At 41.8% G+C, this 117286-nt stretch overlaps 3 protein-coding genes and 1 pseudogene across 4 annotated transcripts; 3 read left to right on the forward strand and 1 right to left on the reverse strand.

Annotated features, from left to right (window-relative positions):
- Positions 1 to 5768: 5768 nt before the first annotated feature.
- On the forward strand, positions 5769 to 20709 carry LOC139567563 (WD repeat-containing protein 36-like; annotated as a pseudogene).
- Positions 20710 to 20814: 105 nt separating this feature from the next.
- On the forward strand, positions 20815 to 58655 carry LOC139557637 (calcium/calmodulin-dependent protein kinase type IV-like). The gene is made up of 11 exons (XM_071372739.1): positions 20815 to 23497; positions 48087 to 48165; positions 48271 to 48333; positions 48438 to 48520; positions 48710 to 48782; positions 51987 to 52077; positions 52353 to 52427; positions 52794 to 52869; positions 53484 to 53610; positions 54973 to 55125; positions 56845 to 58655. The coding sequence occupies exons 1-11, from the start codon at positions 23376 to 23378 to the stop codon at positions 57013 to 57015; spliced, it is 1113 nt and encodes a 370-aa protein (XP_071228840.1). The 5' UTR covers positions 20815 to 23375; the 3' UTR covers positions 57016 to 58655.
- A 7001-nt stretch (positions 58656 to 65656) lies between these two features.
- Positions 65657 to 75956, forward strand: LOC139557534 (E3 ubiquitin-protein ligase KCMF1-like). Of its 2 annotated transcripts, none has more exons than XM_071372530.1 (7): positions 65657 to 65903; positions 68465 to 68632; positions 69071 to 69210; positions 69520 to 69621; positions 69866 to 70043; positions 70403 to 70691; positions 74305 to 75956. In XM_071372530.1, exons 1-7 carry the CDS (start codon positions 65888 to 65890, stop codon positions 74582 to 74584), a joined length of 1173 nt encoding a protein of 390 aa, XP_071228631.1. In that variant the 5' UTR covers positions 65657 to 65887; the 3' UTR covers positions 74585 to 75956. The 2 variants fall into 2 exon arrangements, with proteins under 2 accessions (XP_071228631.1, XP_071228709.1); XM_071372608.1 differs by lacking the exon at positions 65657 to 65903 and adding an exon at positions 66002 to 67764.
- A 3218-nt stretch (positions 75957 to 79174) lies between these two features.
- LOC139558109 (BDNF/NT-3 growth factors receptor-like) lies at positions 79175 to 114290 on the reverse strand. Its single transcript, XM_071373460.1, has 18 exons — positions 114034 to 114290; positions 110830 to 110904; positions 109058 to 109129; positions 106194 to 106262; positions 105903 to 106063; positions 100284 to 100420; positions 99745 to 99877; positions 99027 to 99341; positions 98619 to 98636; positions 98391 to 98399; positions 98155 to 98189; positions 97942 to 98041; positions 97509 to 97700; positions 96506 to 96636; positions 96049 to 96221; positions 90252 to 90492; positions 88409 to 88567; positions 79175 to 86526 (listed from the first exon to the last, which is right to left on the reverse strand). Exons 1-18 carry the CDS (start codon positions 114237 to 114239, stop codon positions 86341 to 86343), a joined length of 2412 nt encoding a protein of 803 aa, XP_071229561.1. The 5' UTR covers positions 114240 to 114290; the 3' UTR covers positions 79175 to 86340.
- Between the last annotated feature and the right edge of the window lie 2996 nt (positions 114291 to 117286).

Below are 117286 nucleotides of genomic sequence, written 5' to 3' on the forward strand. Positions count from 1 at the left end.
ATTAGTTTTGTTCAAGCTCTACATGAGTTAAATTCAAATAACTATGATTGAAAAGAACCAGTCGTTTTTTAAATTGAAGTTAATTTGTTATTTTCATTCATACTGTGTAAAGCCACATGACAGGCACTAATCCTGTACAGTCCTGGTGAGGACGACAACCATCAATTGTGTAAAAGATTAATGAGACATTTATTTGAAACAATGGGCATCTGAAATAAGGTTGTCGATATCTTAAGTTATGAGTGACATTTGCAGTCATCATATTCCACTTGTCCGACATTTGTCTCACTTCATAATGGTGAAATAAATGGGAGTGGATTCTGCATGTCACTTATTAATTGAAGAGGGTGAGGTCAGTGTGGTTTCCAGGGGGATCGTATTATGCCATTCAGATTGCAGATGCTTTATTATTATTATCCTAATGCGTAGGTAACTAAAGGTTAAATAAAATAAATAAATGACAATCCTCTTGTCTGTGTCATCCTCTTCATAGACAGTTCTTATCTTAACTCATATAATTTGTACCATATTAAGATTTTTGTAGAGAATTAAATGAAGATGCCTTAAAATAAAGGAGTATGACAAACGTTCACATTTCAAACAATTGTGCCCACTTTTATTTAGTCTCCCATGGCATACTTGTTGCCTCCCACAATGTATCAATGTCACTGCTTTTGCCTAGGGTCAGGTTTTCTTTTATTCCCTCCTAAATGCAATATTGTCCCACCTAAAGTACTGTTGCATTTTGAGTTCATGGGATTAGCAATTGAAGCTTGTTGATGGGATTAGCTATATAAACTTGTTTATGGGATTAGCTATATTACTTTGTTTATGGGATTAGCTATATGACTTTGTTTATGGGATTAGCTATTTGAGCTTGTTTATGGGATTTGCTATATAAATTTGTTTATGGGATTAGCTATTTGTCTTGTTTATGGGATTTGCTATATAAATTTGTTTATGGGATTAGCTATTTGAGCTTGTTTATGGGATTTGCTATATAAATTTGTTCATGGGATTAGCTATTTGAGCTTGTTTATGGGATTAGCTATATGAGTTTGTTTATGGGATTAGCTATTTGAGCTTGTTTATGGGATTTGCTACATAAATTTGTTTATGGGATTAGATATTTGAGCTTGTTTATGGGATTTGCTATATACATTTGTTTATGGGATTAGCTATTTGAGCTTGTTTATGGGATTTGCTATATAAATTTGTTGATGGGATTAGCTATTTGAGCTTGTTTATGGGATATGCTATATACATTTGTTTATGGGATTAGGTATTTGAGCTTGTTTATCGGAGATGCTATATAAATTTGTTTATGGGATTAGCCATTTGAGCTTGTTTATGGGATTTGCTATATAAATTTGTTTATGGGATTAGCTATTTGAGCTTGTTTATGGGATTTGCTATATAAATTTGTTTATGGGATTAGCTATTTGAGTTTGTTTATGGGATTTGCTATATAAATTTGTTTATGGGATTAGCTATTTGTGTTTGTTTATGGGATTTGCTATATAAATTTGTTTATGGGATTAGCTATTTGAGCTTGTTTATGGGATTTGCTATATACATTTGTTTATGTGATTTAGCTATATGAGTTTGTCTTGTTCATTGCTACTAAATGTCCTACTTTCAGTGTGACTTACTTTTGCAGATTTCCCCCCAATAAACCCATTCTGATGTTATCTTGGTGCTGTAGATGGATATGGCCATTCCAGAATGATGAATATGATCCATTAGTCGATTACTGGAACTCATCACTGATGATCTGGGATGGAGCGCTCTGGCCTTGATGTAGAAGAACAATCTGATAGTTACAGTTGAAGTCGGAAGTTTACATACACTTAGGTTGGAGTCATTAAAACTTGTTTTTCAACCACTCCACAAATTTCTTGTTAACAAACTATAGTTTTGGCAAGTCGGTTAGGACATCTACTTTGTGCATGACACAAGTAATTTTTCCAACTGTTGTTTACAGACAGATTATTTCACGTATAAGTCACTGTATCACAATTCCAGTGGGTCAGAAGTTTACATACACTAAGTTGACTGTGCCTTTAAACAGCTTGGAAAATTCCAGAAAATGATGTCATGGCTTTAGAAGCTTCTGATAGGCTTTTCAAGGCCTACCTTCAAACTCAGTGCCTCTTTGCTTGACATCATGGGAAAATCAAAAGAAATCAGCCAAGACCTCATAAAAATGTGTAGACCTCCACAAGTCTGGTTCATCCTTGGGAGCAATTTCCAAACGTATGAACGTACCACGTACATCTGTACAAACTATAGTACGCAAGTGTAAACACCATGGGACCACGCAGCCGTTATACCGCTCAGGAAGGAGACGCGTTCTGTCTCCTAGATATGAACGTACTTTGGTGCGAAAAGTGCAAATCAATCCCAGAACAACAGCAAAGGACCTTGTGAAGATGCTGGAGGAAACAGGTACAAAAGTATCTATATCCACAGTAAAACGAGTCCTATATCGTCATAACCTGAAAGGCCGCTCAGCAAGAAAGAAGCCACTGCTCCAAAACCGGCATAAAAAAAGCCAGACTACGGTTTGCAACTGCACATGGGGACAAAGATCGCACTTTTTGGAGAAATGTCCTCTAGTCTGATGAAACAAAAATAGAACTGTTTGGCCATAATGACCATCGTCATGTTTGGAGGAAAAAGGTGGAGGCTTGCAAGCCGAAGAACACCATCCCAACTGTGAAGCACGGGGGGGGGGGGGGGGCAGCATCATGTTGTGGGGGTGCTTTGCTGCAGGAGGGACTGGTGCACGTCACAAAATAGATGGCATCATGAGGGAGGAAAATTATGTAGACATATTGGAGCAACATCTCAAGGCATCAGTGAGGAAGTTAAAGCTTGGTTGCAAATGGGTTTTCCAAAGTTGTGGCAAAATGGCTTAAGGACGACAAAGACAAGGTATTGGAGTGGCCATCACAAGGCCCTGACCTCAATCCTGTAGAAAATGTGTGGGCAGAACTGAAAAGGCGTGTGCGAGCAAGGAGGCCTACAAACCTGACTCAGTTACACCAGCTCTGTCAGGGGGAATGGGCCAACATTCACCCAACTTATTGTGGGAAGCTTGTGGAAGGCTACCCAAAATGTTTGACCCAAGTTAAACAATTTAAAGGCAATGCTACCAAATACTAATTGAGTGTATGTAAACTTCTAACCCACTGGGAATGTGATGAAATAAATACAAGCTGAAATAAATCATTCTCTCTACTATTATTCTGACATTTTACATTCTTAAAATAAAGTGGTGATCCTAACTGACTTAAGACAGGGAATTTTTACTAGAATTAAATGTCAGGAATTGTGAAAACTGAGTTTAAATGTATTTGGCTATGGTGTATGTAAACTTCCGACTTGAACTGTAATTAGGACACACACATGACTAGATGCAGTCTGCCCGCAATTGATTTGATTGTGGCAGCCTCAGACTTGCTGTGTTTAAAATGAAATAAAATAATAATAATTGACAGCGAGTCACTCTGACTAGCACCCGTTGTCTTTCTCTCCTCCGTGCTGCAGCGACCACCACAGAACATTAAGTGTTTTATGCGCTGTCCGTGATGCTGATGCTGCAACATAAAATATATAAAAAGTGGTCAGATGGTCAGTTGAAGCAGATGCTAAACTACAGGACTGTTTTGCTATCACAGACTTGAACATGTTCCGGGATTCTTCCGATGGCATTGAGGAGTACACCACATCAGTCACTGGCTTTATCTATAAGTGCATCGAGGATGTCATCCCCACAGTGACTGTACGTACATACCCCAACCAGAAGCCATGGATTACAGGCAACATTTGCACTGAGCTAAATGGCAGAGCTGCCGCTTTCAAGGTGCGGGACTCTAACCCGGAAGCTTCCAAGAAATCCTGCTATACCCTGCGATGAACCATCAAACAGGCAAAGCGCCAATACAGGGCTAAGATTCAATCATACTACACTGGCTCCGACACTCGTCTTATGTGGCAGGGCTTGCAAACTATTACAGACTACAAAGGGAAGCACAGCCACGAGGTGCCCAGTGACACAAGCCTACCAGACGAGCTAAATCACTTCTATGCTCGCTTTGAGGCAAGCAACACTGAGGCATGCATGAGAGCATCAGCTGTTCCGGATGACTGTGTGATCACGCTCTCCGTAGCCGACGTGAGTAAGACCTTTAAACAGGTCAACATACACAAGGCTGCAGGGCCAGACAGATTACCAGGACATGTGCTCCGGGCATGTGATGACCAACTGTCAGGTGTCTTCACTGACATTTTCAACATGTCCCTAATTGAGTCTGTAATATCAACATGTTTCAAGCAGACCACCATAGACCCTGTGCCCAAGAACACAAAGGCAACCTGCCTAAATGACTACAGACCCGTAGCACTCACGTCCGTAGCCATGAAGTGCATTGAAAGGCTGGTAATGGCTCACATCAACACCATTATCCCAGAAACCCTAGACCCACTCCAATTTGCATACCGCCCAAACAGATCCACAGATGATGCAATCTCTATTGCGCTCCACACTGCCCTTTCCCACCTGGACAAAAGGAAGACTTATGTGAGAATGCTGTTCATTGACTACAGCTCAGCGTTCAGACACCATAGAACCCTCAAAGCTCATCACTAAGCTAAGGATCCTGGGACTAAACACCTCCCTCCACAACTGGATGCTGGACTTCTTGACGGGCCGCCCCCAGGTGGTGAGGGTAGGTAGCAACACATCTGCCACGCTGATCCTCAACACTGGAGCCCCCCAGGGGTGCGTGCTCAGTCCCCTCCTGTACTCCCTGTTCACCTACAACTGCATGGCCAGGCACGACTTCAACACCATCATTAAGTTTGCAGACGACACAACAGTGGTAGGCCTGATCACAGACAACGACGAGACAGCCTATAGGGAGGAGGTCAGAGAGCTGGCCGGGTGGTGCCAGAACAACAACCTATCCCCCAACGTAACCAAGATTAAGCAGATGATTGTGGACTACAGGAAAAGGAGGACCGAGCACGCCCCCATTCTCATCGACGGGGCTGTAGTAGAGCAGGTTGAGAGCTTCAAGTTACTTGGTGTCCACATCACCAACAAACTAGAATGGTCCAAACACACCAAGACAGTTGTGAAGAGGGCACGACAAAGCCTATTCCCCCTCAGGAAACTAAAAATATTTGGCATGGGTCTTGAGATCCTCAAACGGTTCTACAGCTGCAACATCGAGAGCATCCTGACTGGTTGCATCCCTGCCTGGTACGGCAATTGCTCGTCCTCCGACCACAAGGCACTACAGAGGGTAGTGCGTACGGCCCAGTACATCACTGGGGCTAAGCTGCCTGCCATCCAGGACCTCTACACCATGAGGTGTCAGAGGAAGGCACTAAAAATTGTCAAAGACCCCAGCCACCCCAGTCATAGACTGTTCTCTCTACTACCACATGGCAAGCGGTACCGGAGATCCAAGTTTAGGACAAAAAGGCTTCTCAACAGTTTTTATCCCCAAGCCATAAGACTCCTGAACAGGTAATCAAATGGCTACCCGGGCTATTTGCATTCTGTGCCTCCCCCAACTCCTCTTTTTACGCTGCTGCTACTCTCTGTGTATCATATATGCACAGTCACTTTAACTATTGATTTGACATAATTACAGCCATTTCTGTCTGAAAAGTTCTGTTTCCGAAATCCCTCATTTGTTTAGGGACAATGCGTTGCATGCGCGTGACCAATAGGGCCAGACCTATATCATATCATAATGTTTACTGGATGCTCAGGAGGTGAAGGGGCAATTTTGAATAAATTTGACAAGTTGTGGAAAATACTGGAGATCCAGAAAAAGAAGGTAAGGAGCAATGCATGCATATTATGTGTGCCAAACAGGTACTGTTAGATTACAACAGGGGTGCAACTTTGGTTTTAGAAGTGGGGGACAATTATTATTATTTTTAATATTCAGTTGGATAACAGCCTACCCATAGCTCGGAGGCGTCCGCATGGTCCTAAAGCACACCCCTGACAAGCCAAATTTGTGAAATTGTTTATCCGACATGTTGTGGTTGTGTGAGGCTTGGTGCTCACGGAATCAGTAGGCTATTAAACAAACACTCAAACAGACATCAGAAGCAGGATCTGAATTGCAATTTGTACAATATGTTACAAATTGCAATTAGTACAATATGTTACAAATTGCAATTAGTACAATATGTTACAAATTACAATTTGTTGTAGCTAATGTTAGGAACTAAGGGGTTAGGGATTAAGGTTAGGGGATGGGGATGGGTTTGCTAACGTGCTAAGTAGTTGCAAAGTAGCTAAAAAGTACTAAGTAGTTGCTATAATGCTAAAGTTGTATGTAATGAGATTTGAAAATGCATCCTTTGGGTTGCTAGAAGTTTTTTTTGTATTTTGCCTTATTATATGTAACCATACCAAACTTAACATATCATATTAATTTGAGTGTCCCGGATTTACTTTTACTATGTCAGGTCTGAGACCAGTCTGCTAATTCTAATCTCTAAATAAAAGTGGTTATTTAGTGGTCCTAGTGGTGATCATCATTGTGCCTTGTTATCAGTAACCATAGCAATGACTAAAAAGAGTAAGTTATCAGTTCACCCTTTTGCACAATACATTGGCCATTGTTTTGTTTGGTGACGTCCATTGTTTTGTTTGGTGATGTCCATTCAATTGTTTTGTTTAGTGATGTTGTCAACTATTTGTCATATTGCAAGTCAAGAAACTTGGAATCGTTGCTGTCAGTAAGTAGGACGCACGCACATTTCGTGATTTAACATTACCATTCACAGCAGGACTTCCTGCCTACAGAAATCTACAACATAATACATAGCTATCTCTCAAATCTGCCACTGTTTGCTCTTCCCAATGTGGACATGTGTCAAGGAAGGGCATACATCAGAAAGATTTGATTCGGTTGATGTATGTCAGAAGGTTTCCCCACTGTGTATGATGTCATGTCACTGAGTCAAGCTACCTTTTTATTAATTTCTAATATATAGCTATCAATGTTACCATTTGACAATAGATTTACGGAATGTGTGATATTTTCTAAAGGTAATGCACTTCCAGAGGACATATCATACCTAGCAGCTGATCGCATACTGGTCTATGTTGCAAATGGGAGAAAAGTAACAGCATTTGCTAGGAACAAAGAGATAAAGTAGCCATTCCTTCACTTATGATGAATAAACACTACATGTCCAAAAGTTTGTGGACACCTGCTCGTCAAACATCTCATTACAAAATCATGGGCATTAATATGGACGGTGCCATGTTGAAAGTCACTGAGCTCTTTAGTAAGGCCATTCTACTGCCAATGTTTGTCTATGGAGATTGCATGGCGGTGTGCTCGACATTATACACCTTTCAGCAACGGGTGTGGCTGAAATAGCCGAATCCACTAATTTGAGGGGGTGTTCACATACCTTTGTGTGTATAAATATTATATTGAATAGTTTATTTTACTGAAAATGATATTTGAAACTGGTCACTTTTTGCCCTGCTGGAGGTCATTTTGCAGGGCTCTGGCAGTGCTACTCCTTGCACAAAGGCGGAGGTAGCGGTCCTGCTGCTGGGTTGTTGCCCTCCTACGGCCTCCTCCACGTCTCCTGATGTACTGGCCTGTCTCCTGGTAGCGCCTCCATGCTCTGGACACTACGCTGACAGACACAGCAAACCTTCTTGCCACAGCTCGCATTGATGTGCCATCCTGGATGAGCTGCACTACCTGATCCACTTGTGTGGGTTGTAGACTCCGTCTCATGCTACCACTAGGGTGAGAGCACCGCCAGCATTCAAAAGTGACCAAAACATCAGCCAGGAAGCATAGGAACTGAGAAGTGGTCTGTGGTCACCACCTGCAGAATCACTCCTTTATTGGGGGTGTCTTGCTAATTGCCTATAATTTCCACCTTTTGTCTATTCCATTTGCACAACAGCATGTGAAATTTATTGTCAATCAGTGTTGCTTCCTAAATGGACAGTTTGATTTCACAGAAGTGTGATTGACTTGGAGTTACATTGTGTTGTTTAAGTGTTCCCTTTATTTTTTTGAGCAGTGTATGACACCACTTAAGGTCCTATATGGAACCAATTTTGGTTCAGTGAAGAAGAACCCCTGGGGGTTCTGATCAAAGAACCCTACAAAAGGGTTATATATAGAATCTTTAGGGGTGCAATAAAAATAGTTATGGTTCCATCCAGAACCTTTTCTTCTAAGCATGTAGGGCTTATATACATCTCCATTGTATATCTAAGGGGGGCATACAGTGCATTCAGACCCCTTCACTTTTTCCACATTTTGTTACGTTTCAGCCTTATTCTAAAATGGATTAAATTGTTATTTTTTCTTGTCAATCTACACACAATACCCCATAATGACAAAGTAAAAGCAGTTTAAAAATGTTTTTTTTGCAAATGTATAAAATTTAAAAAAAGGAAATATCACATTTACGTAAGTATTCAGACCCTTTAATCAGTACTTTGTTGAAGCACCTTTGGCAGCGATTACAGCCTCGAGTCTTCTTTGGTATGACGCTTTATTTAATTTAAACTTTATTTAACTAGGCAAGTCAGTTAAGAACAAATTCTTATTTACAATGACGGCCTAGGAACAGTGGGTTAACTGCCTTGTTCAGGGGCAGAACAACAGATGTTTACCTTGTCAGCTAGGGGATTCGATCTAGCAAACTTTTGGTTACTGGTCCAACGCTCTAACCACTAGGCTACCTGCCGCCCCAAAAGTGCTAAGCTTGGCACACCTGTATATGGGGAGTTTCTCCCATTCTTCTCTGCAGATCCTCTCAAGCTCTGTCAGGTTGGATGGTGTGCCAACTATTTTCAGGTCTCTTCCGAGATGTTTGATCAGGTTCAAGTCCGGGCTCTGGCTGGGCCAATCAAGGACATTCAGAGACTTGTCCCGAAGCCACTCCTGCATTGTCTTGGCTGTGTGCTTAGGGTTGTTGTCCTGTTGGAAGGTGAACATTTGCCCCAGTCTGAGGTCCTAAGGTTTTCATCAAGGATCTCTCTGTACTTTGCGCCCTTCATCTTTCCCTCGATCCTGACTAGTCTCCCTGTCCCTGCCGCTGAAAAACATCCCCACAGCATGATGCTGCCACCACCATGCTTCGCTGTAGGGATGGTATTGGCCTGGTGATGAGCGGAGCCTGGTTTCTTCCCGACCTGACGCGTGGCATTCAGGCCAAAGAGTTCGATCTTTGTTTCATCCTACAAGAGAATCTTGTTTCTCATGGTCTTTGAGTCCTTTAGGTGCCTTTTGACAAGCTCCAAGTGGCCTGTTATGGGCATTTTACTGAGGAGTGGCTTCCGTCTGGCCATATAGGCCTTATTGGTGGTGCTGCAGAGATGGTTTCCTTCTGGAAGGTTCTCCCATCTCCACGGAGGAACTCTGGAGTTCAGTCAGTGGCCATCGGGTTCTTGATCACCTCCCTGACCAAGGCCCAATTGCTCAGCTCTAGGGAGTCTTGGTGGTTCCAAACTTCTTCCATTTAAGAGTGATGTGTTGTTGGGACCTTCAATGCTGCAGAAAGTTTTTGGTACCCTTCGGCAGATCTGTGCCTCAACACAATCTTGTCTCGGAGCTCTACGGACAATTCCTGCAACTCCAATATTAGGAAGGTGTTCATAATGTTTTGTACACAGTGTAATATTTATGTTCAATCAGAAATGCCCAGCTCATCTCTCTTTAGCGGTCACAACTAGTTACCACAGCCACAAAGTCATATACCCCGAATATTTCCCCAAATTCTCTTCTTAAAATCTGATTTTAACCCTAACCACACTGCTAACCTTATGCCTAACCGTAACCATAAATTAAGACAAAAAAGCAAATGTAGTTTTTTAAATGCGTTTTTTTATGATATAGCCAATTTCTACTTTGTGTTTGTGGTAACTAGTGGAAACCCTTTACCACTCTTTTCCTCAAACTTTCTCGTCAGACCCCAGCTGTGGATGTTGTGGGCATTGGCCTATCATCGGGTCAGATCATCATCCACAACATCAAGTTTGATGAGTCACTGATGAAGTTCCAGCAAGACTGGGGCCCAGTCACTTCATTGTCCTTCAGAACAGGTGACATTACCAGGTGAACGTAGTGTTGTATTTATTATGGTTATAATGATGTGATAACTAGATTGTGTGGCCTCATTTGTGTAAGTGATGTGTAACTGCTTTGCGTCAAATTATTTAAAAAATCGGTCTTGATATGCTTTAAAAAATGTTTACTTACCTTGTCACACTGATGTGATTATTTTATAGATGGCCATCTGGTAATGGCGGCTGGTAGTCCTGTCGGACATATTGGACTGTGGGATCTAGAGGAGAAAAAGCTTGTGTGTCAGATGAGAGATGCCCACAACACAGCTATCGCTGGACTAACATTCCTCCATGGCGAGCCTCTTCTCATCACCAATGGGGCTGATAACGGCATTTGGGTTAGTGGTACTTAGAGGGCATCAGTGTTAAATTGCTGTAAACAATTGTCCTTTTTTCAGTCATGTCTCAATACACAGTTTTTACCTACATAGCTTAAAGCTTTTATTAGGACATCACTAGTTGCAAATTCAGCACTGCTAACACAATCCAGTACCAACATACCATAGGGTTATGAAGAATTAATATATTTGACCGTTGAGTTTTGAATGATCAAAGTCCTATTCCGCAGGTGTGGATCTTTGACACGGCGGGCGGAGGAGGCCGTCTACTCAGGAGTTGTCTGGGACACAGCGCCCCGCCCACTAAGGTCCAGCACCACGGCCTGAACGGACATCACATTCTCAGTGCTGGTATGTGTGACTTGCTGTCTCATGTTGGTAGAGCATGGTGCTTGCAACGTCAGGGTTGTGGGTTTGATTTCCACTGGGGACCAGTACAGAAAAAAGTATGAAAATATGTGCACTCGCTACTTACTGTAAGTCGCTCTGGATAAGAGCGTCTGCTAAATGACTAAAATGTAAATGTATCAGGCATCTATGAGTTTCTAGTAAAATTATTAGATTTCTCCCTAATCCGCTGTACTCTTTCTTTTTCTAAGGTCAAGATGGTACTCTGCAGTCGTTCTCCACTGTTCATGAGAGATTCAACAGGAGTTTAGGACATGGTACGATTTATTTTCTCTTTCGCGGAAAGATGGCTGTTATGGACAACGAGATGTTAATTTCAATACTGTTTGTTTACATGCATAAATCCTTGTTTCCTGTATTCTTCATGAAAATAAACCAATTGGTAACTAGGTTCCATCAACAAGAAGAAATCCAAAAAGAAAAGCTTGGACGAACTGAAGCTTCCCGCCATTACCATTTTCGCCTCAGGTATGTTAAGCAACAACAACAAAAAAGTTTAGCAACTTGAATATTTTAAAACTGCGATTACCTTCATGAGATAAAAATACTCAACTAGTCTGTATTTATGTGGAACCTTTTATCATTGAATGTGGTTAATTCTTTGAAAACGTTGACATTTTCTCTGATTCTATGTGTGATGTAGAGTGTGCCCGTCAGAGTGATTGGGACAGTATAGTAGCATGTCACAGAGGGTACCTCATGACGACCACCTGGAACTATCAGAAGGGCAGCATGGGAGCACACAGGCTGGAACCCCAACGCTTCAATAAGAACCGTGCTCTCAACGTCCACGCTACGGTAGCTAAATACATTACTGGTCATGTACAGTTTGTTTTGGTGTAAAATGAACCCAAATCATTTGGTAAAGATCGTTTGTTACACAGAAACAAACATAATATACGTGCTAGTTATGTTGTTAAAAGCTGTGTTTTCTCCCCTCAGGCAGTAGGTATCACATCATATGGTAACTTTGTAGTGGTAGGACTCTCATCTGGACACATTGACATTTACAACATGCAGTCCGGCATGCATAGAGGTCAATATGGAGAGGACAAGGGTAAGTACCCCCGTAAAGACAATTGCTTGTGTATATTTAGCTCATGATTTCTGATATAGATTCAGCTTAATTTGTCCTATCTCTGACTCTGTAGCTCACAAGGGGCCGGTGCTCGGCGTTTCCGTGGATGGACTTAATCAGCTGATCATCAGTGCCGGAGCTGACAAACTGGTCAAGATCTGGAAGTTCAAATCTAGGAAGCTGGTCCACTCCATTGACCTTGGCACCTCGCCCGCCTCCACACACCTGCACCGGGACAGGTAATGGTCAGATAACACCACAGGAGAAAAATAGCACTTATTTGACTGCATTGCTTCCAACTTCAAGGGATAGTGTAGGATTTGACAGTCAAGCCCATTTTCTAATTTCCCAGAGTCATATGAACCCATGGAGACCTTCTTTAACCTGGTAACCTACCTAAATGATTACCGCCCCGTGGCACTCACGTCGGTAGCCATGAAGTGCTTTGAAATGCTGCTCATGGCTCACATCAACAGCATCCTCCCGGACACCCTAGACCCACTCCAATTCGCATACTGCCCCAACAGATTCACAGATGACGCCATCTCAATCGCACTCCACACTGCCCTTTCTCACCTGGACAAAAGGAACACCTTTGTGAGAATACAGCTCAGCGTTCAACACCATAGCTTAGTGATGAGCTTCGAGGACACTAAGGACTCTGGGATTAAACACCTCCCTCTGCAACTGGATCCTGGACCTTCTGACGGGCTGCCCCCAGGTGGTAAGAGAAGGCAACAACACGTCTGCCACGCTGATCCTTAACACTGGGGCCCCTCAGGGGTGTGTACTTAGTCCCCTCCTGTATTCTCTGTTCACCCACGACTGCATGGCCAAACAGGACTCCAACACAATCATTAAGTTTGCTGACGACACAACAGTGGTAGGCCTGATCACTGACAACGATGAGACGGCCTATAGGGAGGAGGTCAGAGAACTGTCAGTGTGGTGCCAGGACAACAACCTCTCCCTCAATGTGAGCAAGACTAAGGAACTGATCGTGGACTACAGGAAAAGGTGGGCCGAACAGGCCCCCATTAACATCTACGGGACTGTAGTGGAGCGTGTCGAGAGTTTCAAGTTCCTTGGTGTCCACATCACCAACGAACTATCATGGTCCAAACATACCAAGACAGTCGTGAAGAGGGCACGACAAAACCTTTTCCCCCTCAGGAGACTGAAAAGATTTGGCATGGCGCATGTGACATTTTTTATTTGATTTATGTCTGTGTGTCCAGTATGAAGGAAGCTAGCGGTAGTTTTGCAAGCCTTTGCTAACTAGTGTTAGCGCATGACTTCTGGTTAGCGTTGGCTCACGAAACTACATCGAACTTCCTTCATAATGGACTCAGAGACAGAAAAATGGTATTAATCTGTTGCTGGGGAAGGAGATAAAGGGATTAATTGACAGCACTATTCCTTTAACTTTATACACTGATTTGTTTCACTTGGTTATCACATAGCAGTAGACTAGTGTCTGATTGCAGTCTTTCCTTGCCCTGGTATAGTGGTATGCTGGCCATCGCTCTGGATGACTTCACGCTGAATGTTCTGGACGTGGAGACCAAGAGGATTGTTCGCAAGCACCCTGGCCATCGAGGACAGGTCAATGACATGGTGAGTCCTTATCTCCATCTCTTTCCCTCTCCCTTTCTCTGTTTAGCACATCTCTCTCGATTTGATCTCGCACTCACTCTTTCCCTCAAATATTTGTTATTCTTGTCTGATGATACTCCTCAGACTTTCAGCCCAGACGGGTGCTGGTTGATAACGGCAGCCATGAACTGTACCATCAGGACATGGGATCTCCCCTCCGGCTGGTAAGACCATCCCTGTCACTTCTGGAGTAGTTTAGCATGTCCCTAACTGGGGGTAGGGGGTTGAGGGTAGCGGGTTGAGGGTAGCGGGTTAAGGGTAGGGAATAGGGTTTGTTTCTGGACCGGGCCCTTACACTTTACTGATGTAAAGTGATGTCACCAGCCCTGCTTTGTCATTTCCTCTCCCCACAAACTGAGATCGATGAGATGACCTTTGTCCAAAGATTTCTCAGGCCATCTTTGTTTCACTTTATCATAAATTGAGTGTATCAATTAATGTAATCGCTTTCAAGTGCTTTCCAGTGGAAACTCCCTCTCAGCCTTCAGTCATTGACTTGATTTCTCTTCTTTTTCTTAGCCTGGTGGACTGCTTCTTGGTAGACTCGGCTGCAGTCAGTCTCACCATGTCACCAACTGGGGACTTTCTGGCCTCCTCCCATGTCGACAGCTTGGGGATATACTTATGGTAAGAGTCACCACCACATCAAGGAAAGATGGGGTGTGGGAGTCAAAATCATTCTCAGGTTATGTCATTATTAGGGAACCGGCAGATTTAATGTTCACACTCATATAGGCACTCATCTTATCACATCTCGACTTATTTAAACTGCTAACAAGAATTAGCTGATAAAGGAAACATCTTGATTAGCAAAGTCTTTTGAACAAATGTGACTCAGCAAATTAGTGTTAATATTGTCAATTTGATATCTCAAAAGATATGTGTTGGAGTATGAGAAGTATGAGAAGTTATTGGTAGTATTCGGTAGTACAATTCAGTGTTATTAAAATCAAGTAGGTTAGTAATATTTACTATTATTCTTGAGTATTCTATGTTGTGTGTTTCCAGGTCCAACAACACGCTGTGCAGTATGGTATCACTGCGCCCTCTGCCTTCAGACTACGAGCCCACTGTGATCATGCTGCCAGGAACCTGTCCCAACCAAGGTAACTACTGAACAGCCACAGTGAGCCCATGGAGCACTTACTCTGTACCCAGCACAGGGGCCAGAAAGCCCCCACACCATCTGGACTGGCACATGTAACAGTGGTATCAGCCAATTATTCAAGCATTGATAATGAAAGATATTCAATATGGAGGAAGTGTGTCCTTGATTTTATAGGTACTTGTAACGGTCCTTTTGACTAGATATTGTGGTAGCAGTATTACAAGAGGATGTTATATTTACGCACCAAATGGTTGTTTTATTTAATAGAGTAAGGATCTTAGGACTCTCTTCTTTCTGAGCTAACTGAGAGAAGTCTTTATGGAGCTTGGGTTGGCAACTGATTAAGCGATGGCTTGGTGATTAAAAAAAACTACAGCTGGCGTTCCATAGATCAGATGTGGTGGGTGTCACCGAGATAGCATGGAGGAACAGAACAAAGGCCACAGTATTCCTAATTATCCTGTCATCTGGGAGACAACAGCAGAGGCAGATGACCAGAGGATGAACCCAAAGTGGCTTATTGTGCCCCCAATCTATATGGGTCGGGGGGTTGAACCAGCTATGACTGAGCAATCTTGGTATCAGGTATATAAGGAACAGTATGGTCTGTAAAAGGGTAGGCTCTCGGCCCAACAGTCAAGACAGTTGAATCGATATTGAATAAAGATGATTGTTTGAAGAAATGACCAAGTCTCTCTCACTTGAATAGAATGTTCCACCACAATATTTATGGAGGAAAACAATACTGTGCCATAATCAGTGTGCCAAAGTACATTCAAACACAATTTTTGAAATGAATTATCATAGGTACACTTCAACTGTGAGAGACGGAATCTAAAACAAAAATCCAGAAAATCAAATTGTATGATTTTTAAGTAATTAATTTGCATTTTATTGCATGACATAAGTATTTGATACATCCGAAAAGCAGAACTTAATATTTGGTACAGAAACCTTTGTTTGCAATTACAGAGATCATACGTTTCCTGTAGTTTTTGACCAGGTTTGCACACACTGCAGCAGGGATTTTGGCCCACTCCTCCATACAGACCTTCTCCAGATCCTTCAGGTTTCGGGGCTGTCGCTGGGTAATACGGACTTTCAGCTCCCTCCAAAGATTTTCTATTGGGTTCAGGTCTGGAGACTGGCTAGGCCACTCCAGGACCTTGAGATGCTTCTTACGGAGCCACTCCTTAGTTGCCCTGGCTGTGTGTTTCGGGTCGTTGTCATGCTGGAAGACCCAGCCACGACCCATCTTCAATGCTCTTACTGAGGGAAGGAGGTTGTTGGCCAAGATCTCGCGATACATGGCCCCATCCATCCTCCCCTCAATACGGTGCAGTCGTCCTGTCCCCTTTGCAGAAAAGCATCCCCAAAGAATGATGTTTCCACCTCCATGCTTCACGGTTGGGATGGTGTTCTTGGGGTTGTACTCATCCTTCTTCTTCCTCCAAACACGGCGAGTGGAGTTTAGACCAAAAAGCTCTATTTTTGTCTCATCAGACCACATGACCTTCTCCCATTCCTCCTCTGGATCATCCAGATGGTCATTGGCAAACTTCAGACAGGCCTGGTCATGCGCTGGCTTGAGCAGGGGGACCTTGCGTGCGCTGCAGGATTTTAATCCATGACGGCGTAGTGTGTTACTAATGGTTTTCTTTGAGACTGTGGTCCCAGCTCTCTTCAGGTCATTGACCAGGTCCTGCCGTGTAGTTCTGGGCTGATCCCTCACCTTCCTCATGATCATTTATGCCCTACGAGGTGAGATCTTGCATGGAGCCCCAGACCGAGGGTGATTGACCGTCATCTTGAACTTCTTCCATTTTCTAATAATTGCGCCAACAGTTGTTGCCTTCTCACCAAGCTGCTTGCCTATTGTCCTGTAGCCCATCCCAGCCTTGTGCAGGTCTACAATTTTATCCCTGATGTCCTTACACAGCTCTCTGGTCTTGGCCATTGTGGAGAGGTTGGAGTCTGTTTGATTGAGTGTGTGGACAGGTGTCTTTTATACAGGTAACGAGTTCAAACAGGTGCAGTTAATACAGGTAATGAGTGGAGAACAGGAGGGCTTCTAAAAGAAAAACTAACAGGTCTGTGAGAGCCGGAATTCTTACTGGTTGGTAGGTGATCAAATACTTATGTCATGCAATAAAATGCTAATTAATTACTTAAAAATTATACAATGTGATTTTCTGGATTTTTAGATTCCGTCTCTCACAGTTGAAGTGTACCTATGATAAAAATTACAGACCTCGACATGCTTTGTAAGTAGGAAAACCTGCAAAATCGGCAGTGTATCAAATACTTGTTCTCCCCACTGTACCTCTACTGGTATGCCATCAAACCTTGGGGTTTTTCCAGACTGAAAGGATTTAATAGCCTTAAAAAGTTATTCCTCTGTAATTTAGCCTTCGCACTGATCTTTCTGTACATTTGTTAATTAAATTTTTTTTAATATTATTTGGAAAGAATTCCTTATCATAATCTTCATTCAGTGGGAATGAATGAGACGGAAAAGAGAACATCTGCCTAAAATAATTAGCTTCCTCTTTTAAAATATAAGTTGGAGAATCATAGATGACTCCGTCTTCAGTAACGAGTTTCTGCAAATTATTTTTGTTAGCGTTCCTATATTGGAGATTCAGGAAGAATTTTTGTGCATTTTTCTCCATATTCCATCCAGTTTGCTTTATTTTTGTAATAGATTACATTAGATTGTTCTTGAATAAGTTCCTCAAGTTCTTTTTGTTTTTCCTCTAACTTATTTTGTATCTCTGTAGTATCGATTTTATTGCTATCTACCTGTACTATTAGTTCATGGATTTCCCTCGTTAGTCTTCTCTTTAGCCAGAAACTGCTTTTTAATTATTGATGAATATTGAATTGAATGACCACTGAAGGTACATTTAAAGGTATCCCAAACAGTAAGGGGATTTGCTGAACCTATATTATACTGGAAAAATTCAGTTATAAATTATTTTGTCTTAGTTAAAAAATAAGTTGTCCTCCAGTAAACTTTGATTAAATGTCCAATATCCCCGTCCACGTGGAAAATCTATAAAAGAGTTATGTGAAAGCCAATTAGATGATGATCCGATCGCATTCTGTCTCCTATTAAAACTTTTTTAACCTTTGATGCAAGAGAGAAGGAGACAAGAAAGTAGTCAAGACGACTAGCTTGATTAAGTCTCCATGTATATCTCACTAGGTGCTTCTACACCTGCATTGCTTGCTGTTTGGGGTTTTAGGCTGGGTTTCTGTACAGCACTTCGAGATATTAGCTGATGTACGAAGGGCTATATAAAATAAACTTGATTTGATTTGATTTAGGTTGGGGTATTTTGGTCTCGAAATATCCACTATTTCTAATGTGTCCATAATATTTGTGATTTCCTTAAGGGCATGGTGATGATAGTTTGTAGAGTGATTACCTTTATGGCCCATTGAGGTACTTAACACTGTGTTGTAGTCTCCTACCATAGTGATTAGATCATGTGTTGCCTGTAAGTTCAATAAATTGGTATAAATGTTTTCGAAGAAGTGTGGATCAGCCTGATTTGGACCATATGGATTAATGAGCCAAATCTCTTTTTCGTCCGCTTTCATATTCAAAAGGATCCACCTTCCTTGCGAATCATTCCTGATTATTTGCACATTCAGATTGACATTTTTGTTAATTAATATCATCACACCCTTTGAGTTCCTTTGTCCATGACAGAATATTATTTCACCACCCCATTCCTTTTTCCACACAACTTCATCTAAGGATGTAGAGTGAGATTCCTGTAAACAGTATATGTTATTCCTTTTCTTTTAGCCATGTTAAGACTGGTCTTCTTTTTTTATAATCTGCTAAACCGTTACAATTATAAGTGGCTGTACTTATTTCACCCCTTACCATAACTAGATACTATTCTCAGTCTAAATTGACCATAATTAGTGCTACAACACAGTGTTAAGTACCTCAATGGGCCATAAAGGTAATCCTACTGCCATCAGAGCTATTATGACGGTCAAAATTAGAGCTTTCAAATGTCTGATATTTAGAATTCAAGAAATAGGTTCTAGCGATATTTGTTTTATTCCCTTGCCTGTTTGCCTGTGAGCCAATGTCACAGATGTTAGAAAATTGAGACAAGATATTATGTGTGTAGCAAATCTGAGTACTGTATGTTATTTGGGTTCAATAATGTGTATTTTGTTTACTTTTTCCACAGTCAAAGATTGTGAATTTTGGAGTCCTGGCACAGAAGTCCGCTTTCTACCAACAGCTAGAATCTGCCACACTCTGCAACAAATGTATGTTTGAATCTCACTTAGCTAGCAATTACTCACAGTAGTTGTATATGTATTTATGTAAAAAAAAAAAATAGGGACCACAATGGAAATAAGTCCCCGACTTTATTGTGCAATCCTGGTCACGTTTTAGAAAATCTTTATTCAGTGTCTATATATGTATTTATTTATTTTGTGATGACAAAATCAATCAAACGTCTTGCAAGTCTGAATATCACTTTGCGATCAATTATTCACAGCACCTCTTGCAAGCATAGAAATTCCTCTCACCCCAAATCACTTCTAAGGCCATAAAAACTGAAGAATGTCTTTTAGAATCTCAATACTTGAACCTACTGCTAAATCCGATGTCAAGTTATTAGCATGTGTAGTAACTAGAGGATGTTTTGGCACACTTTTACTCTGCTGATACCTCAGGTCAATACAAATACAACGAGTCATAATCCATCCTCATTGTTTCTTCCAGATGATGGCCCTGTGGGGATGCTGAAAGAGATGGGTCCGTCTGGTATTGATGCGGAGCTCCGAGGTCTGGACCCTGATGAAGTCGGATGTCTCCAACTTTCTGAAGATGGTGGCCAGCATGCTGAACTCCAAGAGGGACTTTGATCTGGCACAGGCCTACCTGGCACTCTTCCTGAAGGTAACCATATCAATATTCTAGTCACCAACACTGTAGCTATGTTAATAAGCTGCTGTTATCTGTGTTATAACACTGTTATTATTGATTTAATTGACATGTTGAGCTTTTATTGTTACACATGAGTTCAATGATGTTATTACTCCAGTAATTATAGCGTCACTACACAGGAATAATAGCAGCTTAATGTTAAATGATATCAACGATGTCAGGAAGAGGAAGAGGGAAATCTATTTTCTGTTGCATTGACTGTCACCCACTTACATCTGCAACCAGCAGATGGAGTCAGAACATTGGAAATAAATTAAATAAAAAAAATTGTGATACACAATTCAATCAAAACCAATGACCACATTTCTAGAAGTCAAATAAAAAGTAAATGTTTTATTAAGAAAACATGTTTGACTTGATATGTAGTTCTGTTGTTTCACTCTTAAACTAAGCTCAGTTTTGTTGAGTACCTGAATTCAAATTGTATCTTTACAGAACATGAACAATGTGTTTTTGACTTCACAGCACCACAGACACACTTTGTTTCAAAGGTTCATAACGTGTGTATTTCCTGTATGGTTTGTCTTACTTCTGAGTTTCCTTCACCAACTCCGTATAGTTTCTCTCTCGCTCTCGCTCTCTCTCTAGCTGCATCTCAGACTGATCACCCAGGAACCAGAGCTCATGGAGGAGGCATCTAGAGTATCTGAGAAACTGGAGGAGATGTGGACATCCATGCAGACACTTTTCAATCAGAGCCTGTGTTTGCTGTCATACACCAAGAGTGCACTGCTTTGAAGTGTGCCTCTCCCAACCAACCCTCTTTCATTTTTCTTTTATTTATGTAGTTTTTCACACCGATCTATGTATACATCTCTATACAGCATTGTGGACTATAGTTTCACTCTTGATGCAAGAGAAGTTGGCCACATTTTATATGATATATTATGTGCTCTAATGCTTTTGTAATGGTCTAAAATATGATGTTCAATGAAATCGTGATTGACCAAAACCTGATGTAACTACCTTTTTTAAAATAGACATGATTGTTATCATTGTATTACTCCAGATTGTTTTCACTTTACGTTATTACCCTAATACAATTTGATGTTCATTGGTTCAGCATGAGTTACCACATTTTAAGATGTTCCCTGCTGTCTCGATGGTACACAGCATAGTAATGAGGATTATACAGAGGACAAAATAGATGTGTACATGTACTGTACTCCATAGACAAATCGGATACATCAATATATTTTCACAGTCCTGTTGGGGATTATAGTTTTTATCTCACAACGACAGAGCAGGTAGTGGATCAGATGGTGTCTGCGAGTCCCCCTCTGTAGCTAGGCTTTGCTGGAGTCCTAGAGGATGACCAGCTATGCCGGGTTTGGGCTTGGGACAGAGGGTTAGACAAGCCCTTCATTTGAATGTGTTTCGATGGTAAGGAAGATAAAACAGTTAACTATTTTATGTATTACATTACATTTTCCACATTTTGTTTTGTTACAGCCTGAACATTGTGTCACTGCCCTACACACAATACCCCATAATGTGGAATTATGTTTTTAGACATTTTTACAAATGAAAAATGAAAAGCTGAAATGTCTTGAGTCAATAAGTGTTCAACCCCTTTGTTATGGCAAGCCTAAATATGTTCAGGAGTAAAAATGTGATTAACAAGTCACAAGTTGCATGGATTTCTCTGTGTGCAATAATGGTACTTTTTGAATCACTACCTAATTTCTATACCACACACACACAATTATCTGAAAGGTCCCTCAGTTGAGCAGTGAATTTTAAACACCGGTTCAACCACAAAGACCAGCAAGGTTTTCCAATGCTTTGCAAGGAAGGGCACCTATTGGCAGATGGGTAAAAATGAAGAAAGCATTCATTAATAATGGCCGGAACAGAGCAAATGGAATGTCATCAAACACCTGGGAACTGTGTTTGATGTATTTGATACCATTCCGCTCCACTCATTACCACGAGCCCATTCTCCCCAATTAAGGTACCACCAACCTCCTGTGGTATCAATACACCCATTCACTACAAAGATGGGTGTCCTTCCTAACTCAGTTCCCGAAGAGGAAGGAAACAGCTCAGAAATTTCACGAAGACGCCAATGATGACTTTAAAACAGTTAGAGTTGAATTGCTGTGATATGAGAAAACAGGATGGATCAGCAACTTTGTAGTTACTCCACAATACTAACCAAAATGACAGAGTGAAAATAAGTAAGCCTGTACAAAATATCAATATTCCAAAACATGCATCCTGTTTGCAGTTAGGCACTAAGTAAAACTGCAAAGAAATTGGCAAAGAAATGTACTTTATGTCCTTGAATACAAAACCTTCTATTTGTGGCAAATCCAACATCACTGATTACCAGTCTTAATTTTTTTCAAGTGTGGTGGTGGCTGCATCATGTTATGGGTATGCTTGCTATCGGCAAGGACTACAGAGTTTTTTTAGGATAAAAATAAACAATGGAGCTAAGCACAGGCAAAATCCTAGAAAACTTGGTTCTGTTTGCTTTCCAAAAGACAGACAAATTCACCTTTCAGCAGGACAATAACCTAAAACACAAGGCGAAATAGTAGCTTGCCAAGACTACATTAAATGTTCCTGAGTGGCCTAGTTACAGTTTGGACTTAAATCAGCTTGAAAATCTATGGCAAGACTCGAAAATGCCTATCTAGCAACGATCAACAACCAACTTGACAGAGATTGAAGAATTGTAGAAGAATAATGTGAACATGTTGTACAAACCAGATGTGCAAAGCTCTTAGAGACTTACCCAGAAAGACTCACAGTTGTAGGTGATTCTAACATGTATTGACTCGGGTGTGAATACTTATGTAAATTAGATATATTTAATTTTCAATAAATGTGCAAACATTTCAAAAACATGTTTTCACTTTGCCATTATGGGGTATTGTGTGTAGATGGGTGAGATGTTTTTATTTGTATTAATCTATTTTAAATTCAGGCTGTAACATGTGGAATAAGTCTAGGTGTATGAATACTTTCTGAAGGCACTGTACCTACATCTTACTCAGATGTCTTGCATCTTCGGCAAATATGAAAGTGTTATCATTTAAAGATAAGATTACTGAGCATCAATTGCATTCCTGTTATTTGTCAGTATTAATTATTTTAAAAAGACAAATGAAAATATTTCCTGTTTATTGTAGGGCTGGAAAATCTGTATTTGATTTTTTTATTTGGCCCTCAATATACACATTTTTGTGGAAATAATTACGCTATAATTACATAGTTCAAATGGTATTTATGTGTCATAAAAAGCACCACAATGATTATGGTAACAAACATTACGTACTTGATTGTGACCTCAGGTAAAGATAACTACAATGCTTTCGGATGTTAACACTGCGGCAGTAAGACCCGGTGGAAACTTCAAACGCAGACTCCTCTGTATACTTGCCTTTCCAGTACACTTGCATTATGGTAGCGAAGCGGGCTGGCGGCTGTGAATAATATGCATTCAGGACCAATTTCATTCACTACGTTACCCAGTCCTTCAAATAGTATTGTAACTGATGTTTATATTCTTCCATGTTTATATTCTTCCGTTCGTTTGGAAGGTTTCAAACTCGCTTTTCTTCACACCACTGTAACTGAGTCAAGCCTTGAATCGCAGCAGGGGAGAAGAGCTGTCAATATACTTGAATCCGTCTGGCTAGCTGGTGATGCGTAAAGTCACTATACCCTCGTCCAGAGCAGGGGCATCCCCAGCTCCAGACTACTGGATAGATGGATCGAAGAAGGAGACCCTGGCTGACTACTATGAGTTGGAGTCCGAATTGGGACGGTGAGCATATCTCTGTACGGGTACTGTACTCAGGGTTCTCATGTTTTGACTGCTAGTGTTTTATGGTCTAATCTATAGTTCTAAAAATGTATTGAGCTACTTGGTAAACGTGATGGAAGGATACAGTAAATGGTATTGCATCGAATGAATTACCTCTATTTTGTTGTTTTCAATGGAAATATCATCTACACACTGACTCTCTCTCCCTCTCTCACACACACACACACACACACACACATAGACATACGCACCGGAGAACGAGAGTGCAGTGGGTTACCACAATTTCCTGCTTATCCCCTGATGCTTTGGCTAAATGAAACTATTATTCTACAGCAACAATCTAGCAATGCATGCAATTGTCATCTAAATAACGGATTGACAAATAGTTGTCAAAGTTATTAAAGGTACAGTTGAAGTTGGAAGTTTACATACACCTTAGCCAAATACATTTAAACTCAGTTTTTCACAATTTCTGGCATTTAATCCTAGTAAACATTCTGTCTTACGTCAGTTAGGATCACCACTTTATTTTAAGAATGTGAAATGTCAGAATAATAGTAGATAGAATGATTTATTTCAGCTTTGATTTCTTTCATCACTTTCCCAGTGGGTCAGAAGTTTACATACACTCAATTAGTATTTGGTAGCATTGCCTTTAAATTGTTTAACTTGGGTCAAACGTTTCGGGTAGCTCTCCACAAGCTTCCCACAATAAGTTGGGTGAATTTTGGCCCATTCCTCCTGACAGCTGGTGTAACTGAGTCAGGTTTGTAGGCCTCCTTGCTCGCACAGGCTTTTTCAGTTCGGCCCACAAATTTTCTACAGTATTGAGGTCAGGGCCTTGTGATGGCCACTCCAATACCTTGACTTTGTTGTCCTTAAGCCATTTTGCCACAACTTTGGAAGACCCATTTGCGACCAAGCTTTAACTTCCTGACTGATGTCTTGAGATGTTGCTTCAATATATCTACATAATTTTCCATCCTCATGATGCCATCTATTTTGTGAAGTGCACCAGTCCCTCCTGCAGCAAAGCACCCTTACAACATGATGCTTCCACCCCCGTGCTTCACGGTTGGGATGGTGTTCTTCGGCTTGCAAGCCTCCACCCTTTTCCTCCAAACATAACGATGGTCATTATGGCATAACAGTTCTATTTTTGTTTCATCAGACCTGAGGACATTTCTCCAAAAAGTATGATCTTTGTCCCCATGTGCAGTTGCAAACCGTAGTCTGGCTTTTTTATGGCGTTTTGGAGCAGTGGCGTCTTCCATGCTGAGCAGCCTTTCAGGTTCTGTCGATATTGGACGTTTTACTGTCGATATAGATACTTTTGTACCTGTTTCCTCCAGCATCTTCACAAGGTCCTTTGCTGTTGTTGTGGGATTGATTTGCACTTTTCGCACCAAAGTACGTTCATCTCTAGGAGACAGAACGCGTCTCCTTCCTGAGCAGTATGACGGCTGCGTGGTCCCATGGTGTTTATACTTGCATACTTTAGTTTGTACAGATGAACGTGGTACCTTCAGGCATTTGGAAATTGCTCCCAATGATGAACCAGACTTGTGGAGGTCTGCAATTTTTTTCTGAGGTCTTGGCTGATTTCTTTTGATTTTCCCATGATGTCAAGCAAAGAGGCACTGAGTTTGAAGGTAGGCCTTGAAATACATCCACATCCACAGGTCAATTAACCTATCAGAAGCTTCTAAAGCCATGCCATTATTTTCTGGAATTTTCCAAGCTGTTTAAAGCCACACTCAACTTAGTGTATGTACACCTATGACCCACTGGAATTGTGATACAGTGAATTATAAGTGAAATAATCTGTCTGTAAACAATTGCTGGAAAAATTACTTGTGTCATGCACAAAGTAGATGTCCTAACCGACTTGCCAAAACTATAACAAGAAATTTGTGGAGTGGTTGAAAAACTAGTTTTAATGACCTAAGTGTATGTAAACTTCCAACTTCAACTGTATGTAATGTTTATACAGTGTCTTTAGAAAGTATGCACACCCCTTGACTTTTTCCAGATGTTATTGTGTTAGTGGGAATTTAAAATGTATTACCCCATAATGTCAACGTGGAATTATGATTTTAGACATTTGTACAAATTAATAAAAAATTTGAAGAGAGTGAATAAGTATTCAACCCCTTTGTTATAGCAAGCCTAAATCCGTTCAGGAGTAAAAATGTGCTTAACAAGTCATATAAGTTGCATCGACTCACTCTGTGTGCAATAATAGTGTTTAAAAATATTTTTTAATGACCACCTCGTCTCTGTACACCACACATACAATGATCTGTAAGGTCCCTCAGTCGAGCAGTGAATTTCAAACACAGATTTAACCACAATGACCAGGGAGGTTTTCCAATGCCTCACAAAGAAGGGCACCTACTGGTAGATGATTTTAAAAAGCAGACATTGACTATCCCTTTGAGCGTGGTAAAGTTATTAATTACACTATGGATGGTGTATCAATACACCCAGTCACTACAAAGACACAGGCGTCCTTCCTATCTCCGTTGCCGGAGAGAAAGGTGACCGGTCAGGGATTTCACCATTAGGCCGCTGGTGACAGAGGGAAAAGAATGAAGCCTGTACAGAATAACAATATTCCAAAACTTGCATCCTGTTTGCAATAAGGCACTAAAGTAAAAATATGCAAAATATGGCAAAGAAATTAACTTTAGGTCCTGATTACAAATAGTTATGTTTGAGGCAAATCCAACACATCAGTAAGTACCACTCTTCATATTTTCAAGCATAGTGGTGGCTGCATCATGTTATGGGTATTATTGTCATTTGCGAGGACTCGGGTGTTTTTTAGGATAAAAAGAAATGGAAAAGAGCTATGCACAGGCAAAATGCTAGAGGAAAACTTGGTTCTGTCTGCTTTCCAACAGACACTGTGAGACAATAACCAAATTCACCTTTCAGCAGGATGAGGGAGAGCTCGGTTTGTTGTTTTGGAAAGTTTTGAAAGTTTCTTGAAAAGTTTCTTAGTTGCTAGCTACCTTTTGAGTTTGGATCCCGCGATGCGCTTGGCATCAGTTTCTGGGACTGCTACTATCTGTCCAGTGATCCTGCCAACCAAGGCCGGGTCTGAGGAGTTGTTTGGCGTAGCAGCTAGCCTAGCTGCTAGCTAGCAGCCTATCAAGCTAGCAGGGTTTTCTTCAGGGCTTGAACGCAGCCTGCGAACCGGTTAGCCTTTGTAGCTGGGACCGCGGATTGTCCCGGGCTTGTGGCTGTCTAGACCCCTGCTGTTTGTTGTTGTATGGAACTGCGAAGGGTAACAGAGTAACCTACATTGCTAACATGACAAAGACCAAAGCCGGTGGGAGTACCGTTGAGGACAGTGTTGTCTGTTGTCGTGTCTTTGGCTATGCCGGATTAAGTGATATGACATGCTATTCTATAAAATCCTTTCTCTGTAATTAATATTACCTGATTGAGCTAATCATGTAAATGTAATTAACTAGGAAGTCGGGGCACCACAAAATAATATTTATAGAGCAGTTATCTTCCGAATAAACTCTTAAAGACCTAGTAATATTTTACATCAATAGCAGTCAATATTAATCGTCACCTTATTTCAGTCTCATCTGAAAGTTGTAAATTCTTGGTTATCTTCATGAACCCTGGCTAACAAGTTGAATCAGCAATACAAAATTGGGTTTAATTATTTATTTACTAAATACCTAACTAATCACACAGAATTACATATACACAGAATGAATCATACCTTGATTACATATTATGGCATAAAGGAAAACGTCCCTAGAGGACGGAACAGATATGACAGCTGGTTACACAAAGAAAAGGGGTTGGGTTTGAGTGAAAGAGCTGGAAGACTGAAGAACAAAGGGAGAATCTATGTCTCTATCGGGCCGTAGGCAGCTACTCTATCGTAAATACAGAATCTTATGCATTCTAAATTACCGGCCATTTGGAAAAGGAAAATGCAATAAATATTTACTCTGAGCTGCGCTTCAATAGGTTGGTGGTAGATGGAAGGCGGTGTTGCCCAACAGAGTCCTTTGTCCTTTGAAGAGTGTCTCTGGTGGTGAACGGGAAACATTGCAGTGCCGTCGTTGTGTGTTAGACGGGATACTCTGTCTGTCCTCTCCTAGCCCACGTTTACAGCGGCCGCTGCTAACTCAATGGCTAGGAGGTATCACTTCTTTAGCGAATAAGAGTTCAAAGTTCATACCATTCGCTCAGCTCACGCTGAGGTTGACTTCGTTCTGTAGTTATTATCTGAATCATTCTGACATCGGACCGTGTCGTCCTAATGTACCCGGAACAGGAGGTTACATTTTCGTCAAGGGCTTATATAGTGGAGGGAGAGAAGGGTGTGTTTCATAGTTTATAACCCATGTCTCTTCACAGGGGCGGGCCACTGATTGAGCAGAGCTCTAATTTTATGAAAACCCAATTCTCTCATTTGGAAGCTAAAATTACATTTAATCTTTTCACAAATAGTTTCATTTAAATTGCATTTAAATTGCACAACAATTCCATGTGAATCTGATAACTATAATGTGTAGACTTTCCCAGATACAGTTTATGTCGTCCTGTCATCAGTCATAATGTCTCAGATGACAACCGACTGACATCATATTCATTAAGTACCAACGCATATTTTCAACTAGTTCTATTACCGAAATATGGTTCCTTTCCCTGCACTTGTTTGATGTTCCCAGACTCTCTATGTTTAACTTGGCGCTACTGATCCCGTTACCGGGATCATTTTCCTAAACAACCACTGAATTGCAGAGCGCCAAATTCAAAAATAATCCAAAAAATATTTATAATCATGGAATCACAAGTGAAATATACCAAAACACAGCTTAGGTTGTTGTTAATCCACCTATCGTGTCAGATTTTGAAAATATGCTTTACAGCGAAAGCAATCCAAGCGTCTATGAGTGTATCAGTCAATGCTAGAACAGTTAGCCTTATATTAGCTTGGTCACGAAAGTCAGAAAAGCAATAAAATTAATCGCTTACCTTTGATAATCTTCGGATGTTTGCACTCACGAGACTCCCAGTTACACAATAAATGTTATTTTTGTTCGATAAATATTAGTTTTATAACAAAAAATCGCCATTTGGTTTGCTCGTTATGGTCAGAAAACCACATGCTCGTTCCGGTCCTGAAAGGCAGAAGAAAATTCAAAAAAGTATCAGATTCAAAAAATAATACTAAAAATATTTATAATCATGCAATCACAAGTGAAATATACCAAAACACAGCTTAGCTTGTTGTTAATCCACCTATCGTGTCAGATTTTGAAAATATGCTTTACTGCGAAAGCAATCCAAGCGTTTGTGAGTGTATCAGTCAATGCTAGAACAGTTAGCCTTAAATTAGCTTGGTCACGAAAGTCAGAAAAGCAATAAAATTAATCGCTTACCTTTGATAATCTTCGGATGTTTGTACTCACGAGACTCCCAGTTACACAATAAATGTTCTTTTTGTTCGATAAATATTTGTTTTATAACAAAAAACTGCTATTTGGGTTGCGCGTTATGTTCAGAAAACCACAGCTTCGTTCCGTTCCTGAAAGGCAGACAAATTCTAAAAAGTATCCGTAATGTTCGTAGAAACATGTCAAACGTTTTTTATAATCAATCCTCAGGTTGTTTTTAACATACATAATCGATAATATTTCAACCGGACGATAACCTACTCAATAAAAGAGAAAGAAAATGTCGAGCTACCCCTCTCGCGCGCAGGAACTAATCAAAGGACACCTGACTTGTTTTGAAAAATCTCGCTCATTTTTCAAAATAAAAGCCTGAAACTATGTCTAAAGCCTGGTCACAGCCTGAGGAAGCCATTGGAAAAGAAATCTGGTTGATACGCCTTTAAATGGAGGAGGGGCAGGCAACAGAACAGGGATAGAAATTTTTAAAAAGCACTTCCGCGTTGGATTTCCTCAGGTTTTCGCCTGCAGAATCAGTTTTGTTATACTCACAGACAATATTTTGACAGTTTTGGAAACTTTGGAGTGTTTTCTATCCTAATTATATGCATATTCTACGATCTGGGCCTGAGAAATAGTCAGTTTACGTTGGGAACGTTATAAAAATAAACAATTCTGGCCCCTAGCGTCAAGAAGTTAACAAGGCTATTCAAGAGTCCCTCAGTAGAGTCAGAGAGAGAGGGAAGGGAAAAAGGTATTTATGGGGGGGGTCATAAACCTTACGCACAGGCCAACGTCATGACACTGTCTATCACAGGTGAAGGATATTTTAAGCTAACCTGAAGAACAGTTTGCAGTTCTCACAGGGTCAGCTCGATGAGTTTAAACAGGAGGACTGCAAGATGACAGCAATCTGCAAGTCATTGAGAGAGGACCTCAGTTCTGTATGTCGATCCATGATGACAATGAGAGAGAAATCGGATTATCTCGAGGGACAATCAAGGCGAAAAAACATGGTTGTGGACGGAATTGCAGAGTCTCCACATGAGACCTGGATGGAGTCTGAGGACAAAGTGAGGGAAATGATCTTGGAGAAACTGAAGATGGACCACAGGAAGATTGGTATGGAGTGTGCCCTCAGAACTGGAAAACCCACCACCGGCCCAGGTGACAGGCCCAGGCTGATAGTGGACAAGTTCCTGAAGTTCAAGGACAAGGTAGCTGTTCTGGAAAGAGCAAAGAACTGGAGAGGAATGTATATCTTCCTCAACGAGGACTATCCTGAAGCTGTGCGCCAGAACAGGAAATAACTTATCCCAGCCATGAACGCTGCCAGAGCGTGTTGGGACATTGCTTACATCCACTATGACAGGCTCATTGTCCACCCTCCCTCCCAAAAGCCTGGAAGGGATGAGAGAGCCAAGCTTATGGGTTTGTAGCTTCAACCCCGCAGCACACACACACACCAACTGATTAATGGACTTCTGAATGTATATATTTTTTTCTTGCTTTGTTTTCTCTTTCCCATATTATGTCTATCTCTGATAAGCTACCCAGGAACGGGTAGCCCATATTAATATATGTAGCCTTAAAAATAAGGTTCACACAGTCAATAACTTACTAACATCAGATAACATTCATGTATGATCAATTTCTGAGACTCACTTAAATAATTCATTTGATCTGACTGGCTGACTTACTGCAAATGGAGAAATGATGTGATTAAACTCAACAAAAAGAAGAATAAACTGTATTATGAAGCCAAGATCAATGATATTTCTGTGCAGTCTTTGATATTATTGACCATAACCTGTTGTTGAGAAAACATATGTGTTATAGCTTTTCAACCTCTGCCATATTGTGGATTCAGGCTATCTATCTAATAGAACGTAGAGGGTTTTCTTTAATGGAAGCTTCTCTAATGTCAAACATGTAAATTGTGGTGTACCGCAGGGCAGCTCTCTAGGCCCACTACTCTTGTCTATTTTTACCAATGACCTGCCATTGGCATTAAACAAAGCATGTGTGTCCATGTATGCTAATGATTCAACCATATACACATCAGCAACCACAGCTAATGAAGTCACTGAAACCCTTAACAAAGAGTAGCAGTCTGTTTTGGAATGGGTGGCCAGTAATAAACTAAAACTAAGAGCATTGTATTTGGTACAAATCATTCCCTAAGTTCTAGACCTCAGATGAATCTGGTAATGAATGGTGTTGCTGTTGAACAAGTTGAGGAGACTAAATTACTTGGTGTTACCTTAGATTGTAAATTGTCATGGTCGAAACATATAGATTCAATGGTTTTAAAGATAGGGAGAGGTCTGTTCGTAATAAAGAGATGCTCTGCTTTTTTGACATCACATTCCAAAAAGCAAGTCCTGCAGGCTATAGTTTTGTCTTATCTTGATTATTGTCCAGTCGTGTGGTCGAGTGCTGCAAGGAAAGACCTAGTTAAGCTGCAGCTGGCCCAGAACAGAGCGACACGTCTTGCTCTTCATTGTAATTAGAGGGCTGATATAAATACTATGCATGGCAGTCTCTCTTGGCTAAGAGGTGAGGAGAGACTGACTGCATCACTTCTTTTTATAAGAAACATTAATGTGTTGAAAATCCCAATTTCTTTGCATAGTCAACTTACACACAGCTCTGACACACACACCCACCAGACATGCCACCAGGGGTCTTTTCACAGTCCCCAAATCCAGAACAAATTCAAGAAAGTGTACAGTATTATATAGAGCCATTATTGCATGAAACTCCCTTCCATCTCATATTGCTCAAATTAACAGCAAAGCTGGTTAAAAAAAAGCACATAAAGCAACACCTCACGGCACAACGCCTCTCCCCTATTTGACCAAGATAGTTTGTGTGTATGCATTGATATGTAGGCTACGTGTGCCTTTTTTAAATTGATGTAGAGCTGTCCTTGAGCTGTTCTTGTCTATACATGTTCTGTATTATGTCATATTTAATGTTTTGTGTGGAGCCCAAGAAGAGTAGCTTCTGCTTTCGCAACAGCTAATGGGGATCCTAATAAAATACCAAATACCAAACCTAAAACACAAGGCCAAATACACACTGGAGTTGCTTACCAAGACGACATTAAATGTTCCTGGGCCTAGTGTCAGCTTTGACTTAAATCGGCTTGGCAAACGATGGAAAGACTTGCAAATGGCTGTCTAGCAATGATCAATAACTGACAGAGCTTGAAGAATTTTTTAAAGAATAATGTGGAAATATTGTACAATCCAGGTGTGTAAAACGCTTTGAGATTTACCCTGAAAGACACCCAGCTGTAATAGCTGCCAAAGGTGATTCTAACACATATTGACTCAGGGGGTTGAATACTTATGTAATCAAGATATGTTTTATTTTTCTTAAATGTTTTACAAATGTTATAATTTTCCTTCCACTTTGACATTAGAGTATTTTGTGTAGATCGTTGACAAAAAAAATTATTTTTATCCCACTTTGTAATGTAGAAAAAGTCAAGGTGTGTGAAGGCACTGTATATATACTGTCCATTTCCATTTTTATTATACCGATAATTGTTATTTATGACCGTGGTCCATTTGGAAAATGTTTAACTTCATAGCACTTTGCTGTAGAACTGTCAACACTTTCAAAGCAATAGAACAATAGATACAAATAATTCCCTCATCACTTTTGCTCGTGAGTCATAGCAGCAAAATTAACATATTGTCCTCATTTGAGATACTCTGTGGATTTCATAAGAGCAATGTGGATGTCACCTACTACCGAAACAGTCTCTAGACTATGACACTGTGAGACACCAGCAGCAGCACATGTTTATGATTTCATAGCAGATTATAACAGATACATTTTGGTGGTCTGGTGACAGCATATATTGAGAGTATGTGGATTGGTGCATGTGTTATTTTATTTGCTTTTGTTTACCCCTAACCTTCGGAGAGAGGGTGAGATATAGAAACATACAATAGGGTAGGCTGTGTTTCAATGAAGTATATTCAATATTATCATATAGTATCGTAATATGAGGTGTGCTGCTTGAGGTTTAGGACTACAGTCTAAACCAAAGGTGCATTATTGATCGTTCACTTGCACTGCATTATATGTCTCAGTCTCTGCTGCAGGATCTATAAGAGCCCCATTCCGTATTCATAATGAATTGTAATATACAAGGCAGTCTGATAGCATCGGGATAACAGCTGTGCTTAAGGATCTGCCACTGAGCCCTAATCAGGGATTTGGAATAGAGAGAGAGGGAATCTAATGCATAGGATTAGGGGAAATTAGAGCCATCTACAGAAGACCCATATGGAGCTGCTGCTGCTTCCCATGCTGTCGAAATGGGATGAAGCCGTCTGCTGTCTGTTGTGAGCAGAGAGATGGTGCCCTGTGGAGTTAGAATTCATTAAAGTTGGTAATTAATTTAGCTGACAGGAAATAGGGGATATAGGGCTATATTTTAACAAAACTAACGCAATGGTAAATTTAAGCGCTGGCAGTAGCGCTATAGATTCGGGGAGTGTCAGAAATATTTTTTGCTATTTTCACAATCAGAATTATCGCCGCAGTTGCTGGCAGCGCGAAAGGGCTGAGCTTTGACGAATAAACAAGTTGTAGGTGTGTTGAGGCTTGGCCCCTCACTGGCCAATCAGAAAGTGCTCCATGGCTAAATATGTGGTTCCTTTACGGTCTTTTATGTATGGCCTTGGAATCAACTCCATTTCCAATGTTAGTCCTTTATAGTTTGTTAAACAGCTTACAGAAACAAAATAACACAATGTAGACTATCTTTGCTAAATATGTTAATTTGAACCATCTGCAGTCCACATTGTGGCTTCAATAGCATTCACACTGATATAGGGGCTAGGTCTACTGTAAATTACATTATGGCTGAGCATGGACATGACAAACGTTGTCAATAAGCAAGATTTCATTCATTATTGATAAGGCCTAAAAAGAGAGCAAATAATTTGAATCAAATTCTTAACAAAACAACTTATTTTAAATAGGCTGTCTAAATACACTTTCAGGCACCATCATTTCTCCCTGTGGGCATATACAATTAAATATGTTTTACAGACATCCAAACTTTTCACAGTAGCTGAACAAAGATCCAATATAAAGAGAAAGGGAGAATGTCCACTCACCGTTATACTCAAATATGAATATATGTGGAACCGTCTTACAGATCGTATTCACACTTCTCCAGAAGTTGCATTGCATGCGTGCCACAGACATTCTCACCATAAAACCAGGACAGTGAAAGATTATAATAAGTTTGGTTTTAATCAAATTAAACAAAAAACAAGCTGTTTGTTTTTTCAACAACAATAAATACATGTAAAAGGTAATGACAAAATCGGCAGCATAAAAAAAGACACATGCATTGCTGTTGAACCAGCCTTCGGTATTGTAGGCCTAGGGTAAGGGTAGCCTACGGAGGGCTTGGTTTAAAAAAATATGGAAAACTGTTACAGGAAAATAACTTCTAAATACAAGGTTAACCGATATTCACCGAGGTTCTCATCTTTCCTTTCATGGTGGCATTAACACATGTAGGGGGTTTTAAGCACCTCCAACGCATTGTAATGAACACCAGGGGAGACAGAGAGCTGGTTTCAAGCGCAGGGTGCAGCAGGTGTTTATTTGCAAAGGACCACAGGGGCAGGCAGAAGGTCATACACAGGGGTCCAAAAGGGCAACAGTACAGGCAGGGAAAAGGCTAGTAACGTAGTCCGGGAGAACAGGCAATAGTTAGAAAACAGGAAACCGATAGGCCAAAGTACAGGCAGGGAATAGACAAAAGGCGTCGTTAGTGAGGCAGGCAAAAACTATCATACACGGGAGGAGTAATTCACGGGAAACCCAGCGCTCTGAAAGCCATGTGTCACAAAACAAACAATAACTCACAGTGATGGGGTGCAAAAAACTCAAAAAACCCTCTACGTGATAATGACATACAGGTGTGTGAACAGGTGATTAGAATTCAGATGATTGGGATCTGGAGAGTGAGCTGCATTCAGTGGATCTACATGTTTGAGGGTGTGAGTTGGAAGCAGATGTTACAAGCATTGCTAAAATAGTGTAGGCCTGCCTACAATACATAGAGTAGATAAAAATGGAATGTCAGCTCACGATTTTAATCCTCTCAAATTTGATATTTTAATAATGCTTTGGTGATTAAGATTTATTTCCAAGTGGTCTCAGGAGCCAAACCCTTTATTGACGGTCTTGACTAGCCTACTTGATTATATTGGGCAGGACAAAAAGAAAACAGACTTAATTGAGAGTAGGGGAGGCTATGCTTGGTTTTTAATCAAATAAAATGAAATGGGGAAGAAGCATGAGTGTTTGATGTTTATAAATACGAAGTATACAGGCCCCATATCACATATTGTTCCATGCGCACATGGGCAGTGTGCGTCACGGCTGAATAGGCTGTGTTTCCACTGTCAAAATTCATGCCATAACCAACTATGTTACCGCTAAAACTAGCTTTTGGTTGGTCTTAAATATCCCTACAAGCGCTGCCTGAAAATAGCACTTTGGATCATGTTTTTAAGGGCACGCCTCAAATATTTCCACACCCCTGTAAATTGCCAGTTTTTTATTTTTATTTTATTTTATTTAACCTTTATTTAACTAGGTAAGTCAGTTAAGAACAAATTCTTATTTACAATGACGGCCTACCAAAAGGCAAAAGGCCTCCTGCGGGGACAGAGGCTGGGATTAAAAATAAAAATATAGGACAAAACACACATCACGACAAGAGAGACAACACTATATAAAGAGAGACCTAAGACCACAACATAGCATGGCAGCAACAACACAGCATGGTAGCAACACAAAATGGCAGCAGCACAACATGGTAGCAGCATAAAACAGGGTGCAAACATTATTGGGCACAGACAACAGCACAAAGGGCAAGAAGGTAGAGACAACAATACATCACGCAAAGCAGCCACAACTGTCAGTAACAGTGTTCATGATTGAGTCTTTGAATGAAGAGATTGAGATAAAACTGTCCAGTTTGAATGTTTGTTGCAGCTTGTTCCAGTCGCTAGATGCAGCGAACTGAAAATATGAGCGACCCAGGGATGTGTGTGCTTTGGGGACCTTTAACAGAATGTGACTGGCAGAACGGGTGTTGTATGTGGAGGATGAGGCCTGCAGCTATCTCAGATAGAGGGTAGTGAGGCCTAAGAGGGTTTTATAAATAATCATCAACCAGTGGGTCTTGCAACGGGTATACAGAGATGACCAGTTTACAGCAGAGTATAGAGTGCAGTGATGTGTCCTATAAGGAGCATTGGTGGAAAATCTGATGGCCGAATGGTAAAGAACATCTAGCCGCTCGAGAGCACCCTTACCTGCCGATCTATAAATTACGTCTCCGTAATCTTTCATGGGTAGGATGGTCATCTGAATCAGGGTTAGTTTGGCTGCTGGAGTGAAAGAGGAGCGATTACGATAGAGGAAACCAAGTCTAGATTTAACTTTAGCCTGCAGCTTTGCTATGTGTTGAGAGACGGACGGTGTACCGTCTTGCCATACTCCCAAGTACTTGTATGAGGTGACTACCTCAAGCTCTAAACCATCAGAGGTAGTAATCACACCTGTGGGAAGAGGGGCATTCTTCTTACCAAACCACATGACCTTTGTTTTGGAGGTCATGTGGTTTGGTAGGAAGAATGCCCCTCTCCCCACAGGTGCGACGAAATTTCAAAGTAACGTGCGTGTGACACTAGTGCCTCCTTAACGCCAGCCGAAAAAAGAGCCCATTGCATTATACTTAAAGTTGAATATAGGCTATCCATGTTGGCTCAGATGGGTTTAGCCTACAGGAGTTAACAGTACAAAAAAACGGATTGTTACTATAGGGGGGGTCTTACACTTTGTAAGGTGAGGCCGATGTGTTAATGTCTGGTGTATGATCAGACTAACTATATGCCTGCAAGCTTGACAAGTGACAAAATATCTCTTAGCGCTGGCGAGTTCAATGTTGAACATATACAGTTGAAGTCAGAAGTTTACATACACTTAGGTTGGAGTCATTAAAACTAGTTTTTCAACCACTCCACAAATTTCTTGTTAACAAACTATAGTTTTGGCAAGTCGGTTAGGACATCTACTTTGTGCATGACACAAGTAATTTTCCAACAATTGTTTACAGACAGATTATTTCACTTATAATTCACTGTATCACAATTCCAGTGGGTCAGAAGTTTACATACACTAAGTTGTCTGTGCCTTTAAACAGCTTGGGAAATTCCAGAAAATGATGTCATGGCTTTAGAAGCTTCTGATAGGCTAATTTACATCCTTTGAGTCAATTGGAGGTGTACCTGTGGATGTATTTCAAGGCCTACCTTCAACTCAGTGCCTCTTTGCTTGACATCATGGGAAAATCAAAAGAAATCAGCCAAGACCTCAGAAAAAAATGTGTAGACCTCCACAAGTCTGGTTTATCCTTGGGAGCAATGCCTGAAGGTACCACGTTCATCTGTACAAACAATAGCACGCAAGCATAAACACCATGGGACCACGCAGCCGTCATACTGCTCAGGAAGGAGACGCGTTCTGTCTCCTAGAGATTAATGTACTTTGTTGTGAAAAGTGCAAATTAATCCCAGAACAACAGCAAAGGACCTTGTGAAGCTGTTGGAGGAAACAGGTACGAAAGTATCTATATCAACAGTAAAACGAATCCTATATCGACATAACCTGAAAGGCCGCTCAGCTCCAAAACCGCCATAAATAGCCAGACTACGGTTTGTAACTGCATATGGGGACAAAGATCGTACTTTTTGAAGAAATGTCCTCTGGTCTAATGAAACAAAAATAGAACTGTTTGGCCATAATGACCACCGTTATGTTTGGAGGAAAAAGGGGGAGGCTTGCAAGCCTAAGAACATCATCCCAACCGTGAAGCACGGGGGTGGCAGCATCATGTTGTGGGGGTGCTTTGCTGCAGGAGAGACTGGTTCACTTAACAAAATAGATTGCATCATGAGGATGGAATTTTTTTTTGATATATTGAAGAAACATCTCAAGACATCAGTCAGGAAGTTAAAGCTTGGTGGCAAATGGGTCTTCCAAATGGACAATGACCCCAAGCATACTTCCAAAGTCGTGGCAAAATGGCTTAAGGATAACAAAGTCAAATTATTGGAGTGGCCATTGTATGTAAACTTCCGACTTCAATTGTAGCTTGACATGTCTCTGGGTAGAGCACTTATACCATCACTAGGGCCAGGTGTTTACTCTGATCAGGAATCATTATGGGCTACCTACCTAGGGCTCGAGTTTTTCCATGCGCAAATCACGTGGTCTGGAATAATTCCTATCCCCAGTTATACCATCACACACAGTTAAAGTTTTGGACTTTGAGCATTCTAAATCGGAGTCCAGAGGGAAGCTATTTGGCTCTGTGTCTGAGCAGACAGGCAGTGGCCCCAGCTGAATGCATGAATGTAGCTCGTCTTGCTCCTGAGAGGAGCAGCAGCATCTCTGCTGGGATTACATAATGCTGTGTGAGTACAACACTGAAACAGGAGCAGCTTGTGTTATTTAAAGGCAGACAGCAATGAGCTGCAACAGCAAAGATATGCCTTCATTCAGATTATTTGTTTTGTTGGTTTAGAAAAGCTTGAGGGTTTATTTGAGTTTCATTCAATCGATATAACTTCTACAGTTGTAGTTACATAGTCATATTGTTGAGTAGCATTAATAATATAAATCTATTTTTGGGGGGTTTAGGCCCTGTTTGCTGTAATGCACTTTACGACAAATTAATTTTGTTCAAGCTCTACATGAGTTAAATTCAAATAACTATGATTGAAAAGAACCAGTCGTTTTTTAAATTGAAGTTAATTTGTTATTTTCATTCATACTGTGTAAAGCCACATGACAGGCACTAATCCTGTACAGTCCTGGTGAGGACGACAACCATCAATTGTGTAAAAGATTAATGAGACATTTATTTGAAACAATGGGCATCTGAAATAAGGTTGTCGATATCTTAAGTTGTGAGTGACATTTGCAGTCATCATATTCCACTTGTCCGACATTTGTCTCACTTCATAATGGTGAAATAAATGGGAGTGGATTCTGCATGTCACTTATTAATTGAAGAGGGTGAGGTCAGTGTGGTTTCCAGGGGGATCGTATTATGCCATTCAGATTGCAGATGCTTTATTATTATTATCCTAATGCGTAGGTAACTAAAGGTTAAATAAAATAAATAAATGACAATCCTCTTGTCTGTGTCATCCTCTTCATAGACAGTTCTTATCTTAACTCATATAATTTGTACCATATTAAGATTTTTGTAGAGAATTAAATGAAGATGCTTTAAAATAAAGGAGTATGACAAACATTCACATTTCAAACAATTGTGCCCACTTTTATTTAGTCTCCCTTGGCATACTTGTTGCCTCCCACAATGTATCAATGTCACTGCTTTTGCCTAGGGTCGGGTTTTCTTTTATTCCCTCCTAAATGCAATATTGTCCCACCTAAAGTACTGTTGCATTTTGAGTTCATGGGATTAGCAATTGAAGCTTGTTGATGGGATTAGCTATATAAACTTGTTTATGGGATTAGCTATATTACTTTGTTTATGGGATTAGCTTTATGACCTTGTTTATGGGATTTGCTATATAAATTTGTTTATGTGATTAGCTATATGAGTTTGTCTTGTTCATTGCTATTAAATGTCCTACTTTCAGTGTGACTTACTTTTGCAGATTTCCCCCCAATAAACCCATTCTGATGTTATCTTGGTGCTGTAGATGGATATGGCCATTCCAGAATGATGAATATGATCCATTAGTCGATTACTGGAACTCATCACTGATGATCTGGGATGGAGCGCTCTGGCCTTGATGTAGAAGAACAATCTGATAGTTACAGTTGAAGTCGGAAGTTTACATACACTTAGGTTGGAGTGTTTTTCAACCACTCCACAAATTTCTTGTTAACAAACTATAGTTTTGGCAAGTCGGTTAGGACATCTACTTTGTGCATGACACAAGTAATTTTTCCAACTGTTGTTTACAGACAGATTATTTCACGTATAAGTCACTGTATACAATTCCAGTGGGTCAGAAGTTTACATATACTGAGGTGACTGTGCCTTTAAACAGCTTGGAAAATTCCAGAAAATAATGTCATGGCTTTAGAAGCTTCTGATAGGCTAATTGACATCATTTGAGTCAATTGGAGGTGTTCCTGTGGATGTATTTCAAGGTGTACCTTCAAACTCAGTGCCTCTTTGCTTGACATCATGGGAAAATGAAAACAAATCAGCCAAGACCTCAGAAAAAAATTGTAGACCTCCACAAGTCTGGTTGATCCTTGGGAGCAATTTCCAAATGCCTGAAGAAACCACGTTCATCTGTACAAACAATAGTACACAAGTATAAACACCATGGGACCACGCAGCCGTCATACCGCTCAGGAAAAATATACATTCTGTCTCCTAGAGATTAACGTACTTTGGTGCAAAAAGTGCAAATCAATCCCAGAACAACAGCAAAGGACCTTGTGAAGATGCTGGAGGAAACAGGTACAAATGTATCTATATCCACAGTAAAACGAGTCTTATATCGACATAACCTGAGCAAGGAAGAAGCCACTGCTCCAAAACCGCCATAAAAAAGCCAGACTACGGTTTGCAACTGCACATGGGGACAAAGATCGTACTTTTTGAAGAAATGTCCTCTGGTCTAATGAAACAAAAATAGAACTGTTTGGCCATAATGACCACCGTTATGTTTGGAGGAAAAAGGGGGATGCTTGCAAGCCGAAGAACACCATCCCAACCGTGTAGCACGGGAGCTTGGTCACAAATGGGTCTTCCAAATGGACAATGACCCCAAGCATACTTCCAAAGTTGTGGAAAAATGGCTTAAGGACAACAAAGTCAAGGTATTGGAGTGGCCATCACAAAGCCCTGACCTCAATCCCATAGAAAAATTGCTGTCAGAACTGAAAAAGCGTGTGCGAGCAAGGAGGCCTACAAACCTGACTCAGTTACACCAGCTCTGTCAGGAGGAATGGGCCACAATTCACCCAACTTATCGTGGGAAGCTTGTGGAAGGCTAACCAGAACGTTTGACCAAAGTTAAACAATTTAAAAGGCAATGCTACCAAATACTAATTGAGTGTATGTAAACTTCTGACCCACTGGGAATGTGATGAAAGAAATACAAGCTGAAATAAATCATTCTCTCTACTATTAATCTTACATTTCACGTTCTTAAAATAAAGTGGTGATCCTAACTGACCTAAGAAAGGGAATTTTTACTAGGATTACATGTCAGGAATTGTGAAAAACTGAGTTTAAATGTATTTGGCTAAGGTGTATGTAAACTTCCGACTTCAACTGTAAATGATCCGACAATTGAATCCCTTATCAGATAAAAGCATTTCTGAATCTGATGATAGCAGAAGCTAATTTCTCTGTGTGAGTGTGCGTGTTCCTGCATGGATGTGTAGATCTCTGTCCAGTTTAGTGGATTTGTAGATCTCTGTTCAGTTTAGTGGATGTGTAGATCTCTGTTCAGTTTAGTGGATGTGTAGATCTCTGTCCAGTTTAGTGGATGTGTAGATCTCTGTCCAGTTTAGTGGATGTGTAGATCTCTGTTCAGTTTAGTGGATGTGTAGATCTCTGTTCAGTTTAGTGGATGTGTAGATCTCTGTTCAGTTTAGTGGATGTGTAGATCTCTGTCCAGTTTAGTGGATATGTAGATCTCTGTCCAGTTTAGTGGATGTGTAGATCTCTGTTCAGTTTAGTGGATATGTAGATCTCTGTTCAGTTTAGTGGATATGTAGATCTCTGTTCAGTTTAGTGGATATGTAGATCTCTGTTCAGTTTAGTGGATATGTAGATCTCTGTTCAGTTTAGTGGATATGTAGATCTCTGTTCAGTTTAGTGGATGTGTAGATCTCTGTTCAGTTTAGTGGATTTGTAGATCTCTGTTCAGTTTAGTGGATATGTAGATCTCTGTCCAGTTTAGTGGATATGTAGATCTCTGTTCAGTTTAGTGGATATGTAGATCTCTGTTCAGTTTAGTGGATATGTAGATCTCTGTTCAGTTTAGTGGATATGTAGATCTCTGTCCAGTTGAGTGGATATGTAGATCTCTGTTCAGTTTAGTGGATATGTAGATCTCTGTCCAGTTTTGTGGATATGTAGATCTCTGTTCAGTTTAGTAGATATGTAGATCTCTGTTCAGTTTAGTAGATATGTAGATCTCTGTCCAGTTTAGTGGATGTGTAGATCTCTGTTCAGTTTAGTGGATATGTAGATCTCTGTCCAGTTTAGTGGATGTGTAGATCTCTGTTCAGTTTAGTGGATATGTAGATCTCTGTCCAGTTTAGTGGATATGTAGATCTCTGTCCAGTTTTGTGGATATGTAGATCTCTGTTCAGTTTAGTGGATATGTAGATCTCTGTTCAGTTTAGTGGATATGTAGATCTCTGTTCAGTTTAGTGGATATGTAGATCTCTGTTCAGTTTAGTGGATATGTAGATCTCTGACCAGTTGAGTGGATATGTAGATCTCTTTTCAGTTTAGTGGATATGTAGATCTCTGTTCAGTTTAGTGGATATGTAGATTTCTGTTTAGTTTAGTGGATATGTAGATCTCTGTTCAGTTTAGTGGATATGTAGATCTCTGTTCAGTTTAGTGGATATGTAGATCTCTGTTCAGTTTAGTGGATATGTAGATCTCTGTCCAGTTTAGTGGATATGTAGATCTCTGTTCAGTTTAGTGGATATGTAGATCTCTGTTCAGTTTAGTGGATGTGTAGATCTCTGTCCAGTTTAGTGGATGTGTAGATCTCTGTCCAGTTTAGTGGATATGTAGATCTCTGTTCAGTTTAGTGGATATGTAGATCTCTGTTCAGTTTAGTGGATATGTAGATCTCTGTTCAGTTTAGTGGATGTGTAGATCTCTGTTCAGTTTAGTGGATATGTAGATCTCTGTCCAGTTTAGTGGATGTGTAGATCTCTGTTCAGTTTAGTGGATATGTAGATCTCTGTTCAGTTTAGTGGATATGTAGATCTCTGTTCAGTTTAGTGGATTTGTAGATCTCTGTTCAGTTTAGTGGATATGTAGATCTCTGTCCAGTTTAGTGGATATGTAGATCTCTGTTCAGTTTAGTGGATATGTAGATCTCTGTTCAGTTTAGTGGATATGTAGATCTCTGTTCAGTTTAGTGGATATGTAGATCTCTGTCCAGTTGAGTGGATATGTAGATCTCTTTTCAGTTTAGTGGGTATGTAGATCCATGTTCAGTTTAGTGGATATGTAGATCTCTGTTCAGTTTAGTGGATATGTAGATCTCTGTTCAGTTTAGTGGATATGTAGATCTCTGTTCAGTTTAGTGGATATGTAGATCTCTGTCCAGTTTAGTGGATATGTAGATCTCTGTTCAGTTTAGTGGATATGTAGATCTCTGTTCAGTTTAGTGGATATGTAGATCTCTGTTCAGTTTAGTGGATATGTAGATCTCTGTTCAGTTTAGTGGATATGTAGATCTCTGTTCAGTTTAGTGGATATGTAGATCTCTGTTCAGTTTAGTGGATGTGTAGATCTCTGTCCACTCTGTCCAGTTTAGTGGATGTGTAGATCTCTGTCCAGTTTAGTGGATATGTAGATCTCTGTTCAGTTTAGTGGATATGTAGATCTCTGTTCAGTTTAGTGGATATGTAGATCTCTGTTCAGTTTAGTGGATGTGTAGATCTCTGTTCAGTTTAGTGGATGTGTAGATCTCTGTCCAGTTTAGTGGATATGTAGATCTCTGTTCAGTTTAGTGGATGTGTAGATCTCTGTCCAGTTTTGTGGATATGTAGATCTCTGTCCAGTTTTGTGGATATGTAGATCTCTGTTCAGTTTAGTAGATATGTAGATCTCTGTTCAGTTTAGTAGATATGTAGATCTCTGTCCAGTTTAGTGGATGTGTAGATCTCTGTTCAGTTTAGTGGATATGTAGATCTCTGTCCAGTTTAGTGGATATGTAGATCTCTGTCCAGTTTTGTGGATATGTAGATCTCTGTTCAGTTTAGTGGATATGTAGATCTCTGTTGCCAGTCTGTACAGCTTAGCACTAGAACTGACAGCAACAATAAGCTTCATTCTCAGGGTGTCATCTTTCCAAGCGAAATGAACCAGCATCTTCACTCATCTGCTGTCTGTACAATGACTTCAGGATGAAATAATGCTTATCTCTGCTAAGGTTGAGAGGTTCAACACAATGTTAAATAATTCATGAAAATCATGGAATAAGGATGACAGAAACAATACAGGAAGAAGTTGAATTAGGAGGTGGATTTATAAAGTGGATTAAGGCATGCATCGATTAAAATGAATGAGTAAATGAATGGAATAAATGGGTTGTTTATTCAAGAACTGACTCAGACATTTAGACATATTTTGTCGGACGATAACATAAGGAAAATGGAGGATATGATAATACAAGACGTCCCTTTGTTCAGGTCAAATCAGCTTTCAATGTTCTTTTTTTTGGAAGGAGTGTGTACACAGGCCTAGACTGCACTAAGTGTTGATTGATATTACCTCTTCACTTCTTCATTGTTTATTTCAAACTCTTACTCCTTTGCCAATGAAGGGTCTTTTCAACGTCGTGCAGTAAAGTGGTCTCATACAAGCAGGGCAAAACCATGAATATAGATCCCTCTGTTCTGTACGACATTAACATTTAATGATTTAACAAAATGAGGCATTGTAGACGTTACAGGGAGGGATCCTAGGAGGGAGGAGGGTATGCTAGGATGAGGTCATCTAGTCAGCCTGATTACAATTTGATTATATTTTGCAATGATTGTTTATTTGATTTGCGTCATCTGCTCAGACAGGCCTAGCTTTTGCCCCTGAGCTCCATTACACAATGATAGAGTACAGTCCAAGTCTAGCTTTCCTCCTCAGACTCTTGGATGTTGTTGTGCTTGGATTGAAGCTGTGATCTGGCTGTCATGCCTGCCTTATGTCTGTTCACATGGACCAGCCGTGATGGTATTCCCCACTGGCCGAGAGAAGAGAAGAGAAGAGAAGAGAAGAGAAGAGAAGAGAAGAGAGAGAGAGAGAGACAGAGAGAGAGAGAAGGTGTGGAACAATACCCCATAATGACAAAGCAAAAGCTGGTTTTTCGAAAATGTAGCAAATTTATTTTAAATGTAAAAAAATATATATCACATTTACATAAGTATTCAGATCCTACACTCAGTACTTTGTTGAAGCACCTTTGGCAGCGATTACAGCCTTGAGTCTTCTTGGGTATGACGCTACAAACTTGGCACAACTGTATTTGGGGAGTTTCTGTCACGTTCTGACCATAGTTCTTGTGTGTTTTGCTTGTTTTAGTGTTGGTCAGGACGTGAGCTGGGTGGGCATTCTATGTTGTGTGTCTTGTTTGTCCGTTTCTATGTTTGGCCTAATATGGTTCTCAATCAGAGGCAGATGTTTTGTGTTGTCTCTGATTGGGAATCATATATAGGTGGCTTGTTTTGTGTTGGGGATTGTGGGTGGTTGTTTCCTGTCTCTGTGTTTTCTCTGCACCAGATAGGGCTGTTTCGGTTTGCCACATTTTGTAATTGTTGTAAGTGTTCACAGTTTTGTTTGTAATTAAACATGTTGAACACGAGCTACGCTGCGTCTTGGTCCGATCCCTGTTACACCTCCTCTTCAGACGAAGAGGAGGAAGGCTGCCGTTACAGTTTCTTCCATTCTTCTCTGCAGAGCCTCTCAAGCTCTGCCAGGTGGGATGGGGAGCGTTGCTGCACAGCTATTTTCAGGTCTCTCAGAGATGTTCGATCGGGTTCAAGTCCGAGCTCTGGCTGGGCCACTCAAGGACATTCAGAAACTTGTCGTGAAGCCACTCCTGCGTTGTCTTGGCTGTGTGCTTAGGGTTGTTGTCCTGTTGGAAGGTGAACCTTCACCCCAGTCTGAGGTCCTGAGTGCTATGGAGCAGGTTTTCATAAAGGATCTCTCTGTACTTTGCTCCGTTCATCTTTTCCTCGATCCTGACTTGTCTCCCAGTCCCTGCCACTAAATAACATCCCCACAGCATGATGCTGCCACCACCATGCTTCACTGTAGGGATGGTTGCAGGTTTCCTCCAGATGTGACGCTTGGCATTTAGGCCAAACAGTTCAATCTTGGTTTCATCTGACCAGAGAATCTTGTTTCTCATGGTCTGAGAGTCCTTTAGGTGCCTTTTGGCAAACTCCATGCGGGCTGTCATGTGCCGTTTACTGAGGAGTGGCTTCCGTCTGGCCACACTACCATAAAGGCCTGATTGGTGGAGTGCCGCAGAGATGGTTGTCCTTCTGGAAGGAAGGACAACCATTTAAGTATGATGGAGGCTTCTTCCATTTAAGAATGATGGAGGCCACTGTGTTCTTGGGGACCTTCAATGTTGCAGAAATGTTTTGGTACCCTTTCCCAGATCTGTACCTCGACACAATCCTGTCTCGGGGCTATACAGACAATTCCTTCGGCCTCATGGCTTGGTTTTTGCTCTGACATGCACTGTCAACTGTGGGACCTTATATAGACAGGTGTGTGCCTTTCCAAATCATGTCTAATCAATTGAATTTACTATAGGTGGACTCCAATCAAGTTGTAGAAACATCTCAAGGATGATCAAAGGAAACAGGATGTATCTGAGCTCAATTTCCATTCTCATAGCAAAGGATCTGAATTCTTATGTAAATAAGGTATTTCAGTTTTTTATTTTTAATACTTTTTTAAACATTTCCAAAAACCTGTTTTCGCTTTGTCATTATGGTGTGTAGATTTTCTTTAATCTATTTTAGAATAAGGCTGTAACGTAACAAAATGTGGAAAAAGGGCAGAGGTCTGAATACTTTCCGAATGCACTGTATATTGAAATAGAGAGAGAATGTGTGGGAGAGAGGCAGGAGAAGGAGAGAGAGTGAATGTGTGGGAGAGGGAGAGAAAGAGAGAGGCAGAGTGGAGGTGTGTGGGAGTAAGAGAGGGAGAGAAAGAGAGGGGGAGAGAGAGTGTTCTGTAGTAATGGTGAATATTGGGGTCTGGACACCTGAGAGCCCAGATGCTTTCCTCTGAACACAAAAGCTGCCTATCTCTCACTCTCTCGCTTTCTGCCTCTTCCCTCTCCCTGCTAATTGTAAGCTGTGCAGCCAAATTAGATGTATTTGCACATTGGAATTTAGCCTACCTTTTTATATACATCCATACTGCAGCACAGTGTGTATTCCTCTTGCATTCTTGGACCCATTAAAGGAATCTTCTCTTTAAACTCTCATTATCAACTCCTCTGACACTAGCAGGGTCAGGTTGTACCTGTAAAAGATGATATGTGCAATGTGGAATTATATTCAGAATTAACAGTACTACTTGTTATGTTTGAATACATTTAAAGTAGATCTTAGTTAGTTTTGTCTTAGGGTAGGAGTGCTGATATAGGATCAAGTCCTCCCTGTCCATATAATCATATTCATTATGATCTAAAAGGCCAAACAGATCCTAGATCAGCACTCCTACTCTGAGAGGCCCAGGGATTTTCATTTCCCAGAGCTAGTGGCTCAGGTGAACGAACTGCTGACCCATTTCAACTGAACACATGGCAATGTTTAAACCTGAAGGAATATAGGCCTAATCTCCATGTCTGCCTACTACTGTTGTACTGCATAGGTCTATGGATTGTGTTGGAATTTGCCTAGTTTATTTTGGAGAATTGTACTAACCAGCCATCATGGAAGTACAATTCAAACAACCTAAAAGGTTTTTTTGGCTGTCCATAGGATAACCCTTTGAATAACTCTTTTTGGTTCCAGGTACAACCCTTTTCAGTTCCACGTGGAACCCTTTCCACAGAGAGTTCTACATGGAACCCAAAAGGGTTCTACCTTGAACCTAAAAGGGTTCTCCTATGGGGACAGCCAAAGAACCCTTTTGGAACTCTTTTTTTTCTAAGATTGTAGCCACTGTAGGCTACCCAGCCATAACGGAAGTACAGAAGAACTACATCAAAGCCTATTCACCATTTCCCAGGAGTTAGTATCTTGGGCGTTGTGCACAATGTGTTGCTACTCCCTACCCACTTGACAGTTGTTCTTGTAGCTTAACTGTGTATTCCCTCTGCATTTAGGGGAGCGACGTCGGTGGTGTGCAGATGTCGACAGAAGGGAACACTGAAGCCGTACGCAGTGAAAACACTGAAGAAAACAGTGAGTTCTCACTGGATGTTCATCATATTCTTAGTGTAATATTTTTACCCAGAGTACAACAGGTACATGTTTCTTCCTTAACCCAGTTCTGTTTTGTTTCTGCAGGTGGATAAGAAGATAGTAAGGACAGAGATAGGTGTTCTACTTCGACTCTCTCACCCAAACATTGTAAGGGTTCTACACACTTTTGTGCTGTCCTTGCATAGACTTAACAATTGTTATTATGTTTTTTATTGATACTGAATTTGTTTGTTTTGTTTTATTTCTTTCAGATCAAACTAAAAGAGATCTTCGAGACCCCTTCAGAGATCAGTCTGGTCTTGGAGCTTGTGACTGGAGGAGAGCTATTTGAAAGGTTAGTTAACTGCCTTAATGGTCACACGCACACGCACCCACACACCCACACACCCACACACCCACACACCCACACACCCACACACCCACACACCCACACACCCACACACCCACACACCCACACACCCACACACCCACACACCCTGTACCATTCCTTTGTTACAACAACCACAACATGTTTTTCTCTCAGGGTTGTGGAGAAGGGCTTCTACACTGAGCGGGATGCTGCTGATGCTGTCATACAAGTATTAGAAGCTGTTGCAGTAAGTTGACTTCCTTCCTCTGACACCTGTCAGAAAGTAGGCTAATAAATGTCTAGCAAACTCTTGACATACTGTAATGCTTTTGACCTGCATAGCTGGGGGACACCATCACACATTCACTCAGCCTGTCCCCTTATCTATACATTGTAAAGAACAAAATGGCACCAATAGAAAACTTTTTCCATAATCAAATCCTAAATGTACTATCATTTGAACCAGCATTGTTGGACCAACAGTGTAAATGGATCAAGTATGCTGGATTTCATTGAGTCATCACATAACCATGTGTCTGTCTCTCACTGAGCTATCTTTGACATCTCATCAACATGGACCAAGGCATATGTCTGTCTTCCTCATGTTAGGAGTCCTGTTGAACAGGCATTCTCATGTTAGTGTATTCCATGATCCTTTGTTATATTGCTGTTGCTAAGGAGATTAAATAGTTAAACAACGATTTTTTTAACACATAGACCCTTTTCCTTTGGGCGTTAGGTAGACTAGTGGTTAGAGAGTTGGGCTAGTAACCAAACGGTTGCTGGATTGAATCCCTGAGCTGACAAGGTAAAAATCTGTCGTTCTGCCACTGAACAAGGCAGTTAACCCACTATTCCCCGGAAGGCTGTCATTGTAAATAAGAATTTGTTCTTAACCTACTTATCTAGTTAAATAAAGGTACAATTTTCCAGTACACGACACAATGATGTCACACACACATGCGCGCGGCAGTAAGAAAGCCATCGCCAACTGCGCCCATTCCAACATAGCCTAGATGTATTTTTATTACTTCTAAACAGAATACATGTTTTGGGTTCTCATAGGCTTACAATTATGTTTTGATTCTTGCTTGAACAGTCGCTAAGATTATATTTGGTTGTGATCTTTGCAAAATAACTATTTTGGATGCAGCAGTTGTTAGCTAGAATGCTAACGCTCATTGATATAGGCTAGCCAAAGAGCCATTTTACTGGTTGAAGTTGAAGTGTTTTTTAAGTATAATTCAGTTGTTTTGCGATGATGACACAAACATTATATTAAGCAGGACATTCATACGAGCCTTAAAATCCAATTATAATCCAAAAGTAGTGTGAAATGCACTTATAAGCAACATGTAAACAAATGATTTCTATAAGAACTCCCCCTTGTTCAGTCACCAACAAAAAAACGGGATTTCTGAAGCCTCCAGATATTTTTTAAGTTTCCTTGTGTTGTCGAGGAAGTCTCTGTTCCATGTTGATTGGGAGTGATGTATTTACAGTGCACACGGCCACTTCGGAAACGGCGGAGAGGTTCTGCAGTCTGTCTGTTACATGATCAAAGCCATCTGGATATCTAGCTAACGTCCCAGTGGAGCATCTTGGTAGCCTCATGTCCGGCCAATCTCACTGGCACGTCTACACTCAAATCCCCACTCTGTTAGTGACAGATTTGAGTCCTTTATTATAGGCATCTCATTTGGTGTTATCTTAGTATCCAATGTGTTTATTATTTTGGACACGGAGAATCTGGAACCACGTTTTAGATCCGTTAAGTTGTTTACTGTAAAAGGTGATATTAGGCTAGGTAAGGTTCTTGATGTTGAGACTTAAGATTGAGAGGTAATATTTTCCTTATTGGCCAAATACATCGCCTCGCCCACCTCTCATGTACTTTACTTTCTCTGGCAGAAGAGAACTACTGTCAATGAGAACACCGAGCTGTGTCATTGGCCAGAAAATCTTATTTTGAGTGGTGCTATGGCAGCCGTGGGAGACCTGAGATATCTGTGGTGGTATGTGTGTGTGTGGTGGGGGCTACTGTATTCCCTCCTGCCTTCTCTTCATCCCTCCATCCCACACTATACTTGTCAGATGAGAGAGGACACCTTATCTGTGTCAGCTCCATAGAGCTTTGTGCAGGAGAGGAGAATTCCCCTCTGACATCACAGAGCCATTACACCGAGGGGTTGTCACAATACATAGTGTGGGGAGAAAATGATGCCTTCATTCACTGTGAACGAGGTCTATTCAACCTAGCCATTCCCAATGAGAAAATATTACTGTTTTGTTGCATAATAAGGATAGCTCATTCAGTACTAACCTTGATGCTTAGCATTTTCATTCCAGTGGAATGGAATGTGGTTCTTTAACAGCTTAATGTTACATAAGAAACTAGGGTTTTGCATAACCACTAACCCACCCACAGTGTGCAGAAGATAAGTTATACAATAGGTTGCTTTACAAACAGATGTCATTATCAAGACAGTGAGCTGTAGAGTAGGTCTATACTCTATACCTTATCCATGACACTACAAAGTCTTTGAACATATTGCTTTCCCTCACTTGATTCCCACCTCGTCTTTTCAATGGCCAGCTTATCAAGGTAGCAGCTTATCAAGGTAGCAGCTTATCAAGGTAGCAGCTTATCAAGGTAGCAGCTTATCAAGGTAGCAGCCTATCAAGGTAGAAGCCTATCAAGGTAGAAGCCTATCAAGGTAGCAGCTTATCAAGGTAGCAGATTATCAAGGTAGCTGCCTTGTGCTGCTGTTTTCTGTAACTGGGTAGACTTCTATGTCCCACATTGCCTTGTTTGATGAGTTACTGTGTTAACACTGGTGAAAGTACTCGCTAAACACAAGAATAGTTTAAAACATACTTTAAATCATGCGTACGTCCAGTACACAGTATCATAGCACAGTGTACAGGAAACTGCCAAAATATAAAGTGTGTTAATAGGGTGTTGAGCTGCCAGAACAGCTTCAATGCCCCTTGGTATAGATTCTACAAGTCTCTGGAACTCTATTGGAGGGATGCGACTTTATTCTTCCACTAAAACAAATTGTTGGTGGTGGAAAACGCTTACTCAGGTGTATCTCCAGCAGTGTTCAATTGGGTTGGCATCTGGTGACTGATACACACACACACACACACACACACACAGTGTAATACACAGCTCAGAATAGGCAATGATAAGATAATTCAACTTTGCATTTTGTTTATCCGTAGACCGTTTTCAACAGTGCACTATAAAGCAGGAATGCTATGGTTCTCTGTAGAAAATGAATTGTGGGAGCGGGCACCGATTCATTCGGCGGTGCTGAATCCCAAAATCCCCAAACAGTCCAGCTCCATACACACCAGCAGACAAATCAATAGCACAAGACGTGTGTAGGAGTCATACAGCCACCTGGGTGCTATGGTGTTGCCTTGTGTCTTTGTCTTTATCCAGTACCTGCATGAGAACGGCGTGGTGCACCGGGACCTGAAACCTGAGAACCTCCTATACGCTACCGCAGCACCAGATGCTCCCCTCAAAATAGGTTGGTGGGGTTACTCAATACACTGTGGGATTCACTACGATTATCAAAGACACAAGAACATCCATTGACTCTGTTGTGCTATCAGAGACAGAACTGACTTGATCAGACATAATTAGGAAATCAATGCCAACGATTATATTCTATTGGAATGATCTATTACTATTTTCTATTCTACCGGTATTCTATTCTACTATTTTATTCTAAATACCAGATATTAGGACTTCCAGAAAGAGGCATAATTTTTAATATAGCTCTGTCTCTCTTTCATTTTGCAGCTGATTTTGGTTTGTCGAAAGTCATCGATGATCAGGTCACAATGAAGACTGTTTGTGGTACACCAGGATACTGTGGTAAGTTGTAACCCATTATTGTGATGCTTTTTCATTCACTTGGAACATAATATTTGCTAGCTACAGGACTAGAGATGGTCTGAAATGGCAAAGCAGATTTTTCTTGTTTTGGTTGCATGCTTAACTTGCCAAGATTTGAGCAGAGAAGGTTACCATGAGGACAGGGTGTATATTGTAATGTTTATCCACATACTACATAGTACATTTTTCCTTGGATAAATAATTACTGAGTAAGATTTCCCTACTCTGTTTTCACCACTGTCTCTCTCCTTCCCCCTTGTGCTGCCTCTCCCTCCCGCCCTCCATCCTGCTCTTCTCTTTTTCATCTCCCCCTCCCCCCATCTATCCTTCCTCCCCTCCCTCCAGCCCCAGAGATTCTGCGAGGAAGTGCTTATGGACCTGAGGTTGACGTGTGGTCGGTGGGAGTTATCACGTATATCTTGTAAGGGATACCAGCCCCTCAAAAGTTTACTTGAACCCTGAATCACATCATTCAAAGACATTGGTTATTTTGACACTCAACAGTTTTGTTAATTTGTTAGCAGCAAAAAAAAATACATCAAGAATTTGTGTGTTCTTTCTTTGAGGAATTACAGACCCTTTTTAGTTGTATTTTTCGGCCATTTTGGTTTCTGAACCAAGGGTGTTGGTGCATTCCTGTTGTATACCTTCTGAGTGATTTTGTTTCTTTCACATACTGATTGGTATACATATTTGATTTGATTCAGTATGTGGTTGTGAGTTCCCCATTATACAGCAAGCCAGGAAACGGTAGTGCAACTGCTAGCAACAGCATTCAGAAGAATCGCTGGTATACAGACTCACTACTAGTTAATGAATATTCAACTGTAAAAATAACATATTTTGAAGGCACATCAATCTGGGAGAATAAGAGTGACTAGAAAGCCTTAGTGCAAGGAGGATTGCACCTCTAATAGAGTTGTAGCTTAGGCCCCTGCGGCTATCAGATCCTGTCAGACTGTAGCCAGCAATTGAATCAATAGACAGGAGCTGTCTGTGGTTGATGTATGCCTCGTATTTCATCCTCCCTGAAAGGCTATGTGGCTTTGAACCGTTCTTCGATGAAAGAGGGGACCAGTACATGTTCAAGAGGATCCTCAACTGTGAATATGAGTTTGTCTCCCCCTGGTGGGACAATGTGTCTTTCAATGCCAAGGACCTGGTGAGTTTTATTGACTTTTACCAGGCGTGTATTCATGATGCCAATTCAGTCGCACAACGTTTTGTCTGTTGCATAATGTTATTCAATGAAAACTAGAGTTTCTATTGGACAAATTCAGGCTGGTCCCATCCCGTTTTGTTCCGCTTACTTCCGTTTGTTTCTGTTTGGTTCTTAGTTAAGACACCCCTGGGGTCCTGAGGTTACCCTGGGGTTACCACAGTCACGCTGGCAAAAATGTTCCCCTGGTACTTAGGCGTAATTGATAAATCCGTAATTGGTGGAGAATGAAAACCTAGTTCCGTGGGAGACCTGCTGGCTGCATTGTAGAAGAGAGGAAGTGGCAAGCGAGAGGCATAAGTGGACCCACAATCTGTCTTCTCCAGCAAGTGGTGCTTTTCGTCTTTTTTTGCTCACCAAGAGATGAGTTTTGTATGGAGGTTAATGAGAGTGTTGAATTTAAATATATTTGTTTTTTAAAATGTTACCTTTATTTAACTAGGCAAGTCAAAGTCTTATTTACAATGACTGCCTAGCCCGGCCAAACCCTAACCCGGACGACCCTGGGCCAATTGTGCGCCACCCTATGGGACTCTATGTATCACTACTGCCGGTTGTGATACAGCCTGGATTCGAACCAGGGTGTCTGTAGTGACGCCTCAAGCACTGAGATGCAGTGCCTTATTTGATTGAATAGAAGTTTCGTAATGCTTAGGTTTTTACGAGTTTACTGATATAAATAGGACATGTGGCATCCCGGCAACTTTGGGGAAAAAAACACTTTTTTGTGCCATTGGCTAGAATGGTCCCACCTGATCTTGCCTCCTCCTGACTGCCTTCCATTTTTGCAGACGTTTCTTTTCATTGTTAGAGCGGTCAATATAATGGATCATCTGTGATTGTACCATTGGGTCAGGTGAAATGTTTCCCAGGTGAAATGTCAGTGTGAGTGTGTCCATGTTGGGGGCGGTAGGTAGACTAGTAGTTAGAGCGTTGGACTAGTAAACGAAAGGTTGCAAGATCGAATCCCCGAGCTGACAAGGTAAAAATATGTCGTTCTGCTCCTGAACAAGGCAGTTAACCCACTGTTCCTAGAATTTGTTCTTAACTGACTTGCCTAGTTAAATAAAATAAATATTGGTGTGTCTGATTATCAAATAATGTAAAAAAGGAGGGTAACTAGAAATGCAGGGCAAACAGACTACATCCATCTCTTACTGTACATTCTGAATTTTATCTCCACATTATGAACTGGGCCGACTTGTTATGTGGACAGAAACCTGCATAAACAGCATCCAAGAAAATAATAAATTCAGTCTCAGTGACCCAGTTACTAACCATATATTATGTACTGCTGTCCTGTAGGTGAGAAAGCTAATTGTCCAGGATCCAAATAAACGGCTGACGACCTTGCAAGCACTGGAACACCCCTGGGTGACTGGGAAGGCAGTTAACTCAGCCCATATGGACACTGCTCAGAAGAAACTGCAGGAGTTCAATGCACGCCGAAAACTCAAGGTAGATGCAAAACAACGTTTCTCAATAGGATTTTGTACAGTGATTGAGGGCAAGTAGTACCTCTAATTTATTGATGTCAGGACATTTTAAAGTCATGATTGTGTAGTTGTGTCAAGATCCTTTGAATGTATTTTGAATGCAAGCATAGACAAACATAAACTCAGCAAAAAAAGAACCGTCCTGTCACTGTCAACTGGGTTTATTTTCAGCAAACTTAACATGTGTAAATATTTGTATGAACATAACATGTTTCAACAACAGACATAAACTGAACAAGTCCCACAGACATGTGACTAACAGAAATGGAATAACGCGTCCCTGAACAAAAGGGGGGGGGGTCAAAATCAAAAGTAACAGTCAGTATCTGGTGTGGCCACCAGCTGCATTAAGTACTGCAGTGCATTTCCTCCTCATGGACTTCACCAGATTTGCCAGTTCTTGCTGTGAGATGTTACCCCACTCTTCCACCAAGGCACCTGCAAGTTCCCGGACATTTCTGGGGGGAATGGCCCTAGCCCTCGCCCTCCGATCCAACAGGTCCCAGACGTGCTCAATGGAATTGAGATCCGGGCTCTTCGTTGGCCATGGCAGAACACTGACATTCCTGTCTTGCAGGAAATCACGCACAGAACGAGCAGTATGGCTGGTGGCATTGTCATGCTGGAGGGTCATGTCAGGATGAGCTTGCAGGAAGGGTACCACATGAGGGAGGAGGATGTCTTCCCTGTAACGCACAGCGTTGAGATTGCCTGCAATGACAACAAGCTCAGTCCGATGATGCTGTGACACACCACCCCAGACCATGACGGACCCTACACCTCCAAATCGATCTTGCTCCAGAGTACCGGCCTCGGTGTAACGCTCACTCCTTCGACGATAAACGCGAATCCAACCATCACCCCTGGTGAGACGAAACCGCAACTTGTCAGTAAAGAGCACTTTTTGCCAGTCTGGTCCAGCGACGGTGGGTTTGTGCCCATAGGCGATGTTGTTGCCGGTGATGTCTGGTGAGGACCTGCCTTACAACAGGCCTAAATTTACAAGCCCTCAGTCCAGCCTCTCTGTGCAGCCTATTGTGGACAGTCTGAGCACTGTTGGAGGGATTGTGGGTTCCTGGTGTAACTCGGGCAGTTGTTGTTGCCATCCTGTATCTATCCCGCAGGTGTGATGTTCGGATGTACCGATCCTGGGCAGGTGTTGTTACACGTGGTCTGCCACTGCGAGGACGATCAGCTGTCCGCTCCCTGTAGCGCTGTCTTAAGCGTCTCACAGTATGGACATTGCAATTTATTGCCCTGGCCACATCTGCAGTCCTCATGCCTCCTTGCAGCATGCCTAAGGCACGTTCACGCAGATGAGCAGGGACCCTGGACATCTTTCTTTTGGTGTTTTCCAGACTCAGTAGAAAGGCCTCATTAGTGTCCTAGGTTTTCATAACTGTGACCTTAATTGCCTACAATCAGTAAACTGTTAGTGTCTTAGCGACCGTTCCACAGGTGCAGTGTTTAAACCCTTTACAATGAAGATCTGTGAAGTTATTTGGATTTTTACGAATTATCTTTGAAAGACAGGGTCCTGAAAAAGGGACGTTTCTTTTTTTGCTGAGTTTACATGATCGTTATAATACCTAGATTCATCAGCATAGTCAGAGTGGGCCTACACATGAATCCTAAACTGTGTCAATGAATGATATACTGTGTACTGTGTGTTCGTTGACAGGCTGCAGTAAAGGCCGTGGTGGCTTCGTCACGATTGGGCAGCGCTGGCAGTCACGGCAATGCTGACAACAGCAAGAACAGCAACTGCAACAACTCCGCCAATCAGAAAGAGGCACAAGAGGAGCAGCCACGGAACGACCAATCACAGTCAAAGATCCAGGAAGGATCCTAACTGTGGATCTCCTCTGTCGTTGTGACCCTGTGCAGGCATTCTACCCTCCTGTTGGACTGTGAAATTGCTGAGAGGAGCTATGTGGTCTCACCTTCTGTACTGGAGATACTCTGCCTGGCTTTATTGCATGTGACTGATTTATTAAACGATGTACAACCATATTGACTCGGTACATTGGAACAACATGCCTACAAGTATTTAAAGTACATGTGAAATCAGAGTTTACTACTGCACATTCCCATTTCATAACTCACACAAGTAGCTTCATTGGATGGTTCATCTCTTCCATTATACCATGTTATAACTGCAAAATGGCCTCCAAGTGTTCCCAGTATTAATTTGCCAGTTTGTAAATGAATTCATAACAATTGGCTGATTAAGGATAGTAGGTCATTATGTGTTCTGGTAATCATCATGCTGCTTTGGTGGCAGAATATAGACTGAAGAATTGATCTAGGTTGATTTTCAATACTGGTTGAGTAAGTCTACAGTATCTGGAGAACGGGTTGGACACATTTTCCAGGCGGTCATAAATTTAACCTTTATTATAACTTCTAAGGAGAATGCCTTATTATTGTATCTTATTAACTGGATTTTACACTCCCTTTGTAAGAAATATTTCATATCTTGTTAAGAAATAGATTAGAAACATGTTAAAATCAATCAATTGCACAATGATTGTATTCAAATTGACTTTCAAGGAACATAAGGTTATTTCATAGTGTAGAGTTGTTTTAGCATTAAGAACTTTTCACTTTTGTATACCAAAATATGTTGTGTACAACTGAAAAGGCACCCCAGTTTTTTATTGCCAAATACACCATTTGCAGGGAAATGGATAAGTAGATAACATTTGATTTGATTTGATTTAGCTATTCAGTGCCAAAATTGGTGGAGGCTGTTGCTTTATTTGATAAAAATATCCCACCTCTGTCATATACAATTGAAGAGGCTGTAATCTTAGTGCAAATATTTATCTCTCATTATAAACTGGGTGGTTCGAGCCCTGAATGCTGATTGGCTGACATCAGTGGTATATCAGACCGTATACCACGGGTATGACAAAACATTATTTTTACTGCTCTAATTACATTGGTAACCAGTTTATAACAGCAATAAGGAACATTGGGGGTTTGTGGTATATGGCCAATATACCACGGCTAAGGGCTGTATCCAGGCACTGCGCGTTGTGTCGTCATAAGAACAGCCCTCAGACGTGGTATATTGGCCATATACCACACCCCCTCGTGCCTTATTGCTTAATTAACCCATTAACTGACATGCCGTGTTATGGAATGATTTTTTAAATCTACAAAGAAAAAGCTGTATATTGAATTTTAGCATGCTTTTGCCTTCAGTATAAAGGAATGATGTGGATAATAATGCATGTAGGAATGTGGAATTGAACTGCTGCGGTTGTCTAGAAATGCACTATAGTTGGCTGACATCACATGACGGACGTAATCTGTGTTAAACAATGAAGTATTAGAGGCCTCTTAAGGCTCTAAGACATTAACTTGATATTCCTTTTATATCCTCAAGGAAACATTAAATAATTCAATGTTGTCTTAAAATGGTTACCATTAACATTGATTTGGTAAGGACTGCAGGATTTAAAAAAAATAAACAATATGAAGTTACATATGTTTGGGCAGTTTTGTATATCAGACGGCTTATGTACTTTTTGAACTTGTATACAAATGTTTTTAATTATTTTAGTGACCTACCATTTCCAGTGTTTCCGCTACATTGTAGATGAATTAGGTGGGGTGGTCTCCATCGCTGAGTACTGGAAGATGCCCCTTTACTGACCAATGTCTATGGTATAATGTATGTAACAGGTCAGCGTGGAGAGAGAGTGAAATGTAAGGGGCATCTATGGATCCTGTGGTGCAAAGGTGAGAGCACTACCCTGGGCATAGGCAGTAGTATTCTCACATACACTATGTTAAGGAATTACCCCTCTCTCTCAAACTATATACACTGCTCAAAAAAATAAAGGGAACACTTAAACAACACAATGTAACTCCAAGTCAATCACACTTCTGTGAAATCAAACTGTCCACTTAGGAAGCAACACTGATTGACAATAAATTTCACATGATGTGGTGCAAATGGAATAGACAAAAGGTGGAAATTATAGGCAATTAGCAAGACACCCCCAATAAAGGAGTGGTTCTGCAGGTGGTGACCACAGACCACTTCTCAGTTCCTATGCTTCCTGGCTGATGTTTTGGTCACTTTTGAATGCTGGCGGTGCTTTCACTCTAGTGGTAGCATGAGACGGAGTCTACAACCCACACAAGTGGCTCAGGTAGTGCAGCTCATCCAGGATGGCACATCAATGCAAGCTGTGGCAAGAAGGTTTGCTGTGTCTGTCAGCGTAGTGTCCAGAGCATGGAGGCGCTACCAGGAGACAGGCCAGTACATCAGGAGACGTGGAGGAGGCCGTAGGAGGGCAACAACCCAGCAGCAGGACCGCTACCTCCGCCTTTGTGCAAGGAGGAGCACTGCCAGAGCCCTGCAAAATGACCTCCAGCAGGCCACAAATGTGCATGTGTCAGCATATGGTCTCACAAGGGGTCTGAGGATCTCATCTCGGTACCTAATGGCAGTCAGGCTACCTCTGGCGAGCACATGGAGGGCTGTGCGGCCCCACAAAGAAATGCCACCCCACACCATGACTGACCCACCGCCAAACCGGTCATGCTGGAGGATGTTGCAGGCAGCAGAACGTTCTCCACGGCGTCTCCAGACTCTGTCATGTCTGTCACATGTGCTCATGTGCTCAGTGTGAACCTGCTTTCATCTGTGAAGAGCACAGGGCGCCAGTGGCGAATTTGCCAATCTTGGTGTTCTCTGGCAAATGCCAAACGTCCTGCACGGTGTTGGGCTGTAAGCACAACCCCCACCTGTGGACGTCGGGCCCTCATACCACCCTCATGGAGTCTGTTTCTGACCGTTTGAGCAGACACATGCACATTTGTGGCCTGCTGGAGGTCATTTTGCAGGGCTCTGGCAGTGCTCCTCCTTGCACAAAGGCGGAGGTAGCGGTCCTGCTGCTGGGTTGTTGCCCTCCTACGGCCTCCTCCACGTCTCCTGATGTACTGGCCTGTCTCCTGGTAGCGCCTCCATGCTCTGGACACTACGCTGACAGACACAGCAAACCTTCTTGCCACAGCTCGCATTGATGTGCAATCCTGGATGAGCTGCACTACCTGAGCCACTTGTGTGGGTTGTAGACTCCGTCTCATGCTACCACTAGAGTGAAAGCACCGCCAGCATTCAAAAGTGACCAAAACATCAGCCAGGAAGCATAGGAACTGAGAAGTGGTCTGTGGTCACCACCTGCAGAACCACTCCTTTATTGGGGGTGTCTTGCTAATTGCCTATAATTTCCACCTTTTGTCTATTCCATTTGCACAACAGCATGTGAAATGTATTGTCAATCAGTGTTGCTTCCTAAGTGGACAGTTTGATTTCACAGAAGTGTGATTGACTTGGAGTTACATTGTGTTGTTTAAGTGTTCCCTTTATTCTTTTGAGCAGTGTATATACAGTGGGGAGAACAAGTATTTGATACTCTGCCGATTTTGCAGGTTTTCCTACTTACAAAGCATGTAGAGGTCTGTAATTTTTATCATAGGTACACTTCAACTATGAGAGACGGAATCTAAAACAAAAATCCAGAAAATCACATTGTATGATCTTTAAGTAATTCATTTGCATTTTATTGCATGACATAAGTATTTGATACATCAGAAAAGCAGAACTTAATATTTGGTACAGAAACCTTTGTTTGCAATTACAGAGATCATACGTTTCCTGTAGTTCTTGACTAGGTTTGCACACACTGCAGCAGGGATTTTGGCCCACTCCTCCCTACAGATCTTCTCCAGATCCTTCAGGTTTCGGGGCTGTCGCTGGGCAATACTAACTTTCAGCTCCCTCCAAAGATTTTCTATTGGGTTCAGGTCTGGAGACTGGCTAGGCCACTCCAGGACCTTGAGATGCTTCTTACGGAGCCACTCCTTAGTTGCCATGGCTGTGTGCTTCGTGTCGTTGTCATGCTGGAAGACCCAGCCACGACCCATCTTCAATGCTCTTACTGAGGGAAGGAGGTTGTTGGCCAAGATCTCGCGATACATGGCCCCATCCATCCTCCCCTCAATACGGTGCAGTCGTCCTGTCCCCTTTGCAGAAAAGCATCCCCAAAGAATGCTGTTTCCACCTCCATGCTTCACGGTTGGGATGGTGTTCTTGGGGTTGTACTCATCCTTCTTCTTCCTCCAAACACGGCGAGTGGAGTTTAGACCAAAAAGCTCTATTTTCGTCTCATCAGACCACATGACCTTCTCCCATTCCTCCTCTGGATCATCCAGATGGTCATTGGCAAACTTCAGACAGGCCTGGACATGCACTGGCTTAAGCAGGGGGACCTTGCGTGCGCTGCAGGATTTTAATCCATGACGGCGTAGTGTGTTACTAATGGTTTTCTTTGAGACTGTGGTCCCAGCTCTCTTCAGGTCATTGACCAGGTCCTGCCGTGTAGTTCTGGGCTGATCCCTCACCTTCCTCATGATCATTGATGCCCCACGAGGTGAAATCTTGCATGGAGCCCCAGACCGAGGGTGATTGACCGTCATCTTGAACTTCTTCCATTTTCTAATAATTGCGCCAACAGTTGTTTCCTTCTCACCAAGCTGCTTGCCTATTGTCCTGTAGCCCATCCCAGCCTTGTGCAGGTCTACAATTTTATCCCTGATGTCCTTACACAGCTCTCTGGTCTTGGCCATTGTGGAGAGGTTGGAATCTGTTTGATTGTGTGTGGACAGGTGTCTTTTATACAGGTAACGAGTTCAAACAGGTGCAGTTAATACAGGTAATGAGTGGAGAACAGGAGGGCTTCTTAAAGAAAAACTAACAGGTCTGTGAGAGCCGGAATTCTTACTGGTTGGTAGGTGATCAAATACTTATGTCATGCAATAAAATGCAAATTAATTACTTAAAAATCATACAATGTGATTTTCTGGATTTTTGTTTTAGATTCCGTCTCTCACAGTTGAAGTGTACCTATGATAAAAATTACAGACCTCTACATGCTTTGTAAGTAGGAAAACCTGCAAAATCGGCAGTGTATCAAATACTTGTTCTCCCCACTGTATATATAGTACATACATAGATGGCGGCAGGTAGCCTAGTGTCATTGCCTGCTCCCGCTCTTCCTCCCCCTGGCGCTCGGATCCCCAGCATTACGCACTCAAGCCACCATCAATACGCACACCTGCCTTCCCCCCATCACACGCATTAGCGATCATTGGACTCACTTGGACTCAATTACTATCTGTCTGTTCCCTGCTTCGGGATTGTCATGTGTCCGTGTTACCCGTGTTCTGACGCTGTTCCTGTCTTGTTCTATGTCTGTTCCCTATTAAATGTTTGACTCCCCGTATCTGCTCCACTTCTTATGTAACCGATGTTACACCTAGAAGTTAAGCGCGTTGGGCCAGTAAACGAAAGGTCGCTGATTTGAATCCCTGAGCCGACTAGGTGACAAATCTGCCAATGTGCCCGCTTTACCCTAATTGCATCTGCAAGTTGCTCTGGATAAGAGCATCTGCTAAATGATGTGAATATATATACTACCTCAATCAGCCTGACTAACCGGTGTCTGTATGTAGCCTTGCTACTTTTATAGCCTCGCTACTGTATATAGCCTCGCTACTGTTTTTCACTGTCTTTTTACTGTTGTTTTTATTTCTTTACTTAACCTATTGTTCACCTAATACCTTTTTTGCACTATTGGTTAGAGGCTGTAAGTAAGCATTTCACTGTAAGGTCTACTACACCTGTTGTTTTCGGCGCACGTGACAAATAAACTTTGATTTGACGGTAGAGAAATTAACATTACATTTTTTGGCAACAACTCTGGTGGATTTTCCTGCTTTCAGCATGCCAATTGCACGCTCCTTCAAAACGTGAAGCATCTGTGGTATTGTGTTGTGTGACAAAACTGTACATTTTAGAGTGGCCTTTTATTGTCTCCAGCATAAAGTGCACTTGTGTAATGATCATGCTGTTTAATCAACTGTCAGGTGGATGGATTATCTTGGCAAAGGAGAAATGCTCACTAACAGGGATGTCCATGCCTTTGTAAAATATGTTAGTGTAACGGATGTGAAATGGCTAGCTAGTTAGCGGTGGTGCGCGCTAGAGCCTTTCAGTCGGTTACGTCACTTGCTCTGAAACCTAGAAGTAGTGGTTCCCCTTGCTCTGCAAGAGCCGCGGTCTTTGTGGAGCGATGGGTAACGACGCTTCGTGGGTGACTGTTGTTGATGTGTGCAGAGGGTCCCTGGTTCGCGCCCGAGGTCGGGGCGAGGGGACGGTCTAAAGTTATACTGTTACATTAGGTTACAGCCTTATTCTAAAATTGATTAAATAGTTTTTCCCTCATCAATCTATACCCAATACCCCATAATGACAAAGCAAAAACAGGTTTTTAGAAAAAAACTGAAATATCACATTTACATAAGTATTCAGACCCTGCACTCAGTACTTTGTTGAAGAACATTTTACAGCGATTACAGCCTCGAGTCTTCTTGGGTATGACGCTACAAGCTTGGCACAACTGTATTTGGGGAGTTTCTCCCATTCTTCTCTGCAGATCCTCTCAAGTTCTGTCAGGTTGGATGGGGAGCGTTGCTGCACAGCTATTTTCAGGTCTCTCCAGAGATGTTCGATGGGGTTCAAGTCATGGCTCTGGCTGGGCCACTCAAGGACATTCAGAGACTGGTCCCAAAGCCACTCCTGAGTTGTCTTGGCTGTGTGCTTAGGGTCGTTGTTCTGTTGGAAGGTGAACCTTTGCCCCAGTCAGGTCTACATTGTAGAATAATAGTGAAGACATCAAAACTATGTAATAACACATATGGAATCATGTAGTAGCCAAAAAAGTGTTTATTTGAGATTCTTCAAAGTAGCCACCCTTTGCCTTGATGACAGCTTTGCGCACTCTTGGCATTCTCTCAACCAGATTCATGAGGTTGTCACCTGGAATGCATTTCAATTACCAGGTGTGCCTTGTTAAAAGTTAATTTGTGGAATTTCTTTACTTCTTAATGCGTTTGAGCCAATCAGTTGTGTTGTGACAAAGTAGGGGTGGTATACAGAAAATGGTTCTATTTGGTATAAGGTAGCTGTTGTGAATTTGTTAGAATACTTGTTAGATTTTACTGCAGGAACTAGAAGCACAAGCATTTCGCTACACTCGCATTAACATCTGCTAACCATTACAATTTGTTTTGATTTGAAATAAGCAAAGAGAAACGACAGTCTGTCATTACTTTAAGACATGAAGGTCAGTCAATCCGGAACGTTTCAAGAACTTTGAAAGTTTCTTCAAGTGCAGTCGCAAAAACCATCAAGCGCTATGATGAAACTGGCTCCCATGAGGACCGCCACAGGAAAGGAAGACCCAGAGTTACCTCTGCTGCACAGGATAAGTTCATTAGAGTTAACTGCACCTCAGATTCCAGCCCAAATACATTTTTTCCAGAGTTCAAGTAACAGACAGATCTCAATATCAACTGTTCAGAGGAGACTGCGTGAATCAGACCTTTTTTTAATTTAACCTTTATTTAACTAGGCAAGTCAGTTAAGAACAAATTCTTATTTACAATAACGGCCTACCCCCCAATTGTGCGCCGCCCTATGGGACTCCCAATCATTTCCTCATGGTCGAATTACTGCAAAGAACCACTACTAAAGGACACCAGTAAGAAGAAGAGACTTGCTTGGGCCAAGAAACACGACCAATGGTCATTAGACCGGTGGAAATCTGTCCTTTGGTCTGATGCGTCCAAATTTGACCGGCGTGTCTTTGTGAGACGCAGAGTAGGAGTAAGGATGATCTACGCACCCGTGGTTCCCACCTTGAACTATGTAGGAGGAGATGTCAGATGTGATGGTGTGGGGATGCTGTGCTCGTGACATTGTCTGTAATTTATTTACAATTCAAGGCACACTTCACCAGTATGGCTACCACAGCATTCTGCAGCGATATGCCATCCCATCTGGTTTGCGCCTAGTGGGACTATCATTTGTTTTTCAACAGGATAATGACCCAAAACACACCTCCAGGCTGTGTAAGGGCTATTTGACCAAGAAGGAGAGTGATGGAGTGCTGCCTCAGATGACCTGGCCTCTACAATCACCTGACCTCAACCCAATTGAGATGGTTTGGGATGAGTTGGACAGCAGATTGAGGGAAAAGCAGCCAACAAGTGCTCAGTATATGTGGGAACTCCTTCAAGACTGTTGGAAAAGCATTCCAGGCGAAGCTGGTTGAGAGAATGCCAAGATTGTGCAATGCTGTCATCAAGGCAAAGGGTGGCTACTTTGATGTCTTCACTATTATTCTACAATGTAGAAAATAGTAAAAATAGAGAAAATCCCTTGAATGAGTAGGTGTGTCCAAACTTTTGACTGGTACTGTATGTATTATTATTTTTTACATCAAACTAGTCAGGGATTGCATCGGGAAAATAGCTTTCTTGTCTCACATTCAGTGGCTGAATCATAAAATGGATTCTATTTCTATAGGCTGATATATATTCTTTACCCTCTTCAGTTGAACAACCACATTATTGTGAAGGGCACCCCCTAGTGTTTCTTCAGCAGACTGCGAATTCTCTGTCTCAGTACTTCTTCGTGACAGCCAGGGAGGGGGAAGCACAGAACTGTAAGCTCAGGATCCATCTTAAAGAGAAAATACGAAATAGAAATCGCGTCCCAGGTTTATCTCTTCAAAGCTGTATATTTTCCGCGTGATCCGTGCTAGGGAGGCCGAGGAGGGGGCTGTGTCATCGTCTGTAGGATGTCCCGACATGAGGGTAAGTGAAAAATAGACGTCCATAGCTAACATTAGCTTCCTGGGGTTGGTCCAGTGGGTTGCCATGTTTTGTATTGCAATGCATTGGACAGGGCTCATGATGGCGGCCACCATGGATTTTCTCAACCTCCTGATTGCTGAGTAGATTGCTGAGTAGAACCAGGCTGATTCTTGATAACGACAGTCTCCGTATTTATGAACAGTCATGTTTCAAAGAAGTAATACTTCTAGTGAGCGGCCGTTTCTTATTCAAGCGAATTAGCTAATGCTAGGTAGCTTGCTAACTAACGTAGCTAAAGTGATGGTCCGACAGTCAGTTGCTATAGCTAGGACGTTGGCTAGCTAGCTTTCTTCAATGACAACGTCGTTAGCCAAGTAGTTAAGTTTCCAGACTGGCCTTTTTTAGGAAGGGTGAATGCGTGGTGTGTGTTGGTATGGCCACATTGTTTTCGTAGGTAGTTTGACTAAGTGCTGAAATACTCCATGCCACCCAAGAAGGGTTTGGTCACTGAATGCACTGTCATCAAGGTAGTTTGAGGCCTCAATCACAGTGGCCCAAACCTAACCAGGCAGCTAGCTAGCTGCTACCTAGTTTACAAACTAGTTCGCCTGTCTTCTACCTTCACTTAATTAACGTTATCTAGCTACCGGTGTTATGGTTAAATTCTTTAGCTAATTAGTTAACTTATTGGATCAGTAGAGTATGCTAGCTAACTGCAAACAGAGTGAATAGACTAACTAATATAAGTTAGCTAGCTAAGTTGACCCTGTTAGAGCACGGTTTTGGAGAACACCCGGCCTCAACCTACTTGATAGCTACTTAGACATCTGTCTGGCTTGCTACACTTGTTGGACTACGTCATATTAGGTCTGGATGAATAGCCAGGTCTGGATTTTTTCCTCTCCTATAACGTTAGCCAACTAAGGATCTGTGCACTTATGAAGGAAGGCCTGTCAGTGTATGGTGAAAGTGTTCTCAGTCTCTGTCAGTTCATAGCTATATCAAAATGACATACAGTTCCAAATAGGATGTTTTCCTAAGCAGCACACCTTTATCCAGAGTCCAGACAAGCATTGCATAGACACCCATAGGTGTGACAGACACCAGGCCTCTGAAAACCATTTGAGTAGTGTAGCAAGGGGTGTAACTAATTGATTTGGTGTCATTTTTTCCCATGAGTGCTTTATTGTCATCAAGGATGGGAAGTCAAGGGCTGTTGTCATCAGAGCAAGGGCAAATTCTCTATTTGGAGAATCCAGACAATTTAATGATAGATCAGTACAGAAGTTCTCTGAAATATCTGCGTTCGTTAATTAATTCTGGCTATCTTTTATTTTATTTAACCTTTATTTAACAAGGCAAGTCAGTTAAGAACAAATTCTTAGTTACATTGACGGGAGTCCCAATCACGGCCGGTTGTGATACAACCTGGAATCGAACCAGGGTCTGTAGTAACGCCTCTAGCACTGAGATGCAGTGCCTTAGACCGCTGCGCCACTCGGGATCCCTACTCCGATTTCAGAGCGCTCTCGTCTGGAGGAACCCTTGCTCTAGATGACATGAAAACAGCCTAACTGGGGCGAGTAAAATTGTCAGTGAGGTGTTCTCTCATTTGTGTCTGGAAGTAGCTGGCAAGCTAGCCAACTTTAGCAAGTTAGCTTTGGTGCTTGACTGCCGTTGTTAGGTCAGAACACTCGGATCAACCCTATTCCTCAGCCAGAGCATCCAGTGTGCTCCAAGAGCGACCCGCTCTGAATTTACAAACTGGACAATATGACAACTCTCTGAATTTACGAACGCCCAGAGCGCACTCTGAGTTTACTCTGGCACTCCAGAGTGAATTTACAAACGTACCCTAAATGTGAGCAATGAACAGCAGCATAGCCTAACCTTTTTCAGTTTCAGCACTTTGATTCTTGCTTTGTCAGAAGGAGGGACGTGTCAAATGCCTTGGCTTTATGACAGCGGTGAAATGGTCTCATTTCAGCAGCAGTAACAAAGTGGAGGTGGTGGTTATAGCAGTTTACATAGTGCCTGTTGGAAGGAGGAAACTACAGTATGTGTATCAGTACAGTATCACAGCAATCACCATGGGATATGATAGAGAAAAACCACAAAGGGACAGCTAGATGACAGTTTGGTGTCTTGTGTTTCTTTTAATTTTCACTCTGTCTATACACTCTGTTTCTTTTCTCCTGATCATCTCTTGTCTGTCCATCTGCAGTTTAGGCCTGCTTAATTTACTGCATTGTGATATAAAGGCCTGTTTTGCATTTGCAACAACAAATGCAAAAGAATACGTACGCATGAGAACCGGACAAGACGCGTCCCTATTATTCTGTTCTAGCCAGGTACACACACACACTGGCATTCATTAATGACCTGCCATTGATGTTCTGTGGATTAGAAAAATTCCTCTCCATTCACATTTGAGGGTTAGTGCCAGTGCCAATGTCATCCAGCCTCTCTTTCTGACTGTCTGCACACAGTGTCCTACTGCACCACGTTAATGGGCTATTAGCCTGTACATTTTGACATTGAATCCCTCCCTTGTTTTGCAGGTGTGAGCTGTGACGCGTGTTTAAAAGGGAACTTCAGAGGGCGCCGGTACAAGTGTTTAATTTGCTACGACTACGACCTGTGCGCATCGTGCTACGAGAGCGGAGCTACAACAACGAGACACACGTCGGAGCACGCCATGCAGTGTATATTAACCAGGGTAGACTTTGGTAAGGACATCTGCAGTGTAGATTAAACATGTTACATTATGAGAAGGGACAGGAGTTTTTTTTTCTGCCCACGTGACCCAGCAGCACTATCTTGTAGTTCTTCCTGGTCAGGTGACCCAGCAGGACTATCTTGTAGTTCTTCCTGGTCAGGTGGCCCAGCAGGGCTATCTTGTAGTTCTTCCTGGTCAGGTCATGTGGTCCGGAAAACTCTTCGCCCTTAATGTTATTATTAATTTGATTTTTGTTGATACTTCTGCTTTCAGTGTATTTGCATGGTGAATTTTAAATGTATTTTTGTCTTTGTTTTCTACCTTATGCGCGTTGAGCATGTGAAATGTGCACAAGAAATTCAATATGATTATTATTTGATATGAGGTTTGTTGTATTATGGTGATTATTATTAATGTGACTCTAAAGATGGATGGTTTTGCTTTTTAGACCTGTATTACGGCGGCGAGGCGTTCTCAGTAGAGCAGCCCCAGAGCTTTTCCTGTCCTTACTGTGGTAAAATGGGCTACACAGAGACATCCCTACAGGAGCATGTCACCTCAGACCATGCAGAGACTTCCACAGAGGTGGTAAGTGGGGGATATCATCCTAGTGTATCATCTAGCATCACTAAGACAGGACAGACTGGTCCCTCAGTCTAGCTCTGTTGCTCTTCTGCCTGAAAAAATGTGGCCTCCATTTCTTTCAATAGAATGTTTTGGTGTTTACCACCTCTAAAAATCTAGGGGAAACATTGTATCCAATGACATCTCATACATCCAAATTGGATTCCAGTGCTCATGGAAGCATTAACACAATTCTCAAATAATTATTTGACAACTGATGCTTGTGAATGGTCAGTTGAATATATCCAGAGGGTGCTTAATGCTTCATTTCAGATCTGTCCAATATGTGCTGCGTTGCCGGGCGGGGACCCCAATCACGTGACTGACGACTTTGCTGCTCATCTCACACTTGAACACAGAGCACCTAGAGACTTAATATCCTTTTACGCAGCTCGACTCTGTCTGTGTGTGTCGGTCTGTCTGCACGTGTGTATGTGTGTGTGTGCACGGTCTGCTTGTGTGTGCCTACCTACCTTTATGGATGTGACTACTATACACGTCTGTGGATGTGACTACTATACACGTCTGTGGATGTGACTACTATACACGTCTGTGGATGTGACTATTCCAGTTACTTGCGAGCCCCTTAGTCTGTACTCCTTAACCCACTGTGTTTTACGATGAGTCCAGTGGTGTCCGGCACGTGCGTCGGATGTTCCACCACGGTCGTGGGCTGGGCGGTCCTAGGGCACGCAGGACCAACATGCACTTTACTAGCAGCTCCACTGGAGGGCTCTCTTCCTCACAGAGTTCCTCTTACTCCCCCAGTAACAGGGAAGCCATGGACCCTATAGCAGGTGAGCAGTGCACCTAGTCTGACCAGTCTGTCTGTCAGTATAACTGCAAACAGAGTCTTCCTCATAGAAATGGATAGAGATGCTATAGTTTCTCCCCTCTTGTGGCTCCTATGTACTTGGTTACTCATGGAGTCATTTGACATAAAATAAGTAAAATTATCTTTCCATGAGACTGAATGGCTCCTGTCTCCAATGAAGTATAACCAGTACAACCACAGTGTAATGTCTCTTGTCCAAAGCACTGTGACACCCCTACAGTAGCGTGGTGTCTCCCAACAACGTGTCTATACTGGAGAATGTTCATTTGACTGTCACCAAAATGAACTCAAAATAAATCTCTTCATCTCCTCTCCCCACAGAGCTATTGTCTCAGCTGTCGGGCGTGCGGCGCTCGGCGGGAGGCCAGCTCAACTCGTCGGGCCCATCTGCGTCTCAGCTGCAGCAGCTACAGATGCAGCTGCAGCTGGAGCGCCAGCAGGCCCAGGCGGCCCGCCAGCAGCTGGAGACGGCCAGGAACGCCACACGACGCTCTAACCCCGGCGGCAACATCAGTGCCACCATCCCACCTCCCAGCGCCGTCGCCAACTCGGCCGGCGTGGCCGAGAGCAATCTCATGGCCTCCCACAGCTCCCAGTTCTTGCTCACACGGTGAGTTGTCTACTCGTGGACAGAGCCTTCTACTTAGTGTTTTAAAAACTGGATCAATGTTCTGCAGACTTGACATCTGAGGCCCTTCTGGAATTCTACCACATTGTTACAGCTCCCAGGACCCTAGTTGTTCCTATCAACTCCCTGTGGCATGGTCTCCCTTATCCTCCTGTTTGTCATCCCCCCCCTCGCGGTGTCGTGGGTGGACATCTACGCAGTGTCGTGTCTTTGTTATGCCAGATTAAGTGATAAGTGATATGACATGATATTTTATAAAATAATTTCTCTGTAATTAATATTACCTGATTAAACTAATCATGCAAATGTAATTAACTAGGAAGTCGGGGCACCACGGAATAATGTTTATAGAGCTGTTGTCTTCCGAATAAACTCTTAAAGACCTGATCATCTTTTATATCAATAGCAGTCACATCTGAACGTCGTAAAATTCTTGGTTATCTTCATAAACCCTGGCTAACAAGTTGAATCAGCAGTACAACATTTTGTTTAATTATTTATTTACTAAATACCTAAATAATCACACAGAATTACATATACACAGGATGGATCATACATTGATACCTAATTATGTCATACAAGAAAACGTCCCTGGCGGACGGAACCGATATGACGGCTGGTTACACAAAGAAAAGGGGGTTGGGTTTGAATGAAAGCGCGGGAAGACTGAGGAACCAATGGATTGGGTCTATCGGACCTCATGAAGCTATGCTATCGTAAATACAGAATCTAATGCATTCTAAATATCCGCCCATTTGCAAAAGGAAAATGGAAGAAATATTTACTCTGAGCTGCGCTTCGATAGATTGGTTGTAGTTGGAAGGCTGGGTTGCCCAGCAGAGATCTCGCTTGTCCTTTGAAGAATATGTATTGTGGTAGAACGGATACGTTGTAGTACCCTGTCTTTCTGAAGAGATTGTCTGTCCTTCCCTAGCCCACGTTTACAGCTGCTGCTGCTAACTCAACGTCTAGGATGTATCACGTCTTTAGTGAATAAGAGTTCAAAGTTCAAACCAAGTTGCTATAAGTTCATGCTATATTCTGGCTGGTATAGTCACATTCATCCTTCCAGCGTGTCGATCGTAACCTCCACATCTAAATTCACTCTTCTAAACTTATGGACATCAGTCTTCACGTCATCGGGAACACAATGTTAATTTCGTTAGGTTGTAGTCGTTCAACCATTCGCAACCAGAGCTCACGCTGAGGTTGGCTTAGTTCTGTAGTTGATATTAGCCCTTTTAAATGTATGGACAGCAGTCCTCACGTCATCGGGAACACCAGGTTGACTTTCGTCAATGGGCTTTTGTAGTGGTGGAGAGAAGGGCGTGTTTCATAGTTCACAACCAATGTCTGTTCAATTGGGCGTGGCCACTGAGTGAGCAGAGTTTACTTATGAAAACAATTCTCCAATTTAGAAGCTAAGATTGCATTTAATATTTTCACAAATAGTTTCATATTTAAACATTTAAATTGCACAACAATTCCATGTGACTCCGATAACTAGAATGTGTAGACTTTCCAAGATACAGTTTATGTCGTCCTATCATCAGTAATAATGTCTCAGACAACAACTGATCTGACATCATATTCTTTGGATTACTGAAATATGGTTCCGTTCACAACCTTTTGATGTTACCAGACTCTCTCTCTATGTTAACAAAGGGCTTTCCAAGAGTCAAATCTGTGGAGAGAGAAAAGGGGGAAAGGTATTTATGGGGGTCATAAACCTCACCAACAGGACGTCATGACAGCGGTGTCGTCTCCCAACCCCCTTACCTCAACTAGAGGTCGACTGATTATGATTTTTCAATGCCGATCCTGATTTATTGGAGGACCAAAAATACCAATTAATCGGACAGTGTGTGTGTGTGTAATAATGACAATTACAACAATACATCAATGAACACTTATTTTAACTTAATATAATACATAAATAAAATCTATTTAGTCTCAAATAAATAATAAAACATGCTCAATTTGGTTTAAATAATGCAAAAACACAGTGTTGGAGAAGAAAGTAGAAGTGCAATATGTGCCATGTAAAAAAGCTAACGTTTAAGTTCCTTGCTCAGAACATGAGAACATATGAAAGCTGGTGGTTCAATATTCCCAGTTAAGAAGTTTTAGGTTGTAGTTATTATGACGCGTCGACTATTTCTCTCTACCACTATTGGATGTTCTAATAGGCACTTTAGTATTGCCAGCCTAATCTCGGGAGTTGATAGGCTTGAAGTCATAAACAGCGCTGTGAAGCAAGCATTGCTAAGAGCTGCTGGCAAACGCAGTAAAGTTTGAATGAATGCTTACGAGCCTGCTGCCGCCTACCACCACACAGTCAGACTGCTCTATCAAATCATAGACTTAATTATAATAACCACAGAAATACGAGCCGTTGGTCATTAATAAGGTAAAATCCGGAAACTATCATTTAGAAAACAAAACGTTTATTCTTTCAGTGAAATACGGAAACGTTACGTATTTTATCGAACGGGCTGCAACCCTAAGTAGAAATTATTGCTGTTATATTGCACAACCTTTAATGTTATGTCATAATTATGTAAAATTCTGGCAAATTAGTTCGCAACGAGCCAGGCGGCCCAAACTGTTGCATATACCCTGACTCTGCGTGCAATGAACGCAAGAGAAGTGACACAATTCCCCTAGTTAATATTGCCTGCTAACATTAATTTCTTTTAACTAAATATGCAGGTTAAAAAAAATATACTTGTGTGTATTGATTTTAAGGAAGGCGTTGATGTTTATGGTTAGGTACATTTGTGCAACGATAGTGATTTTTTTTCTCGAATGCGCTTTCGTTAAATCATCCCCCGTTTGGCAAAATGGGCTGTGATTCGATAATAAAGTAACAGGCACCGCATTGATTATATGCAACGCAGGACAAGCTAGTTAACCTGGTAATATCATCAACCATGTGTAGTTAACTAGTGATTATGTGAAGATTGATTGTTTTTTATAAGATAAGTTTAATGCTAGCTAGCAACTTACCATGGCTCCTTGCTGCACTTGCGTAACAGGTGGTCAGCCTGCCATGCAGTTTCCTCGTGGAATGCAATGTAATCGGCATCCAAAAATACTGATTACCGATTTATGAACTTGATATCGCCTCTACTCCCAACCCCCTTACATGGTGTCTCCCACAACCCCTTTACATGGTGTCTCCCACAACCCCTTTACATGGTGTCTCCCACAACCCCTTTACATGGTGTCTCCCACAACCCCTTTACATGGTGTCTCCCACAACCCCATTACATGGTGTCTCCCACAACCCCTTTACATGGTATCTCCCACAACCCCTTTACATGGTATCTCCCACAACCCCTTTACATGGTATCTCCCACAACCCCTTTACATGGTATCTCCCACAACCCCTTTACATGGTATCTCCCACAACCCCTTTACATGGTGTCTCCCACAACCCCTTTACATGGTGTCTCCCACCTCAGTCTGTTCTCAGCATCCACAGGCCTACCCAGGTCTTTTCTCCCACTACCTTGAACCGTCTCTCCCATTTCCTTCACGTAGTCCCTTTGGTTTGTGTTAACCAGGTATCCTCCTCTCTGTCCTCCTACAGTTTGAATGAGCCCAAGATGTCGGAGGCGGAGCGGCAGGCGCTGGAGGGTGAGCGCGCCGACCGCAGCCTGTTTGTCCAGGAGCTGCTGTTGAGCACGCTGATGCGCGAGGAGAGCTCCTCTTCGGACGAGGACGAGCGGCGAGACTTTGCCAGCTTTGGGGCCATGGGCTGCGTGGATATCATGCCTTTAGATGTGGCCCTGGAGAACCTCAACCTCAGGGAGAGCGGTTACAACAGCAGCTCTAGGAGCTCTAAGGAACCTCCACCGCCTCCTCTTTGATGATATCCCAGCACCACGCAGACTTTGTCCTCTGTGCTGCCACTGCCAGTGACGGGCATGCAGCAGGATCTTTTGGGGTTTGTTTTTTGGTGATTGTAATTTCAGGTCTGTCACCTTTGTTACATTTGTGTACAACCATAAAAAAGGAGAGCGGGAGCGATTGGGGAAAGTGCAAGTGGATGAGTGCGCAGGGCTGAGCGAGCGAGAGATTGAGAGAATATATATATATATATCTCAAATGTTGATAATCAGTTCTACACAACAAATTTTTTCCTTTAGCAGGTAAGCATTAGGTAGATGTGGCCGATCTCTCTTCCTGTTCTCATGCAAAATGATCTCCTTATAAATACTCCACATTCAGAACCTGAAGAGGAACCAGACACCCTATGGTGAAGCTGCTGTGTATTTATGACTTAACAAATAAAAAGTGCTTGGATGGTTAACCATAAACTACTGCATGAGGTTCTTTGCATCGTGCATGACTTTTAATGACCTCATCATTAAAAAGGGAGAGAGAAAATATTCCGACGCTTTCTCTCGCCAACCATTTTAAACGGTTACTTGAAACATGATTGAGTTTTTCCGCAAAATGTGATATCGCAAAAAAAACTGACATGCTGAATAATTTAGGAACTTTTTCAAACTTTTTTGTTTGAAATAGAAAAACACAACATATTGGAATCTGCAGTAGCTTTAAAAAGAAAACAATGCAATGTGTTTATCTCTCAGCTCCGGTTGGTCCTTCCCTCCTTTGTGACATCTTCTGAATATAACAACAACTTGCTGCACTAACAGCAAAACTCAAGAGAAACTCGAGACGTCTGCATTCACTTAGCAGATAAAATAATACAATACTAGGAGCAGAAGAACAGATCTTGTCTCTGACATTTTTCCTAGCTGTTGATTGTTTTAGTGATAAGCTGTGTGTAACCACCAGATGTAGTTTCTAATTTATGCACCTGTACAGAAGAACTAGTCTCACATTCTTATCGATCGCACTCTACTCTTCTCCATCTCTCTGCTTCTGTAGGCCCAGACTCCCTAAGTTCATTTGTATTACTTTCTTTGAGGAAGGGGAGTGCGAGACTTTCCACATTGCAGGCATTGTTTTTGTTCGACTGAAGACTTTTATTTTTTTCTCAGCTAAGGATAGCACCTTCTATTTATTCTTTTAGTTTCTCTGATTCTGTTAAGCCTTGTAATGAATCATACCACCTCCATGCCTATACTCTTATCCTCTGTAAAATACAATGAGATGTATATTGAATTTGTGCGTTAACTTTCATAATGGTTCTAGGATATGGGCAGACTTTTTTTTTTTTTATGTAAATTTAGAATACAATAAACTGCGCACAGCTTTTGATGAAACCAAGCCCCTCCCTCTTGATCTTTGTGGTGTCTTATTCGGCTACTGTTATAGGGCTCTTCACACTACTGAGCTGAGCTGGCCTGGTTACTCATCCACCATAGTTGCTGGACAGGACAATGTGAGAAGAAAATATACAACCCTTATCCAGTACAGTTTTGGTTTGGATCTGCTAGTGTGAAAAGGGTATATGTGTCACCATGTGCTAGGCTATAAAGGGATACTGTGAGATTCTGGGAATAAAGCCATTTTCTAGTTCCCCCGTGTCAGGTGAACTTGTGGATACCATTTTTGTCTTTGCGTACAGTATGAAGAAAGTTAGAGGTCGTTTTGTGAGCCAATGCTAACTAGAGTTAAGCAATGACGATGTCTTCAGGTACAGTAGCATACTCAACAGGCCCTACGATTGTATTTACGATTTCATCTGACTCTGGGTAAGTAGAACAATTTCTTAATTGCCAGAATCTCGCAGTATCCCTTTAAGGAGTTATTCTATTTAACTGGGTGTGTACCAAACAAGGTTACAAAAGCAAGGCTCAACAAAATACTATTGTGCAGCACCAACTTCCCTGGTTGTAAAGACCAATGGACCCTGTGTACTTTGACCTCTCACTACCTATGCACATCAATGCCTGCACCTTTTTACTACTAGTATGACTGAGCAGTGAGCAACACACTGCACTCACTATGGAAACAAGTAGGACCTAGTGCCTATAAACACAGCCTCACCCTTGTCCTACAAACAATGCTGTGCCTGTAGACAGCCGTTTCCCTGGACCTGCAAACTACACTGAGATTTTTTTCAAACACAGTAGCTAGCTACATACTAACCATACTCAACTCTACCTGCATGACAGAGTGGATTTGGAAAGTATTCAGACCTCTTGACTTTTCCCACATTTTGTTACGTTAGTCTTATTCTAAAATTGATGAAATAAAAACTCATCAATCTACACAAAATACCCCATAATGACAAAGCAAAAACTTATTTTGGGGGGGGTGCAAATTTATTAAACAGAAATACCTTATTTACATAAGTATTCAGACACTTTGCTATGAGAATTGAAATTGAGCTCAGGTGCATCCTGTTTCCATTGATCACCCGTGAGACGTTTCTACAACTTGATTGGAGTCCACCTGTGGTAAATTCAATCGTTTGGACATGATTTGGAAAGGCACACACCTGTCTATATAAAGGTGCCACAGTTGACAGTGCATGTCAGAGCAAAAACCAAGCCATGAGGTCGAAGGAATTAGCTGTAGAACACCAAGACAGGATTGTGCACAGTTCTGGGGAAGGGTACCAAAACATGTCTGCAGCATTGAAGGTCCCCAAGAACACAGTGGCCTCCATCCTTATGGAATGAAGTTTGGAACCACCAATAAGCTTTTTCTGCGGGGTTGTGTTGGTGGTGTAACCGTGTTAGAGCTGTCAAATCTGTGAGCTCTTGTGGTCATTGTCACAAACCACAGAAGTTCAGAACGAGAAATTGTAAGCTATATGGAAATGACACATTGTAATGCATTTTAAAGAAATAATAGGTTAAAATCAGTGTACGAACTTGTCACACAGCTGCATGGGATTTCTACTCGTGCATCCAATGCAGGAGCCGCTTGTTGATTTGACAGCTCTATCACAGTTCACCCTCCTACACGCTTTAAACATTTTTAAAAAAAGCAATGAAAAACGATTTGTCAGCTTATGCAGGTTACCGCTGATCTGATTGAATCCTGGCCTAAATGACTGCAACAAAGGTTATGCTCATTAGGGCACACTGTAGCAAAATGTTTTGCAACGGAAAATGAGTTTCAATTTTTTTAATTGGGTAAGTTCAGATAGAGAACCACTCCGTTTTGTGCCTAATGAAATCGCCAGGCACTAGGAGAAGAATTTGCTGTCCCCAAATCTTAACCTAGTTAAGCTGCAGCTGGCCCAGAACAAAGCGGCACGTCTTGCTCTTCATTGTAATCAGAGGGCTGATATAAATACTATGCATGGCAGTCTCTCTTGGCTAAGAGTTGAGGAGAGACTGACTGCATCACTTCTTCTTTTTATAAGAAACAATGTGTTGAAAATCCCAAATTGTTTACATAGTCAATTTACACACAGCTCTGACACACACACTTATGCCACCAGGGGTCTTTTCATAGTCCCCAAATTCAGAACAAATTCAAGAAAATGTACAGTATTATATAGAGCCCTTATTGCATGGCGCTTCCTTCCATCTCATATTGCTCAAATGATAAAGCAAACCGGCACAACGACGCTCCCCTATTTGACCTAGATAGTTTGTGTGTATGCATTGATATGTAGGCTACATGTGCCTTTTTTTAAATGTATGTAGTTCTATTCTTGTCTAATGATGTTCTGTATTATGTCATTCTGTATTATGTTTCATGTTTTGTGTGGACCCCAGGAATCCTAATAAAATACCAAATAACCAGTTGGGGAGGAAATGTAAGAACTGTCCTAGGGACCACTTCATCCTGCGCAGCGAACACTGCTAGTTTTGATTTGACTGTGTATCAGGACCTTTGCTACGGGCCAGCTGCCGTTGTCACTTAACTGGGTTTGTTAGATCCCAACTTTGACCTTGGAATTCCTTTCATAAAACTGCGAGGGCTGGTTCTTTCAAAATAGCCACCAGATGCAATGGCGGGTGCACGTATCAAGTATCAATCAACACTGCTTAGATACTCTGCCTGTCTATCAGACAGAATAGAGAGTTGGGTCGTATTCAGTAGGCACAAAATGTAAGAAAGTACCTCCCTGGAAAGAACAGCTATCTGAACAAGTAACTCCTTTTCGTTTTCTGTTGCAAAAACATTTTGCTATGGTGTGCCCTGATGGTGGAGCAGGAGCAGTAAATCAATGTGATTTATGAGATGCATGGATCTGGTGAGGCTACTGGGGTACAATGACTGAAATGACCTCTGCCAGCAATTCCATGATAGATTGGGAGCGTGCTATGGAATTCTGCTGCAGGTCGGTAGCCTACTTGCAATATATCATGTGAATTGATTTGATGAGTTATTATTGGCATATCCGGTTTACAATTTCACATAACTTGCTAACAATTGAACAGTTGCACAAAGATGCCCATATCTCAGATAATTCAATCAGCTTTGTGTTCTATAAATTATTTAGATGTACACAACCTCACAGAACATAATGCATGAGATTGGTATTGTAAATTATAACTGACATTCTGAAAGGAGACAACTTATTGTAAGACATACCACCTTTATTAAATGCACAGTGTTACAAGGAACAATTCCATTAACTGCAGAGAAGTTACTCGCATGATGCACAAAGATTTGATTGATAGAACTGAATGTTACGTAAGCAGTGACACTGAATCTGCTGGGGGAAAAACACACACACCGCAGCTCAGGGGCATCGTACTCACAAACGTATGAACGCATACACTGACTCTCACTCGACATCATTCAGCCAGCAAGACACTGACTCTCACTCGACATCATTCAGCCAGCAAGTAAAACATATCTGCACAGGGATAAGAAAAACAATTAAATGATGCTTTTTCATATTTACAAAATAACCAGTGGCAATCCCCCCCATCCCAAGAGATTACATTCAAAAAAAGGTCCCATCCCGAGAGATTACATTCAAAATAACATACTATTATTCATGATGCAAAGTCACAGTTATTCATCTGAAAGAAGACCAATAGGCCAGAAATAGACGAGTGGTTGGGTGGGGAAATGATGGCCTCTGTCCCCATTGGTTCACCTGGTCGCTGGATTTGGTCGTTCGACGTTCCGGGTGACCAAGACGTTATGGCCTTCTCACAGACAGACGGCACTCAGTCAGTCATAACCTCTATGGTCCTTCCACCAGATAGGAAAGAAGGGTGAGCTGGGATATAGCACTGAATCAGTTCCTTCTTCATAGAGAAAATACAATACTCTCTTCTCGAGTTCCAAAGTTCCACCAAAAAATGTGATAGTATTCTCACTGATATGAACAAGCACAAATAAATTATATTTGTTTTTTTAGCACTAATATATTTGTATTTACATATTGCCAGTGGCCCATAACACATTTTTGTCACACGTTTTTTGATAAAGTACCTGTTTGAAACAGAATATACTATAGAACATACTATTAATTTAGACAAATATACGAACTGTACAGAATGGAATGCAGATTACAGGCGATTCAGAATATTCAGAGCAGACACACATGACTATAATAGAGAATGGCCTAAAATGCTGGAACTGGTCAAGAAAGAACCAACCATTGACGGATCATGGTCGCCAAACAAATATGTACGCTTTTTCAGTGTTATGTTGCAGACAGTCCAACATAGCTGAGGGCAGGTTTTTGTGGTGTTTAGCAAAGAATGCAACAGGGATGATGGTGATAATACAACAATTGAATTGACAGTGGCTCAAAGCATAGGAGTTTGGGTGTGCACTTCTGACTCACTAAAGAGCATTATGAAGTTAATCTATTGCCACAGCAAACATTAATGCACTGGATAATCTCCATATCAAAAGCCAAAGGTTATGGGAACTGGGATCTTATGTAGTATCACTGATAAAACAGTAGTGTAGAGATCACGTTTATGAGTAAGAGTTCGGCCAAGATTCTATCCGATAGCCCCTTTTCGGCTATGCATGTTAGCGTCGCCGTGGAGATCGTGTTCAAAGTAAACACTGCAGATGTCGGCTCAATTGGAAATGACCGTTAAATGCAAACTGCGCTACAACGTGGATCTTTCGCAGTCCGGATTGAATCCTGGCCTTAGCCTACTCCAGTAAAGACAGCATAGAGATAGAGAATGTGGAAAGATTTTACATTGATATCACTGCAGAAACAATCTGATTTGAAATGCCTTACATACAGACACTTAGCAGATCCCTGTGACATGAATGGTCCTTTTCCATATTGACCAGTCATAATAGGGAATGCATGATCACCATGAAGATTCAGTCAAAAGCAGGGGAGATGGTGGTTGATAGGAAGTTGTTTAGGTAATCATATAGTGGTACATACTGCCTCAACTCTGTCAGAGTTACCTAGTCATCACATCCTTGATAGGACCTGTTCAGGAGGCCTCACAGCTCTACTGTACAACATGGGGGATCAGACTTAAGGTACTCTCACAACTGATCCTAACCACTGCAATAGCTTATAGGTCAAAGATCATCAACTACACTGAACAAAAATATAAACGCAACATGTAAAATGTTGGTCCCATGTTTCATGAGCTGAAATAAAAGATCCCAGAAATTGTCCATACACACAAAAAGCTCATTTTGCTCAAATTTTGTGCACAAATTTCTTTACATCCCTGTTAGTGAGCATTTATCCTTTGCCAAGATAATCTATCCACCTGGCAGGTGTGGCATGATCATTACACAGATTAACCTTGTGCTGAGGACAACAAAAGGCCACTCTAAAATGTGCAGTTTTGTCACAACACAATGTCACAGATGTCTCAAGTTTTGAGGGAGTGTGCAATTGGTATGCTGACTGCAGGAATGTCCACCAGAGTTGTTGCCAGATAATTTAATATTAATTTCTACCGTAAGCCACCTCCTGCCAAATTCTCTAAAATGATGTTGTACATCCAACCGGCCTCACAACCGCACACCACGTGTAACCACGCCAGCCCAGAACCTCCACATCCGGCTTCTTCACCTGTGGGATCGTCTGAGACCAGCCACCCAGACAGCTGCTGAAACTGAGGAGTATTTCTGTTGGTAATAAAGCCCTTTTGTGGAGAACTCAGATGGCTGATTCAGATATAGCTGGCTTTAGATACTTACAATAGTCTATCCACTCAGAAATCGACTGTTTGGAATGATGAATTTAAGATTTATTTTTGTTGTTATTTTTGTTGGCTGGGCCTGGCTCCCCAGTGGGTGGGCCTGGCTCCCAAATTGGTGGGCCCATCATGTGAAATTCATAGATTAGGTCCTAATTTATTTATTTAAATTGACTGATTTCCTTATATAAACTGTAACTCAATAAAATCATTGAAATTGTTGCATGTTTCGTTTATATTTTTGTTCAGTATAGATTCAGCTGCGGGCCGATGTCTTCATTGAGCGGATGCTCAGGGGGCCGGAATATAGTTATAAATCATTTGTAGACTACAAATAGACCGCATGAAGTCCAGACCTTGCTTACGTTTGTATACGGTCACATACAGTTGAAGTCGGAAGTTTACATACACATATATGCATAGTCACTTTAACTATACATTCATGTACATACTACCTTATTGGGCCGACCAACCAGTGCTCCCGCACATTGGCTAACCGGGCTATCTGCATTGTGTCCCACCCACCACCCGCCAACCCCTCTTTTACGCTACTGCTACTCTCTGTTCATCATATATGCATTGTCACTTTAACCATATCTACATGTACATACTACCTCAATCAGCCTGACTAACTGGTGTCTGTATGTAGCCTCGCTACTGTATATAGCCTGTCTTTTTACTGTTGTTTTATTTCTTTACCTACCTATTGTTCACCTAATACCTTTTTTGCACTATTGGTTAGAGCCTGTAAGTAAGCATTTCACTGTAAGGTCTACACCTGTTTGTATTTGGCGCACGTAACAAATAAACTTTGATTTGATTTGACTTAGGTTGGAGTCATTAAAAATCATTTTCATCCATCCCACAAATTTCTTGTTAACAAACTATAGTTTTGGCAAGTTGTTTAGAACATCTACTTTGTGCATGATTTTAATAATAATTTTTCCAACAATTGTTTACAAACAGATTATTTCACTTATAATTCACTATATCACAATTCCAGTGGGTCAGAAGTTTACATACTGTACACTAAGTTGACTGTGCCTTTAAACAGCTTGGAAAATTCCAGAAAATGATGTCATGGCTTTAGAAGCTTCCTATAGGCTAATTGACATCATTTGAGTCAATTGGAGGTGTACCTGTGGATGTATTTCAAGGCCTACCTTCAAACTCAGTCCCTCTTTGCTCATGGGAAAATCAAAAGAAATCAGCCAAGACCTCCGAAAATAATTGTAGACCTCCACAAGTCTGGTTCATCCTTGGGAGCAATTTCCAAACGCCTGAAGGTACCACGTTCATCTGTACAAACAATAGTACGCAAGTATAAACACCATGGGACCACGCAGCCGTTATACCGCTCAGGAAGGAGACGCGTTCTGTCTCCTAGAGATTAACTTACTTTGGTGCGAAAAGTGCAAATCAATCCCAGAACAACAGCAAAGGACCTTGTGAAGATGCTGGAGGAAACAAGTACAAAAATATCTATTGCCACAGTAAAACGAGTCCTATATCAACATAACCTGAAAGGCCACTCAGCAAGGAAGAAGCCACTGCTCCAAAACCGCCATAAAAAAAGCCAGACTACGGTTTGCAACTGCACATGGGGACAAAGATCGTACTTTTTGGAGAAATGTCCTCGGGTCTGATGAAACAAAAATATAACTGACCAAAATGACCATCGTTATGTTTGGAGGAAAAAGGGGGAGGCTTGCAAGCCGAAGAACACCATCCCAACCGTGAAGCACGGGGGTGGCAGCATCATGTTGTGGGGGTGCTTTGCTGCAGGAGGGACTGGTGCACTTCACAAAATAGATGGCATCATGAGAAAGGAAAGTTATGTGGATATATTGAGGCAACATCAGTCATGAAGTTAAAGCTTGGTCACAAATGGGTCTTCCAAATGGACAATGACCCCAAGCATATTTCCAAACTTATGGCAAAATGGCTTAAGGACAACAAAGTCAAGGTATTGGAGTGGCCATCACAAAGCCCTGACCTCAATCCTATAGACAATTGTGGGCAGAACTGAAAAGGCATGTGCGAGCAAGGAGGCCAACAAACCTGACTCAGTTACACCAGCTCTGTCAGGAGGAATTGGCCAAAATTCACCCAACTTATTGTGGGAAGCTTGTGGAAGGCTACCTGAGACGTTTGACCCAAGTTAAACAATTTAATGGCAATGCTACCAAATACTAATTGAGTGTATGTAAACTTCTGACCCACTGGGAATGTGATGAAAGAAATCAAAGCTGAAATAAACTATTCTCTCTACTATTATTCTGACATTTCACATTCTTAAAATAAAGTGGTGATACTAACTGACCTAAGGCAGGGCATTTTACTAGGATTAAATGTCAGGAATTGTGAAAAACTGAGTTTAAATGTATTTGGCTAAGGTGTATGTAAACTTCCGACTTCAACTGTATATCTCTATTATGCGTGGTAATACTTTGGAACATATTTCCAAATTTAAAATCAATTGGGGCTGCTTTTCTGGTGTTTTTACATTCTTATGTCCAAAAATAAAAATATATAATTATTTTTTGATCAGAAAACTTGGGGGGCAAATAAAATCACCCAGGGGCCGAATTTGGCCGCCAGGTGGGGAATCCTGTTATAGGATATGATATATACTGTATATCAATCAATGTAAGATCACAGAATCACACCCTGGTTGCAATAATATGCAATACAAAATGGAAACATGTAAATTAGTAATTTAAGTGCATAAATAGCTGAATAGGGGCATTCTACCAGAAAACCTTTTCTAACTCAAGGCTCATACTAAGAGCAGTGCCCATACTCTGTCGATTCCCCACAAGTACAGCTGAAATAAATCAAATATCCTCAAAGGCAAAATCCATAATTTCCTATCAGCTTCAATATACTGTAACATTTTATCAATGTCGACAACAACCTCAACAACATTTGTAAAGCTGCCTTTGAAAATGCAAAACAAACAGTGTAGTAGAGTTATGGGCCACCAAAAGAATCATACGCTGGAGGATAAAGGGGATTCTCTATCTAAAGGGGATGCTCTATCACCAGCCATTGCTGGTGAATGTGCTCTTCACAAACGACAAAACAAAAGGACAATGTTTTGCTATGCTCAACTTCCATACTGCTGTGATTTGAGTTGAGGCAACTCAAAGTTCCTCCCTGTTCCAACTTTATACTAGGATATTTTTCACTGTGCTTTAGTTATGCAGTTAAGACTGACATGTGTAGTGCATTCTAACCACATTCAAAACACCAACACCTTCTACATGGACAATGGACAATGTCAGTAGCTAGCAAAATATATTCAGATAGAAAATACCACTGATAATGAACCACAACCAGAAAACATCCATAAAAAAAATATTTAAAAAAAAATAAAGAATTATAAATATGGCATAGAGATGCCATTGTCTTTTAAAAGGTAAACGCTTATTTGAATAAGATTAAAGTGTTTTGGTAATATGCACATATGGATATTAACACTCAGGGGATTAACGGTGTTGGTTGTGTGGCTCTCATTCTCTCTGGACTGAGGGTACCTACATAGAGACTTAACATAACATTCATAACCCTACATACTGCAGTACATTAGCATTTCATAAATACACCGGGAAAAACATTCGTGACATGCTTACATACTGCTTATGAATGTGTTATGAAGTCATTATAAGTTCTAAGAGGTACCCTTCAAGTGCCAACATATCAACTCCACAGCTCTGGTTGGCCATGACGACAACAGAGTCCAGTCACAAATCAAAATGTAAAGACATGACTTAACATGAAAACAACAGAGTCAAGAGCCCTTGACATCAATTAGAAAGTTCTCACATCATAAAAATAGTCCATGACATCTATATAAGCGGTAAGCCTTACTTCATTGCAATGGGTTTAGTTTTCTTTGCACGTCTCGACTTTATATGTTGCTCCACACGAGATGTTCCTCCTCATGTTAGGAGGAACAAGGAAATGCTGTATCCATGTTGGCACGTGTCCATGATGATTTTGACACGCAGTCATTTTCCCTTGGTTTATCACCAGCAAACACAGTACAATAAAAAAGGATCTGTTTCGCTGACCCAGATTTAGCCTACTCCTTGACTAAATTACAATTTAATAAAGATTACTGATCATTTGGTTTCATGGACATTATTAAGTTATTCTTTGACTATTATTTAAAAAGTCCCCGTCAAAGTCCAGGAGTATGTAATTCAAGGTTAACTGATGTTTATGAAATCCTATTTTTTGCTCTTGATTAACTAAACCAGAATTGGGCCTACTCCGGGATTCTTTTAATCTGGGTTTGAGAAAAGGGTCCTAAGAGTATTTTCAAATGGACAAGGAAAGGAAATTGCAATCAAATGTAAGGTTTTTGTCTATGTGATGAGGAGGCAGAAGCACAGTCAGCACACAGAAACACATACAGTATGCTCACACACACCTCCACCCTCATCCTACCCATAAACACACATACAGTATGCTCACACGCACAAACTCCACCCTTATTCACATCCATACAAACAGTATGCTCGCTCGCACGCACACAACTCCACACTCATTCCCACCCATACACAAACCCAGCCGACCAGACTCACTCAGCCCAGAATATCCAGGTAGACAGGCGAGGCCTTGGACAGATTCTGGAGCAGGCTGTGGATCTCTTTGATGTTCAGTCTCATGTAGGGTTCTCTCTGCCAGCAGCCCAGCATCAGGTCGTACACCTCCTTTGGACAAGAACGCGGCCGCTGCAGCACGCGCCCCTGGGTGATGCACTCAATCACCTGTAGGGGGAGCACCACGGGTCACTACCACTGCTCAGTACTTTTTCAATTTAATTCAAATGAAATGCATTTATCCCCACAGGGTCAATCAAGGAAGCCATTGCTCACATGATAACAGCATCTAAACAAATGTGAGGTTCACCAAGGTGATATGTTTTATAGACTGGTTTATTTAATAGATTGCTGGGAAATGTACAGTAGTTCATTTTATTGTTATTATTTAACCTTTATTTAACTAGGCAAGTCAGTTAAGAACAAATTATTATATACAATGACGGCCTACCCCTGTCAAAACCTACACAGCCTGGAGGTGTGTTTTGGGTCATTGTCCTGTTGAAAAACTAATCATAGTCCCACTAGACGCAAACCAGATGGGATGGCGTATCGCTGCAGAACGCTGCAGAATGCTGTGTGCCTTGAATTCTAAATAAATCACAGACAGTGTCACCCACACCATCACACCTCCTCCTCCATGCTTCATGGTGAGAACTACACATGCGCAGATCATCTGTTCACCTACTCTGTGTCTCACAAAGAGACGGTGGTTGGAACTAAAAATCTCAAATTCAGACCAAATGACAGATTTACAATGGTCTAATGTCCATTGGTCATGTTTCTTGGCCTAAGCAAGTCTCTTCTTATTGGTGTCCTTTAGTAGTGGTTTCTTTGAAGCAATTTGACCATGAAGGCCTGATTCACGCAGTCTTCTCTGAACAGTTGATGTTGAGATGTGTCTGTTACTTGAACTCTGTGAAGCATTTATTTGGGTTGCAATTTCAGAGGCTATTAACTAATGAACTTATCCTCTGCAGCAGAGATAACTCTGGGTCTTCCTTTCCTGTGGCGGTCCTCATAAGCCAGTTTCATCATAGCGCTTGGTGGTTTTTGAGACTGCGCTTGAAGAAACGTTCAAAGTTCTTGAAATGTTCCGGATTTACTGACCTTCATGTCTTAAAGTAATGATGGACTGTCATTTCTCTTTGCTTATTTGAGCTGTTCTTGCCATAATATGGACTTGGTCTTCTATCAAATAGGGCTATCTTCTGTATACCACCCCTACCTTGTCACAACACAACTGAATGGCTCAAACGCATTAAGAACTTCCACAAATGAACTTTTAACAAGGCACACCTGTTAATTGAAATACATTCCAGGTGACTACCTAATGAAGATGGTTGAGAGAATGCTAAGAGTGTGCAAAGCTGTCATCAAGGCAAAGGGTGGCTACTTTGAAGAATCTCAAATATAAAATATATTTTGATTTGTTTAACAATTTTTGGGTTACTACATGATTCCATAAATATTATTTTATAGTTTTGATGTCTTCGTTATTATTCTACAATGTAGAACATAGTATAAGACAAACCCAGGAATGAGTAGGTGTGTCCAAACTTTTGACTGGTACTGTATATTCATAATACATTTCAAATCTATGTGGACAATACGAATGTGACCTACTGTAACTAAGATTAGAAAAAGAGACAACAGCAGAGTGATGTATTGGAGATAAATCTCATCATTGGATGTCAGGTGCTATGGTTAGGGACCTGTGTTTTGGGCTATCATGTCACATGACCTCAATTTGAACCTTTATTTTAAGTATTTTCCAAAATTACACCACAAATTAAAGCAATTGTCTGAGGATGGTGCCGGACTATCTGACATAAAAATAAAAGGGGACAGTTTGTTGAAAAAGCTTTAAATAAGAGTTTAAAATCCAGGTCATGTGACATGACTGTCCAAAACACAAGGCCCTAACTATGCTACCAGTGTAGTCAATCTACTTTAGGAAAGGTTTGAGCTTCCGTCTCTGACCTTGTCATCTCAGAACCCAGAACCAAATCCCATTGAGTGCTGCTGTCTGTCATAAGAGACTACTGACCTCATTGTTGGAGAGCTGGTACCAGGGCTGCTTCCCATAGGTGAAGATCTCCCAGAGGACCACGCCCAGACTCCAGACGTCGCTCTCCGTGGTGAACCGCCGGTACATGATGCTCTCAGGAGGCATCCAGCGGATGGGCAGCATGGTGTGACCCCCCACCTGGAAACAGACAAAGGATCCATCAGGAACAATCCAGGTAAACCACAGAGAAGGTCAAATGAAGGAGATGAAGGTTGGAACAAACTGTAGTGAAGAAAAGAAGCTACCCCCCGAAAAGGGGTTAAATGGATAGGTGTTGAGTCACTTTGCTCCACAAGCAGCTGAAAGGACTAAGTCAGTCAGGTCAGTAACCAACCTAAACGATAAGGCCTTTGGTTAACATGACATGTACACAAATGTATATTGTGTGTGAGCCTAGAGTTCTCGTGGAATGCAATGTCATGATGTGATATATTTAAAAAAAAATGTATTTAAACCCAACTTGCACAATTCATTTTTTGCCTGTAATGGTATTAACAATCTTCTGCCATGGCTAATATTGACATCACAATTGTCGGTTTACAATAACTGGCTAATTATTCCATGTGTTGAGCCAAGTGCTGTTCAGCTGCATTCTTGGTCTTCCTATCTGTGTATTAGTGAGTGGGCCTATTCATATGCTGCTATCTGATTGGGGGATGATGGGTCTCAGTTACATTCATCTGTTTTGTATTGATTCTCCCCAGGGAGGGCCAGTCAGCAGCAGAGGGTACTGTTGTCTACATAGACCCTAGGACGGTGGCTGACTGGGAGACAACACATGTTTGGAACTAACAAATCATATTACTGGCTTAAGATTACTATCTGTAATGACTGTAATGACTGACGCCTGTAGCGTTGTCTATACTATTATTTTTTATTATACATTTTTTTGTGTTACTTTTACCCATTTTTCTCCACAATTTCGTGGTATTCAATTGATAGTTACAGTCGTGTCTCATCGCTGCAACTCCAGTACGGACTCAGGAGAGGCGAAGGTCGAGAGCCATGCGTCCTCCGAACCACAACCCAACCAAGCCACACTGCTTCTTGACACAATGCCCACTTAACCCGATAGCCAGCCGCACCAATGTGTCGGAGGAAACACCGTGCACCTTCTGGCCGTGTCAGCATGCACTGCGCCCGGCCCGCCACAGGAGTCGCTAGTGCGCGATGGGACAAGGACAACCCTGCCGGCCAAACACTCCCCTAACCCGGACGACGCTGGGCCAATTGTGCGCCGCCCCATGGCATGGGTCTTCCGGTCGCGACAGATTCTGGACTCGAACCCAGAATCTCTAGTGCCTGTTTATACTATTCTAGTGTAGACTAGATAGTAACAGCTAGCCTGGTCACTCAATCGGTTTGTGCTTTAACTAGCCAATCCCAGTGCAGCATTACAACAACAATAAAGTTGGATAAAGCAGAAACAGATTGGGCTAGCCGCTACGGTAGATTATTTTTTCCTCACATTATGTGAAATGGGTTAGATACTGGAGAGGAGTTTTCATGAAATCTTGGTATTTTAAGAACATGGAAATAGCATGTATATGCAGATTATAGAATTTGCATTTAAATGGCATTACAAATAGATTTTTTTTTAAATTGTTAAAATAACTATTGCTGTAACTGCATGGCTGTTACAAAACAAAACCAGACAAAATTAAAATGATACATTTGAGAGTATTCCTGTCCTGCTTGTATGTATGTATGTATGTATGTATGTATGTATGTATGTATGTATGTATGTATGTATGTATGTATGTATGTATGTATGTATGTATGTATGTATGTATGTATGTATGTATGTATGTATGTGACTCACTCTGTAGTAGTCGGTGCTGTACACGTCCCTGGACATGCCAAAGTCCCCAATCTTGACCAGCAGGTTCTCTCCCACCAGACAGTTGCGTGTGGCCAGGTCTCTGTGGACAAAGTGCTGGGAGGCCAGGTAGACCATGCCTGCAGCGATCTGCTGGGCGATGAGCAGCATCTGGGACTGGGTCAGCTCCACCATCAGGCTGTGCTGCCCATCAGCCATCAGCACCATGTCAGGACCATGGGACCTGCACCACAACACAGGTGGGTCAGACACAATGCAAACTATAGTTACCTACAGCTGACTACAGCGAAGGATAAGTGCAAACTCATACGCTTGCATTGCAATACAGTTTTAATTCAAATACAGTATCACCATCAAACTAACATGCAGTACCAGTCAAAGGTTTAGACACACCTACTCATTCAAGGATATTTCTTTATTTTTACTATTTTCTACATTGTAAAATAACAGTGAAGACATGAAAGTATGAAATAACACATATGGAATCATGTAGTAACCAAAAAAAGTGTTAAAGAAATGGTATACAGAAGATAGCCCTATTTGGGCTTTCAAGAACTTTATTTAAGAAAGTTTATTTAAGTGCAGTCGCAAAAACCATCAAGAGCTATGATGAAATTGGCTCTCATGAGGACCGCCACGGGAAAGAAAGACCCAGAATTACCTCTGCTGCAGAGGACAAGTTAATTACAGTTACTAGCCTCAGAAATGTCAGCCCAAATAAATGCTTCAGAGTTCAAGTAACAAACACATCTCAACATCAACTATTCAGAGGAGACTGCGTGAATCAGGCCTTCATGGTTGTATTGCTGCAAAGAAACTACTACTAAACTGCTACAGAGCTATATCTATCCTACCCTGCCTTTCTAAGGTCTTCGAAAGCCAAGTTAACAAATAGATCACAGACCATTTCGAATCCCACCGTACCTTCTCCGCTATGCAATCTGGTTTCCGAGCTGGTCATGGGTGCACCTCAGGAGACTCTCTCCCCCCCCGGCCATGCAGTATAGAGAGAGGGTTCATAGTAGAACAAAGGAACTTCTACCTCACAGAACTTGAGAACTGAACAATATCCATGTTTTGGAGAATGTGTAAACGATCGGTGGAGAATCCAGCTACGACCGGTCCATTTTGTCTAATGTTTGTGACCTCATGAGAGACAATACAGCCACATTACCATAACTCTGTTTATACAATAGTCTCTGTTATGACATTTGCATCTAATTATTGTATAAAATGAATGAGTAAAGATGAAACTATTTGTGAAATTATGTAATGTGATTTTAAACTGTTTAATGAAAGAGAACCCAATTCCCTTTAAAATTTAACTAAGTCATTGGCCCGCCCCATGAGCACAGACATTGATCTGGCGTCACGGGACAGCCCTCTTCTGCTGTTCCGTTTATAAACCCCACCTGGAGAAGCCTACTTCAGACCAAGCGTACCTCGATTACAGAGAGGGCTAAGGTTTGAGTAGAGACCATGCATTCCTCGGTTGTTGAATTCCTAACCAAACCACGTGGAGCATTGGCTACACTGGTGGAAATGGTTCAACTCTGAGACTATCGATACCGACAGAAGAGCAAATCTTCGATACTAATTACTAGTCTGCAGTTAGAATTTATGTCGACTGAACGCGAAGACCGACAACTGCCGAAACATCTATTCTATAAGAAGATTTCTGAATGGGACTCTGAAGTATCCATTCTAACCACGAAAAGACTCCAGGGACGCAAAGAGAAGTTCAGATAAACTTTCCAACAGAAAGACGGACGATTCCTACAGAGATCATGATGACACACTGAGCGTAAATATATAAATTGATTGCAATTATTCCCGAATAAGTGAGCGTTCATGTGCAAAGGATTAGCATTTCAATTATCAACTGTGTAGTGTCACTTGTCTTTCCCGGCCTTCTCAGTCCATACCCACTTCCCTTATCATTTCCTTGTAACCATATATATTGGTGTTTGTTATGCATCTCTGTGATTTAGTTAGTTAGTAAATAAATGATGAAGACAATTGATGTATGGATGATTCATATTGAAGGCTGGGTTCGTGCAGATAACCAACAACTTACGACCTTTGGAATGAGACTAACGTGAGGTAAAGAATAATTCATTAATTAGAAGACTAATTGATCAGATATTAAAATATCTGAAAAGTTATATTAGGAAAATTATAACTTTGTAATCTGAAGATATTCCTTGGTGCCCCGACTTCCTAGTTAACAGTGTCCAAAGAAGGGCCAGAAGTATACAGAATGGTGTCGTCTGCGTAGAGGTGGGTCAGAGAATCACCAGCAGCAAGAGGGACATCATTGAGGTATACAGAGAAAAGTGTCGGCCCGAGGCTTGAACCCTGTGGAACCCCCATAGAGACTGCAAGAGGCCCGGACAACAGGCCCTCCGATTTGACACACTGAGCTCTGTCTGAGAAGTAGTTGGTGAACCAGGCGAGGCAGTCATTTGAGAAACCAAGGCTGTTGAGTCTGCCAATAAGAATGTGGTGATTGACAAAGTCGAAAGCCTTGGCCAGGACGATGAATACAGCTGCACAGTAATGTCTCTTATTGATGGCGGTTATGATATCGTATATGTCGTGTCTTTGGCATCATTAAAGTGAAGACTGTTATTTTATCAAATCAATTCTCTGTAATTATTATGACGTGGTTAAACTGATCATGTAAATGTAATTAAAACTTATTAAGGCTAGGGGGCAGTATTTTGACGTCCGGATGGAAAGCGTGCCCAAAGTAAACTGCCTGTTATTTAGGCCCAGAAGCTAGGATATGCATATAATTGGTAGATTTAGATAGAAAACACTCTAAAGTTTCTAAAACTGTTAAAATAATGTCTGAGTATAACAGAACTGATTTGGCAGGCAAAACCCCAAGGACAAACCATCCAGGGGTAAAAAAATTGAGGTCATAGAATTTCCCAATGGTTTTCTATGGGAAGACCTATTTATGAGGAACCTGGTTGCAGTTCCTATGGCTTCCACTAGATGTCAACAGTCTTTAGAAATTGTTTGTTGTTTTTCTTTTGAGAAATGAAGAAGTAGGGCTATTCATTCCATGTGTCACTCTGAAGGTCCCTACTATTTTGGTGCGCGTGAACAGGAACGCGCTTCATGTTGTTTTTATCCGGTATTAGAAACAGTTTATTCCATCTTAAATTTTATGGATTATTTACATTTTAGGATACCAGAGGTTGGATTAGGAACGTTGTTTGAAATGTTTGGACCAAGTTTACAGGTAACTTATTAGATACTTTGTAGTCATGTTGGGGGAGTTGGAACCGGTGTATTTCTGAATCAAACGCGCCAAATAAATAGACATTTTGGGGATATAAAGAAAGAATTTATCGAACAAAACGACCATTCATTGTGTCACTGAGACATTTGGGATTGCAAAAAGAAGATCTTCAAAGGTAAGGCATTTATAATATGGCTATTTCTGACTTTTGTGTCGCACCTGCCTGTGTTGAAAAATGATTTTCATGTGTTTGTATGCGGGGCGCTGTCCTCAGATAATAGCATGGTTTGCTTTCGCCGTAAAGCCTTTTTGAAATCTGACACAGCGGCTGGATTAACAAGAAGTTAAGCTTTATTTTGATGTATTACACATATATTTTCGTGAATGTTGAATATTGATATTCCTGTAGTTTGAATTTGGCGCTCTACAATTTCACTGGATGTTGTCAAATCAATCCCGCTAAAGGGATTGGCACGTGAAGGGATCCATAAGAGGTTAACTAACCTCCAGACGAGCTTCAAAGCCATACAACTCTCCTTCCGTGGCCTCCAACTGCTCTTAAATGCAAGTAAAACTAAATGCATGCTCTTCAACCGATCGCTGGCCACACCTGCCCGCCCGTCCAGCATCACTACTCTGGACGGTTCTGACTTAGAATATGTGGACAACTACAAATACCTAGGTGTATGGTTAGACTGTAAACTCTCCTTCCAGACTCACATTAAGCATCTCCAATCCAAAATGAAATCTAGAATCGGCTACCTATTTCGCAAACAAAGCATCCTTCACTCATGCTGCCAAACATACCCTCGTAAAACTGACCATCCTACCGATCCTTGACTTTGGCGATGTAATTTACAAAATAGCCTCCAACACTCTACTCAGCAAATTGGATGCAGTCTATCACAGTGCCATCAGTTTTGTCACCAAAGCGCCATATCTCGTTGGCTGGCCCTCACTTCATATTCATCGCCAAACCCACTGGCTCCAGGTCATCTATAAGTCTCTGCTAGGTAAAGCCCGGCCTTATCTCAGCTCACTGGTCACCATAGCAGCACCCACCTGTAGCACGCGCTCCACCAAGTATATTTCACTGGTCCCCCCAAAGCGAATTCCTCCTTCGGCCGCCTTTCCTTCCAGTTCTCTGCTGCCAATGACTGGAACGAACTGCAAAATCACTGAGGCTGGAGACTCATATCTCCCTCACTAGCTTTAAGCACTAGCTGTCAGAGCAGCTCACAGATCACTGTGCCTGTACATAGCCCATCTGTAAATAGACCATCCAACTACCTCATCCTCATACTGTTATTTATTTATTTTTCTCCTTTGCACCCCAGTATCTCTACTTGCACACTCATCTTCTGCACATCTATCACTTCAGTGTTTAATTGCGATATTGTAATTATTTCGCCACTATGGCCTATTTATTGCCTTACCTCCCTTATGCTACCTCATTTGCACACACTGTATATATACTATTTTTCTATTGTATTATTGACTGTACGTTTGTTTATTCCATGTGTAACTCTGTGTTGTTGTTTGTGTTGTACTGCTTTGCTTTATCTTGGCCAGGTCGCAGTTGTAAATGAGAACTTGTTCTCAACAAGCCTACCTGGTTAAATAAAGGTGAAAAATAAAAATAAAATAAAGGACACCAATAATAAGAAGAGACTTGCTTGGGCCAAGAAACACAAGCATTGGACATTAGACCGTTGGAAATCTGTCCTTTGGTCTGATGATTCCAAATTTGAGATTTTTGGTTCCAACCGCCGTGACTTTGTGAGATGCAGAGTATGTGAACGGATGATCTCCGCATGTGTAGTTCCCACCGTGAAGCATGGAGGAGGATGTGTGATGGTGCTTTGCTGGTGACGCTGTCAATTATTTATTTAGAATTCAATACACATTTAACCAGCATGGCTACCACAACATTCTCCAGCGATATGCCATCCCATTTGGTTTGCTCTTAGTGGGACTATCATTTGTTTTTCAACAGAACAATGACCCAACACAACTCCAGGCTGTGTAAGGGCTATTTGACCAAGAAGGTGAGTGATGGAGTGCTGCATCAGATGACCTGGCCTCCACAATCACCCAACCTCTACCCAATTGAGATGGTTTGGGATGAGTTGGACCGCAGAGTGAAGGAAAAGCAGCCAACAAGTGCTCAGCATATGTAGGAAAAGCATTCCAGGTGGAGATGGTTGAGAGAATGCCAAGAGTGTGCAAAACTGTCATCAAGCCAAAGGGTGGCTACTTTGAAAAATCTCAAATATATTTTGATTTGTTTAACTCTTTTTTTGGTTACTACCTGATTCCGTATGTGTTATTTAATAGTTTTGATGTCTTCACCATTATTCTACAATGTAGAATATAGTCCAAATAAAGAAAAACCCTTGAATGAGTAGGTGTGTCCAAACTTTTGACTGGTACACTTTGTGCCAAAATTCCACGTCTTATTTCTTTCTATTCAATACAGACACAGGAAGAATGGACAAAGGTAGACATCGGGACACAGGACGGTACCTGAGGAAGTTGTTGAGGTCGCCGTGCTTCATGTACTCGAACACCATGATGAGCGGGTCGCTGTCCACACATACGCCGTAGAAGGTGACGATGTGCTCGTGCTGCAGGTTGGTCAGTAGCTCCGCCTCCCGGTGGAAGTCAGCACGGCCGCTCTCGCTGGCCTCTTTCAACGTCTGAGGAGGACAGGGATGTGCGTGCATGGGTACGCATGCACACATAATTATCATAATTGATTGCTGGGATTGTTGATTTTTTCAAAGTCTCCTTCCTACAAAGCTCAATTAAATCCAAAGAGATATTAGTTTGTGGTGCTATTATCCAAAACAATGCACAATGAAAAGCACAAACACAATTTTTTATATCAAAGCCAAAACAAAAGACCCATTGTTCCATTATTTGACCTTTGTAAAGTGTATGTTGATAGTTTGAAATAACTGCGTGGAGGGCCGTACTTTACCTTGACAGCCACCAGGATCTTGTCCTGATCTGGGGTCAGGTTGTAGCACTCAGCCAGGAACACCTTCCCAAAGGCCCCCTCTCCCAGCTCACGCTTCAGCACAATGTTGTGTCTCTTGATGTGCTGGACAACTGGGATGTAAAGAGAGACACAGAATGATGTTTTGTCACATACACCGGATAGGTGCAGTGAAATGTTTTGTTTTACAGGGTAAGCCATAGTATTTCGGCGCCCCTGGAGCAAATAAGGGTTAAGTGCCTTGCTCAAGAGCACATTTTAATATTTTTCTTCTTGTCGGCTCGGTTACTGGCCCAATGCTCTAGGCTACCTGCCGCCCAAGGCCCATTACTAAAGGTGAACTGACCAGGAAAACCTCTGGGCCCTAGTTATAATTAGTCAGGTCAAGAGGTCAGGAAAACCTCCTGGCCCTACTCATTACATACACTGAAGCTATAGCAACAGCCCTAGTCTACTGCTGTATAGAGGATATCCACAGACGAAAATAGAATGATGTACTGTTCGCTTGTCAGACCAGTTTGGGAGCCATTATGGTAGGCGTTATGGTAGTCATTAACAGAACTGCATTTCTCACAGGGCAACAAGTGCAAAAGTCAGATGTGTTTGTCTGGGTTTACCAAAGCTATCTATGGTCAGAATGTCTGTCCAGTGATAGCAGGGGAGGCTCATAATAATGGCTGGAATGGAGTCAATGGAATGGTATCACATGTGGTTGATGGCATTCCATTGACTCCATTCCAGCCATTGTTATGAGCCGTCCTCCCCTCAGCAGCCTCCACTGAGTGACAGCCTCTCTACCGTACAGTCTGATACTACAGCATTAACTGCAGGTCACACGGCAAGAGGTCAACCAAAGTCATCGCCATGGTAACATCAGACAGGAAGTGGATGGAGAAGACAGTCCAGTCGCAGTGTCCCTGTCATGGATTTATCAGAAAAAGACGAGGTTACGCCACCAGCAGACCTTGGCGCCACGGTAACTCACATGTGTCCGATTTCAGCATGCTGCCAGATTGGCGGAAATACTGCGGGTTCTCGATGACAGGGATCTTTGTCATTCCAATGATCACCGCATCGTGGCTCATCTCCGAGGACGACGGGGTGTTGTTGCCGTTGGAGACGTGATGAAGAGGACTGGCGGAGTCATCGTCGTTACTGATGACCGAGGAGGAGGAGCCTGAGGAGGAGGCGGAGGAGCCCAGTGGGAGGAAATATAATTATGACTGGAGTGAGAGGTCTTTTCATGTTTGACTTCTGTATGTTGTTATGTGGCAAAACTTAAGCTGGAATGTGGTGGGACTAAATATACTGTAGAAATGTGCACAATGTTCATTATCATTTAAAATGGGAATCCAACGGAGTCCTGCAAGTCTTAATACAGGTCTGGAAAACGACTGAGATTAAAGAGAAAAGCGTACCCTTCATCCCAAACTTAGAGTTTCTTCCGTATTTCAGAATGATCACCATCAGAACACATACAATGAATGCCACGCCAGCGATTCCCACCACTACGTACACCTGGGAAAACACCATTCCACAACATAAAACACCTGCCAATATCAGTGCACTACATTATAGTACTGTATATAAATAACCATGCATGACAAATGATGGTGTGTATGTTAACTTACTGCAACACTGTCGTCTATTGGGGGTAGTGGTGAGTCTGAGAGAAAAAGACAAGTCATATTTAATACAGAATGAAAACAGCAGTAAGCATACAAACATTTACATTGAAGTACATAATCTAATCTAATTTCCTCTCAAACGCTGAAAATACTGTCTGGTTGGGATATGTACAGTATTAAAGATGTGTTAGCTATGTCATGTAATGTTGACCACAGGATTTCAAAGTTCAAGCACTTACCAGTGGTGTCTAAGGACCAGCATGGTGACGATATCCCACAGCACAGGACGAGCAGTGGACAGAGGACATTGAAATGATGACAAGGTAGGAATCGTCAATCTGTCATTATCCCTAAACTCTTAAACTTAATGTCATGTCAAGAGAAAAACGCATACATACATGTCTCTGTAACAGCACATTTTAGAATGATAATTCTTAGCAAAATTGCAACGTCTTAAAAATACTTACAAGGGTAATATGGCTGTTCTGAAAAAAGTGAAAAGGGGAGTTGACGTGTTATTCATACACATCCATTACATATTCTATGCTATACAGAAAACAGTATATTCTCAGAAAAAAAGAGTGTCATGCAGAACCATTTGTCCCCGTAGGAGACTTCAGTTCATATAGAACCATTTTGGTTCCACATAGAATATCAGGTTCCAAATAAAACCCTTGAAAGGATGCTATTTGTAACCAAAAAGGGTTTTATCTGACCTGAAAGGGTTCTATCTGGAAATGTTTTTCAGGTCCTACGGGGACAGATCGTTCTACATAGCACTCTTTTCTTCTGAGAGTGTATAAAACAGCTTATATATCGATTATATAACATCTTATACAGAATTGCAGTAACTATAAATGAAACAGGAGTGAGACCTGAGGGATAGTCGCCCTCGTCTGGCGGGAGCAGGAAGTGGGCGTCAATTACTTTCTGGTCCTCCCCAAACTCGTTCCTGGCCACCAGTGTATACTGCCCGTTGTGGATGTGAGTCGGGTTGGCAAGCTGCAGGCAGCCGTGGTGAACGCTTCCAAGGCTCTTGTGTATCTCAGTCTTGATATACTCTTGTTCGTGGAGCTCCTGGTCCTGGTGGTACCACTGCAGCTTGGGCTTGGGGTTCCCGGTCACACTGAAAGGGATACACCAGTGGTGGAGTCTCAATGGCTCCAGCAGCTCCAGGATAGTGGGGCAAACTGACAGAGACAACAGGAACAGGAAAGGAAGAATAGTCACAGGATACTGGGAGTGGGTGCTAGACACGAGAAAGGAGGTATGGTAAGGCATTGAGGGCAACCAGGAGCTGAACAGGAGGAGAAGAGTATGGCAAGGTGACAGGAAGACATGTCAATCAGATTGTTGAGGGATAGTGGACAGTACTAAAGGAGAAGTGAGAAACATTATTTTCAGTAAGGACACAGAGTCACCAGAGGAAGTCTTTCAGAATGTAGACCACAAATATAAGGATGCTATAGATCCAGGAATAAACACTGTAGAATCATCCGTGAAAATGACATTTTACATTTTGCAACCACAGTGCCAGAATAAAATGTAAATAAAAAAGAGACATGTACTCAACACAACAGAACACGTCCTTACAGAGGATGTTGAGTTGGAGGTAAGCCTCAGTTTGGCCAACTACGTTCTCCACATTGCAAGTGATCACTCTGCCGTTGTCCGAAGGCGAGAGACCTGACAGTGTCAGATTGCTTTCCAGCCCCAAGACATTGACCTGTAAATACATTTATCATTATTAGCACAAGAATTAGTGGTATTATTAATAGTTACATATAATACATGGTAGATACAGTTAATAACATATCATTGTGATCATAGTGAAAAATCTGGAGTTAAAATCTTAAATGCTGTAAGTTCTAAAACACCTTATAAAAGTATGGAATAATGCACTGTTATTATTATAATACAATTAGATATTGCTTTTCATAATATATGTATTGAAATGTAAAAACTTGTGACAAGTTTCATGTAAAATAAGGAATAAAATGTAGTGTTATGTGGTTCAGTTACATATAAAGCCAGGAGTTATTCCATGCTAACATGGCCTCATCATCCTAGCTCTAGTAATAGTCAGAGGCTAGTGCCTTCATAATATACTAAAACAAACAACATCATCTCACCTCATGGCTGGTGAAGAGGGTGTCCAAATTCCACGAGATCTCAGGGGCAGGAGACCCTGTTGCACTGCACACTGCTGTGACATCACTTCCTTCCGTCTTTGTGACGATAGAGGGACTGACCTCCACTGCGGGAGCCTCTGTGAGACAAACGTAAACAGAACTTTTAACAACGTTGTTTTACTGTACAAATCAAATTTTATTAGTCACATGCCCGAATACAACAGGTGTACAACAGTGAAATGCTTACTTACAAGCCCCTAACCAATGCAGTTTTAAAAAATACAGATAAGAATAAGAAATAAAAGTAACAAGTAATTAAATTAAATTAAAGGGAGAGGTGGGCCGACAGTGGTTGAGCAGCCACAAGCACCTGTTGCTGAGGAACAAGTTATCCGTGTTGAGGGCACGGAGTTGCAACTTGTATTAGAGGGAAATGTTATGCAGCAGAAAAATATTGTTGTAGAAGGTAAGGATGGATCTGAAGAGCCAGTTCCTCAGACTGGTGAGGAGATACCCACTATGAGTAATGGGGTACAGGAGGGGGTTCATGTGGAGCTAGGGTCCCAGGTAGTGGAGGAGATGCCCACTATGAGTAATGGGGTACAGGAGGGGGTTCATGTGGAGCTAGGGTCCCAGGTAGTGGAGGAGATGCCCACTACGAGTAATGGGGTACAGGAGGAGGTTCATGTGGAGCTAGGGTCCCAGGTAGTGGAGGAGATGCCCACTACGAGTAATGGGGTACAGGAGGGGGTTCATGTGGAGCTAGGGTCCCAGGTAGTGGAGGAGATACCCACTATGAGTAATGGGGTACAGGAGGGGGTTCATGTGGAGCTAGGGTCCCAGGTAGTGGAGGAGATGCCCACTATGAGTAATGGGGTACAGGAGGGGGTTCATGTGGAGCTAGGGTCCCAGGTAGTGGAGGAGATGCCCACTACGAGTAATGGGGTACAGGAGGGGGTTCATGTGGAGCTAGGCTCCCAGGTAGTGGAGGAGATGCCCACTACGAGTAATGGGGTACAGGAGGGGGTTCATGTGGAGCTAGGGTCCCAGGTAGTGGAGGAGATGCCCACTACGAGTAATGGGGTACAGGAGGGGGTTCATGTGGAGCTAGGCTCCCAGGTAGTGGAGGAGATGCCCACTACGAGTAATGGGGTTCAGGTGGGGCTAGTCTCCCAGGTAGTGAAGGAAATGCCTGGTACGAGTGATGGGGTGCAAGTGGGGAGTGTTGAAAGGGATGTGGTAGAGGGGAGTCAGTGGTCTGTGGCCTCAGCTGAGGAGGATCAGGAGAAGGATATGGATATTTCTTTTGATATGATAGCAGCTGGTGAGGACTCAATTTACGATCTAGAGGAGGTAAATGGGTTTCTGGATCAGACTTTTGGGAAATCTGTCAAATTGGCAGATTATTTTGATGCTGATAAGTTTGTGAGGTCAGCTGTGATGTTACAGAAGACAGTGGGGTTAGACCAGTTGAGTGAGAAGAAGCGGTTTCGCTTGAGGAAATTTGTTACTGCTGTTGCAGCAGTAAAAGGTGGTGGGAAACGTGGTCAGGTTAATAAGAGAAAGTTTAAATAATGATGATGATCATGCTTCATATGGTGTCTTTTTTCTCTTTGGTTTCTCTGTGGTATCTTCTGCTTTTCTTTTCTCTTTTCTATATGGGGTACTAAGGGTAGGTTCTCTCAATATTAATGGAGGAAGGGACAGGAATAAGAGGGCTTTGGTATTAGAAGTAATAAAACAGAAAAGGCTTAATGTAGTTTTCCTACAGGAGACACATAGTGATGAGGAAATGAGGTTGACTGGGGTATCTGGTGGGAGGAGCAGCATATACTCAGTCATGGTACTAATTTCAGTGCTGGGGTGGCAATCTTGTTTTCCTCGGGCTTAGGGGTGACTGTGGTATCTACAACAGAGATTGTTAAGGGTCGGGTTTTATTGGTCAATGTGGATGTTATGTTTTTATTTATTTAAATTTTTTATGTTTATGCTCCTAATGAGGGTACAGAGCGTATTGTTGTGTTTGATCAAATAAAGGAAACCTGAAGACAGTGTGACCAAGAGGGGTGTGTGGTTTTAGAGGGGGACTGGAACTGTACAGTGGATTTTACTGTTGATCGCACCGCTGAAGGACCTCACCTGCGGTCAGCCACTTGCCTGTCTGGTCTATTAACTGAGTTTAAGCTTTCTGATGTGTGGAGAGTAAGGAATGCAAAAGTTAGGCAGTACACATGGCTAAAAGTTAATGAAGGTGGTGTCAGTGCAGCAAGGTTAGACAGGTTGTATGTATCTGAGCAATACTGTAGTAGGGTTGGAAGGTGTGACATTACTCCTGTGGGTTTCTCTGATCATCATATCATATTGTTACTGTTGATATTCACTTGTCCTGTCCACGAAGGTCATCACCTTATTGGTATTTTAATGTTAAATTGTTACATGATGTCATGTTTTGTGAAAGGTTTTTGTTGTTTTGGGAAAAATGGAGGGTTACAAAAGAGAATTTTGAGTCCTTGAGACAATGGTGGGAGGTTGGGAAGGCCCAAATACGATTATTTTGTCAACAGTATACTGCTCTGTCTCAAATTGAAGTTAAAGTGACTATCAAGGCCCTTGAACAGGACATAAAATCTATTGAATTGAAGCTGCTCACTCAGAACGACCCTGGCCTAGTCATGAACTTACAGAACAAGAGAGATGAACTGAGGTCGTTTCTGCATGAAAGAGTGAAGGGTGCCTTGATTAGGTCTCGTTTCGCTTCCCTCAAGGATATGGATGCTCCTAGCGCTTAAAAAAAAAACCTAGGACAGTCGACATTGCAACGTAAACAGATGGTCTGCCTTCGTCTCCCTGATGGGAAGGTGACCACAGATGACAGTGAAATGCGTCAACATGCCGTGGATTTCTACTCTGCCCTCTATAAGGCGGAGGATTGTGACTCTCTGTGTACTGAACAGTTGTTACACGGTCTTCCTCAATTGGGACCTGAGCAGAGAGTCGCATTGGACCCTGACATTACACTGCAAGAGCTGTCAACAGCAGTTATGCAGCTCTCAACAGGCCGAGCCCCTGGCATTGATGGTTTACCATCTGAGTTTTATAAGCACTTTTAGGGGTCTATTGGGGAGGATTTTTATGAAGTGGTGTGTGAATCTTTTCATGAGGGTTCTCTTCCTGTATCCTGTCAACGTGCGGTGCTTTTACTGTTTCCAAAAAAGGGGGATTTGGAGACCTGTTGCTTTGCTGTGTGCAGAATACAAAATTGTTTCTAAATGTCTCTCAAACAGGTTGAAAGAGTATCTGCGATTGTTGGTCCACAAGGACCAGTCCTACTGTGTACCTGATCGCTCTATTGTTGACAACTTGTTTCTAATAAGAGATGTTTTAGACATTTGTAAACTGTCTGATGTAAATGTGGGTTTACTTTCTTTGGATCAGGAGAAGGGTTTTGATCGTGTGGACCACCAGTACTTGTTTAAAACAATGAAAGCCTTTGGGTTTGGGGATGTTTTTTTGTCTTGGATGAATTTACTGTATGCTGGGCCTCGTGTATGGTGAAGGTGGGGGGTGGTTTGAGTTGCCCCATCCCTGTCCAAAGGGGCATCAGGCAGGGATGCCCAATTTCAGGGCAGTTATATAGTCAAACCAATGCTTTGTTTTTTAAGAGTGAAGCTTACTGGTTTCTCTGTACCAGGTGTAATGAAGGGTCCCACGATAGCACTGTCTGCGTATGCAGATGACCTGACAGTTTTTATTACAGGGGGTGAAGATGTTAAGGTTCTCTCAAACGTTTTAAAGGTGTATGAGGGGGCCTCCTCAGCTAGAGTCAATTGGGGAAAGAGTGAAGCGCTGTGGGCAGGTCAGCTTCAGATGGGGTCCACTCCACGGTTACCAGGGGTGCTTCAGTGGGGCAGAGATGGGATGAAGACTTTGGGGTGTTTTCTAGGCTCTGATGTCTTTCAGAAAAAGAACTGGGAGGGTGTAGTGGAGAAAGTGTGTGCCAGACTGTCAAGATGGAAATGGGTGCTGCCCCAGCTGTCTTATAGGGGAAGGGTACTGGTAGCTAATAATCTTGCTGCCTCTACCCTGTGGCACAGACTAATGATTTTGCAGCCACCAAAGGGTCTGATACAAGAGCTTCAGAGGACCCTTGTCAATTTATTCTGGTCTGGACAACACTCTATTAAAGCTGCAGCCCTGTACCTGCCACTGCACGAGGGGGGCAAGGCCTGGTGGACATTTCCTCTAGGATCATGGCTTTCCGGCTTCAAGCAGCCCAGAGACTGTTGTACAGTGACGGTTATAGCTGGGTCGACACAGCCTACACATTGATGAGGAGAGTGGGCTGTTTGGGCTTAGACAAGCACCTGTTCCTCTTAAAGCTGGAGGGGTGTGAGTTGCCTGGCCTGACTCCATTTTATGAGTCTGTTATGCAGGCTTGGAGAGGTCTTGTGAATTCCCTTAAGGCCTGCACGCCACCAGGGATGTGGCTTTTTGAAGAGCCTCTTTTTTACAACACTGCCATCCAGTCCCGTGCTCTGGGTTCAGCCAGCCTACGTTCATGCCTGTTAGGCGTGGGGTGTACCAAGCTGGGTCATCTGATGCGGAGCAGGAGCAGATCGTTGGAGGAGCTGGGAGAAAGAGCAGGGATCCGATCATCTCGCCTACTGAGGAAGGTCATCGCTGAGGTCTGTGACTCCTTGCCAGTGCTTCATCGTCAGTATGTGACTGACACTTCCAATTCTGATCGGTGGAAGGAGGGTCTGGATTATATGTTCCCTGCACTGATTGTTAGTGCTGCAGTGGGGACATTCAAGGAGGTGGGAAAGAAGGCCATGTACAGAATATGTGTAAAGGTGTCCCATGCCTCTTCCCTGGAAGAGGTAAAATCGACGAGGTGGGTGGGTGTGTTTGGTCCAGGTGCCTCCCCAAAAGGCTGTTGGCTGTCTTTATATGAACTGCCTATTGATAAGAGGACAGCTGACCTCCAATGGAGGATAATACATGGAGCCATAGCCACCAACATGCATCTGGTACACCTGGATCCTACTGTTGGGGAAGGGTGTCCATTCTGTGCTGAGTCTGAAACTCTGGCACATCTGTTTTTACAGTGTCCCAGGTTGGTCGGGATGATTGACCTGATCACTAATTGGTTCTCAGCGTTGGGAGAGGTTCTCTCTTCCCAACTGTATATATTTGGGCCAAAGTACAGGTTTTGTCAAAAGGGTGTAGTTGTGTTGCTTAATTTTGTGTTAGGGGCAGCAAAATTAGCAATATGGAAGACCCGAAAGAATAGTATTTGGGAACAGGGGTCTGTGGATGTGGTGGGAATGCTGGAGGGAATGTTGGCAGCGAGACTAAGGGTTAAGTTTGCCTATTATAAACTTGTCAACAATATTGATCTGTTTATGAGTATATGGGGTATTCAGAGGCTGTTGTGTTTAGTTACTGTGGAGGAGGAATTGGAGTTGTGTTTTTAATCGATGTATAACTATGGTTTTGTATGAGTATTTATTGTGTGGTGGGCTCCCAGACCCAATAAATATTATTTAAAACTCTCTCTCTCTCTCTCTCTCACTCTCACTCTCTCTCTCTCTCGCGCTCTCTCTCGCTCTCTCTCACCACAATCAGGGAAGATTAATCTGGTGATGGCCCTCCTCACTCCAAGGTCATCTATGCATTTCAGTTCTTGACTCTCTGAACTGTCAATGTCCTCTTGCAACCTCAGTTTGATCCACATGTTCTCACATACACACTCCAGAGGGTTACCAGACAGGAGAGGACTAGAGGGGGAAAAAACTGAGCATTAACACACACACACACAGTACGCTCAAATACTTCCTATCACATATTTATTGGCATTTTATCTATAACATAAGTCCCATAACATAGTAAATAGAGATAGGTACTTACAAAGATGTCATGTTTAAGTTTATGAATGTCCTCCAGGACAGTGTTGACAAGTTATTGTCTCTCAGATTCCTACAAGTCAAAGTAATACATCATAAAGGTTACAATGAAGCAACTCATGTAGGACAGACATAAATAATACAATCAATGTATATAACCAGTGTGTCGTTACAACAAAACAGTATGTGATGTTGGAACGCTTGCTCTATTTGCTCTATCACCTTTCAAATGTTGCACCTTGTACAGTTTAACTATGCATTGAAAAAAGTACGGTTTCGATAGATGACTCCAGCCATTATCTTTGCAGTGTGCGGACAGGACTACTTCCTCTCTTACGCCTCTCCTACTGATTAGAATCATTCCCTTGTGTGGCAGTAACATAGATTTAGGAATTAGAATACTAGAATGGGCTTGAACCTTCTTATGATGGGATAAAGGTCAGCCATTTTGGTCAGGGAGTTGGTCAACCGTGGTTTGCCAGTGATTTGATAAGATATTGTGTAAGGGGTTGTAACCAAAACTATTTTCCAATCGTTTCGTTCTGAACAGAACCATTCTTTTTTTGTTCCATTCCACTGTTCCAGGGGGGTGGGGGGCTTTAAGTGCTGGGCATCTTGGTATGACATGCATTATCTGAATTTAGGGCCACAGTATTATACCTACGAAGGAGTGACTTCTTTAGAGGAACATTGAATGTCTTTGAACCTCTGAGAGTTGGACCAGTGCTAGCTAGCTCGCGAACATGCTTGTGTGTGCAGAGCGGCACCAGAATTAAAAACAAGTCTTACCTTTTTGTAGTTAATAAATCCAATGTGAAATGTAAATACTATAGTATACGTAACTAGCACTGAAAAGGTTTATCCATTCTTCTCCAATTAAAAATCCCTCTCTAATTTCTTAATCACGCTTGTAACGTCATCAGTAGGCTACAGTAGCCTATACTTCAGAGGGAGAGGGGCACGTTGCCTACACACACACATATAGGCAAAGATTTACAGCTGGCAGGCAGACACTGGAATAAGTTTGTGTGACGGAGTGAGTGCTTCGGCATAGGTGCCTTGTTGCATTATTTGTTGGACTGAAAAAAAAAATGCCCGGAACATAAAATAAAGTTATTAACTGGTTCCCATGCTTTTCATATGACGGTTCTGTTCCGGAACAGTATAGAGCACTTTCGTTCCCTTTTCTGATTCTGTTCCTTCCTTTATTTTCAGGTTTTTGCTTCTGTTCCCTGAACCAGTTCCAACCTCTGTGTAAAATAATGAATTTGAAGAATTTATCCACACTGTAGCTAGCTAGCCAGATAGTTTTAGAGGAATTAAAAAATATACATATATTTAACCAGGCAAGTCAGTTAAAAACAAATTCTTATTTACAATGACGGCCTACCCCGGTCAAACCCGGAAAACGCTGGGCAAATTGTGTGCCGCTGTCACGTTCGTCTTCCTCCTCGTCTGAGGAGGAGTAGTTGGAAGGATCGGAGGACCAAAATGCAGCGTGGTATGTGTTCATCATGAATTTAATAAACAGAGAACACTGAACAAACTATACAAAACAATAAACGAACAACGACCGTGAAGCTATATAAGAAATGTGCTGACACAAGCAACTAACATAGACAATCACCCACAATCCACAATGACAAAACAGGCTACCTAAATATGGTTCCCAATCAGAGACAACGACCAACACCTGCCTCTGATTGAGAACCATATCAGGCCAAACACAGAAACAGACAAACTAGACATACAACATAGAATGCCCACTCAGATCACACCCTGACCAAACAAAACATAGAAACATACAAAGCAAACTATGGTCAGGGCGTGACAGCCGCCCTATGGGACTCCCAATCACGGCCTGATGTGATACAGCCTGGATTCGAACCAAGGACTGTAGTGATGCCTCTTACACTGAGATGCAGTGCCTTAGACCGCTGCACCACTCGGGAGCCCAATGACTCCATACATTTGAAAGAATTAACTGCCAATACGCCAACATTCCAATCAAACAATGCAGTCAATCCACAGTCATACACGGGCTGAAATCAGTTGATGGTAGGATTTAGACAAGTTGTAAATGCAACAAGTACTGATATTGCATCATATAATAGCACTCAGCTTTCCAAGAAAACAAAAATGTAGACATTTATGGTCTGTTTACATATTTTTTTAGAGGCTATCTATACAGAAAATTGGTATATAACCCATATAAACTGCATTTATAATTAAATCCTTAAATAATTAAATTAAATTTATAATTAAACACTTTTAGGTTGACAATAATTATATTACACCATTTCTTATAATATCATTATTATTATTTTCCTTTCCTGCATAAGTAAAATCAGGATTATGCCTCTACTGCCATTCATTCCAAATAGACTGGTTTGGATTTCTTCCTGACAAATATGGCTGCCATTTTCACCCTATTCTGGAACTCTTTTGGTTTTATGACATAGCTCCTCTAGTAATTTAATAGGATCTCTATTGGCAGTGATCACACTGCTCAATTAAACACAATGTTCCTCACTGTTTGCTGAGCGTGTCGTCCTGTTACCCAGCCATGAGCCTTACCATGCCCTGGTCCCAGATCATTATGTGCTTGAGCCAACTCCTTCGACTATACATCATCATGCCAATCCATGCAGATTTGGACCAGAATTACCACACAACTAGAAGTCATGACTTCAGTGTGAGGTAAAGAGTAAAAATCTACTTCCCTATAATATGAACTTGGCTTAATTGTTTTTGACTGGCTTGTGGCCCCTAGATTTGCTCTTTGAGAGTACATTAACTAAATCTGTGAGGAGAAGGATGAGAAGAAAAACACCAAACAGAGGATCAATCAAAGACTACAGTACTTACAGATATTGAAGTCCTGTATTGTTTAAAAAGGCTTCTGATGAGATAGAAGTCAGTCCCGTATTTGTCACAGTTCTGGTTCAGAGGGGGAGATTTAGAAAGAGAGAACTTTTTTAAAGTCACAGTTACATATTAACAAAGTTCAGCATAACCTACTCTACAGTCGTGGCCAAAAGTTTTGAGAATGACACAAATATTAATTTTCAAAGTCTGCTGCCTCCATTTGTATGATGGCAATTTGCATATACTCCAGAATGTTATGAAGAGTGATCAGATGAATTGCAATTAATTGCAAAGTCCCTCTTTGCCATGCAAATGAACTGAATCCCCCAAAAACATTTCCACTGCATTTCAGCCCTGCCACAAAAGGACCAGCTGACATCATGTCAGTGATTCTCTCGTTAACACAGGCGTGAGTGTTGACGGGGACAAGGCTGGAGATCACTCTGTCATGCTGATTGAATTCGAATAACAGACTGGAAGCTTCAAAGGGAGTGTGGTGCTTGGAATCATTGTTCTTCCTCTGTCAGCCATGGTTACCTGCAAGGAAACACGTGACGTCATCATTGCTTTGCACAAAAAGGGCTTCACGGGCAAGGATATTGTAAGATTGCACCTAAATCAACCATTTATCGGATCATCAAGAACTTCAAGGAGAGCGGTTCAATTGTTGTGAAGAAGGCTTCAGGGCGCCCAAGAAAGTCCAGCAAGTGCCAGGACCGTCTCCTAAAGTTGATTCAGCTGTGGGATCGGGGCACCACCAGTACAGAGCTTGCTCAGGAATGGCAGCAGGCAGGTGTGAGTGCATCTGCACGCACAGTGAGGCGAAGACTTTTGGAGGATGGCCTGGTGTCAAGAAGGGCAGCAAAGAAGCCACTTCTCTCCAGGAAAAACATCAGGGACAGACTGATATTCTGCAAAAGGTACAGGTATTGGACTGCTGAGAACTGGGGTAAAGTCATTTCCTCTGATGAATCCCCTTTCCGATTGTTTGGGGCATCAGGAAAAAAGCTTGTCCGGAGAAGACAAGGTGAGCGCTACCATCAGTCCTGTGTCATGCCAACAGTAAAGCATCCTGAGACCATTCATGTGTGGGGTTGCTTCTCAGCCAAGGGGGTGGGCTCACTCACAATTTTGCATAAGAACACAGCCATGAATAAAGAATGGTACCAACACATCCTTCGAGAGCAACTTCTCCCAACCATGGTGACGAACAATGCCTTTTCCAGCATGATGGAGCACCTTGCCATCAGGCAAAAGTGATAACTAAGTGGCTCGGGGAACAAAACATCGATATTTTGGGTCCATGGCCAGGAAACTCCCCAGACCTTAATCCCATTGAGAACTTGTGGTCAATCCTCAAGACGCAGGTGGACAAACAAAAACCCACAAATTCTGACAAACTCCAAGCATTGATTATGCAAGAATGGGCTGCCATCAGTCAGGATGTGGCCCAGAAGTTAATTGACAGCATGCCAGGGCAGATTGCAGAGTTCTTGAAAAAGAAGGGTCAACACTGCAATACTGACTCTTTGCATCAACTTAATGTAATTGTCAATAAAAGCCTTTGACACTCATGAAATGCTTGTAATTATACTTCAGTATTGCATAGTAAAATCTGACAAAAATATCTAAAGACACTGAAGCAGCAAACTTTGTGGAAATTAATATTTGTGTCATTCTCAAAACTTTTGGCCACGACTGTATACATATTCCATAACATGCTACAATAGTCTGGGTAATGACCTTAACATTTGAGTAGTACTAATACTTACAGATTTCTGAGATTCGAGTAGTACTTCAAGCTGTTATCATTGATGTCAAATAGTCGATTTTGATTTGCAATGTATCTGTAAAATTTAAATACAACATTTACAAATTATTATTATTACAAATAAAGTACATTCACATGTTCTTGTCCCTAAATTAGTATTTTAAATAGCACTCCCTTTCAAAATTATTCATAAAAAAACACACTGACATTCTTGTATGGTCCACAATGTATCGTAAACCAACGTGTTGGTCAATAGACCTTCACCAAGGTTTAAAAAGTACTTCTCAAGCCATGTTTAGGCATTTAGTGTCTGATGATATACAGGGACAATAGATGGATAGTATTTTCAAACATATGGAAATATCTGAGTATTTGGCCATCATGCCCATGTTGGGCAGCTTTATAGGATTCTGAACTGTTTTGATAGTGGTAGAAACTGGTGTCTCTTCAGACACTCCCCCAAATACTTTATCTACTGACTAGAACATCTAAGATGATAGATACATCTTTATGCTAGAGTACACAACTCCTGGATGGGTGATGGTGGTTTAGAATTGACTAAATGTTAAATATTCAATATTTAATGGAAATGCCTTGTATGCCAAGGTGACATGCCAGTAGACCATCATCAATGAAGGTTTACCTGATTAAAGTAAGGAAGGTGGACAAGGTCTCGGACAAGACACAGTTAAATACAACACCAGCCCGTCTAGATGTTTGGCACCTGCACGCTGGTGCTGATAGTTTGCTCACCATCTGGATTTGTTTAGGAGCCATGTACGTGACAGGCACACTAATCTACAGTACTCTACACTAGGCTACATCTTACTCTGAGAATGATCTGAGCATGAATATACATGTATTGTTTAGACATACTGTACTGAAATATGGTAAATCTACATGCTGCAATAACAAGCCTGATACAATTCACTATCACCAACAACTTTCAGTGGTAAGGCCTATAGACTCTCTTCTCAACACAGACCTCACCCCGTGCACCTCTGGCAATTCAAAAATGGTGGCCTAAGCCTAATAAATGGCAAGCAAACTGTCTTATACACATACCACTGTGACCTTGAGCTACATACACTGCCATCGGAAAGTATTCAGACCCCTTGACATTTTTCCTCGTCAATCTACACACAACACCCCATAATGAAAACGCAAAAACAGGTTTTTATAAATGTTTCCTAATTTATCAAAAATAAAAAAAACTGACATATCACAATTACTTAAGTATTCAGACCATTTACTCTGTACTTTGTTGAAGCACTGTTGCCAGCAATTACAGCCTTGAGTCTTCTTGGGTATGACGCTACAAGCATGGCACACCTGTATTTGGGGAGTTTCTCCCATTCTTCTCTGCAGATCCTCTCAAGCTGTGTCAGGTTGGATGGGGAGTCTTGCTGCACAGCTATTTTCAGGGCTCTCCAGAGATGTTCGATCGGGTTCAATGCCGGTCTATGGCTGGGCCACTCTAGGACATTCAGAGACTTGTCCCGAAGCCCGTCCTGCGTTGTCTTGGCTGTGTGCATTGGGTCGTTGTCCTGTTGGAAGGGGAATCTTTGCCCCAGTTGGAGGTCCTGAGCACTCTGGAGCAGGCCTCTCTGTACTTTGCTCCGTTCATCTTTGCTTCGATCCTGACTAATCTCCCAGTTCCTGCCCCTGAAAAACATCCCACAGCATGATGCTGCCACCATCATGCTTCACGTAGGGATGGTGCTAGGTTTCCTCCAGACATGACGCTTGGCATTCAGGCCAAAGAGTTCAATCTTGGTTTCATAAGAGCTGAGAATCTTGTTTCTCATGGTCTGAGAGTCTTTAGGTGCCTTTTGGCAAACTGTATGCAGGCTGTCATGTGCCTTTTACTGATGAGTGGCTTCTGTCTGGCCACTACCATAAAGGCCTGATTGGTGGAGTGCTGCAGAGATGGTTGACCTTCTGGAAGGTTCTCCCATCTCCACAGAGGAACTCTAGAGCTCTGTCAGAGTGACCATTGGGTTCTTGGTCACCTCCCTGTTTGGCCAGACAGCCAGCTCTAGGAAGAGTCTTGGTGGTTCCAAATTTCTTCCATTTGAGAATGATGAGGCCACTGTTCTTGGGGACCTTCAATGCTGCAGACATTGTTAGGTACCCTTCCCCAGATCTGTGCCTCGACACAATCCTGTCTCAGCGCTCTGTGGACAATTCCTTCGACCTCATGGCTTGGTTTTTTGCTCTGACATGCACTGTCAAATGTGGGACCTTATATAGACAGGTGTGTGCCTTTCCAAATCACGTCCAATCAATTGCATTTACTACAGGTGGACTCCAATCAAGTTTCATAGCAAAGGGTCGGAATACTTAAGGTATTTCTTTCTATTTTCATTTTTAATAAATGTGTAAACATTTCTAAAAACCTGTTTTTTCTTTGTCATTATGAGGTATTGTGTGTAGATTGCTGAGGAAAAACATGTATTTAATTAATTTTCAAATAAGGCTGTAACGTAACAAAATGTGGAAAAAGTCAAGGGGTCTGAATACTTTCTGAAGGCACTGTACCTGTTTGATATTGGCTAGAACCACTCCATAGTCCATTGCTACGTTGGGTATTTTGTTGGGGAGACATAGATTCGAGTCCATAATATTATCTGACATTTTTCCGTCGTGTTTTTTTCGTGCTTCCCACAGTCCCTGTATTTTGGGGCCACGGCAGACATCGTGCCATAATATAATTTCCACTATCACTGCATGGGCCTGGTTTCTAGAGGAAGATGCCTTAATACTATCACTGCATGGCCCTGATTTCTAGAGGAAAATACCCGAATTCAAATATTCCAAACAGCGCGCACCCACACCACCCGACACGCAAGCTCACACACACAGTCACACACACTCAGTCACAAGCACAAAACTCTCCTTAGCATGATAATTATCCCACACTATTATCTTTGCTTGTTGTTGCTTGTTGTCTCCATACAAAACTGAGAAACATGAGTTTAACAGCCTGCATTGTAGTCTATGGCATAGTAGACACCACTTTTTGTATGTATTTGTTTTAGCAATCTGACATTTGTGTGCTTAAAAACATGAACCTTTATTCCAACTTGTAAGTCGCTCTGGATAAGAGCGTCTGCTAAATGACTTAAATGTAAATGTATACAATTGTGCTGTTGGTTGTAGGCTTTACTATGTCTACAATGGTGTAGCCATTCATTTTACTTACATATCGGTGATGTTGATGTCCATTTCCATGTCATCTAACGTAAGGATAGGGAAATCCTCGATCCCTGGGTCAGGATCGATACAAACAAGCCTTGAGATGCTGCAAGTGCAGGATGCAGGGCAAGCAGAGCTAAACCTCCACAACCCCATCAACACGATAAAGATTCCCGAGCGAGCCATTCCATATCCCCCTACGTTGGAGCCCATCGCAGGTCCAACGATATCCCACAGTACGGTAGGCTATTGATCAAATCTGGATATTATGAATCCCCCGCCCCCCACCCCCCACCCCCACCCCTATAGCCAAATTAATCAGTTTGGCACCACGAATGAGACTACAGTTGATCACGAATGCGCAATCCCTGTCTCCGCAGAATTGGTATCACACTACTGCATATCGATGCCGTGAAGCAAGGTGTCAAGTGCTCGGTCCTGGTGCTGCCTCTCTCGTCTCTTTCTTAGGGGCAGAACGACTGTCTCTGCATGGTCAAACGTTGTGCTCCAGATGTTTTGAGGAGCAAACCGTTGTCGTGGTGATTCTTCTTCATATGTAGTACTGATGGAGATCGAAATAAGAGAGACAGCACCGTGGAGTCAGAATGCGTGGCGATGTAGCGACACAGCCTGTTCTCATAGACTAGACGTAACATAGTGAACGTAAATCCGGGACTCTCGAATAAATATGATGTTATGTTTTGTGTGGTTAAATAAGACATTTACTTAAAACGAAAGGAGGGTAGTTGGTTGGGGTGGCTGGGTGGTCATATAATGCAAACGTCTAGCAACCCAAAGGATACGCCTTCGAATCTCATCATGAACAACTGAATATTTTTTAGCAATATTGCAACTACTTACTACTTGTTTGCTACTTTGCAACTACTTAGCATGTTAGTTAATCCTTCCCATAACCGTAACCCTTTAACCTTACTCCTAACCCGAACCTTAAGCTAACCCTACCCCCTAGCCTAGCTAACATTAGCCACAACAAATTGAAATTCACAACATAACATACGTATTGCAAATTCGTAACATATCAGACGAATTTCAATTCGTAACATACCATACGATTTTTAATTCTTAACCTATACGAAATGGATGGTGGACATCCACAAATGAATAAACCTCGGATTTACGTACAGAATAATACTAAATGCTCTGAGACCAGGTTGAGTGACAGAGTGCTTGTGCATGGAGGCAGGGTACCTGCATTCGTCTATTGATTATGGCTGTGTACGAGCGCATCTCTGCCAGCCATCACTGGAATTGCTTTTAAAGGGAGATGGTTAAGACGCTCGAGACAGTGATATGTATTGCTGACAGTTTATCAACATTTATCAGTTTTAGGACTATTTAATTCAACAGCTTTCAATTTGCATGCTTATCATGTACACATATTCTGAAAAGTAGGTGGGAATAGGCTACTCACTATAGCCCTACATCACCCTCATATTTAAGTTATAATAGGGTGTTGAATTTTTGAATAAAATGTAATTACATTACCTATATTTGTAATATTTGATGTGCCAATATTATTCTGAATACCCACAAACTCGTTCCATAGGCCTAGACAGTGCTTCTTCCACAACAATACCACAGCTCCATGGATGGCCATTACCAGTGTGACGTGCAGTTTGACGCACAAGTAGGGCTGCATCTATGAAAAATAATTACTAAACAAAATATGACTGTGTGTGCTTCAAATGAGTCTTCCATCCCAGTCGAGGAAGACAGACAGTGGAGGAATAGCTACTATCGAAATATTCATTGTAATTTGTCAAAGCAAAAATAGCCTAACCTAGCATATGGTTTTAAAATGAAATGTTTGTGGACACATGTTATTTGGGGGTCATGAGATGAAATATGTCAGCTATCTATTCATTTAAAAAAGAGTGATTGTGAAGTTAGCATATTGAAGCATATTGAATAGCCAGTGAAATACAACAGAGTGATACAGATTATTAAAAAATATGTAATATGCTCAGTTCAACTTTTTAAATCTGGGAACTTTTCCACTTGAGCAAAAGTAAATCAACTACCCCTGGTAGTGTCACTTGACACAGTTCTTCTCATTCTGGGTGGTCAACAACACACACAGCTGCTGTGATGTTGTGTGACCATTGTATCTCTGTGGGATAATAGCTATCATTTTGACAAGGTATTTTAGTGATCACAGAAATAGCACAATGTGCAAGTGAAGGACATTTCAGACATCAATGATTATTGAACTGAGATCAACAATAAAGTCAGCTGGATAAAACATTGCAACCATGTGCATACGTTTTCTGACCCTGTACCTTAGCTTAATCACATGGCACTTATGAAGAATAGAAATAGAAACAGGTATTCAGTTGTGATTTACCCAATGTATAAGATAGAACAGAGTAGTGTGGGATTGGTACTATAGAGTGATTCTATGAGGTCATGTTTTGTTCACATTTGTTCATTAGGATCAGATTAGTTTGAATGGATTACTCACTGAACAATCAGTAGAGGACCCAGAGTCATGTATGGGGGGGGGGGGGGCGTGATGGAATGAGTGAATGTGAGGTGCCTTAGTGCTTAACCTCTTGACCAGACACTATTGGACATGATCTGAGGTATTCTGTGCCTAAACTCATCACTCTGATCCACACACACACACATACACCCTGGATGGATAGTGTCGCTATGGATACTTAGGGCTTTCCAAATAGCATGGACAATGTCAAGTGTCGCTATGGATGCAGATGAAAATATGTAAGCAGGCTTTTCTATGAGAAATGTCAAGTACGGAATGATATCTGTCTCCATGGTAACCGGCTCAGACTTTGAGAGAAGGATGAGAGCTCTTTATTTTGCTTATAGTTGACACTTGCCTATCTCAATAGGCCTGGCAAATCAGGGAGAAATGGCATTTTGCATAACCAAGATAAAGGACATCATATTTTACTGATGAGTGGCTTCCGTCTGGCCACTACCATAAAGGCCATGATTGGTGGAGTGCTGCAGAGATGGTTGACCTTCTGGAAGGTTCTCCCATTTCCACAGGGGAACTCTGCAGCTCTGTCAGAGTGACCATCAGGTTCTTGGTCACCTCCCTGACCAAGGCCCTTCTCCCCCGATTCCTCAGTTTGGCTGGGCGACAAGCTCTAGGATGAGTCTTGGTGGTTCCAAACTTCTGCCATTTAAGAATGATGGAGGCCACTGTGTTCTTTGGGACCCTCAATGCTGCAGAACTTTATATGTACCCTTCCCCAGATCTGTGCCTCGACATA

This window comes from Salvelinus alpinus, chromosome 1, assembly GCF_045679555.1.
Source record: "Salvelinus alpinus chromosome 1, SLU_Salpinus.1, whole genome shotgun sequence".
In the NCBI taxonomy this organism is placed as follows: Eukaryota; Metazoa; Chordata; class Actinopteri; order Salmoniformes; family Salmonidae; genus Salvelinus; species Salvelinus alpinus.

What these genes read in the sequence shown, in the direction of transcription:
- LOC139557637 (XM_071372739.1), top strand. Translation starts at nt 23,376, where the DNA reads ATGCGTAAAGTCACTATACCCTCGTCCAGAGCAGGGGCATCCCCAGCT. An exon ending in TGGTACACCAGGATACTGTG is followed by an intron (nt 52,428 to 52,793) that starts GTAAGTTGTAAC and finishes CCCTCCCTCCAG; the next exon opens with CCCCAGAGATTCTGCGAGGA. An exon ending in CTTTCAATGCCAAGGACCTG is followed by an intron (nt 53,611 to 54,972) that starts GTGAGTTTTATT and finishes GCTGTCCTGTAG; the next exon opens with GTGAGAAAGCTAATTGTCCA.
- LOC139557534 (XM_071372530.1), top strand. An exon ending in ATTAACCAGGGTAGACTTTG is followed by an intron (nt 68,633 to 69,070) that starts GTAAGGACATCT and finishes TTTGCTTTTTAG; the next exon opens with ACCTGTATTACGGCGGCGAG. An exon ending in ACAGAGCACCTAGAGACTTA is followed by an intron (nt 69,622 to 69,865) that starts ATATCCTTTTAC and finishes ACTGTGTTTTAC; the next exon opens with GATGAGTCCAGTGGTGTCCG.
- LOC139558109 (XM_071373460.1), bottom strand. Translation starts at nt 114,239, where the DNA reads ATGGGCTCCAACGTAGGGGGATATGGAATGGCTCGCTCGGGAATCTTT. An exon ending in TACTCGAATCTCAGAAATCT is followed by an intron (nt 109,130 to 110,829) that starts GTAAGTATTAGT and finishes CCTCTGAACCAG; the next exon opens with AACTGTGACAAATACGGGAC. An exon ending in CCCTCTTCACCAGCCATGAG is followed by an intron (nt 99,878 to 100,283) that starts GTGAGATGATGT and finishes ATGTATTTACAG; the next exon opens with GTCAATGTCTTGGGGCTGGA.